General features: G+C 30.8%; 2 protein-coding genes across 5 annotated transcripts; one reads left to right on the top strand and one right to left on the bottom strand.

Annotated features, from left to right (window-relative positions):
* Positions 1-314: 314 nt before the first annotated feature.
* LOC129981311 (DNA topoisomerase 3-beta-1-like) lies at positions 315-47,605 on the bottom strand. 2 transcript variants are annotated; one of them, XM_056092095.1, is made up of 17 exons: positions 47,281-47,605; positions 45,666-45,743; positions 45,451-45,573; positions 40,333-40,500; positions 39,402-39,536; positions 38,995-39,107; positions 22,706-22,906; positions 22,544-22,627; positions 20,227-20,347; positions 18,701-18,883; positions 17,613-17,822; positions 15,372-15,589; positions 14,471-14,503; positions 11,613-11,793; positions 10,475-10,674; positions 6,845-6,950; positions 315-611 (listed from the first exon to the last, which is right to left on the bottom strand). In XM_056092095.1, exons 1-17 carry the CDS (start codon positions 47,512-47,514, stop codon positions 387-389), a joined length of 2,613 nt encoding a protein of 870 aa, XP_055948070.1. In that variant the 5' UTR covers positions 47,515-47,605; the 3' UTR covers positions 315-386. The 2 variants fall into 2 exon arrangements, with proteins under 2 accessions (XP_055948070.1, XP_055948071.1); XM_056092096.1 differs by lacking the exon at positions 14,471-14,503.
* Positions 47,606-79,350: 31,745 nt separating this feature from the next.
* LOC129981780 (uncharacterized) lies at positions 79,351-124,434 on the top strand. 3 transcript variants are annotated; one of them, XM_056092784.1, is made up of 5 exons: positions 79,351-79,513; positions 83,871-83,906; positions 84,001-84,060; positions 118,877-118,946; positions 124,180-124,434. In XM_056092784.1, the coding sequence occupies exons 1-5, from the start codon at positions 79,363-79,365 to the stop codon at positions 124,349-124,351; spliced, it is 489 nt and encodes a 162-aa protein (XP_055948759.1). In that variant the 5' UTR covers positions 79,351-79,362; the 3' UTR covers positions 124,352-124,434. The 3 variants fall into 3 exon arrangements, with proteins under 3 accessions (XP_055948759.1, XP_055948761.1, XP_055948760.1); XM_056092785.1 differs by lacking the exons at positions 83,871-83,906; positions 84,001-84,060 and adding an exon at positions 102,903-103,050 and having other exon boundaries at positions 79,429-79,513; XM_056092786.1 differs by lacking the exons at positions 83,871-83,906; positions 84,001-84,060.
* The last annotated feature ends 2,003 nt before the right edge of the window (positions 124,435-126,437 follow it).

Here is a 126,437-nt window from a genome sequence, read left to right as displayed (position 1 = left end):
AGATTTCTTTTGGAATATACAGCTGTTTAGTATCTTTCATACAAGAAAAAAAAAAGAAGATTGAATAACACAATTTAAACAAATTCTAGCACATTTATATTTACTTGATATGTAACTGTCTAATGCTTAATTATTTGAACAGAAACAATTTTTAAAAAAAATAACTGCAATTAAATTCAGTTTGAAGTGAAAACGTTAACATACTAAAATTCTAACTAAATAATTTATTAAATATATAATAAATGTTTTCTTTTTGTTGTTTTGTTTTGTTAATATGTAGCAAACTTTAAACAAATATAATAAGAAAGTTCTCACAAAATGTTAAAAAAATTTAATAACACAACAAAGAAAAAAAAAAAAAAACTGTACAGAAGGTGGTAAAAAGATTATACAAAATAAGCTGCTAACTGGGCCATTTTGTCTTTCGGCTTACTTCTGCCTCTCCCTCTTGACTTCGTTCCTCTACCCCTGCCTCTTCCTCTTCCCCTCCCTCTGGAAGGATTATTGCGCATTTTTTGGGCTTGCAGCTGATCAACTAGAGAGCTAAATCGGGCATCACAAAAAATGCACCCAGTAGCTTCAGTTATATTGCCACCAAATTTTGTCTTTTCCTGCAAAATAAGATTATACTTTAATGAATTTTATAAATATATATTAAATAAAAATGTCTGGATTTAACATTGCTAAAGGTTTATAAGCCACTTGGTATAAGTGCTTGATTTGCCACAATAATAACAAGAAAGATGACACACAATTCTTAAGTAAATAAAGAATGTTCAACAATAGAAAGCTTCAGTAAAACATATAACAGTTCTTTATTTGTGCGTGCATATTAAAGACATTTTGAATTTTTTACTTTGTTTTATTTCCATCCCGGAAGGCACAATTTTTTTTGTACAATCAGAAGCACAACACAGAACGACACAACATGAAAAGGAAAAGCTCATGAAAATTTTATCCCTGCGAATATATACTGTGAGATTTTAATAGGGATTTCCTACACAAGTGAAACACAGTCAAGAGAATCATAAGGATCTTTTAAAAGAATGTGCTAGGCTTGCCATTTTTTATCCCTTCACTCAGAGCATGTGAAAGTGCACCTTTAAGCTTTTTCACAGCATTTCTATTGAATTAATTAAATAGAAAAAATGGAATCAGATCAGAAAATGAGAGCATATGTCAGAATGAAAATATGTGCTGAATTGAGCTAAAAATTAGGAAATTAATTAAGTTTAAATTAGATTTTATATACAGATATAATGTTTGATTTCAAGTTTCCAAACTTGGCAAATATATACATGTATTATAAAAGTTCAATACACACTAATGTACACAAATATGTGTATTTATCATGATGGTCATCATTTTTGCTGTTTGATTGTCCCAGATATTTCCAGGTTTTATAACAAATTTCCCTGATTGTTTTTGGAGTGATGCTACTTCATTTTCTTTTCTTTATTTTTTCCGCAATATGTTCTTAACTATATGTGAAAAATTATTTTACTTTTTTAAAAATCAAAATCAATTATAAATTAAACTCTCAGAAAACAAAAAAGTATAATTTTTACTTACTGGATTTCAGATAAGTTTCAACTATGCAAGCATTTTTCTTCTTTGCAAATTAAATAACCAATACCAGAAGATGCATGTCCTTCAAGACAGACTATTAGCTAACATCATATCTCAGAACTATTTGTCAGATTAACTTATGAAAGATGCAGTACAAAAATAAATACACATTGACAGAATGTTTAAGAATGAAATGATTTATTTCTTTCCATTGGGGTCTTCTCTATCTATACTGCTTATCAATATAAAAATTAGAACTGAACAATAACTCTAGTAGCAGAAAAAAAAAATCATTTATAAGCACAAAATAAAAATGCTGTATCTAAATAATTCAATAATAGCAAAATTGCACTAATTTTCAGACCACTAACTATAGTTTAAAAAAAAAAATACACGTGCACATTTGCCGAATGCTTAACCTATGACGTACAGAAAAAAGTGGAAAATCAGTCTGTATGATTTTTTCTTCTTTTTTACAGCATTAATAAAAAATTGTTTAAAGGTCTAATTTTTAAAAGATAGAATGAATGAATTTTGTTAATTTTTGTTGCAACTGGAATCAAATATATAAGAAAAATGTTGCTTTTTTTTAAAAAAAAATTATAGGCGAAATGCATATACACCTAAAATGTGACAAACAAATTAATTTCTTATGTTTATTAGTATTATTAAATTATGGAACATATTGTAGAATATGGGAGATTTGATGTACAGGAAATTTGAATAAAAATGTACAAAAAAAAAAAAAATGTTAATAATAGCAATAATGTTCACTCCAAGTCATTCATATGGATAATTTAATAAAAGATCCCTACTCATAATGTTTAAAAATAAGAAGAAAAAATTTAAGAAAATATTAGCAATAACACCCAATACTTCATAATTCAACAAAAAGATCTCCAAAGGGGAAAAATTAATTCTAGTAAAAGATTTATTTAGTTACAATAAATTATTTGAGAATTATAATAATAGGTAACATACATTTGGTCTACAATAACTTTGAATATTAATACCTAAATTATATGTTACCTTTCATGAAAAAAACTAAAATTAAGACTTGCTGTTTAAACTATCCTTATTTGTTCCCAACAATAAAATTTCATAAAAAATCATTAAAATTTAGATTCGTGACTTGTAGCACTGGAAGTTATAATTATTATACAGAAAAACATTTCTTTAAATACTTGAAAATTATCTTGAGTAAAATTAAAGATGAAGATATCTTTATAATTAATAGTAACAAAGAAGTTTTGGATTTTATAAAAAATAACAACATTAATAAACTTAATATGTATGATTTTGAAAATTAATAAATAAAAATATTATGAAATGATATATATGACGCATATTTAAATGAAGATATTATTACAAAAAAATAACTGGTTAGAATTATGTAAATTTCATATTACAAAAAATTACATTTTTAATGGAATTAAAATTTATAATCAAGTAAAAGGCATTCCAATGGGAACAGCTTTCTCAAGTGCATTAGCCAATATTTTCCTACATTACTATGAGAAAAAAATAATTAAAGACAATTTAATAAATGGTTGGAAATATATCTATGACTTGCTTTTCTTGAACTTAGATAACAGTAATATTGTTACTAATTGTTATCCAAAAGATTTAGTGCAAACTGAAGCAAGCAAAAATCAACTTCAAGCTACCTATCTGGATTCAACCTAAAAATCGAAACCTAATACCTACCTAAAAATCGAAATTTCTAATGGTAAAACATTAGTTGGTATCTACAATAAAAGGGATGAATTCAACTTTAAAATAATTACGCTTAATAATTACCATTCTAATCTAAACTCTAAAATTTTCAAAACTTTAATTTACTCACAATTTAATAGGATTATAAGAATTTGTAATAACAAAATTACTAATATTGAAGCAATAAACAATCGCATTAAAAACTTAACTGCTAATAAATTTCCCAGAAACTATTGCAATATAGAAGTTCTAATAAGAGAAAAATTGACTTCTTCCTAATCTTTTAGCATGGCTGAAAATAGATTTCGGTAACATGTCAACTAACTCAATAGATGGTGCTGAAACCTACCAATTGTTTATTGCTTTGAATGACGAGGCGTTTTTATGCAGTAAGGATGCGGGAAACATGATAAAAGCCTTTTTTTGTAGAGATACGCAGTCTACTAGTATGCAGAGCCCGACTAAGACAGGGGCATATGGGGCAGTTGTCACGGGCCCTCATATCAGAGGGAGCCCTCAAATCAAATAGAAAGTTTATTTTACGTTTCCTTCTTTAATGAACTTTTTTTAAACAAAATATTCTAGAACAAATAAAAATAAACAGACTTGTCAGAAAATCAACAAAATGAACAGAACAATATTTCATCTGACTATTGCAGGGGGGGGGGCTTTATAGCTATTTTAGGTTCTAGTGAATTTTCTTGCTATATATTTATAATGAATTAAATACTTCTATAAAGTTCGGTTCTTCATTACTGAAGTGGTGAAGCAGAATTGGGCTCCAAAAAAGTTTTTGCTCCAGACCCCAATTAGGCTAAGTCGGACCCTGCATGTTCTTTCCTTTTTGTTTCTATAATTGGTTCTGAGTTCTTTTATAGTTTATGCTATGTTATTATAATTTTCGCTTAAATTGTAGATTGTAATTTGTTGTTTTATTTCTGTAAAAAGTGGTTTATCTCTAAGGCCACAATTTCACCGGATTTTCAGGTAACAAGGGGTCAATATTGTTAGACAAAGTCAGACCCATTACAGAAAAAAAATTCCTTGTTTGAATCCCTGCCCGAGGGTGACCCTTGAGAAAGTCTTCAGGCCGGATTCTTAATTTCTTCCTTTTTGATTCTATATTTATTCTTTTTGCTAATATTGACTTGGTATTTTTACTGTTTTGGTTAAGTTCATCTGTGTTTTAGTAGTAGCAGCATTAGTGCTCTCGAAATATAATTGTACCATTTTTATTTTCATTTAGAAATAATCTATAATTTTTTAGTTTATTTTCAGAAATAAATTTTAATTTTAATTAAAATTTCATAATGCATATATTTTTGATTTTCTCATATACATATATAAATTTTAAGTAAAAGAATACAATGAAAGCTTAAAATCTCAAGAATAAGGGAACTGGGCCTTAGGCACCTTTCTCTATAGTGAGCAAAACCTTTTTTCTAATTATGTCGATATCAAAAAATATAAACTTTTCAGAAATTCAGAAAAATTATATGCTTTATATAAAAAAAACTTTCAGAAAAAAAAAAAAACTTATGGAGAAATTATATGCTATAAATTAGATATGTTGGTTAAACTTTCTTTTCAACTATAGTTCCAAATGTTAACTCCCATGAAGGAGTTAATTTTTTAGATAAGCATATACAATGTAAAAGTAAAACAAATAATAAACTGGTTAATTAACAAAAAAAATAGAAGCCAGCACAATTTAGATAAGAACCCATTATAACTTAAATGCAAGATAGTTTTTCAGAATTGAAAGGAACTTTTAAAATGCTGTGACACTAAAATGTTGAAATTTCAATTTCTCAGAAATTTAAATCTTCCACCACTTGATGCATGCACGGAAATGTGAATAGTCTCTGTGAAATTGTTAAGTTTGATAAGAATTACTGCTACAAAAAAAAAAAAAAAAAAAAAAAAATCCAGTTTAAAAATAAATATCTCCGGCTTTTCCCTGATTGACATATCGAAATTCCCTGACGTTTCCCAGTTGGTTGGCCACCACCACTTTCAAATAACTTGGGCTATATATAAATTATCACATTTCTTATTGACTGACTAAAATTACTGAAGGGAAAAATCTATTCAAATTCTTTCTAGGTAGAATCATTCAAAGACATATAAAAAATAACATAAAATTTGATTCTCTGGTTTGAACCTGTCAAAGTAAAAATATAGGAAAATTAAATTTTCTCTATTCAAAAAGATGACAAAGACCACACCTTACCAAAAGATTATTAGTAGGGTGAGACCTTGTCTTTTTTAAGCTTATATAAAAAATGGATGGCTTAGTATGAAATTTGTTTCTTATGTTTCAAATTGCAGAATAATAATTTTTAAAAAAATGGCGGAAGTTAAATTCATTCTAATCAGCCTTTCAAGATGATAGCAACCTGCAAAATAAGAAGGGAGATTCGTTCATAACAATTCAGATCTTTAACATAAATTGCAAACACATCAGTAGTAAATAAACCTAAACCACCAAGGTTGAGTCATGGAAAGACATTCAATAAATGGAAAAACTAATGATCAGGGTATCTGAAAATTAAGATACTCACTCTTGCTCCTCTTTCCCCAATAAGCTTAACGATTTGAGAAAGGCATGGATTGAAAATATTCAACAACCAAATGAAAGACATTTAATTAGTGCATAATTTTATATGAATTTCAATAATCATCAATGAAAGACATTTAATTAGTGCATAATTTTATATGAATTTCAATAATCATCAATGAAATAATATTAATTAAAGTTATGCTTTTAATTTCTTCCCATTTTTTTAAGCATATTTCTTTTCTCCCAGATAATATTGATACAGACAACAGGCAAGTGAGGCCGGCTCTAAAGAAATAAAACCAGAATTCACAAAACAGTTTTTTTTAATTGATTTAAATTTTTAATGAATAATACCAAGCAAATAAATTTTCTTTTGTAAATGTAAAAATTTATGTGTTTGCTACTTACACGTGATTATTTTTTTAATGACCTTCATGAATCCAAACATTTGTTTATTTTTAAAAATATTTTTCATAATTTTTTATGCTACTTCAATTTTTTATGCTACTACTATTCTACTTCAAATTAAGATGCAATTCGAATTGCTTCCATAATAATAGAGAAAGAGGTTCAAATTTACTTTTGATAAGAGAGAAAATGAGCTGCATTCATTTACTGTTCTGTCCATTTTATATTTAATTTACTGATTGATTTAGGATACAGCATTGATAATTTTGTTTGGTATTTTGGAGCTGTTTTATATAAAAAATAATAATTTTAAAACCATTAAAATTCAAATTTTCACTTGATTTATAGTAATTAATAGTAGTATATATTATTCTTTTAGAAGTAAGTTTGTTTTGATAAAGATTTTAATTTGATACTATATTGCCAAAAACTATTTCCAAAATTAGTAATAAGAAATCCAATAATATTTTAAGCAACATGTAAAACTCAAATTTCATCGTGTCGAATCATTGCTACTAATAAAATGAGAAACCAGTTGATCACCAAAAGTAAATAATTACACAATAAAAATCCAGAACACTTAGTTACCTTTTTGTACTCTGCAGTCACCAGTTGACTTCCACAATCTTTGCATGTATCTTCATCAACACTGATTTTTGTAGCATCCTCAAAAAGGCGAATGATGTTGTCACATCTAAAATTTGATATATTTAGACTGTATATTAATTCTTTGCTACTGATTTATTTGAAAAAAAAAATTGCATTTGCAGCAGAATTAATTTGCTGATGCACAAAATTGTATATTACTACAGATCTGTAAATTTGTCTTTTCAATGATAACACTAAAGAGACAAGGAAACAATATCAGTATTTGGGTTACAAATCTGTAATATTGTTTTCTTATCATGTTAAAGGACTAACTGGAGCTAATAAAGGAAAAAGAGTGGCTCTTGACCAAATAATTAAAAGCACAACTAATTTACTGCAACTCATATTTCTTTAGACTGCCACTGGTGGGAGAAGGAAATATTTTTTATATATATATATATATATATATATATATATATATATATATATATATATATATATATATATAAGAGAAACTTAATGCATCATTTCAATATGGACCCAGAAAATTTCAGCAAAAAGTTTTATGGATCCATGCAGTTGATATAGTAGGTAAATAAATGAGGATAGAAGGATCATATAGTAATAATTATATATAGCAAGATCTTTGTAGTTCTTATTTCCAATTCATGTATTTTGCACTAGATTTTTTTCCAAAATTTAACTTTATTTCAGACCTAGGAAAGAGTGAGATACAAACATAATCCTTTTATTTTCAATTATTATGCAGGGAATTTAAAGAATGATCTGTAATTTCAAAGAAGAGGATTATATAACCAGTAAGATCAGAATGTCTTATCCAAAGGTTATCTTAACAGCTTTAACAGATTTTCCGGCCCAATTCTACCAAAATAATGTCCTTGTGGTGGGAAAACTCATTAATTTGAGAAGGGATACCATTCCTGTTTGTGTTCCGAATTTTGGACAATAAATCCAAGATTGCAAACTAAGAAGCTTGTTATTATGGCGTGTAAGTCAATAGTGGATAATATCACATATCCTCAAGAAATGTCTGAAGCACATAATCTCATAATAGATTTAAAGAATTACGTAAAGCTGTGGAAAGCAATGTGAAAATTATTTAAAGAATTTCTTATATTGCTTTTTATTTGTGATTCTAAAGTTAGTGGTTGTAATATGACATAACATGAAATTAATGCAGATGATCATTATCTAATCAAACGGCATTCAAAGAAGATCAGCATTTGGTAATGGAAAATCAAACAATCTTCAACAACTGTGCTTGCTAAAAAAGATTGACCAACACGAATCTGTATTTATTACAGGAAAGTAAATGAAATTATGAAAGTGAATAGTTATCTTTTGTTACTAGATGGAGACAGATTATGGCCTTCTGCATGTTTTTAACAGGAGGCAATGGAATATAAAGGAAAGATTATAAATCAGGAACATTAATTCCAGTTCAAACTTTTTCTCAGCATTCGAGTAATGTTTGCAGCTCTCAATACATAGTTTCTAGAGATGGTATCGGCATTTACGATGCTGTATTTCAAAGATGTATTACATTGCATGAAGGTTATGATACAGCAAGTTATGTAGCTTACATGTTCTTTAAAATTCAAAAGTCATCCCATAGGTACATGATTAATTCAAATAAGAAATTGCTGTTCGTTGCAGCAGTGATGGCAGTATTTTTTAAAAATTTACAATGACTATTAATTATTTACATAACATTTTTTTCAGACTTATTCATGCAAATAGTGGCATGTCTCTCATTTTCAATTATCTGGGAAAGAATGTCTCTTATTTCTTCATTAACTTGAATCTGTTAAGAATCCTTGTAACTCTTTCTTTCTAGAAATATCTTAAATGTGGCAAGTAAATAGTATCAGATTCATAACAATATAAAGACAGTAGGTTTTTGTAATTTTGAATGATGAATTAAACTTGTCATCCATAATTTAGGCAAAACAATTATATTATGAATTTATAGCAAATGCCCTCAAATGTACCCAAGGAGTTAATGAAAAGATTAAAAAGTGATTTTAATTATTAAATTTAGTGAAAAAAATTTCATTTATTTAAAAAATAATAATTAATAACAAATATTTAACAAATATAATTATAACAAATATTAAAAGTTAATGACTTCCCATTTTACGGTCATTTTAATCAAAATGGCCAGATATTTTATTTAAGTGGGAAGGTTAATGGTCAATTTCCAAATGGCCAGTTTAATAAAAAAAACTATACACAGTAAAAAACTTGCAAACTGAACAAAGAAATAAGTACACAATATTTAAAGTAGTAAAAAAAAAAAAAAAAAAATCAAAATGCTTTTAATACAAAAAATAATATAAATGCAATCAAATATATGATTAAATTCGAAAGATGATTATGAGATGAGAAATTTAATAGTAACAAGAAACAAACAAAACAGAATTCATAATTAATCTCTTCAACACATTATTTACACAAAAGCATCTTTTGATGTTTTAAAATATAAAATATGCAACATAAAAATTCTAATCTTAGAGTCATTTTCTGGATTAAAAACTAAAATTGTCAATGAGTATCTCAAAACTCTTAAAATTTTTACTAATTTGTAATCAATGTATGATTAATTTTAAGAAGCTTCCTAATGTTTTGTATTTATCAAGAAAATTTTTAAAGAGTAATCATGAAAAAAGTCTAAAAGTTTATAATTAATAATTTTTTAAAATTTGAATCAGATTACATTTCAAGATTGATATTGTCTAACATGATAATAAAAGAATAAAAAAGAATATAGTTAAAATTTTAAAACTGAATATACAATAAGTAACAAGAAAGTTACTTACTATATAAGGGAATACAGTATCTTTAAATAAGGTATTGATTATATAACTTACTGTTTACTTTCATAATCAAAGCTTTTAATAATATTTTATACTTGCTAAAAGTTTTAAAACGTTTTCCTACATATGTAGCAGATTCATCGAAAAATACTAACAAATATTTTTATTTCAAAATATTTCAGTCCAATATGTTACTATTTGAATCAATCATTTCACTTGATCATTACTTAATTATATTTGATATGAATATCTAAAAACTGTAGCCGCTTTGTAAGTACGACAGTTAGAATTGGATAAAATGCTAGTACCTGAGGTATGCAATTCTAATTGAAAATGTAGAATAAAATTCAGTTAAAGTGGCTTTAGCTTCACTTTGGAAAGGCTTCTCCCAGATAAGTAAAATTTGAAAAATTTAATATTGTCTTTGCTTTTTATCATTTGCTCATAATACTTTTGCAGACAGTACTCACAATTTATGAAGAGTAAGAAAATTTAGAATTTTAATATGAGTTTGCAAAAATTTCCTTAATTGTTAACTCTTTTCATAAGAAACAAAATATTTTAATTTTTTGCTCACCACTAGAAAAAAAAAATGAAAACATTTGTTCAATTATTTGCTAAAAATTCTGTCAATAAAAATTTTGAAAAAAAAAAAAAAAAAAGCTCAATTAATAGTTAAAAATAGCATTTTAATCATATCCTATGCCATACCAATTAAAATTTTAAAAGATTATTTTCATCTAAAATTAAAATTAAATAAGCTGATGTTTTAAATTTAATAATGGAAACTTGCCTATTACAGCACAGTTTCCATTTGGGAGCTGATCCAGCATCAAGAACGAGAATACCTCCTTCACACATAGAACAATTGGAAACACCATTACTCTGAAGAGAGTGAGGACAGGTAGGATGGGTACAAGAGTTACAACCAAACAATTTTCGCATGTCTCGAAATGGAGGATTGTTGTAGCAATATGGACAAAAAGTGTAACTCTACAAAAAAAAAAAAAAAACATGAAATTAAATATACCAAATAAATAAACAGCAGACCATTTAACAATGCTTTAACTGCTCTTATAACTTAAATTTTCTTCTTATAAGAGATTCATGAAAAAACATGGCTAACCATCAAACTACATGGCTCAAAAATCTACCATCAAACTACATGGCTAACATATTTATAGAAACATAGATTGTGGCATATAGAATGAATACATAAATTATATATGCTTAATAGTAATATTGAGAATCTTTTTTCATTCAGAAGTTATCAATAAACAGTTGTAGATTTTGGAAAATATAGAGTTAAAATGTGAAGAAGCAATAATAACAATAAAAAAAAGGAAGAATAACAATAATAAATGACTTAAGAAAAATATTAACATAAATAATTTATTTATTAATATTATGAAAACTCAATAAACTTAAAACATATGCATTCTTCTTTCTTTTTTTAAATGAAAACAAGGACAAAATTACAATGAAAATTTCAGACTTAGCTTATTTTATTGGCAATTGAAAACAAGGACAATATCTATATTTATTTGCCATTTAAATTCAACTGCAATATAGCTATAAAAACTTTTTCCCTTTAAAACTTTTTGTACCCATAATTCTCCAAATATCAAATGACAGAACTCAATAAGCAAGATTCTCTTTTTAAAAAAATTAATGCAATTAGCAAGTGAGCAAAGCAAATTCATTAATCAGCAAGTTAAACACAAATACCACACACACACACAAAAAAAATGTGTACAGATGAGATACTAAAAAAAGATAAAGCATTAAACAATTTAAAGAATATTTTGATGTATTAAAATAAAATTATAAGAGTTTTACATTGAATCTTAGGAAAATACAATTCATTTATAAATAAAAACACTTGGATATATCATAGATTCACAGGATTTTAATTAAAATCATTCTTATACCTTTCCTTTTACACCAGCAGTATAGTACAATAATTCAAAATCATCCAATGGGCATTTAAGTTCCTTGTAGATTCTGATATTTCCACTTTGGGGAACAGTAAATGTTTCATCGCATGTCGGACAATGCAATCGACAAGGCTTAGTTGCAATGAGTTTCATATATCGGCGACATTTCCCACATCTAAAATAGCATATTTTGAATAAATATCATTTTTTAAAGCATACATTACTCAACATCAGTGTATAAACTGTTTTCACTGATTTATTGAAACAACTTATTGGCATTTCAATTAAATCACTGGTCTTTTTCATACCTTTGAAATAATGGTGCTTATGCTACAAAGTATATTGCTCTTATAAAAAAAATAATAAGAGGTTAAAAGGACTAAACAAATTTCAAATTCAAATTTGATGGATTTTTATCAGATCTTGTTATTATGAAATCCAATTACACTCATTCATAAATTTAGATGATATCCAATTTCCAAAAATAACAACAATAAAAAATGCACACTTTGTGATATATCACAATATTAAATTCATTTTAATAAATCTCATAATGACTCTAAATCTTTTTTAATTAGCCTATCTTCTTTAAATCAAAAGTTTAAAACATTTAATTTAATTTGTACTTAATTATGAGTTAATTTCAGTTTTCTAAAATTCAAAACCTGAAATTTAATAACTATGAAAAGTAATTTTTTTCAACTTTAATCTGAATAAATAAAATATGCTCTCAAAATTTTTCTATAATTTGTAACTCAGCTTATAGCTTGACAAGACACAAAGAGTTACTGCATTATAAATTGTAATTTTATATAAAAAAACAGCTATAAATTCAAAATAATCATATTAAATTAAAATTAATAAAATGTAAGTTTGCAATGGCCAGTGGCAGATTTCTAAACAGATAAATTACCTAAGATTGCAGAGATGAGGGGAACAAAAAGGAAAACGTGAAAAAATATTATTAGTCTAATTACAGAATAACTTTTTATGCAGATTTCTATTAATTATATAATATTAGAATACTATTAATACTTTGTCAAGTATAATTGCCCATATTTTAATTTATTTCATTATGCTCACTTCATTATTATATTGTGAATACTGCTTAAATAATACCGTTATAAGTGCACAATCATCAATAAAAATAAAGGATTGCATTAACAAAAATATATGATAAAATATTTCCACACAGTTATAAAAATTTAAAATAAATTATTAATGTGCTGGCATTTAGTGATATGTAAAATTAAATTGTAAAGTTTATTAAAAGGGAAGTCTCATAATATAGAATGCTACAAAATATTTAGAAAACAAAAATTTTGCCATTGGCTGTAAAAAAGCAAAATCTTGTAAAAATTATGATTAGGAAAATCTTTCTAAAAATAATTATAACACTGCAATAAAAGTCCATTAAATAAGAGCATGTAATCCCATTGGAATAACAGAACAAAATAATTATAGAAGGGTGCAATAAAAAAAATTAGCAGATTTCAACTGAAATCAAAGAAATTAATAACAATACGAGAGAAAACACAATGCAGGTATTACTAATAAAAACTATCTGACACAATAGGATATAATTAGAAAAAATTTGATGCTAAGCATTATTAGCCTATGCATTAATTTGTCTATCTACAAGGAAATAAGATACTATAAAAATTATAATGAAAAAGAAGTACAAATAAGCATAAAAGAAAATAGCATCATCTGTAATCATACAACGAAATGTAGCTTTATTCATGAAAAAGTTATAAATGTTGCATGAATATTTGAGTAAGTAATTTCATTTTTGTTTTCCATAAATAAAAAGCACTTTTCAAACTGCTAACTACCAATAAATAAATCAAGTAATAATATAATTTTTTATTCATCTGTGTCAACATGGTAAGTATAGCCTGATGCCTCATGGGCTTTAGATGCAATCAAATGACAAAATCCTGATGGATCACAATTTTGCAATATATATAAATATGACATTGGGATTTAAGTTTGTAATTAAAGTTATTGAAGTTGAAACCTGTTTATTTTATAGTTAATGGGGTGTCATGTAGCAGGTCTCCACACAGTGCATCCTGGTTAACATTAAATCTGCTAAGGCTTTGCCTCCTTCCTTGTGTCTGACATTTTACTGAAAAAGGAGGGGGGGGGACTAGGTGCAAGAGTCCTCCAGAACTTTTGAAAATCCTCTCATTTCATTCAGTCAAACTCCTGATAAAAAGAAGATATGTCTCAAGATAAAGCAGAGAGCACTGTGCGACTCTACCAGCAAGCCATGCGCCTCACTGCTTGAGGATATACAGTTGATCCCAGATTTTCCTAAAAGTAAGGCTTTGTGACTCTACCTTATGTCCTCAGTGCAGACATCAAATTTTTGATGCTATAATCTTGATTCCTGCTTTGCACTTGTGGTATTAAACTGTAAGGTTCAAAAATATTGGAAGGCTAGAGATCTAATAGCCTCATAGTCAATCTTCTGAGCATTTGTAAAAAATAAAACAAAAATTATAGAATGACAAAAACATAAAAGTTATGGTAGAAAATATTCTTTCATTTACAGTTTTTCTCTAACACAGGTGAATTTCTTTTTATTAAATCCCACAAAAAGTGAAGAAGAAAAAATGGTTTATAAAGCCTCAGATCTAATAATATATGTCAGATCTAATTCTCATACTAGGCAAATTATATATCTGTAATATGATTCTTGATCAAGGAAAAACATTCAGAATTTTAGAAGTTATTGATTAAATGAGAATTCTTTTAATTCTAAAGCAAATAAAGCTTTCATGCTTGCATTATATTCTTTAAATCATGCAACTTCTCCTTCATATTATTTTTAAAAAAATACTTACTTGTATGGGCAATACCAAGTTAATGATAGCTGACTTCATGGTGCAATATTTCAAATATAATAACAAAAAAATGAGTAAACAAATAAAAATGAAATATGAAATTAACATTCATTAAAAATTATTGACTGGATTTTAATAATATCATGTGATTCTTAGAGATTACAACAAAAAGGCCCAACTTAATTTATGCTGCATTTTAAATGAAAATATAATACATGATACAAAATCCCACAAAATATATATGTATCATATATCAATACAATACATGATACATAAAATGCTAATTCATTAAGCAACAACCCCCCAAAAATGCTATACTTTTTAATGATAAATTAACATAAATATAACTTTAATTTTTAAATAATTTATAATGTTATTCAAGTATTGTTCCAGATAACACTTTTACTTTATCTTTAAATTATTTCATAAAAAATAATAATGATATATCACAAAGTTTGCAGGTTTATAAAAATCAATTTTTGGTAAAATACTGTTAAAAAAAATTAATTTTTATTTCTAATGTAAAAAATTTAATATCCAACTATTCATCTATACAATTGCATCACACATTTCATATAAAAAAGAATGGCGATTTTAAGAACCAAGAAGGTAATTTTTATCACATTATATAACATAACACTATCAATTACGTTTGAATTGTGACATAATTAAAAATCACAGCAAAATACTAGTATCAAAGCATTGTAGATTTGGAACCAACATATAAGCAGACAAATACCAGAATTAATGACTTTAATTTTGCATTAAGTATAAACATAATAATATCATCAAAATAACCAAATTATTTTAAATTCAGCAACAATTTTGAGTCTTTCATTAAAATTAAGATGTAAACAAATGGATATGCTGGACATTAAATGCCATAAATAATCTATAATACCTTGATAATGGTTTTCCACTCTCTGAAAGGGGACTGAAAGAGGCTTCAAATAATTCATCCATTCCAGCAATATTCAAGACAAAATATTGAAATTTCAAGCGAAAAACTGTCAAAGTATGCTGAAGAACAGATTCGAAATTTTCTTTTCCCAAAGCAATCAAATTCAACTGCTTTTCAACAGCTGACCTCATGTTAGGTAAAACTAAATCCGGATCAATCTAAAATATTATGACTTTTATTAAAATATTGTTAATTAGGTGAAATATATAAGAAAATTCTATAGCATTCTTGTGAAACATTATGAAAAAAAAAGGAAAAAAAAAAAAAAACATATGTAGGATAAAAAAAACATACTCTTGATTATTTTAGGAAAAATAATTTTTTAAGAAAATAACTGTTCAGATTAAACACTTTCTTGTTCACTTGAAATCAATACATTTATACTACCTGAAATATTATCTTTGAAAAATAATTTTCAACAATTATCTCTCTCATCAACGTTTTAAAAGTAAATTAGCAATTATTAAAAAACAAGTGTAAACATACATTACTACTCCACCTTAACAAAATTTGATATTCATATCTCCTTAACGATGTATTCTTAAATATTAAATTGTAATAGACATTTAAGTTATGTGTAGATAAGTCGCTTTAAACCTGCTCTGCCTGGTGAGTGCTAATGCAGAAAAGTTACATAATGTCTCAGTTATGTAAAAAAAAAAAAAAAAAAAAAAAGGATTGTTTACATGTAACATTTTTTATAATGTATTATATAGTGTCTTAATTTTTCCCCGCTTATAGAAAATAATATGTACAAATATGTGCCATTAGACATAAAAGGATTAAAAATCTGGCCTGTCTTTATTAAAAACAAGAGCTTATAATTTGCAAAAATTATTTGGATGGAGGAAAGATTCTTTTGTGGCCAACTCTTTTAACTCCTTTTTTTACTCGATTTTTAACTCTTTTGTGCCTAGTGGCACATATTTGTACCCTTGCATGGAGTTGCTTCAAACCCATCCCGAAAAGGTTAATCTGATAAATCACTGTCTTACAGTGGTTACAATTACTTTATAAATTTTAGGAAATTTCAAAATTCCAAACACTGGGGATAAATTCTGTGTTTTAATAACCTTGTCTAATGCTAATAGATGAAAGTCTATTTGTTGGTGATTTACAAAATTGATCATTAATGCTAGAGCTAAGTTCAGAACCTTTTTTTTTTTTCCCTCAACAAATTTTAATTATTTAAAGTCAAATAGTCTTCTTTTCAGAAACCTTTTTGTTTCTGAAAGAATCATAATACAAAAGTGGTTTTTAAACTATTTTAAATTGTAAATTCACTGATGTGGAACGAGTGAACTTGATCTATTTTCCTTTCCTTTTTTTCTATTATTCAAACAGAAGATACTGTTAATATCTGCTTATAATGTTGGTAGTAGGAAAAATTCTTCTATCTAAAATTGTAATTTTTTTTCTAATAGGTTAAAATAAATGTTAACTTTTTGCAATTAACATTTTACTCCTTATATATTTTAGAATGAAGAAAAGAATTTCCATTGATATTAAAAATATGCTTTTGAATATTGAAATTTCCTAAAATTTATAAAGTAATTGTAATCATTGTAAGACAGCAGTTTATCGGATTAATCTTTTTGGGATGGATTTAAAACAACTCCATCATGCAAAGGTACAAATATGTGCCATTAGGCAAAAAGGGTTAAAAATTTGACCCATCTTTCCTTCACTCAAATAATTTTTGTGAACTACAAGTTCTGTTTTTAATAACTAAAAAAATAATGCAATTGCTGATTTTATATTAAGTTAATGAAATAAGTGTATAAATTAATTTATTAAATCAATTTATTTAGAATATTGGCTCAACATCAGACAAATTAAATTCTAACATGATATAAATTGCTTGTCAAGTAATGTGATTAAGTTAAATGCCAATAAATTTACATTCAAATCATTCTAATAATTAATTTTTTAAATTTTATATATTTCACTAATAAATTTAACAAAATTTTATTTTTTATTTTTCCACAAATTCATTTTTTAGTGAACAAATAAATAAATGCATAAAGATTTATAAATAAAATATAGTAAAAATGATTTTAAGCAGAAATTTCTTTACAAAATTAAGGAAAATATCAACTAGCACATTTAAAACTTGATTCTCTCTCTCTCTCTCTCTCTTTTTTTTTCTCTTCAAAAATATCCCCAGGGAAATCATGTTACCTTATGATATCCATGCACCAATACTATTCCTAATGGTGTTGGAACAAGTTTGCGTCCACTTGTTACTGTGACATAATTTCTTTGGCATATGTTATTTATGTGCACAGGAATAGATGCATCAGTTCCAATACCATGCTTCTCCATCAGAGTAATCAATTCAGCTTCAGTCAAATAATCAGGGGGAGAAGTTTGCTTTTCAAGTAACTTAACCTTTAATTAAAATTTGAAAATAATTTTATTGAATATTCTTAATATTTCATTAACACCAACTTAAAAAATGCAAAGTATCAAAAATATAATTAGTGATACAATAATATAGATTATGTTCCAGAATTAATAGTGCAAATTTTAAGGCATGCTGATGGACATTACAATAAACATTTTTTTGTGTTGAGTAGGAATTTAAGGATAAAAATAATACTTTAATGAAGGACAAATAATAATAAGAGACACAAGGACAGAGGCTTGAAAGAAAATAGAACTACTTAGGAGCAGTATAAAAATAAGAGCTTTTCATAGCAGTTATTTATTTATAATAATTGTTCAATATTGTATCTATTAAAATACTCAAAAGCCTTGATAGAGTGCTTTGCATATCTGTTTGGATGGATTCCAGAGAAACATATAACCATAAATATTTGTTATGTGCAAATTTTAACATAACAAAAAATGCGTCTGTGAGAAATGAGTATATTTAAAATTATACACTGACCCCTCCTTTCATGCTGCAAAAAATGTACTACTAATGAACACAATTTAAAACTACAATTTAAAAAAAAAAGTACTTTTGATAATTCTATAAATATGTAATTTTTTTCCAAGTGTATTTTTTGCATGTCTGTTTCAACACATATGTTCCTAAATAAAAAATGTTTATTCATCAGCTCTTCAAATTTGCCTCATAAGATCTGAAACAACCAATATATTAATACAATATTCAATTTATTCAAACACAAATAAAATAAATAATATTTTGCCATTCTTGCATTTGATTTTTTTTCTATGTTTGTCTTTTATTTAGGCAATTTTGAATAGATAAAAATGTTAAATCACTTAATTCAAAAAGTTGTTATAGCAAAATTTCTCACTTCCGATACGGTGAGTGCATCTTCCTTTTTCAAATCAGGCAGCGTTTCTTCCACACTTAATGCTTGCCAACTCATTACTTTAGTGTAACCAGGATCCACCAATGTCTTCCCAGAACAAGTAAAAGTTTCTTCGCCAATTTGAAATGAAATAACTGTTTGAATGTATTTCATATCTGGAGCAACCTATTAATATATATATATATAAAGGAGCCATGCTAACATTTTACATACTTTTTTAAAGTTGTAAACATCCTTATATTCCCAATGCAACTGAAATAATTCACTAATAAATATTTGAATCATAAAGTGATTATTTATTCGAAAATCAAAATAAATGCATATATATATTTTACTCAATTTTTAAAAACTGAGTATAATCACTTAATTATTAAATTGGATTAGATATATATCTAAACCTTAATAATTACTTTACAAATTATTTATTCACTTAATTTAGTAAGAAAATTAATACACACCAAAAAAGCAAAGAAATATTAAAATGGATAATGCGTATTAAGGTACTATAAGAATACTGTAAACCCTCCGATGCAACTGATTTCAGCATTTTTTAAAGGAATATTTCCATTTGATTTATTGAATGAATGAATATATGAATGGAAGAATGAAATAGAAGCAGAAATATTAATTTGTAAGCAAATGACATTAAAATTTTCTTCCTTCACAACTTCTGTCAGGTTAATCAGAATAAAATTGTCTGAAATACTAAAACTGAAAATAATGATTTAAATTATTTAATTCTAAAAATATAAAAAAGGTAAAATTGTATAAAATAAAGAAAAAGGACAACATTTTGTGAATAATAAGGGAAAAATTTCCAAAACAATATTTTTAAAAGAAAAAAAAATCACAATTTACCATTTCTGAAAGAAGGAAACCTCAAATTAACAAATTTTAAAAATAATTAATATGTAAGAGTTTCAGTATACAAGTTCTTGTAAACTGTACCCTATTAAAAGACAAAAAAGTGACAATTTTATAATAATTAAATTTTATTAAAAAATAAAAATAAGTCAATTTTGTTAGTTTATAGATACTGTCCACAGTGACTTCTCACAAGTATACAAAGTGCAATGACTTTCATAGGTTACAATATCTCCAAACTAAATTGGCAAAAAGTAGACAATTTTTAATAATTAGGTTGAATTATTAATTTTTTAATATAAGGAATTTAAATTTTTTAATTTAAAATGACAACATTCAAAACAATGAACTATTGCATAGACTCTTTTTGCCTGTATGAACAGAATGTATTTGATTAATAGTGAATTTAATTGCAAGCAATGAGTGGAATTTATTGTAGAGATTAAATGAAATATAGAATTCCTCTATATAACAATGCACATAAATAAGTTTTATAAATTAAATTTATTTCCACCAAAAAAATTTTTAAACCTCATATTTTTTTTTCAAGGAATTATTCTAAAAATTTACACTACATAAAAAATTCTTAGTTTTTTACATAAAAGAAATAAAAAAGTAGATAACTGTTTTCAAAGAGTACAAACTGTAGCTATGAAATGCCTTGAAACATAGTCGTATATTTTCCACGAATCAGCATCTAATTCACTTCTAGTAGCCAGTTTCATTGGTGTTATAGGAGGATGATCACCAGCATCATGGCCTTTCCTGAAATTATTTCAATTTAGATAAGAAAGGCAAAAATATATTTAACTCGAAAAACAGTCTTTCAGCTCAAAATAATTATATGAATTTATGAAGATCAGTTCTTTTTCATGATAAATTAGCCATTTAATAAAATTATACAGATATACCCAGTAGAAATAAATTCAAAATATATTTTTTTTATATCAAACAAAAACTGTCAAAATTTTATTTTATTATTATTAATATTTATTTATTTATTGGCTAAAGATTAAATGTCATAAGTTTTGGGGTGCTTCCGATGCTGGAAGTGTATTTTATTTTTATAATACTTTTATTTCTGTAAAATTGCCTTCGATGGCCAGCTGGCTTGCTGAAAATAATGATTATGTTTACTTTCAATTAAATCTCTTATGCATAGCTTTACGTTTATGATTTCCCCCAATAAATATTTTTAAGCATCAAATTGTGGCTGATATCAAAGTGATATTACTTTAATAATCTTATAATAATTCTGTTTAATGTGCATATGAGTTATTCTAATAGAGTCAAGTCCATGGCATCAACGCTATTAAAAAAAGTAACTTTCTGATTTATTGTCTCCTAAATTCAAGGTGGTGTTAAGTTTACTTTTTTTATTCAACATAAATACACAAGATATTAAACAAAATCATTCTTCCTTAGCTTTCAATAATGGAATAAAACTGCAAGATTAAATATTTAATGGAATGATGAAATTTTTTAAATTTCAGTTCAATAATGAAATCTTTTGTTGAAAATTATATATATATTTTTTAAATAGTCAAAATTCAGGAAAAATTTGCAATGCTATTAAATTAATAAGAAAAAAAGAAGATACAATTTAAAATTTTTAAATTGATTTTACACAACAATAGTTTCAGGGGTTACTGCAGAAAAATACCAAAACCTTGCTAATTTTTTTTAAAATCACTCAAATTCGTAAATTTTTACTCTCTAAAGCATATATGTGCCTTTTTCTTTTTAGGTGAAACAATCCATCTTGTAGAGTACTAATACACATTTGCATATTCTCTTTTATTATTAGTCGAGAAAAATCTAAAATTATTTGCAATACTAGGAATCTTTCTTCTCTTTGAAGAAGAATTGGAATAATTTCTTATATTTATCTTTAAAAAAGAATTAGACATTTAATCACTAGCAACTTCAACAATTAAAAGTTGAAATGTTCTTCATATATATTCTTTTCCATACAAAGGCATTTTAAAAATATAACTCAATTTTTAAAATAATTTTCATTGTTACTATGAAGAACTTTTTTTTTTGCTTTAAATTAGCAAATTTTGCAAAAATCAGAGATATCACAGATAGTTAGCAATTTTAGCAAATGATGGCTAGAAAATGACAGAAAAAACTGATTAATAGTTGAACCTTCTAGTTTAATAGTTTACCCGCTTCTCAACCAAGACAACACACTGAATCAACTTTCGAGCTGACTACCAATACCATTTTTTCTCGGCTACAAAATACTTATGAAACAAAACCTGTAACAAGTTTTATAGAAAGCAAGGTACTATCCAGTTAAATATCAGTTGTACAAATAACTGTGTCATTTTAATAACATAAAAGAATTTTAATCTTATTTTTAATAATTCAAAATCTTTTATGTACTAAAAATCACAAATAAATTTTATCTATTTTATCATATACTTGAGATTAATTAACTAATTCATTATATGTAAAAGATGCTAATTTACATTTAAGGCAATATTAAACCCTTCAAAAAATTTAGCAAAATGTTTATTAAATTCTTGGATACAATATTTGACCTATTCCTACTAATCTACATACATTTATCAAGAGCATGATTTAAAGTGAATTTTTCATATAACAATTACAAAAGAAACTTAAAAAAATTTACTCATTTGGATTTTTAAGAAAGATAATTATTGAGTAGAAATGATAATTGCTGAAAAAAATACTAAGATTCTTCATAATATTCTCATAATCTAAAATCATTATTATATGCCAAATTTACTGATTCTCTGGCAATTACTAGACAAAATGAGCATCACATAAATTCATCAATGGCCACATATATACTAAAACAAGAAAATTGCTTTAGTATAAAAAGGTCAAACATCATGAATACATTATATTTAAAACATCTTAAATATTTAATCTTAATTTTATATCCAAAAATATTAAAATATAGGAGATTTAAAAAAAAAATAAAAATACCTGGGTCGAATCATTGTTCCAGATAATAAATCCTGTACATCTTTTCCCCACTCAGAGCTTTTACTTTGGAGCTGCAAAATGCCTCTAAAAAAGAGGAATATACAAATTACATTTAAAAAAATGAATGCATGACTGTGACAAAATAGTAAAATAAAAATGTACCTAATATCAAAATTCTCAGGGTAAGATGTTGTTTCTGTTCTGGGATAACTGATATATCCTTGAGTGTAAAGCTTCTCAGCAATGGACATGGCATGATGGGGGCCCATGTTTAAGCCTGAGCTGGCAACTCTCATCAGCTCAACTGTATTTAAGGCCAAAGGACGCTGCTTCGCTTTTTCTTTTTTGGTAACATTAGTAACTCTGAAAAATAGTTGCCATCATAAATTGAAATGTAAATACAAATTATACCACAGATGTGTTGTACACTTTAGAATCAACTTATAAAATCATATGAAGACTACCTTTCAGTATTTTATAAAAGTGCATATGATGCAGAAAAGCTCCTATAAAAATTAAATTTTAATATTGTTATTGAGTTTTTACGGACATTAAATTTTAAAAAATCTTCATAGAAAAATAGCTGCCTTTTTAATATTTACTGACATTTAATTTTATTCATAGTACTTACACAGCCATCTTGGGATATAAAAACAATACAAGATGCTGTAAAATGAAGCAAGAGTTTTCCAACACTTATCAAAAGTTTCAGGACATTTTATTCATACATAGCATTAGATTTCAATATTTCTAATTAAAAAAAGTATGTTCACTCGTTAGTATTTACTAAAATTTATAAAAATTTTCCTTTTTATCAATGTAATCAGTTATTTTCAGCAGAGAAAATAAACATCAGAAAGATGAAAAAACATCTTCCTTTCAGGAGCAATAGAAAATTGTACTATCAAACATATAAATACCTCCTTTTCAGTAACCTAATATGTAAATTTACACTTTTATGTACATTTCACTCTTAAATACTTGCTTTTTAAAGTGATTTTTTAAAATAGTTTTGGTAATTTCCTGATTAAATCATGAGAAAAAGGCTTTTAAAGGCTTATCCTGTTTTAAGTGTGAACTATGATTTAAAAAAATGGTTTGTCACCCATCAGTAATTGGCATTAAAAAAATTTTTACTGATAAAATTCCATAACATTAAACACAGCTGAATTTTAAGAACCATGATAAGGAATTTCCATGGTTATTTTTGAATTCTGGGAATTACACAAAACCATAACCAATTAATTATCAATTAGGTATTGTTTCAGAAAATTTAATCTATCAATACCAGATAATGCTGAAATATTTTTATCACAATAAGTTTAAATTTAAATTAAGAAGGTTTTTAAAAATCGGAAAATATGTATTTAAATAACTTCTATGTCTTGATATTTTTTATTTCCTTATGAGTACAATTTTAAAAATTTACAAGTAAAAAGTAATTGACTTATTTCTTAGCAAAATTTTTAAAACGCTCAACTCAAATTTTAACTTTAAAATGATAAAAATCTGATAGTATTATCTTGTATAGCTATAATAAATTGAACAGGGTGCGTAGTGAGAAACTGCTGCAGAAATTAAGTACTTTAAAGCCCTTTTTAAGCCCAAAAATTAAGAACCTTTGTATAAGTATGCATATGTAAACTGCATATTTTCTAAGCATACTACTTTTTTCAGTTTTATAATAATGCATAGCTTTTATTAAAAAGAAATAATTAAAAATTTAGTTTTACATACTTTTTTTTAAATTTTAATATTTATTTCTGTATTTGCACATCCACAATTCCAACATTATGTCTTTTTAAATTTTACAAAAGCATAAAAATGATCATAAGAATTTTAAAAAAATTTAATACAAAAAAATTTAAGTCAACTTTTATTAGATAAACAATAAAGATCTGTGAGTTTTTTCAACATTTCTTGAAATTAAAATAAAATATCAGATAGATACAAGATTTCTGAAAATGTCGAAAGTGATGTAGAAGCTCAGCATGACCACAAATTTGGTATCTGATTCTTATATAAGCAACAACAATTCAGATTCACCATCGCTGGGATGAAAAGAGTTTAATGCGCTGTCTCATTCTATTAAGTAATTTCATTTGCAATCTTAAGAAGCTAAGAACTAATGCATTCTGATGACTAACATCACTTGACTGGCAAAATGGCCATGAAATGGATGACAGAACAATGCCATTTTCTAAATAAGTTTTTAAAATCATTTTTAATAGAAAATAATAGCAGCATTCACAAATTATCAGACTAAAAAGTAATTGTCTTATTGTCTCTTATTTCTAAAGTGTATTAAAAGTCTTTTTTGAACATTTAACATTCCTAAAATTTAATGAAAACCTACTTTTTAACCTATAAGCAAAAATTCTTGCTTAAAGTAATATATATATATATATTACAAAGAAATGACAATGCTTTAACCTAGTTTTCATAAATAATGGAAACAAATTCCTAAAGTAAAAAAAACACCAGTTCTGTAGTTTCAAAATTTTTTGCATATTGCCAGGAAATGCCTTGTGTGGCTTTGTTGTACAATAGTTACAGAATATTAACACTGGCTTGATTTAAATATTTTTACTGATTCTATCGCGTAAACAAGTGTTTTGGGATTAATCCCTGGCACGAGGTTGAAATGATCCGAAAAGCGTATTTGGGCTTTAGACGCATTCACCCCGATGGGTCGAAACAAAAATCTGACTCAAAATGACATACCAAATTCGATATATTTAAGTCGTTATATTTTTGAATTATCGCGTTTACATATTTCCGAAATGCGGTGAACCCCTTGTTGGATTTGACTCACATTTTGACAGATGTTTATACAATAGACATTAAATCTGTGTGCCAAATGTGAACTATCTAGCTCTCTTCGTTTTGTAATTGTCATGCTAGTTTGTATTCGAACAGGCACACAGACAAACAGCTTTCCTCTGAACGGATGATGCTGAAAATCTGATCGTAATCTACAAGTTTGGCGTGAAGACCGCATACCAAATTTCATCCATCTAGCTCAAAGTGTTTTTGTGTTATCTACGTCACAGACGGACATTTTCCAAAAATGCATTTTCGAATTCAAGGAGGTGTGAAACATACAGATCCATTGAAATTTCGAGTACGAATTTTTTGACGAGTGCTCTAAATTTTGTGCACGAGTAAGTGAAAATGCCAATTGAAGCCTTTTTAAAAAACGTCTTTCTTGAAGCCAGCGCGTGACAACATATCGCGTTGCTCCAAAATTTAAAGAAACTTATCAAGTGAATAATTTTATTCAATGAACATGCCTTAAAATTTTTAAGTTTAAATACAAGCAAAGAAAGCATTTCTCTCTCTCTCTCTCTCTCTCTCTTTTACTACAATTTTAACAGCTGCAGAATAAAGTAATTCAACGATTCAAAGGAGCAATATCATTTTGAATTACATTATAATAAAAATCTTTGTTATAAACTGTGTTCAAAATTAATTTCTCAGAAATTATTTTTTTAAAAATTACATTCAACCAAACAAAATTTTTATTATCATTGTTTATTTATTTTTAACCTTTAAACGGTGTTGAAGTAATTTTTTATGCAATAATATGCTTTTTTGTTATGATTAAAACATATAAAAATTTTATTTTTTAATTAAACTTTGAATTAAAAATTTGAGAAATTCCGTTCTTAGTGGACCTCTAATGCCCAAAAAATAACTTCCAAAATGTCATGCCCCTAACTTCAATGGCTTTATGTTGGATGTTACACAGGACAAGACTTCATATATAAAAAGAGGTTCTAATGGGGAAAAAATTGATATAAAAGTTATAAAAAGGGAAAAAAATGATTTTAAAATGATGTGATCTAAATTCTGAAAAAAATTGTAAAAAACTTTTTTTTTGTTTGTTTTTTTAAAAATATTTAAGTACCATTATCCAGCAATTTCTCTTTTTCTTAATCAAAACCAATTTGGCAAGATTAGTCCAACAAATAAAAATATTCAAATGGATGGGGGCATACAAAAATACCGCGAAAGATATCACGATGATTGAAAATTTAAGACTTCAAGTTAAAATTTCATCATAATAGATTTTACGCGATTGACTAATGTAATTACATACTGCAATTAATTACTATTCAATATAGTACAGTTGAATACCTTGTAACATTCCCCGTTTCCCAGTACTGATAAGATATTTACTGCCAGCTGTGTCTTCACTGTTACTTACTAAACCCCTCGAGATAGCCAGATGGTGGATCTTTTCACCTGGGTGGTCTCGCATCTGTTCATTAGCGACTACAATGAAAGACCACATGTGGAATTCCTCGTCCAAGAGGTATTGATAGTACCTTCAAAGAGAAAGGGGTGTCCAAACATCTGGATGCTAGATGCGTGCGTCTCTTTGTGAAAGGACCTTCCCACGATTCACTGGCGCCGCTAAGAGACCATATCTCTGAACCCCGATTGGCCGAAAGAGAGCTCAAATGACCAATGTAAATTAAGAGGCGGAGATTGTCGCCGAAATAAAGCGCGGAGATTTTTTTATTTTTTTTGGAGGAGAGAAGAAACGAATAGCAGGAGACGATTGGACTACGCCCACGAGTTCGGAGTCTGAGAAGCTACCCCTGGAGTGGTCGTGTTGACGTGATGGAGAACTGAGTTTCAAGAAAAACTTCGACTTTGACTGTTTTATCTCCTAATACAGGTGTAAATAACTATTTATTTAACCAAGATTAGAACAAGTTGTTCTTTGTATATATAGGGCTGTAAAATAAAGAATTGTCTGGAAATTCTGCTTCGTTATTTGATCCGTCTAGATCAGGACATTACAACCTGTAGTAGGTCGTTCAAACAATTGCTCCAAAACGACATACTAAAAAGAATGATGATCGAATATGCTACTGTTTTCAAAGCAGCCTTTCTCAAGTTCGATATATCATTTGGCACATCAAATTCATTCTGCTATTTTCATATTTTTCGTTGATCGGATCATATTGCATATTCTTTTTTAACAACATATAAAACTTTAAATATATACTTACCAGACATAAATAAATTCTTCAACATCTCAAACATTAAAAATTGAAATTATAATGTTTTTTTATTCACAATAAGTATGCCATAGTACGCATTTCGTACTGCCCCTTCCAAATAACTATTTCAGTATTTTAATAAATAGCAATGCACATTGTTGAAGAAAAAGACAGCGGGAGGGAAAAAAAAAAAAAGGATTGGAGGAAGAATCATTAAGCTTTATCTTAATATCTTTGAATTCTTCCCTTTTGTTTGTTTTCTTTTTTGATACATGTCTTTACGACCATAGAGTTGACGACCATGATTTCGAATTGTCATATTCAACTTGTGGGGATACAAAACAAAACGAAAAGCTTTATTCGTCTTCGCGAGAAAATTAAACACTTTTTAAGGACCTTTTCTAAAAATTAAGCACTTTTAAGGTCTTTAAATTTAAGCCCTTTCCATGATGCTACGCACCCTGTTGAATGAACTAACATACACAGATTTCATTTTTATAAAAAAAAAAAACCTAGATTATATAAAAATTTATATGAATAGAAATAATAAGCATAAAAACAAGGGAAAAAAAACCACAATTATTATAGCTAATTTTACAGTTTTTTTTTTTTTTTTTCATATATATATAAATTTCTCATTAACAATTTCAGATTCTAATTTGTCTTCCCTATTCTGCAAACATTTGTCTTCCCCTATTATTTTTCCTTGAATTTGCCACACTTCGTCAAAAGTGAAAGATCCTTTATTTCATTAACTTTTTGCAACAGTTCTTAAATTTCTTCTTCCAAGTTCAAAATTTATTTTTCTAACTTTTTTTTTATTCCAAAGAGTGAAGTATTTAGTACAGTGCATACCATTTTACGAATCTTTAATTGAAGTAAGAACTGGTATGAATCTGTAATTATGCTGGGAAGCAGCATAATCAGTTCCATCGTAGGAAAGGCCGTTTTACGATCAGCTCTGTCCTATGCTGATCGGATGCCAGATCAATGATTCCCGGGTTTCCGACATTTGGATGTACCAGAATCTTCGAGAATTTAGGCGATAAGACAAATAGGAGGAGAGTTATGCTTGACTGTTCGAGAACCTTCTGTGCCCTGTTCCGGAAGCAATAAAAGGCCAGCAGACTGAGCCGGAGCAAGTCATAGAATCGTATATTGAATCAACGACGAATTAATTGAATCAGTCCAGCGAAACGCAAGCGTTAAGTGAAGCTCAAGCAATTAGTAGATTTTGAATTAAGCTGTACACCGAGTCTTGGAGTTCAGTATTTAGGCAGTATTGAGTCGTATGAGAAATAGACAGTTGTATAGCACAGAGTCGGCAGTTGGGTGCAGCTAAAGCGAAGAGGCAATGGAGAATAATAGACGTTTGGAGAGACCTAAGTGAATAGCTACGTCGATTCTTTCCTCTTGATGAGTTCTGTCTGACTACTTTGTGTACTGTTGTGATTGCTTACTACCAATTACTAATTGCAGATTGCTATTTGTTGTAAGTGTTGCAGTCGATTGCCTGTGAAAGTCTCGGCTGTGTATTCGTGTTAATAAAAGGCATTATTTATTATTGAGGCCTGCTGACTGTCACCATAGATCCACTACAGGCTGACCTATTGACTTTAAGAACTTACAGAAGAAAGTTCCACAACATTTGGTGTTATAAGTGAGATAGCGGTTAAACAGTGTATGTTGAAAAGATCCGAAGTAAAAATGACAAAAAAAAAAAAAAAAAAAAAAAAAAAAAACCACCAATCTGAACGTTTTATTAGCCGAATTAAAGAAAATGCGAGATGATAATCGAGCTGCACAGGAAAGTAATCAAGCTGAGGTGGAAAGTATTCAAGAGGGACAAGCGAAAATGCTGGAAAGTGTTCAAGCTTGGCGAGAGGAAACACAAGAGTTCAATGCATTCGTCGAAAGACAATGTGACGAATTTAAAGATCATGTTGACATATGTGTCAGAAAAATGAGAGATGTCCAAGAAGTGGAAGAAGACGTTCAAGATGTCACAAGAGAAATTGAAGGAAATGGTCGAAGCCAAATATGTGAAAAAAAGGCAGAAGATCGAATGTCGACAGGTATCATTGAAAAGGAAGTTAGCGATCCAGAGGATAAACCGAAGTTCAATAAAGAGATGTGCGAACAGGAAGAATGCCAAATAATTGCAAGAAAAGCAGCTTGCGGTCGTCTTGCAGAGAGAAAAGAGTCTTTTCCGAATGAAACCCTTGAAATAGGATTGAAAATTCAGACATTTAGTGTGGAGAAAACTGTTAGAAACTCGTGATTGATGTCCGTAGACACAGGAGCTAATGCGACCCTATTAGGAGTGGATTTTCCCCAGAGGTTGAAGAGACAAGCTATTTGCAAACCTCTTCGTATATCCTTGCAGACTGTTACTGATAAAGTCACAGTGGCTGGAATAGCTGATCCATGTAATCTCGATCTAGATTTTCATCAAGAATTCGGCTTTGTTGTGAATCTGAAAAGGAGTATTATACGAATAGGAGACGAAGAAACTCCTGTGTATACGGACAAATTACAGCCTTGCAAAAGAACTTTTCCTGAAAAAGCAGATGCTCTCTTTAAAGGAAACTGTGTTGAAAGCTGCGGATAGTTCTCGAGTCCCAAGGATGAGGCGGAAATATTCCCATGAAAGCTTTGGCGACGACGGGGGAGAATTCCTGTTTTCAAGTTGGAGATATCCAACAAGTGAAAGAAGACGCCCAAGATGTCATAGGAGAAAATAAAGGAAATGGCGAGAGCCAAGTGTGAGAAGAAAAGGCCGAAGATCGAATGGAGACCGTGTCATCAAAAATGAAGATAGCGATGCTTTCAAGCGAATTCCTCTGTTGGACAATTCTAATATTTAGTAGGTTCGATGGAGAAAGTTGAAAGTGGCCAATTGACCAGCCTGGCTAGAATTCGTTCCAGAGAGTTCTATTACGATTGTTTGGCTCCTTCGGATACCTTGCATTTTAAGGAGCAAAATTAATTCTGAATGCAAAATTCGAAACGACGAAGAGATCGGAAGGTTCTTTTGTTATCGCCAACATAGTGAATGACGTCGTCAGCAAAAGTGCGGAAGTGGCCCAACACCGAACCAAAAATTGTTCACGTAGATCAGTGGCCCGTACCAGTTGCATTTTAGTGGGACTGCCGACGCGTCAGTCCTTGAAGAGGGGAGCAATGTTACGAATCTGTAATACTGCTTTCAAGGACAGTTAGTTCCATGGTAAGAAAAGCCGTTTTGCGATCAGCTGTATACTATGCTGATCGGATGCCGGATCAATGGTTCAAGAACTGATCGAGATTTGGTGACAAAATGGATGATACTAGAATCTTCAAGAATTTTGGCGATAGGACAAATATGAGGCCAGTTATGCTTAATTCCGGAAAAACAAAGAACCTTCTATGCCCCGCTCCGGAAGCTATAAAAGGCAAAGCTAGAGCAAGTCATAAGAGTCGAAAAGAAATCAACGATGAATTAATTGGAATAGTCAACAAAGTACAAGCGTTGAGTAAAGCTCAAGCAATTACTGAATTGTGAATTGAGCTGAGCGCCGAGTCTTGGAGTTTAATATTGAGGCAGCATCGAGTCGTGTGTGAAATAGCCAGTCATACAGTAGTGAGTCGGCAGTTGAGTAAAGTTAAAGCGAGGAGATAGTGGAGATAAGCAGGCGTTTGGAGAGAACTTAGTGAACAGCTACATGGATTCCCTTCTCAAGCTGAGTTTTGTCTGACCACTTTGTATACTGTTGTGGCTGCTTACTACCGATTACTACTCGTGGACTACTATTTGTTGTAACTTGTTGTTTCTTATGGCACTTACCATGGACAAAACCGCTGTTACGAAGACACGATTTTAAGACGAAGGGGGAGCGTCTCTTGTTTTTATATTAGCGCCATCTAGACGCCAAGAGAAAGACTTAGCTACACACACGTCACAACCCTTTTCACGGGGCGGACTTCATTCACTCATCCACAGATCGTAATTTAGACCTGAATCAGAGAACGATCACCCCTGATCCAGTAACCCGAGTGGTATTACTCCCGATATGGAGGACTTTATGACCATGACAGATTTATACGCGCGTCGTCAGTCACCAAACACGTGGGGAATCTTCGGCCGGCGGGGTTCGAACTCGTAATCTAAGGGACGCGAATCCAAAGCTCTACCAACCAGGTTATCCCGGCCTGCATTTGTTGTAAGTGCTGCTATGTATTGTTTGTTAGGTCTCGGCTGGATATTCGTATCTTCATGCTAGTAAACAGCATTATTTATTTAGATGCCTACTGACAGTGTCACTATATACACCCATTGCAGCCGTAAGTCCCGTAACAATATTATGTATTTAAGTATGCAAGTATGTATGCATGTACTGCAAATCTATAATTTATATAAATGTAATTTTTTTCAATTATTTTTTTTTTTTGTACAAAATTTATAGCATTTTCAGGGAATTAAATTTCTATTGAGGATAATTTACAACTGCTTTAAGTTATGCTTTTTGTCCACTAATGGATTATCTGATTAATTTAATAATCTGATTTCTGTATTAGACTTGAATAATTACAAATACATGTACTGAAAACGAAATCGTTTTGTACTAAAAAAAAAACCTAAAACAGAATCAAAGTCAAATCTGAAGGGGAAAAAAAAAAAATCTGTGTTTTCTCGGTATGTAAAATGGAGATACGAGGAAATGCAAAAATAGCAATCATGTGCTAGTTATAATGCAATACGATTTTAAGGAGTGGAAAAAGCAAGGAAAAGAAGCAATATTATTTAAAACAATATCATATTAAAAGAATTTTGATATTGAGATTAAAAAAAAAACAATTTGTCTTTATTTATTATCTAGAATTTAGCAAGATAAAATTCATATATTAAGGGGAAGGGGATATATTACATCTCATGCTCTTTAATTGTAAGTCACACAAAATTAAGTACTTGGGCGAAATAAAACACAAAACATATTTGTTATCATGATACAAATCATTTAGCAAAACAAAAACTTTACAAAGCAAAATTACTGTTTTTTATTTATTCTTTTTTATCAGTTCAAGTATTTGGGCATCAATTTCGGCAGATTTTTAGCTGTCAGTTTCATGGAGTTAAATCTATATACTTATAATAAAGCTCAATGTGTGTGTGTGTGTTGGCGCTCTACAGGCCAGACTGTTTGACCTACAGCTACCAAATTTGGTACATGTATACCTTGGAGGTTGGAAATGTGCACCTGGGTTCCTTTTTTTTTTTTGAATTTTTAATTAGAATTTTATTTATTAATTAAAAGCTAACTTTGCCGCCAAAAAAAATTTATTTTCCCCGCTGCCAAATGAGTAAGAGTTCAGTTTTTTTTCCCAACAGTAATGAGGCTAGGCTTAAGATTTTTCAGCTGATTATTTCTAACGATTCTGTTTATTTTCGTAATGTTTGATGCATTTAAAATTAAACATTGTTAATTAATCGATCTTTCAGATTCATTCTGAAGTACTTTTGAATTAAAATAAAACAGAATAAAGGAAATTAAAAATTTCTAATCCGCATAGCGTTACCCCAACTGGCGTAGAAAAAAATCGCGTATTTGCGTTACCGTAACTGGCGTTGAAAATTCACGCATGCGCATTGTGTTCTAAATTCCGCATTGTGTTGACAATTATTATCAACGGATGCGAACTGGATTTAAATTATTTTTAGGTTCGTTGTATGCTTTTGTAATTAAAATGTATTTATGTTAGTTATATATTTTTTGTATATGCTTATAGTTTTAAGTACACCATTTTTTAAGTAGTTTTTTTAAAACCTGTTTTCAACCGTTTATTTTAAACGATTCGTTTTATTTTCTTAGTGTTTGATGCATCTAAAATTAAACATTGTTAATTAATCGATCTGCTCATGATGAATCTGAGAAAATTTTGTTGAAAACTTCTTGAGATATTATATAAATTAAGAAAAATATTCTTTAGTGCCCATAAGGTTTGAATACTCAGCTACTCTGTTTTCTGTACTTAAATTCTAAAAAAAATGCTTCGTTTCAGTAAAAAAATATTATTATACTTATTGCAGTTTAATCATTTCCACTTTAATTTAAGGCATAAATTCTACGGGTGCTAACAGAAAATTAGAGAGATACATATTACGTTATGAATGAAGGCCTTTATAATATTATGAGTGAATTATATGACAGTCAAAATTTAAAGTTTTAAAATATTTTGATGAAGAAGCTATTAAAGTAGGAATTGCATAAAATATTTAATTATAAAAATTTTAACGAACATTAAGATTGGCGAACCTTTTGGTCGACAAATTCTTGAGATATTACATAAATTAAGAAAGATATTTTTTAGTACCCATAAGGTTTAAATGCTCAGTGACTCTGTTTTCATTAATCATGTTATTAAAAAAATTAACATTTATTGACGAACACGAACACATTGATATTCACCGTTACTCTGATTAAACATTATAAAATCTGAATAGCTAAACATAAACGTGTAAACAGCTGTGCGGCGGTTTCTATGGCAACACAGCTGGAAAGGGAAAAGAAGTTTCTAAGATAGAACATCTGCTTTACCCAATTTTATAGAATAACTTTTCCCCTTTTTCGTTTCATTTAAAAAAAAAAATAACATATTTAATAAGAACATCTGCTTTATCCAATTTTTTAGAATAATTTTTTTCCCTTCTTCGCTTGCTTTAAAAAAAACATCTATACTTATTATATATAAAGCTCAATGTGTGTGTGTGTGTGTGTTGGCGCTCTACAGAAAAGACCATTTGACCTACAGCTACCAAATTTGGTACATGTATACCTTAGAGGTCGGGAATGTGCACCTGGGGTCCCTTTTTTTAAATTTTTAATTAGAATTTTATTTATTAATTAAAAGCTAACTTTGCCGCCAAAAAAAATTTATTTTCCCCGCTGCCAAATGAGTAAGAGTTCAGTTTTTTTTCCCAACAGTAATGAGGCTAGGCTTAAGATTTTTCAGCTGATTATTTCTAACGATTCTGTTTATTTTCGTAATGTTTGATGCATTTAAAATTAAACATTGTTAATTAATCGATCTTTCAGATTCATTTTGAAGTACATTTGAATTAAAATAAAACAGAATAAATGAAATTGAAAATTTCTAATCTGCATAGCGTTACCCCAACTGGCGTAGAGAAACTCACGCATTTGCGTTACCGTAACTGCCGTTGTAAATTCACGCATGCGCATTGTGTTCTGATTGTTGACATGACAACCATTATCAACGGACGATTTAAATTATTTTTAGATTAGTTGCATGCTTTTTGTAATTAAAGTGTATTTATGTTAGTAATATATTTTTTGTATATGCTTATAGTTTTAAGACCATCGTTTTTAAGTAGTTTTTTTTAACCTGTTTTCAACTGATTATTTTAAACGATTCGTTTTTTTTTGTTTTTTTTTAGTGTTTGATGCATTTAAAATTAAACATTGTTAATTAATCAATCTGGTCATGATGAATCTGAGAAAATTTTGTTGACAAATTTTTGAAATATTACATAAATTAAGAAAGATTCTTTAGTGCCCATAAAGTTTAAACGCTCAGTAACTGTTTTCAATAATCATATTACAAAAAAAAATGCTTTGTTTCAATAAAAAATATTATTATATTAATTGCAGATTAATCCTTTCCACTTTAATTTAAAGTATAAATTCTACGGGAGCCAACAGAAAATTAGAGAGATACATATTACGGTAGACTGAAGGCGTTTATAATATTATGAGTGAATTATATGCTATCAAAATTTGAAGTTTTAAAATATTTTGATGAAGAAGCTATTAAAGTAGGAATTGCATAAAATATTTAATTATTAAAATTTTAACGAATATTAAGATTGGCGAACCGGCTGGTCGCCAAAGGCGGCTAATATTATATATTACAGTCTTGTCCTTAATAAATAAGGTACGACATTTTTGTTCGGTCAACATATGTGAAAATATTTCCGATATATCATCGAATAAATTAAAGGACGAATGTGACGCAACAAGTTTTAATGCTATAAAAATTCAGCTTTCAATTACTGTTATTGAACTAAAAAAGTTCGAAATCGGTTTATTTTCGGACATTAAATTTGATATTTTCGGATTTGAAGTGTTATCTTTTTCCTATATTCTTTTCAAATATCAAGTTTAGCATCAATGATGACTCTTTTAAACAGGCATGCAATCTTGTAGGTTTTTCTCTTTTGGTATAAAAAGTAAGTGCCAGTTTTCTCAAATTACTTAGGCTTATTACCTTCTTACAAAGCGAGTAGTATACAACAAATGGATTTTGTGGAACTTCTCGAACGCTTTCAGCAAAATCGGGAATGATTTTTTTTTTTTTATCCATCCAATTCATATTAAATAGGGATTTTCAGCAGCTCATTGCTTAAAAAAAAATTATCTAATCTATTCTGAATAAACTCAAAATTCCTCAAATGATAAACAAACCATTAAATAAACTCATGTGTGAGCGACTAAATACTACCGCGATGCGTCCGCAGACTAAAGGTTGCTATTTCCGCCAGAGAAATGTATTCTAATCTCTCACACAATTACAGAAGTCTCGTGCATGCTCATTAGCTGCAATTCGGGAATCTCACGGAAAAAGAACAAACCCTTTCACAAATCGAAACTGGACTGATCCAAACAGAAAAAAGGGGCGAGTTACCGCACGAATGATATTTTTTCGTTTTTTGGAAGTGATGACTATGATCTTTTATTCTTGCAATCTTTAGAGATGGGTATCTTTTAGACGGAAAAGAAAATAACTAAAAAACTTGAAATTCCTTGTATTTTCCAGAGTTTTATAAAAAAAATTTCAATTTTCTTTTTTATTTTTTAAATTTCCCTTGTTTTCTCGGTTCTCCCGGTGGCGTGGCAAGATTTTATTGATGGAATGCAGATGGCTACTATTTTTCTCAAGCTTTCAAATAGTATTTATTAAAATACTATTTTAAAGCATCAAACTTGAAGGTTGATAATGGGAAAATTTTTCTACTATTATCAAAGTTAATGTCAACTTTCCAAGGCTACTAAGGTAAATTAGAAGTAACAAATAGAAACATGAGTTTCTGAAAATACGCTCTCTCCCTCTGTGTGTGTGTATGTGTGTACACGTTAAAATAGTTAATTTTTTAATTCAATTTCTAATTAAAATTTTGCAAGATATGTTCTTAGTGATCCTCTAACATCCGAAAAGAAACTTTCCACTGCATCTCATGTTAACTTAAGCAGTATAGGCTGTGCATTGCTTTTCTCAGTCAGACAAACCATTATATATTCAGTAAGGAAAACAACAACAACAAAAAATCGTGTGAGAATTACAAAAAGAGAAAAAAAAAACACTTTAATTTCACATCTGGATTTCATACAATCGACTCAGGCAATTATAATCGCACAGTAAAATTTCTTTCGTAAGTCGTTAAAGAGATCGCTGAAGACAACATATTATCGAGAATGATGACTGAATGTGTAACATGATAAAGAGGTTTCATGGTAGTAAGAACAAAAGTGGATAAAATTCACACATGTCCTCCATGTGTGCTTTCAGGATATCTTCCTACTTGCCTAATGCATCTATTTCCTTTCTGCACCCCATTTTATTCTTATTTTTTATCGATTGGAGACAATTTTCATACTCTTTAACAACGAATGAAGGGTCAAACATAAAGTTGCTAAGCATAATCAAAATAAATCCTTTGCTATTTAAAGCACTAAAAGTTAAAAAAATTTCAAACACTTTTCGAGTTGTAATGGGTAAGATATATTTTGTATTTCGCTCTTTTGAAATAACCATTCCAGTGTTTCAGTATATCAGAAGAGAGAAATCAGTATCAGAAGAGAGAAAGAGTGGGAAAAAAATGTTCATTAAGCATTATCTAAGCATGTATCGAAACTCCTGAATCTTCCCTTTTGTTGGTTTCTTTCTATATATATCTGGTAAACAGAGATGCTTATGACTGTTTACAATTTATTGTATGTATTCAACATCTGCAGATACAATATATTCTTTGTATTTCTCAAGAACTTTTTTTCAAAATTAAATACTTTAAGGTGATTAAAAATGGTTTTCAAATTTAAACACGTTTCCTGATGCTACACACCCTGACATATCCATCACAAATCATAAAAAATACAGTTAGTTAATTTGTGAATTTTCTTTTTCAAATAAATATCTTTTTAAAGACATTTTGAATAATATGAAAGGAAAAAAAATTACAAAAAATAGTACAGAAAAATATTTAAACTAATCACCTGAATTTAGATCTCTCTCTCAAATAGAATTCTACATAAAATATAAATAGTTAAGTTCAAATTTAAATCAAATATATTCAATCAATTTTATTAATTCTTATTATCTAAATATATAATAGATCTCTAAGCTTTTAAAAAAAAAGAACCTTTATGCTCACTGACGTACTAAATGACAATGAAAAAATAGAAAAAAAACTGTTTATGCAAATATTTTAAAATTAAATAGCTAATATCAGTGATAGACATCGTCTTAAATACTTTACAATAAGCAATTTTTTTTTTAAATTCAATATTGAAAATAAGATATGGTATTCTCAATAATACAAATCAAAACAAAAAAAGGACTTGCAACTACAAATAAAAAAAATATATAATTTGTTTCACCAGCATTCAGGCTGCCATCTAACATTGCAAACTGATTTAATAATATTTTCAGTATGTATGTTGGTAATAATAATAACCATTAGAACTTCAATTTTATTTTCATAATATTTTATAAGGTAAAATTGGGTATGTAGATAAAAGGCAAAATCCATATTTATAAGGATTATCCATATTTATACTTACATTTTTATTAATACAAGTGGAGATAGCAAAAGATCCTACAATAAAGTGTGCATTTTGTAGACCATCTATTATACCTAATGCATTCAGTATTTTTCCAGAAAGAGAATGTTTGTTGCAAATTGAAATAGCAGTACTTTCTCCAATTTTAGCTTGCTTTAGAAATTTTCCCCATTCTACCAAGACATTAAATCAAACAATTACTTGATAAAACAGTGAACTTAATCCTTTTTATACCAAAATCTGTCTTTTAATGAAATATGGATAACATGTTTATTTTAAAGAATAGAATATTATCATATGCGCAAGACATTTTTTTATATACAAATGCATGAATTGTTAACTAAATTATATTTTACTTTCTTATCATACATTCAATATACCTTATCTTGAATTAGCTTTAACAACAACAAATCTATATAAATAAATATTTCTGTAGTATGAATTCAGATTATGAAGGCAATGAGTGTCAATTTAGCACAGTTTCAAAAATAAATTTAGATTTAGAAAGCATAAAATTGTAACCAAAAATACAATTTATTGGTTCAATTATCAAATAAACAAAACAAACGATGTTATAAAAAGAGCCTAAAACTAAACTTACATTGCTTCTGTTTTTTGTTTAACCATTTGATAAAAAATATTTGCCACTTCATTATCAAATATCCTGATACGATCCCAATCCAATGTCAAAGTTTTCTGGCTGGCAGTAGTAACCTGAAATATATATTTTTTTCAATAATTTAAAAATTCATTTTCAAATTAACTGCCATATATTTCCCAATATTAAAATAAACAAATATCATGAATTTAAAAAATTAAATTCATTTCATAAAAAAGCAAATTGAAAGTTTAATAAAACCAAGTTAATATTAAAATTAAACTAAAATCACTTAATAAAACAAACAGTAAGTATATTAATTTTTTTAAGAATAAAGGGTCAGACAGGCAATATCAATTCATAATTTATTATAACAATTACAACAAAATAAAGAAGTAAGATTTTCTTACTTTAACAGACAGCACATAATAAGGCTCAGGTTTGAAGGAAGCTATTCTATCATGCCTTTCAACGCAAAATCCTAATGTGGGAGTTTGGCAAGGACCATAAGAAATTAAGGCACTATCTAAATTACCATATTTATTCTGTAAAGACAGAAGTTAGAGCATTAGGATAGAGAAAAAAAATATATGAAAATTAATAATATCTTTCTTCAAGGTAAAAAAAAAACAGAAAGATTTTTTTTTTTTTTTTTTTTTTTCATTATATGAGTTTAATTAAATTCTGACATTAGACGCACATCAGAATTGTGCAAAAGAAATCTTAGTGACAATATTTTGAAAATTACCATTATTTAAATTCTAATAATTAAACAGATAATTCTAATTCCAAAATCTAGCATTTAAAATTATGATATAAGTAAATGTTTACATCAGAAAAATGTCAGAACAAAATTTTCCAAAATTCATCCTAGCACTCTATAATTCAACATTTGTTCTACTTTTTAAACCAGTTATTTGTATGTTCTTAAATACATTTTAAAAAATATTTAATAATTGTCAAATACATTGAAATTAAAATTAAGATGATTCACTATTTCTTTAATAATAATATTTAATAAATATTATTATTAAAGAAAGGTTTTATTTAAATGCTTTCTTTTAACAAGCAGTTAATTCATATATAATATAAATCTTCCATTCATTATTAAATCAACAAATCATCATCTTCATTTGTTAATGTTTTGAAATATATATATATATATATATTCTAAACAGCACAATTAATAATATTTATTAAATATTATAAAAATTAGCTAAAGGAGAACTAATTTTAGTCTCAAAAAAACTATTCATCGTTTGAATATAATAATAAAATTGATTTCAGCATTAACCCATATGGAAATTTAGTGCTTTTCAAACAGTTATAAGATTCTCATACCTGAAAAAATTTTGTTTGGAATCGAGTAAAGGCACAGCCTATCCTAAGATCAAGTTCTTGCCGTGCATCGACAGATAATGATTCATTCTCATTTGGCTCAACTAGTTGCTTCATGGCTTGTTTGATATCTTTTTCCGTAATAGCACTAAAACGAGCCCGAAATATGGTCTGAAATGCAAGAAATAACAGATAGGCTGGTAAAATCAATTCACTTTTAATAAAATAAAAGAGATACAATAAATCAAAATGATTCCTAAAAAATCTCATGTTTTAAAAGTTTTGGATTACAGTATACTCCCAAGTATCTGGCATAATGTTGCGGAAGGGCAGGTAGGATAGGTCGGAGTTCCATGAATTCTTTTCTTTTCCCACCAATAACAGAAGAAAAATTTTTTATACCAAAACTCACTGTTATGAAATGTATTTTCTCACTTTTTATCGAGTATTCTTACTTTTATTCCGCTTCTACTGATTTGTACCACACACCACTTCTCAATATCTGTTCAATTTTTTTTTTTCCAGTCCCCCATTGTACTTTTCCCAACTCCTAACTCAAAAGCTATATTGTTTGCTGTTACACCAGAGTATAGTGCATAATTTCTCCTCCATAGACACTACAATTTTTTTTTTTTTTTGTATATCATCCATTTTCAAATCTGCACTGTGATACACTTAAGAAAGCATTGAGCATACCCCAAGAACAATCTACAAATACTGTATGTACTGCGCAGTTACAATCAGGAACAATGGCAACAACTGAGGTCCATTACACAAGGAGAAAATAATGAACAACATGCAAAAAACTGATTTTTCCCTGTCCCAGAAAAATGATTTTCAAAATGTATAATAAATGTTGAAAGACACCCTATAAAACCTCTTATCCTATTATCGCCCTAAAAATTTTTGCTTTTAAAACTTTATGTTTGATTAAAAGTAACAACAGTCTTAGCAAGGGCTGTACCAATTATCAATATATCGAAAAAATCGATATTGCCATAAAATTGATTTTTTAATTTCTATTTTTGAAACAAAATCAATTTATCATTGCCATGGCAAAGAATCATGGCCCATGATAAATTACAATCCAATAAATCAATGAACACATTAAATTTTTGCTTTAGTTGTTTAAAAGCCTTGACATGCTAGAGAAATTACATGGTGCGAGCAAGGACAATCTTTAAATTTGCCTATCGAAAATCTGTTTTAGACCACTGAAATGGATAGCGGTCATTTTCATGCAAATCTGAAAATGTCTGTTGTAATAATTGCTCCTCAAAAATTAGCGAATAATTTTCCATCAAATTGATGTTTTTACTAGCTTTAAAAAAAATCACATATCAGCCACCTTTTAATTCAGACCTATAATGTATGCCAAATATGACACGTGGTCATCTTAGAAAGAGTCAAATATCCATAAGACTTAATTGTCTAAATAAAAATTATTTTATTTATTAGCATTCATTGCTCATATGTATTAATTTTTTATACAAACTATTAAATTTCAACAATAATTTATTAAATTTTAACTTCCAACTGCCTTCTTTTTTTCACTTTTTTTTTTATTTTTTTTATTTGTAAGAATCAATTTAACTCTTTCAAACATAGTGATGTATATACTGGATCTTTTATAGCTAAATATTTAATGTATTTTAAAAATATTAAATGAAGAAAGGACATTTTCGAGAATGATCGTTCATTCTGTAAACCGCATAATAAAAATATTTTGTATACTTTAGATAGTCATAAAAGAACCATTTTTGACATATCAACCAGAAAGATCAACTAGAAGACCATGTTCTAATTGCAACACACACACACATATATACATACGAAAAAGGTAAAAAGTATTAAATGAATCTGTTCAATTTGCCAATATCTTTATATTTAACACACACAGAATAACTTTAGAATATTTCGTATTAAAGAATAATTGAGAATAACATTTTGATACATTTGAAAATTTTTTAAATACCTACTGTTATAATTCACTATTCTAATTGCTTTCTGTTGTTTATTTAAATCCATGTTATTTTTTGCGTATTTAAACTGTTAGATTTACTTACAGTTTACTTTAGATTTACAAAAGTTTTTAAAAAATTGATATTAAATGATGAATAATTAATTTGATGTGATTAAAACCATTTTATATCATGTATTAGAAAACTAAAATTAAAACATTATGGTACTAAATTTGTAACACCCCTAATGAAATATAACAAATAATGTTTTTGTCTAAATTTTAAACAATATGTTAAAGATTGTTTTTAATGTGAAAAATGTTTTCATTAGATATTTTTTTTTTTTTATTGTGTGCAACAGGATAATTATTTTTGCATAAACTCTAATGTATGAAAGAGTTAACAAAGAAAGAGATGTTTGAGTAAAAATTCTAGCTACATAAATTCTTTAAAAAATTATTCAAGTAGAAATAAAATAAAAAAATTTAATTATGAAAAGCTCTTCAACCAACAAACAGAAACATATTACAGGCTATTCAATCAACAAACAGAAACATATTACTACATGTAAAAAGTATTCCAATTGTTTTATATATATATATATATATATATATATATATTTCAAATTACAAAGGCAAACCATTAAAAGTTCTAATGATGAAAATCAGTTTATTCTGAAGTAAAATCATATAGCAGTGTAAAGAAAAATATCGACATAATATAAAACATATTATTAAGACATAAAATAATTTTAAAAGATATAAGTGAATGAGCAGCATTGTTTATTGCAAGTCAACAACAATTAACTTACAGATACTAATAACCATTAAAAAAAATTCATTTTTAACCAAAATAAGTACTGATTTTGTAATCTAACATGTATTATCAGATTTAGTGATGACCAACCAAATCACTAAGAATATGTACCAGATTTGGTAGCTCAAATTTGGTACACATATATTTTGGAGGACAAAAATATGCACCTTAGAGCAACTTTTTAAAAAAATTTTAAAGAGAATTTTAATTAATTAAAAAATAGGTAGAATTTTGGAGTTTTTCCACTATGACTTCCAAAAATATTTAAACACAAAATTAATTTTACACCATTTCAATGTTTTTTTTAATATAAAATGTCTTTTTACCAATTAAATAATTGTGCCAGTTTTTTCTGAATTTTTGACATTTTTTTTAAATACTTTTTTAACCTAATTTAAAACAATAGATTACATTATTGCCCTGAAGTATAGTATTTACTGTTCATTGAAGAATGCAATTTAAAATTTTGAGCATATAGTTATATTTATTATTTAAATAATAATAATAATATTGATAATATTAATTTAATAATAATATTTAATAAATTTAAAATATATCCACAAATTTCATTACTTTTAGTTATATCTACATATTTATACTGAATTCAGCTTTTTTTTTTTTTTTTTTTTTCATTTTTTTAAAATCTATATTATGATATATGCTCTTATCATTTAAAAACATATTATAATTCAAATTTTTCGTCTCTAAAATCATAAGATTTAAATTGTATTAATTTAATGGCTGAGATAATTCACAAAGCTTTTTGTCAAATAATTTGTGGACATATAAGCAATAAAAAAAATCATGACATCAACAATTATAGAAAAATATGAAAATCTGAAAAATTTAATTACAATTCGAAGAATACATTTTGTTTCTGATCAATCTTTCAATACAGATTTCACAAATTTCATCATCAAAATAAATTCTGAATTATACCTTTCTTTCTTTAATTCAATTTCTTTTCTACAGTATGAGCTTTTAAATTTTGAAAAACATGTAATTTTTTTTTAAATTTACACAGATAAAAATATTACTTTTTTTTATTTTATAATATATTGATCATTAAATTTTTATCATTTTTAAATTTAAAATTTAAATCATTTTTAACAGCAGTTTTTCAACCTATAATTGTCTTTTATATAACAATTTCTAATTTTCTAATTTTGAATTTCACAATTCGATTTTCAAAATAAATCTAAATGATAATAAAATAACTGGAAATGCTATTAATATTGATAAACATAAGTGTTTTGTTTGGATATTGGTTAATTTTCAGTAAGTTTATAATGATGATACACACAGCAGCATTTTTTTGTTTATTTCCCCATATACTCTGATTGTCTCAGAATTGAAAGCCTTTTCAATTCTGAGGCAATCAGAAATGAAAAATATTTAATTTTAAAAATTGAAATTTTTAATGTATTGCATTTTTTTTTCAAATATTAGTTTTCATTCTATAATACTTAATATTCATACACATTTCAGAATTACTATTTTTCTATTTTGAAATTTCATGCTTATTCTTTAGTTGCAATCATTTTATCTACAATTTAAATATTAATGATATTTAAATTGTAGATAATTGTTAATATTTATTGCAACTTATTCTTTAGTTGCAATAAATATTAATGATATTCATATAATGAATTAACGTTTCATAATAACAGACGTTAGATTTCAAAGTCACAATTTGTTAAAGTTATTTAATTTAATGTGTAAAAGACAAAAAATATTTTGTGTACGTGTGTATAAAGAGTAAATAAGAAAACTTTCTAAAGTAGCATTAAAAATGCAACATTTTAAAACTTGCTCCATTATTGAAGAAAATCAAATATTATCATATAATGAGTAATGCAGACATAGGTACTGCTGCAACATTCCATATTGAAATGATTTCAATATCATTATAGATTAATTATTTTATCTGAAGGAAAAACAGGAATATTTTTATCATATAAATAAAAATTAGCAGTTTACTGAAAATTTGTCATTTTTAGAAAAGTGCTGATAAAATATTCTGATAAGCAAGTTTTTTTTTTTTTTTTTTAGAATTTATTAATGTAATAAATAAATAATATATTCATGGTATGAATAATACTGATTTATCTTGAACAAAAAATATATTGCAATGATGAAATTCAGTCGTTGCCTAATCCTATTTTTAGCATGAAAATATATTAAGTACAGAAACTAATTCTTGAAAAAATGTGGCACTCTTCCGAAACTGCAATTTTTAAAATTTGAGAGGTTTTCATCTGATATCTCACGAACCAAAAATTCAAGAATAATATTATAGCTATGCATAAAAAGCAATATGCAGATAGTTCCATTCTGCACTCACCTGTTCATGTCTGTTTAAAGGAGGTTTCATTGCATCCCTGACACAATTTATAACCTCAAAACAAATATTTTCTCCTTCTTTATCACAATCAAGCCATAATACCAGATAGTCACAATTTCGTGCCTAAAAGATAGTAGATACAAAATATTAATGAATTCATAACATAATATATAAACCTAATTGATACCTTTACTTTCATAAGACTCTGAACTTACTTCTGAATGAAGGAATTTCGGAATTTGAAGTTTAGAATTCGCTTCTCGTTTTTCAGTAGGAGCAGAGAATAATTCTGCCTATAATCATTGAATAAATTTATTAGTATTAGTTAATTTTTATGGGCCACAAGTTTACTTCACAATTTCCAGATTCTGGATAGAATATCAAGCTCTGTTATATATAAAATGCCAAAATGGCTGGTGATGGTTTATATTTTTTGATAATTTATTGCAAAGACTATAAAAATAAGCAATAGCTTGTACTGTTTATACTTAAAAAATATATATCCGATATTTTGCTTTTGAATATTTTTATAAACTATGCATAAACATATATACTTCAAAAAAGTAATATTTTTCTGAATTTTGTTCTTTATTTTAAATTTCCTCTGAAATAATTTTACATCGGAATTTGATCATTAGTCTATTCAAAAATTGCAAACTGACCCATTGCAACTTCATATAATATTTCATTAAAATAAATAAGTCTAGAGAAAATAAAAACAGATTTTCAATGATTTAAAATCTGTCTTAATGTTGGTAACAATGAAAGCTATTAAGATAAATATGATTATAAAAAATCATATTTGCTAACAAAACTATCAAACTTTCGGGGAAAAAATCAATCACTCTAGAGAAAAACAGGAAATAATCAGATGAAGAAATTTAAAAATTAGAAATATTTACTTATTATTAACATGTAACTCACTCTGTTACAAAGCAATTAATAAAAAAATATGTAATACCAAAATGCTTTTTAATAAGAAATAAAATAATTAACATATTTATATATCAAATCTAAAATGATTTGCATTATTATAAGCAATGAGATAGTAATTCAATAAATATCCAGTTTTAAGACTAATAAAAGACTAAGTTGGAACAGAGAATTTTCAACCACAGTCAGATTACTTTTGAAATAGCACTTTATACTCTAAAATTTCACAACACACTAATGTAGTGATGTGTGATCCCAAATTATCTAATTTGCAACTAGCTTACATACAAAACTGCTCTCCGGCAGAACATGATTTAATGTAATCAATCCTCTTTCCTAAAGCTAGGTTTTATCAAAAGTTCTCTTCTCTCAGAAGGGCAGATGATAGAGGAATGATTACTTATAGTGCAAATAAAAATGAAATTACACCACTTTTTAATCTTGAAGCTAATAAATGTTACATGAAAAATATATGTATGACAGAAATAAACTATTTCAAAATTAGAAAATTTAACATATTAAAAACATAACAAATCTGTGTCTAAAATTAATATGAACAAGTTTATAGAAAAATATCATTAATTGAAGACAGAACAAACATAAATAAAAATCATAAAAATATAACACAAATTTTGAATCTATCATCTAAAGTACCATTTACTAACAAAAACTTTCTCATATATTTTTTTTAAAACAGAGATTATCGATTGCATTTAACAAATACATGAAACTTAGTAAAAACGTGCCCCTCCCACCTTTTTTTTTTTTTTTCATAGCACACAAGTCGAAACCCATCCATGAGTCAAATGATAAAAATATATCAGCGATCCAATATACAATGAACAATAAAGAATGTATCATTTCCTATTTTCATACATATTTTGGAAAGATACTTACAGGATCCACTTTATCCCAGTTATTATATTTAGGAATGAAATCTAAAGACATGACATGTCCGCAAACACTAGTAAATTTGAATTTTGCCGGTTGATTTAAAAATACATCTTCATACTCATAAACGGCACATGCTGAACTCAGCCCTTTCCTTTGTCTTATATTACCTCTGGCCAAAATTTTAGCCAAAGACTGTGCCAAAGATGGCTTTTCTGCAATCATTAAAACAGTCTTCATTTTATAAAAAATAATAAATTTCTACATATATTTACAAAAAAATGATAGAACACGACTTTGGTACAAAAGAGTCAATAACATAATACCATAACAAACACACACAATCACAGTCACAGTGCTAAAAATAAGCCGGTAAACTAAAAAAATCTATTTATTTATATTGTTTTAGATAATTACTTCATACAATAGATGCATAACCCATCATTTTTTGAATGACAAGTATTTTTGCTATTGTTATTTTCAAATACTTGTTCGAAATATTTGTTACTTTAATCATACTTTTAATTAAAAATTATTAATTAGCAATAAAAATAAAATCTATCAATTATAATAAATATTTAATTTATTAATTTAAGTAACGTGTGATTGACATAATTTATCTATTGGAGCTAATTATTTTAGTTTTTGATTTTTTTTCAATTCCTGAAAAAATTGAAATAAAAAAAAAAGTGTCATTTCTTTAAAGTTTTCACTTTAGTTCTATTTTCTACCAATAGATGGCGCCTGCAGAATGTACGCCAATAAAAGATTACGTCACGTCATAAAAATAGAAGTTATTTCTATGGGACAAATGAGAAATCACTTGACAATATGAATTACTTAATATTTCAAGAAATCACTGATAAAAAGCAACGAATTCACACTTACAAACACTTCCCGTGAATATTCCCAATTACAGAGATATGCGATTTCGAATTATTTAACTCATTTTGTAATTCTGAGGATAACTGGTCAGTTCACTTTTTAACCCATTCACAGATTTTTTCCTTTAACTTTATAACTTATGGAAATGGGAGAATGGCTTCTCTAAAGCTGAAATTCTGTTTATGGCGTTTCCTGTCTGCTGGGTACACCCTTTCTTTTCCTCCTTTACTCCCCTTCTTTTGGAGATGTTGGTCTGAAGCGATTTCGGGCGTTTAATACGTTTACGACAGATATTCTCTGTAGGAATATGAGTTCCCTTGACTGTGATTGATATGTTGTTTCATCAACTAATTCTGTCGGAACTCAGAAGGATTGAACTTTTGCTAAAAAAGAAATGCAATTAAATAACACAGTGATTTAAAGCATAAAATATGTATAAAAAAATGCCCGTATCTTTTTTTAGTAAATGACTGAAGAATACTTTTTCTATTTATTGATAAAATCGGATATTCTAGGATAGGAATCTCTTAGATATTCTTTTTCTGTTGTTAAAGGCACCTGAATTAAATTATTATCTAATTTATCATTTTGGTTTGAGTAGCTTTCAATTTTTAGTATTCTGTATGGGAACAACAAATATAAATCGTATTTAATATAAATAGATAAAACGATAATACTTAACTCATCTGATTTATTAAACCAAACTTGGGAATTGTTTAACTTATATATCAAATTTGTGTAAACTAATTTTATGTGCTATGTGAGTTATATAAGATAGACTCAGCTTGATTTTTAGACTCTAAATGAATAAACAAGCCATAGATAGTATAATTTTTACTAATATCGCATTATTGTGTTTTTATTTGTAAATTGAATATTTGAACCGCTACACAACAGAAGACAGATTATTTCAAAAATCATGTAAATGGAATGAGATTCATATAGACTTCAATTGGATTACCTTGTTAAAGGGTAAGATGCCCAAATGGAGGAGGAAGCTTTTATAAACTACGATGCTTAAAACTTTTTATGATTTTGTTGAAGTATATTTTGATTTATTTTTAAATATAAAATTATTAATGTTATTGTACATTTATATTAGGGAAATAATACAGGGTGATTATAATTAAAGTTTAAGTTTCAAAACGCTATAAGAAAAGAACCACTGGTGAGAATGATGTCAAATTTGGACGGCATGTTATTGAAGAAGGCGGAAAGCTTATGGCAGAAGAAACAATTTAGTTTCAAATTTTGGCAACAGATGGCGCTGTAATCGGCAGAATCGCGACAAGAAATGAGAAATGATTCGTAAAAAACAACAGCTAAAGTGTAACTTACAGATTAAAACGCATTGACAAATTAGAATTGCTGAGTAGTTTTATTTGCATGATTGTACATATCACATCGAAAGGGACAAATCGGTTTCAAGAGTTTTTCGGCGACATACCAAAAAAGAAGCATTCATCAAAGGAGTTCGGAAATATCGTGAGACTGGCGCAAAATATGTGAATATGGTGTCCACCGTTGTGTGCAACAAGTTGAAAGCGACAAACAGCATGTTCCACAACAGATCGCAGTCCCCCCGGGGTGATGTTCAGAATGTGTTGCGAAATGCATGTCTTTGGTACCGCTAAATTTGCAATTAGAGCACGGAACACAACATCTCTCAGATAACACCACAGCCAGAAGTCACAAGGAGTAAGATCAGGTGATCGGGACGGCCAGGCTGTAAGGAAATGATGGCTGATTATTCGAGCACTTCCGAAATGGCGCCTCAGCAGCTGCTTCACGCGATGTGCACGGGAGCGCCATCTTGCATAAAAATGATTCCATCCACACATCCACGCTGTTGTAGAACTGGAATGACGTGGTTGCGCAAAAGATAAGTATAGCGACGACTAATAACTGTAGCGGTAACAGGACCGGAAGCACCCGTCTGCTCGAAAAAATATGGCTGTAGGATGAATGATGCCGTAAAGCCTCACCACACCGTGACCTTTTCAGGATAAAGTGGTACGGGGTGCGTTGTCAGTGAATTTTCTGTTGCCCATATTCGAGAATTCTGGGTATTGACATACCCTGTCTGGAAATGGCCTTCATCTGTCCGCAAAATTTTCCACGACCATTCATTATCCACTTCCATGCCATCAAGAAATTCTAAAGCAAACGTCTCCCTTGCTGGCAGATCAGACGGAAGCAACTCCTGCACATAGCCAATTTTGTATGGATAGCATTGCAGGATATTTCGTACAATTTTCAGCACCGTGCTCGTAGGCCTGTCCAATGTTCGGGCAACTCCTCGTGCCACTTCTTCAACTACCGTCGAATGAATTCGTTTTCTCCCTCTACACATTAAACGAATCTGTCGTTTCGAATTTTTGCATCATTTTCTTCAGACCCACGACACTCATTGGTCTAACGCCTTCTTTTATACCCTTCAGTGTCCTGAACTTTTGCAGAGCTACTTTTGCACAATCATCGTTCTTGTAATACAGCTTTACCAGCAGAGTGCGGTCCTGCAGTGAGACACCCATGGTGAACGTCTGAGACGCGAAATGAGGAACAGTCGTGTACCTGGCGATTTTATAACACTGAAATGTGTCGTGTGCATGACAGGTATTTTAATTTACATCTTCTGCCGCTTACAGTGCCAACTGTTGCTATAATATGAAGCTAATTTTTTTTCTTCTGTCATACGCTTCCCGCCTACTTCAATAACATGCCTTTCAAATTTGATGTCATTCTCATCAATGGGTATTTTTTATAGCGTTTTGAAACTTAAACTTTAATTATAATCACCCTGTATATTAACCTTAGTGTTAAGTTCTTTTAACGTGGCGACTTGCGATGAGCTAGGATAGAACCTGGGACCTTGTGTTTTGCAGCCGAGAAATATGACCACGATACCAAATCAATTGAACGTGTAGCGTAGCTGTTAACTGGCTTATAAGCTATTCATTACAAACTCCTCAAACAATCTAGGTTTTAAAGTCGCAAAAATCGGAATTTGCTGTGACTTACTTAAACACAATACCAATTTGTAAAATTTTTCAATTAAACACAGAAATTTTCCACATTTTTTAAAATTCAATTGTACTTATTTTAATATTTCAAACTAGTGTTTTGAAGGTACTTTGATTTTGCTATAAAATATTTTGTAATTAATAAAATTTTATGATTTTTAATATACTCCATGTATGTTTCTCTTATTAAAATTTTCTCTGAAAAAAAATTAGGTTCCAATAAAAGTAATATGTAGACATTACACTGGAATATAGTTGATTGACAGTCAAAAGGTGAGTTGCGGCCCTTTTTCATCAATTCCTTTCTTTTCAGAAATTTCATTCTTATTCGACTTTTTGTAGATACTGGAAGTCAGCAAGTATTATCGATAATTTTTTTAAAACAACTTTATAACAAATTTATGTGTTATTATATTTTCGAGTCTACAAAACCAATGATTTCGTTTCTCTTTGATGTACCTCTTAAACAATTTTTAACTTACACAAGAAACTTTATGTTAAAGTGACAATTTATTTATTTTCATTACAATTTAAAATATTTTAAAGGAGAATTAGTTTATTGAAAAAAAAGAAAAAAAGTTAGTTAAAATAAATAATTTTAATACGAATGTTATAGTTTTTTCGGCTAAGGAGAAATCTACGCTACATATAAAATGAAATTAATAATATAATAAAAACTTAGTAATTTTAATGTACTAAACTATTTTCTTTACTACACTGTCAAACATATTATTGATGATGCATAAAAGTCATTGATGATTACCTTATGCCTACATTTAACTTTTACTTTACACATTTAAAAACTATAATAAGTATTCACATTTGCATGAATTTCCATGCATCATCCAACATATATTTAAAAATCTATGAAAGGTAATTTATAAGTGGCAATTTATTTAAAATATCACTTTTAATTTTAAAAGGACAAAAATAAGCCATACATATTTTTTTTAAAAAAATTGGACATTCTCTAGCGGTTTATTCTTGGGAACATGCGTCAGTGTGTAAAGGACTTTCCCTGTGCATGACTGAATTCTTGTTCTTTAACTTATTATTAGAACTATTATTATAGTAAAGTATCTTCACACAATTCACATTCCTTCGATTTATGAAAGTATATATACAAAACATGTTAGAAGAAAAAGTATTGAGAGGTAATTTTTAGAATGTGAACTATTTAAAAATAGTAAAAACGAAGGATTTTACTCTAAGTCAAGGAATTGAAACTGTACTTTACAACTTACAACCGCGAGTTAATATTTTTGGAATCAAAATCTTGAACGTATAATAACAAATAAAAAGTTATACCTCTACCATACAGAAGAATCTGGGAAGCAAGAAGATCAGGCCACAACGATAGCATAATTGGATTCTGAGGTAAATGCAAACTGCCTCAAATTATGGAACAGCCTATAAACCCACTAGCCATGACACGGTTCAACCCGACATGAAGGCAGCTCGGTCCAACATCATTTGCACAAGAGTTCACTCTATTAGCACAAGACATTGTGCGATATCTCTACAATGTTCTTCGATATTCTGAATGTCGGTCAATGTCATGAAGATATCTAAAGAATATTGTTGGGCATTTCGTGCTAACAGGTACCCATCGAGAATGGGTTAACTTGTTTATATACATACAGCAACTACTCACCCCCATATCTAAGGTATCCTCCAATGGAATATGTATTTTTCCACAATAAAAATGTGACGTAAGCTTAAAATTTTCATCAGCCACATGATTGTAAAATGACAAAAACAAAAGTATAAATAAAAAAAATAAAGTATAAATAGAAAAAGCATAAACAAAACAAAAGCTTAATACACACACAAAAAAATCACTTGTTTGCGAATTGCGTTCTTTGGTGGGTGGGATCTGAGTTGGCACAAATTATCCTTTCAATTCAGACAACGCCTACCGAATTAGAAATTATTTTTTTGCTACGAATGTTCAGTTCAAATGAGCATACGTATACATTTCGGAGTGACAAGTTATCTTTTGCTTGAGCATTTATTATCAGAAGGTATGGTCGCCTAGATGTTCTGTTATCCTGTTGATAATATCTCAGATATGATTCTCACAGGTCCCGGTATTGGGACCGGAAAGGGGTTTGAAACCTGCTTCCTCCGATATGCGGGATGTGTGCAAGCCAAATTTGATCATGGGAACCATATCTCTTCCCATTGGTGTGATGCGGAAACTTGGAGAAAATATACAACCTCAGGTGCCGTCCATGTTATCTAATTTGGGCTCAAAATTTCGTAGTTCGACCCAGAACAGCTCTAGTTTTGATATCTAAGGAACGTTAATTTAATTAAGCAAGCAATTACGGAAGTTCCTTTTTGGCCCATAAAAAACTTTAGAAAAAAAATGTATGCTACTAAAAAAATATATCGTCCAGGGTAAAAAGCTGTAGTTATAGCTTCGGTTTCTAGCAGTGTTGTCGCATGTGAGTTGCAGTGTTAAAAATTTGCAGACTAAAAAAATTCTTTTACATTAGAAAGCGGCATTTTTTAATAATATTCAATTAATTCATTTCAAAACTGCAGGATATGCTTATAATCAATGCAATATGTGCATGAATTTTCAATCAAACTTAATGTAATGTTGGCAGTTTATACTAGTAATAATTAAATTCTTGGTGGATCGCATTCATTAGTGATACTCACCATTTCGAGATGATGGGCTTGAATAGAATTTATTGCATCTTACGTGAGTTGATCGAAAGTTCTAAAACTAGATTCAAACATTTTAAGACACACATCTTCACAATGTTCTCAAGAAGCAAAATGAATCTATCCAGTAGTAACACGTTTATAAAAGCCGCAGAGCTGCAACACGTCCTGAAATTATTTATTACAGTTACATTCTCACTTTCTATTTAATTTCGTTTTTACATTTTTCTACGCCGAAAGTTCGACGCTCTTTGCTTACTTTTTCGATCTGAGGTTACAATGATTCATGAAAAAGAAAAACGGAATAAAAACGTGAAAGTAAGACAGGAAAGGAATCAAGCGTAAGAGAAACGTAGGTCTGGGGCTGATTTGTGAGCAGCTCATGAAAGTTCACATGTGCATAAAGGTGATTAATCGATTGGGTTAATCAGTTATGTGCGCAATTCAGAAACGTTAGAGCTGCGGTAAGATCAGTCTCGATTTGGCGAGAAGTAAACTGAGTTTCTCTTTTTCTTACTCTATTCCAAAGTTTGTTCTCGATCCCCCTCTTTTTTAAAAAATATTTTTGGTCCTGTATGAGTTTCAATTTCAAATATTGCTATCTGGATAAAACACATTTAGTTTATTGAATTTTCTTTTGTCAGAGGCCACTCTTCGAAAAAAAATGTACATTACCAAGGTATCACAGCCTGCAGCGCAATATTGTACAATATTATATAATATTATTCAATATTAAACAACATTTTACAATATTGCGAATATGGTTTTATATCATAAAATATTGTACAATATATGTGAGCTACTTGGGAAATAGTTTTCTAAATTGCTATTCAGATAAAACTTTTTGTAAGAAAGTACCAGATGTTATTAATTAATTACATGTAAAATACTATAAATATAGCAAGTCATGTCTTGTTCACCATATTTGATATTCATTTTCGGAGGAGTATTAATTTTCCATTGATAAAACTACAAGTAATTTATATCATATGCTGGCTATTAAATATTTTTCAAATGCTATAAATTTCATATGTAGTTTTGAAATGTATTGTCTTTAGGGCAGCGTTTCTCAACCTTTCAGTATTCGTGGCCCAGTTTTCAATCATAATTTTCATCTCCCCCTCCCCCCACTTACAATAAAAAGTATACAGCGATAATGTGTATTGAGTATTTTGTATTCTGTTTTTAAATTCTTTTTTACTAACTGCCAATAAAAGAGTAAAAGCGAGTAAAAGAGTAAAAACATTGGCGATAAACCACATCTGGCATTTTGCAAAGTGGGCAGAAAATAGATGAAGCGAATGAAAGCGGGGAAAATTTTAATATCATATTTGAAATGAAAGCCAAATAGGGAAATAACGTTAAAAGAATATGAAAGTAGAAAAATTCGTTAATGAAAGTTCACTTAGACAGAGTGAGCTAAATTTAGAAACTGGGAATACATTTTTTCGAATAATCTATATCTATACTTATAATAAAGCTCAATGTGTGTGTGTGTGTGTGTGTGTGTGTGTTGGCGCTCTACAGGCCAGACCGTTTGACATACAGCTACCAAATTTGGTACATGTATACCTTGGAGGTTGGGAATGTGCACCTGGGGTTTCTTTTTTCGAATTTTTTATTAGAATTTTAATTATTAATTAAAAACTAACTTTCCCGCCAAAAAACTCTTCCATTTTCCCCACCGCCAACTTTTCCGCCAAAAAAATCTTCCATTATCCCCAGCGCCAAACGAGAAAAGTTTCAGTTTTTTTTTCTCTCAACAGTAATGAGGCTAGGGTTAAAATTTTTCGGCGGATTATTTCAATCGGTTCTGTTTATTTTCTTAATGTTTGATGCATTTAAAATTAAACATTGTTAATGAATCAATCTTTCAGATTCATTCTGAAGTACTTTTGAATTAAAATAAAACAGAATAAAGGAAATTAAAAATTTCTAATCCGCATAGCGTTACCCCAACTGGCGTAGAAAAAATCACATATTTGCGTTACGTAACCGGCGAAGAAAATTCACGCATGCGCATTCTGTTCTGATTGTTGCCATGACAACGTTATCAATGGATGATTTAAATTATTTTTGGGTTAGTTGCATGCTTTTGTAAGTAAATTGTATTTATGTTAGTTATATATTTTTTGTATATGCTTATAGTTTTAAGTACATCGTTTTTTAAGTAATTTTTTTAAAACCTGTTTTCAACCGTTTATTTTAAACGATTCGTTTTATTTTCTTAGTGTTTGATGCATTTAAATTTAAACATTGTTTTATAATCGATCTGCTCATAATGAATCTAAGAAAATTTTGTTGACCAACTCTTGAGATATTTCATAAGTTAAAAAAGATATTCTTTAGTGCCCATAAAGTTTAAACGCTGAGTGACTCTATTTTCAGTAATCAGATTATAAAAAAATGCTTTGTTTCAGTAAAAAATATTATTATATTAATTGAAGATAAATTCTTTCCACTTTAATTTAAAGCATAAATTCTACCGTTTTCAACCGTTTATTTTAAGCGATTCGTTTTATTTTCTTAGTGTTTGATGCATTTAAATTTAAACATTGTTAATGAATCGATCTGCTCATAATGAATCTAAGAAAATTTTGTTGACCAACTCTTGAGATATTACATAAATTTAAAAAGATATTCTTTAGTGCCCATAAAGTTTAAACGCTGAGTGACTCTATTTTCAGTAATCAGATTATAAAAAAATGCTTTGTTTCAGTAAAAAATATTATTATATTAATTGAAGATAAATTCTTTCCACTTTAATTTAAGGCATAAATTCTACGGGTGCTAACAGAAAATGAGAGAGATACATATTACGTTATGACTGAAGGCCTTTATAATATTATGAATGAATTATATGATAATCAAAATTTGAAGTTTTAAAATATTTTGATGAAGAAGCTATTAAAGTAGAAATTGCATAAAATATTTAATTATTAAAATTTTAACGAACATTAAGATTGGCGAACCGGCTGGTCGCCAAAGGCGGCTAGTAAAAGAAATAAAACAGAAGCATGACTAAAAAGAGAAAAAAATAAGTAATATCGTGGAAGAGAATCCACACGACACATGCCATCTCGAGCATGCGCAGATGTTTTCTCATAGGAAGAAGGAAAATGTTTGATAACGCAAGTTTCAATTCCAGCCAGTCTCATTCGAGTCGATTCTTCTATCGCTATCGAATATATCGCGAATGTGTATGTTATATATGTTTTCGTGTTAATTGCAATTCACCATATTAAATATTCACGGCAGTAGATTTATGCAGACTCATGAATAAATTTTTAAGCGGAAGTAAGCAATCATTAGACGATAGTCAAGCATCAACAAGTACACAGACGAGCGTGGTTCCGAAAATAAAATCAAGAATGCTTAAATTTTTGGTTTACCAGTGCTGAAGTAAATGAAGAAGAAAGGCTCCTGTGTATCATTTGCTCAAAAATGTTGGCTGCAGGCAGCATGAAACCTAATAAATGACATTTGGAAACGCTTCATAGTTAGTACGTCATCAAACCCAGAGAATTCTTCGAATTAAAATTAAAATCATATAAAAATTAAAAATCATTTTTAAAAAAACTTTGTGAATTAAAAAAGCTTTAATTGCATCTTACAAAGTTTCATATAAAATAGCCAGATGTGAAAAAACCTCACACCATTGGTAAACAACTTATTTTGCAATTGAGATTGTAGAAACTATGTTTGGAGATAATTTTTCAAAACAATTGCAGTCCCTACCTCTTTTAAATGATACTGTTGCTCGTCGAATTGGTGATATAACTGAAGATGTACAGTATCAGTTTTTTTCGAAGTTGCGTGACAAATTGTTTTCAATACAGCTTGATGAAGCAACAGATAGTAATAAAGATGCTCATTTAATTGTCTATGTTCGATTTTGTGATAATATGTCAGTAGTAGAAGAACTACTTTTCTGCAAACCAATAGAACTCAAAACAACGGCCCTCGCATATTTGCAATTTTAAATTATTTTATGAACGAGGCAAACATAGAATGGAAAAATTGCGTCGGAGACATGAGTTCAGTACATTCAGCCTTACTATTTTATTGCGAGGTAAGATGATTATGAAGTGGAAAATTTTTGCAACGTGTTTATGAATTAAGAGAAGAAATCGCCATTTTCCTAGAAGAAGAAAACATACCGGAGATCGAGAATTTTCGCGATGGTTTATTTGTGATGAAATTGAGCTATTTGGTTGAAATATTCGAGAAATTAAATAACTTGAATCTTCAACTCCGAGGAGCAAATACACATATGCTGGATACGAGTCATAAATTTAATGCTTTTTGTGGAAAATTGGAATTGTGGAGCAGAAATAATGTTAATTCTTTTTGTGGAAAATTGGAATTGTGGAGCAGAAATTTAAAGCAAAGAAATCTAACAATGTTTGCAAATGTGGATGATTGTACTAAAACTCACAAGGGTGAAGACGAACATGTAAAAGTTGTTTTTGTAACCACTGAAAATCATTTAGCCATGCTGGCAAAGAATTTTAAAAAGTATTTTCTTGCTGATGACAAACTGATAGCAAGTTACGAGTGAGTTAGGGATCCATTTCTTAAGACTCCTGAAGGGCTCTCAATTGATGAGGAAGAAAAATTCATAGACTTCACGACAAGTGGCGAAACTAGAAGACAATTTAGTAATAAATCACTATTTGAATTTTGGGCAGGAATAGAGGATGATTTTTCTGCACTAAAAACAAGGGCATTTCACATTCTATTACCATTTTCAACATCTTACCTTTGTGAAACTGGATTTTCTGCTGTGGCTTCTTTGAAGACAAAATATAGATCTCGGCAGAACTGAGAGTGGCTATTTCTAATATTAAACCTTCCTTCGAAAAACTTTGCTCTGCAAGACAGTCCCCAGGAAGTCACTAATAATTATTAAATTTGTTTTAATTTAGTATGTCGTTTTACTTTAATAAGTTATTAAATATGTCGAAATGTATTTGGTTTTCTATGTGTATGTGTGCTTTCCTTTCAGACAGTTAATCAATTTTTTTAAATAATATTTTCTCTTGGATATTCTCGCGCCCCCCTAGGGGGCCGCGCCCCACAGGTTGAGAATCGCTGGGCTAAGAAAAATATATTTTCGATTGCGAAGCATATTATTATGAAAACATAACTTCATTTCGCATGACATACATAATAATAATGCAGAATGTGTAATCTCACAGATGTGTAACCATAATATACTACTTACTACACTATATTGTTACAAATTTCTTATATTGTTTATCTATGCGGTGAGTTTCATAGAAGAAAAAGAGTTTTACAGATGATCTGATGAATGCTATATAAATGCCAGATTACTGAACTCTGTTCTTGGTGACAAAATTGGCGACTTACATGACAAAAATGAGGTTCGAGAAAATGCATAAATTAAGGCGAGGTTTGGCGATTCTTCTGGATCTTTCGATGTCCTATCATCAAACTTATATAAAACGAGAGGTTAAGTGAGTCAAGTGAATTCCCTCTTTGGAGAGTTGATAGCGAAACGACGTCTCTAGCTGCATTCTTAGAGTTATTTACTTATCTATTTGCTTCTTGCTTGTGTCCTGTTGATTTCTGCAAGTGCTGCTTCTGTGTATGTTTTGCTATCTTCTTCCTTTCCTTCTTTTCCCTTGTGGAATAGGGAGTTTTTATCAATCGTTGAGCACTTCGAACTTTTATTGCATTCTTACTGGACCAATTTTCCTTAAAATGTACGGCTTGAGGAAAAACAAATATACGCATCGCATATGCAAATATAATTCAGCAATTGTCAAAGTGATATCAAATTCAGTATATCATACAATTACATATAACAGTAGAGTAGTATAAATAAGAACACAGAAAAGCGAAAGATGTAACGGGGTGATAATTCAATTGCTGCGAATCCGAGTGATCAATTGCGCCGAATACAACTGCCTGCGTCTGACACCTTCAATCTATTAGGAAGATTCTGCAAGGCAGAATTCGGGAAAGAGACGTTGAAATCGTGATAGTTACGCAACATATTGAAATTACGCTTATATTGAAAGGAATGGAATTTACATTGATATAAGGATGATAGTTATTCTTTGAAAATATATACAAGAAATTAGCGCAAATAAGCAGAAACTATCCGATTTTAAAACTTAATATTAAATAATAGAAAAAAAAACAATATGAAATTTAAAATAGCTTTTATAGCGTTTACTTCCATTTACGCTAATCCATCACTGTACTCGATTTGATTTCGATTCTTCAAACTGCCAGAGAATGCTTAGTGACGATAATACCTGGCATGTATAAACATTGTCATGTACACGGTTTAATTTAATGCTGGGCTTACCCTCGACCAGTTAAAAGACGATTAGTTGGCCGCGCATGCGTAGAAAGGGACTGATTTATGTTTGCCACAATTTCATAAGATAAATTCAGGCATTCCATGCTTGGCTATAAATTGCCGTTTTGGCTTCCTTGACTTTTTCTTTTTTACTGTGTATCGCATTAAAATGATGGACATTTGCACAAAAAAAATATAGTAAAATAAAAAAAAAAGGTCAAAATACCTAAATATGGAAAACTATAGAAAAGAAATAGCAAATAAAATTTTAAAAAATACAATCTTGCATTAAAAAGAAGAAAGAGCCAAAAATGTCGGAATTCATCTATGATAAGTGATCAATTTTTCCACGCCAAAAGACCCCTCGCGAAATTTTACAAACGCAGTAAGAAAAAAAAAAAATACAGTATAGTGGTATAAAAATACAGTATACAGCAACAGCGGCATGTTGTTGTCCCGTCGAGACAATTACTTGCCATTGAAAGAACAGCATTTTTCAGCCTCTCTACGCATGCGCTATCTACTGGTCATCTTATAATTGGCCGAGTGTAAGCCCGACATAAATAGCTTAATTTCTGAAAAAACGCAAACAATCATTTAAGGGAATTTTTTCCGAATTTTTCATCATTAATTTTTATTTTATCAGTTTCATAAAATTTTTCATTTTTTTCTTACAACTTTGGTCATCATTTTGTCACACAAACAAATTTGCCTGGTTCTATATAAATTTTAAGGATAAAAAAAATCTGTTGTTTCCAGCAGAATCCAGAATCCAGCGTTTCTAAAGCCAGCATTTTGATGATTAGAGAAGTTTTATTTATGATATTTTGTCGATACTAAATGCTGATGCAACACATTCGCAAACGATTCTTTTTAATAAATTACGATTAGTAAAATTAATTTTCAATATTTAATTTAGATGGATGATTTGTACTAAATTATGCTAATCATAGTTAAATACATTTTTAGTTAATTCCTCTCTTTTGTACAAAAATCGCTATCCTCATTTTGCTGCATTTAAAAACACACACACATTTTTCATGCATGCGCAACAACATCAGCTTTAGCAAAAACGCTATAAAAGCAACTAAACTTGGAAAAGGAAATATCAAAAAATAACTGAGTTGAAATGGTCCTCGAATGATGCATGTCGTTAAGGAACTTCTCACTTTTAAAGTTGTTTTTTTCATCAACTTTTTGCGTGAGTATTACATCCCTTTACCACAGATAAATAATAATATTGTAGTATATCTGAGATAATTTTCTATGGAATTGAAAGTAGAATTTAAAAAAAAATTCAAACCAACTTCAACTGTGGCTTTGAGATTGCTGTTATTTAGCAAAGAAATTGCATTGAGCGTAGAAATAGGCTCTATGAAATTTTTTTTTATATATATAGTGAAAAGTTTTAGTTTGCAATTATGTCTGGTATTATTTTACTTTCGGCCGCTATTATTCCCTCGTTCTTCCATGCTTGTTTTTGATTTCGATCTTCCGCAATTCAATTACTTGTTGAGCTTGACTTGTTTAACGTTTATGAAAGCTGAATTCTGTAATATAATTTTCATTCACTTTCTGTTGCCCCAGAATTTTGAAATTTTTTATAACTGTGTGCTCTCAACGACTCTACCTATTTCCCCCGCCAAGACTTTTATTATCAGTAAATGCATTGATTTAGTTAATTTTTTGAAATGTACGTAGCGCCCTTGATTGTGAATTTCGAAAAAAAAAATGTTTCGGCTTTATTTCAGCTCGATAATATTTAAATAAAATGTATTTTAAATATCAAATGCCATTTATTGATAAATTAATCAGCCTAGAAATTCAAAATTTGGTAAGTGATTGCTTCTGGAGTAGTAGGTGTTCACCAAGAAAAAAATTTTCAAAATTTAACTTAAATTATCCTAAATTTTTTTAAATTTTCTTCATTGACTTCGAGGTCTATCATTGCATTGAAACTTTTTAAAATTTCTTAAAATGAAACAAGTAATAAAAACAATTTTTAAGTCAATTCTTACTTCCGCGAGAACTGAACTCGCATTCTTCACTTTATGACAAATACTGCAGTCCTTACATTTTACCGTACTACCTATTGATTTCGATTTTCATTACAAACTGCTAAAACTCTATTTAAAGTATTAAAAATTAATTAAATTTAATAATTATTGAATTAATATTTGAAAAAACTGTATTAACATCAAGTGTCATCCATTACAAGTTTTAAAAAATGTATTTGAGTGGATGAATAAAAAGTAGGAATTTATTGTTTTTACCTTTGGAAAAATTGTCGCGTGAACTTCACTTTAGAAATTTCTTGGCGATGTAACGAAGATGGCAATTTGACATTCTTGACGAACAAGGATACTGAATTGTAGATTTAAAATTAAGTATTAAATTAGGACAAATGCTTATGTTCCATCTTATAAAATGTTTTATATAAATATTGTTTCATCGCTTTCTTTTGACTTCATATTTTTCTTTTTTATTAATTAATTTTGTATTGTATTTATAAACACAGTTTCTTTAATATAATAATTTGATTGGGAAATACATAATACTAAACTATATAATAACTTGGTTAAACTATATATAATCATGAAAATAGGATGTCATCAAAAACATAACTTGTAAAAAAACCAAGTATCGCAAATCAGTTCTTCTGTCGTAAAAAGTTGTGAGATCCATGTAATACCAAGTCGGTCAATTCATTCAGTCCCTACTTAAGGGCCCTTCTGTCCAAAGTTATTACGTAATTAGCTACCCTAACAACATCTTATAGTGACCATATCAATATTAAAAATCTTTTATGGTTTAAATAAATAGATTGACTTGGCAATCGCACTAAACAATCTAATTTAATATAATATGTTAATGTAATCTAATTTAATGTAAAGATACATTGTGTTTTCATGCGATGGCCAAGTCAATCTATTTATTTAAACCATAAAAGATTTTTAATATTGATATGGTCACTATAAGATGTTGTTAGGGTAGCTAATTACGTAATAACTTTAGACAGAAGGACCCTTAAGTAGGGACTGAATGAATTGACCGACTTGGTATTACATGGATCTCACAACTTTTTACGATAGAAGAACTGAGTTGTGAGACTTGGTTTTTTTTTTACAAGTTATGTTTTTGATGGCATCTCATTTCTTTTTATAGATAGTCCTTTTCTTATTTTTGTATGTAGTCTTCCTCTTTTTCTTTTCCGGTACTACTACTTGAGCTTCAGCTATAGTTTTTCTCAAAGCTCACTCCCTGTCTCTATAGGTTTTTCTCGTAAACTTTGATGTTACAAGTTTTGACAAGTCTGGACGGTAAAAGCTTCTTAATCTGTTGTATTCACAAATTGAGGATTCCTGCGCTTTAATACTTCCAAAGTCGACATTAATTAGATGTAAGCCATCCAGACTTGTAACTCTCTAAACTGCCACATAAGCTTGACCGGATGTGAATACTACAGAACCGATATCCATCAGTGCATTATTTAGACTTAGGCCCTGACTTTTGTGTATAGTTATAGCGTAGGCTATACATATGGGAAACTGTTCGCGATGAACATAAGCTCTATTAATAATTTTAAATTTAGTTTTGACCGGACTAAGCTCGTAAACATTTTCTTTATTAAATGTAAAGTATATTTTCTTAATTATTTTTGTATTTTCCGGATCAACCTTTTCTCTTTGCACTATACTGATAGAACCATTAACTAAACCGAGACTCACGTCAATATTTCGCCTTAACATGACTTTTGCTCCTATTTTTATAATTATGTTCTCTTCCAGGCCTGCAGTCATAGAAGCATCGTTTTCATATTTTTTTATGCAGTCATGAGCTCTTTTTGTTACGTATCTGAGGCAATCTATGCTATCTACAGCTGTAAGTTTTATTTCGGGGTGTGGAAGAGATTTAAGCATTGCAGTATTTAATTGTTGACACATGTAGGTAATAAGCAAACGGTATCATCAGGAAGTTTCTAGAGGTGTTCAATTATTTCAATTAATCTGTTTTCATTTGAATTGGATTTGAGAGTTATTAATCTAGTCGAGAGTAAGTCGCGGTCTTTTTGTATAGTCACACCTAATCTTATTCTATTTAGCATTTCAACAAAGTCAGAATCATTGAGCTGTCGCATGTTGATTGTAAGTTCATCGTATATGAATAGTTCAATCCACAGATTCGGTATATTGAGGGAACCTAACAACTTGTTAGTTTCGGCAGTTGATAGTTTTTCAAAAGGTGACTTTTCTCTTCCGGCGGAAGCTGTAAGAGATCTGAGAAAATACAAGATGTTTTTTTTCCAAACCACCCATTCTGATCGTCACTTGTGTCAAAAATTTCAGATAAGTGTAAATGAATATATGTTAAAGTAACATTAGATATCATCGTCACTTCGTCTATGATAAACAACACTACTTCTTTCAAATCTGATCTCAGAACTTGGAGCACTTCATCAGAAAGTGGCTTGTACTTCGGTATTTGCTTGTCTTCTACAGGCAGCTGCAAATAGTCTATGTATAGTCAATCCATTCACATTGAATGCCACTATTCCTGTTGGAGCACTAACTCCCCCTTTTTTGTTTAAATACGTCTTAACCCAAACTTTCAAACTTTTTACTAAAAAGTTCCTTCCAATGCCACCAGTTTCACTCACAAAACAGCGTAAAACGTCAGCGTTAATATCAGTTGTGTACATTTTATTTGTGATCATATCGAAGATTCTTTTTTGATCGGCATTAAGTTCTGCGATCATACATTGAAGATCAGTTTGCTCTTCTTCTACCAGATTGATTCTCTGAAAGTCATCCATTGTGTTTGCAGCTTCCACAGCTTCAAATTGAATTATTTCAAATTAGATATTGTTACAAACCTGTAATTTTGCTTCCCAGCGTGAATAGTGTCCTCATAAGAAAGACCGTTTAACAGTAATCTGTATTGGATGCTGTCGGATGCCAAGCCAGTGATCCCAGAGTTTGGTGACAAAATTGGTGACCATTTGGCGACTTGGCGACGAATTTGCCGTCAAAATGGAAAATGCTCGAAACTTAGAGAAATTTATCGATACGTCCATTATTACACGCATATTTTAGTTTTTCCTCGATTTATACACTAAACACTAATTTTTTTCTAAATTTTAACCTTCTATGTCTGCTAAAAGTGCCTTAGAGTTTTGATGATCGGTCAGTCAGTCAGTGACAAAATTCACAAACTTTGACTAGTTATAATTCTTAAACTACTGGTTCAAATTTAATGAAATTTGAAATATAACGCGTTTATATAATGCCTGCTTAGTTACTGAAAACTCAGGCTTCTATTTTTATCCAGAACGAAGTTATAGGGGGTTGAAAAGGGCCTGAACTGTTTCGAGAAAAGGATGGTACGGCCATGCCGCTTGTTTTTGCTCGACTTGGCGGGGGCACTGCCGTGCCCCCAGATTGAATTGTTTTATGAGCATAATGCAACTTAAGTATTTAATCTGATACAATTTTCGCTTATATCATAAAGTTGAAATTTTCAATGAAAACAAATAATTAACATGAGTGTATGAGCATAAGCACAAGGCTTTCCCAAACTGATAAGAATCAAACCCTTATATATATAAAAAAAATACTTTGCTGCAGAGCATCTCTCAAGGCAAAGAAAGTATCCAGTACATCTTGAGTGAACAAAAATCAATCTCTTATTCCGCTATCTCCACCACTTGTTCCACGTGTAAATGCAGCGCACTCATCTCAAAAGCTTTCAATCGCGGTGATCAAGATCTTGAAACTTGGCAGACATTTATTAAAGTTTTTGAAATCGCATTCTCTAAAAGCGAAAGCCACATACCGAAAAACTACATAATCCAAAATTTTGAATAGCTTTAAATGCCTTTGAATTTAATTTTATCGCTGTGATAAATACTGTTTTTTTTCTAGACGATATTTTATCTGAATATGAATTTTGAAGTTTAGATCTTTATACATTATAATTTTAATGAAGACATTGAGGAATTGGCTAGGGAAACATTGTCTTCATCTCGAATACTCCCTTAATACGATCAGATTATTAATTAAATCCTAGCTTTTTCAGTTATCAATAAAGATTTAAATAAAAGACAATTGAGAAGCAAAGAAGCAGTATTTAAAAGAAGCTCTTGCGAATGCTTCTCTCACAGTATGTGTTTGCCTACTCCACAGTTATATTCTCAGGCAGCCTAAAGGGAGAACCGCAAATGCAGTTGAAAGTCCTTTAAAATTTCTTTGTTGTATAGAAAAATAACGTGTCAAGAAAAAGAAGTGTTTTTTCCCTTTTTTACTGTGTTGTATACTATGAGCGAAGCTATGATGGAAAGACTAATGATTATAGAAAAAAAGAGTAAAAAAGTGATTAAAATAGTAAAAATTCTATATTATTTTTATTCTATAAAAGGGATTTAAAAAATCATCAATTAGCATTATTCCATCTTTGTAAGTAAGGTTTCTTAAAATTTGTTTAAAAGAAATTATGTAAAAATTATATTATGCAATACTCTCATTTTCTGGAAAATCGAATCTCATCCGAGAAATACCAAGTTCGGTTAAAGTAAAAATATCCTTACCTGATGTGTTTTAATAAAGAAGTTGGACAAAAATATGAAAACATTTTTTGAAGATTTGAAGATTTTTTTTTATTGAAACGTGCGGGTGGAGCTGGTATTTTCGCCTACTAATTCCACCTATACAACGGCATGAATACAATGCGCAGGTCATTCATTGTCGGTGCACTGTTCTATGAAGGTGCCATTGCATCATGTCAGAGTTGACAGACTTCGAACTTGGGCAAATTATTGGAGCGCATAAGGTGAAGGTGTTTAGTGTTTTAAGAGGTACTGTATCGAAGATTATTCCGCATATTCGAAATGTGAAAAAACATCATCCGCTAAAACACAGCGTGGACGAAAGTGTGTGTTGAATGATCATGGCAGACAATTAGTAAGGAGGGTTGTAACGAAAAAGAAGCAGTTCACAGCTGTCAAAGTTACTGTTGAAATGAATGTTATACTCACAAACCATGTCAGTATCAAAACAAACAGAAGGGAGCAGCTGCATTAGCATGGTATTTCTGGCCGAGCTGCAATTCAAAAATCATTCATCAGTGATGCTAATGCTCGTAAGAGAAAAAAGTGGACTGTGAAAAAATTGTCAAAAAATTCTGGACTGTGAAGAATTGGAAGACAGTAACATTTTCAGATGAGTCTTGTTTCACTCGGTTTCCCACTTCTGGCCGAGTTTACATCTGACGAACGCCATCCCAAGCTTATAATACAGACTGCTTATTGTTAAGAGTAAAACATGGCGGAGGCTCTGTGATGGCTAGGGCAGCCGTATCGTGGTATCCAGTGGGCCCCATGACAACTCTGCTAAAGAGCATTACTGCCAAGGATTGTGTAAACGTTTGGCCGATAAAGTCCATCCCATGGTACAAATCTTTTCCCCAAAGGTGATGGTGTCTCCCGAGATAATAATGCATCTGTTTACACAGCTCACAATGTTCACTGAACATTGTTCATGACTGGTTTCCTGAACACGAGAATGATTTATCACATCTCCCCTGGCCACCACACTCCATATTATTTAACCATTTTGGTCTACATTGGAGAGAAAAGTGCGTGGTCGCCATCCAACACCATCATTGTTACTTTAACATGCCACCGTTTTGCAAAAAGGGTGGAACAAGATTCCCTTGGCAACAATACAGAAACTGTATTTATCCATTCCGAGAAAACTACAAACTGTCTTGAATGCCAACGGTTTCTCTAAACTATATTAGGCAAGGACGCGTGTTTTTTTAGATGTTCCATATTTTCGTCCAACCCTTGTATATCAAAAAACGTCAACAATTCTTTCACGAAACTCATATTAGCAAATGAATCAAAATCTTTATGGGCGTGATTACAGAACAGGAATTTTAATTGCGTTTTTATGTTTAACTACTACTTCTGTCGACCAAATGCTTCGCAGAGATTAAAGCTTGCTAAAATTTTTAATTAAATATTTTTTGTAACTTAATTTTAATGGCTTCTTAAGCAAAATAATTTTGAGTTTCAAATTTTGATAGATGCATAATTTTATGCTATTTTAGAAGCCTTATATCTTTCTTTCATTTCATTAAGCATTTACCTTATTTTCAGTCAGCTCCCCTGAAGTTCGTAAAAAATGAGTATATTTTTCTACATCTAGCCTTTTAAAAATATACCTGATTTCAACTAAAACAATGTAAAATTTAGCCTTTTCCTCATGTTAATAGTATTTGAAACATAAATTTTAATCTTTCAGAGATTCTATCGAGAATTAAGTAAATATATCGCTAGATTTATGAAATCTGTTATAATAATAATTATTTGTATTAAAGGTAGAATAGTAATTCGGATGATAAAACAAAAATCAAAAGACATCCGCAACTTTAATAGTAACTTTTATCAATAAATCTGGTATTTTTCTAGAATTTGTATTATTATTTTGTATTGTATTACTATTTTTGTATTATTGTTCGTAATACGTTTTATATTTTTTTCAGAATGCTTTTGATTCTTGTTGGAAAATTTCTTTAAAATATTTTTTTTAATTGATTGGGTAAAAAAATGGGTACTATTAAAAAGATATTTGAATTTTCAGATGATGCAAAAATAATTTTTGTACTGTAATATTTTTAAAGGTTATTATGGAAAGCACAAAATAGTTGCCTCATTTTTTAAAAAAAATTCTAATAATTTTTTTTTGAAAAAAAAATAGCTCCCTCTACCCTCCAAAGTGTATGTCGGTAGTTCTAGATGAAAGGGTCCCGCTTGTACAACGCCCACTCATTCACCTTTATTATTGTAAGTAAAGATGAAGATTAGGATGTAGAACACCGGAATTCATAAATCTGAAAAAAATCTTATTCCCAAAAGAAAAATATAAAAAAAACCCCTAATAGATAACATTACAAAAATCTAATTATAATGATACAATGAAAGTTTCGACTATTCTATGTAACGTGCAACAATAACTTTAAAGATTAGCTGTCTCCAGCGACCAACTATACGTTAACTACATTAATTTATGTTAGTAAAATTTGAGAAACTGCATCCCAAGAATTGTGAGTACTATTTCAAACAAAATTTGAGCAATAAACATTGAGTATTCTGATGGGCTAGGAATATCTGCTGATTGACGAAATTGCGGGCGAATGAAATCAGCATAATTGGTGCAGTTGAGATATCTGCCAAATTTTATTTTGAGATACATCTCGACACTTTCGGACAGTCGTCAATTTACGACGCATCTAGGGGCAAAGAGCTGTAATCGAATCGGCAGAGTGATTGTGGTGAAAAATATCTTAAATGTATTATGGAGGAACGCTTTTTGAATCTTTCAGCGAAAATTCTACCTTTTTAAAGCTTTCAACGAACATTTTTAAATGCCAGTAGCTCTCATTTTCTTCGCTTTCCTGCTTAATTTATTTATATAGACAAGGCACCTTCAGCGACTAGCAGTTTAGCCACTATGTTAATAGTATTTATTTAATTATGTTTTTTATAAATTGTAACTTTAGCAAATTTTATAAATCAGACTTTATCACACAAAAAGAAATTAGCAATTTAAATAATCCTTATCTTGATAACAATAAAAGTTATCGTGACTTTGTAAGTGTGTTTCACATCTCTTCCCCGAGAACTCCGATTAAACTTTGCTTTTCTGGACAAGAGACCTCCAGCATTTTTAAATGCAAAATCTTATTGAATATCCAATTAATTAAAAAAAATAACAGAAATTTGTCTGTAATACTTCAAGAGAAAATTATTCTAAAAGAAATATTTTAAAATCATCTTAAAATTTAAACTTTTATCTTCTCAGTGATATCAAATTTTTTGTGTTTTTACACAAAAAATTAATTACCATTAACTACCATTAATTTGTTTAAAAAAATTAACATAGACGGTTCTGAAAATACTGCAACAACAAGACTCTTAATAAAATTCTACTATCATCATCATCGTTATTTTGATATTCTGTTTCATATCTTTTAGAATTATTTTTTATTGATTTGAGGTATTAATTTGACAATCTCTAAAAGAGTCGAATGAAAGAATTGATATATTTATATGCTTCAAGCGATTACAAGTGACCAAGGGTAGCCAATCAAGTGTTTGGTTTAATAAAATGATTATAAGTGCTATAATAATTTATACGAAATTATTTTTTACATTTAAAGTATTATACGCAAATATATTTCAATTTTGAGCAATGCCGGGTTTATCAGCTAATGTAATGGAGGTGGAACATTCTGAGTATTTAGCAAAGCTTACAAAGTGGTGAAATGAATAGGCAAAATCACTCCAGCTATGGGGTTTGGGGCTCTATCAATCTTATTTTACCATATCTTTTGAAAAGAGACGGTTGAAGGAGTTCCCGTCCTTTGATGATGCATTCATTGATTTTGAGCTTCAAATGCAATAAAAATTGATGAAATCTGTACGATAGTCGAGGGAAGGAGTTTTTAAATGCTTCAAAGTGAAGAGCTGTGAATGGCCGACAACCGTTGGTGATTTAATTGGGGTCATAATTTTGCATGTGAAAGACAAGTTGATAAAATCGATTGATGGCTGTGGAAATCTGCAGAGTTATTTCCCCATAGTGAAAGCACAGTGAAGTATGTTTTTGAAATTTCTTTCGAAAATAGATAACTAAGGATTTATCAAGAAGTCACGAGCTTTCATATGAAATAAAAACTGATGAAATCAAACTTGCGCTTTCTCACAGGGTCTTTCATTATTCTAATTATTTTAAAATATAGATAGATTTTGCTGAGTTTAGTTCAGTTTAGTTATTTTAACATCGCGTTTTAAAGCAACAATAGAGCTATTTTAAGACAGACCATCATAATTTTGAACTGCGGTTAGAAGACGATGAAGACACCTGAGCTGGCATCCCCTTCTTTGAACTTCCACACCATACTAGCGGGTAGATTTTGCTGAGACGACTACAGAATGAATATTTAAAAAATTCTTGATGTTGAATGCAGCCATTTTACATGAGATTCAAGGCTTTCACTCACTTTCCCTCATGTTGGGGGGATGATAATGAGTACAATTTCGATGCTGATGAGGATTTTTTTTTTTATCCGACTTGAACTGAGCGAGGTCCATGCATTTCAAGTAATTCAAAGTGAAACGCAGAATTTTCTCTCAGTTCTTCCAGAGAGAATCTTCAGAAGTTGTCTCGCTCGAGCTGAAGTGGAAATTGTTTTTTACATTTTAAACAAGCAGGTGTCTTTTGTAAAGAGGGTCTGCTGTGATTCCTCTCCAATGAACCCACCAGAGGATTTTGAAAAGTGTAGAATCAAACCAGTTTATTGCACCTGCTTCTTACAGTGACACAACAAAATATGCTGAAAGTTACACTTGGCAAATCAACGAGTATGAACGAAAGAAACATCATGAAAAGGCCGAAATCCTACTGTGTTTGAGGATAAAAATAGTTTTGCGAGGATAAAGAAAACCGATGATTTTTCTTTTGAATTCTGCTAAGAAAGTCTCACATGATGAGTCGTTGGGCGTATTTATTTATTCGTGTTCTATTAGGAAACTGTATTACTGTGCGGAGTATATTTGAAGATAGCTCTATCAGATCTTCTCGATTCTCATTTGTGGCGTATTTAGTATCATGTATGTCCTCTGCAGTCTCCCTAATACGCGATGGCTTTCTCATTGAGGTGAAGCTAATCTTTTTCTTTTTCGTTATTCTTTATCAATCGATTGCATTGAATGGAGCAGCGAAATGTTATAATTTTCTATTTTAAAACTGTTTTATCTCACTTTCCTCTTTATTTTCTCTTTAGTGTGCGTATGTATAAGTCTTATAAAACGGTACTAAAACAAAGTTTTTGAATTTCGAGAGAAATTACAATTAAATTAATTTTATTTAAAAAAACATTTTATTACAATCTAAAATAATTTCAATTTATCAACACATTATGCAAGTATGAATCTGAAAAATTAGTTTGTTTGTGTGCTTCCGTTTATTAATTATATAATGCAAAACCTTTTTGAAACAAAACTAAAACTATTCTGGAATGGATCCCTTATTTTTGACCGTGATTAGACAACGGAAAAGCACATGTGCTGACTTCCTCTTCTCAAGCTTCCGTACCGCACTACTAAAGAAAATTCGAACTTCACAGATTTGGCGAGCCTGGAACTCTCTAGTCCAAATACTAACCACCAGGTCACCGTGACCCTTATATGTTTACTTTTAAGACATGGCATTAATTTTTTTAGCGTAGGAATATTTGTTACTAAATTGCTTTATTAAAAACAATACTAATTGTTTTTATTCTTCGTCTTTTGTTTGAAATTTGCTGTACCAACAATGCCATCCTACGTTTCGTTACACCATTTACTGCTCATACTGAGTAAACTATTACTTTGTATTTCTTATATTTACCAAGTTTCCAGATAATCTTCCTATTCTTTGAAAAGAAATCAGCGGTCTCTCGTTCTGTGATTGGTCATTGAATCACACCGATCACTGATGAGCGAGATCATAAAAAAGACGGCAGGTAAACGCTACTCAACATTTATTCAGGTGATAAGATAGTTACGTTCGAAAAATTTTTATTTTCTTTAACCAATGGTGGTGAGTTTAAAGTTTAACCATTAAGTTTGCAGGTTTCTCACAGAACATTTAAATTTAAATAATGGCCTGTTTTTAGAAGGGTTTTAAGCAAGGAATTTATCTAAAACCTCAGTGAAGACTTGAAGATCATTATAATCAAAATCATCTTTAGGCGGGAATCTCTTAAGTTGATTTTTTACAAGCTCAGTGATATTTGATCACTATTTTCATGAACTGAAAGGTCAAATAGGTCAGTTTGAAAATCACCTTGAGCTCAGATAATTCTTAAATCGCTTAAATATCAGTATGCCAGGTTCTACTTAAATCCCAATTGACATAACGCATTCAACTAATGGCTTCGAGTATGATTTTGTGGATTTTTCATTTAGAGAATTGTTTATCTTCCACTCAATAAAGACGCGCACTCCTTTTCGTAACCTTATGTTAGTAGAGGTTATATCAAAGCATTTTATTTGATAAGTAATTCCTCGGGATTCGTAAAAAACAATGCAATCTTGAGCATTTTTTTTTTTTTTACCCGTTCCATTAGGATTATATATATCTCTCTACAGATTAGTTTTAAAAACTTTAGTTATATTTTTGGAGCTTTTCATCCTTTTTAGCTGATTCGAATAGACGATTTATTTACATTGTACTTGGATGTATTACATGGCACACTTTTAAGTGTTCTTGCCAAAACAGTAGCTAATTTTCTTATCTTCGTTCCTCGAGTACTTGCAGAGACTTCTTTTCATGAGTGGTCGACTACAAGATGTACTTTCAGACAAGCTACTTTTCTCTTCATATTCGTACGAAGTGATCGATATCTATCTGTTCAAGTAGAAATCTTTAATTTCTTCATGCTTTTCATTTTTTCGAAATGAAACTTTTTTTCAATACATTTTGCTTATTTCAGCAGGTTGTTCTTTATGTCTCTGAAAGAGTAAAAAACGTCTATCTTCTTGTATTTTTGATTATATTAAAGGTATTAGAGTGCGAAATATGAAAAAACTCTTGTACAACCATTTTCCGCTGTTTTTTTTTTCTTTTTTAAGCATTCTGAACATTTGTCTTTATTTTCCCTGTTCTTTTTTATAATTTTACCATTCTTTGAAATGTCCATCAGTACATTTGAAATGTCCATCAGTCCCTATAAAGTGCATTTTTAATCCAGCCGGAATCACAGCCTTTTCCCACACATCATTCATTGGGCCATGAGCGGGATCTTGAATATTTAAATGTAATTCATGTTTGTAACGGAAAGAAATGCTGGGAATTTCTCTTTCGGATGGAAGCTTTGACTGACAAGCCATACATCTGTAGATTATCTCGTTCAAATAAGCTGTTTATTTCTTGATTATATTAGTAAACAAATTATAAACTTTAGTAATAGAATTACTTTTATAGTTAGTTCTCTTTCACTATAATGATACTTAACTGTCTTCTGATTAGGCACGTAACGTAAACTCAAACATGGGCCAAACATATTAAAAAAAGTATCCTACCTTCAGTATAATAAATAATTACGAAATGATCTGCTTCTCAGATTTAGGCAGAGAGTGTGACCGTGACGTACGCTAGAGTGTTTGAGTCGAAGGCGATAGTGTCGAAGACGACAGTTTCGTGGCGAACACTGTCGCCACGAAACTGTCCTAATTTACTATCTCAGCATGAAATTGTAGATGAGTGCAACTCGTAGTACAGAGGGGGAGAGAAATGAGAACGAAAATAAATGTATTCTTTTCTATGCGTCATTTTTTATTGATTATTTATTTATGTATTTCCCAGTTTATATGAAGATAAATAATTTTTTTTTTTGGAAAATTTCGTTTGTTTTCGAAATTTTAAAATTTTGTAGCAAGCTCCTAAAACATATTTTCTATATTTGAAATTTTTAAGGAAATATTAATTTAGGTTTTAAAATAAAATGAAAAGGGCCTCATTGAAATTTCGGAAGTTGGTTTTTAAAGATCGCCCTAATGTCTACTCTCATTGTACCGTAAAACTGACTTCTTTAGAGATAAGATGTACAGAAAGTGCTTTATTGTTTGACGTTATTTGAAAGTGCTTTAAATAAAGTGACGAATAAAATTTCAGATTTTTTAATTCAATAAATGCAGTTGGAAAAATTTTAAACTCTTCAGCTTTTGTTTTCTCGTATACGCAGTGTAGAGAATCGTCCACAAATTCGAACTCTGGATTTCGAAGAATCTCCTCCCCGAGTTCGAAAAACACATTTTTGGAAAACGCGTCGTCTATGACAAAGATAACTCGAAAATGCTCGGAGGTAGGCGGATGAAATCTGGTCTTCAAATCAATTTTGTAGATTTCTTTCAAGTTTGCCATAAAATCTCTCAGATTAAGTCCGGCCTTTTGGAATATCAGCCAATACGATAACTACAAAAATGAATACACAGAATGAACGTTTATAGTCTTTCAAAATGTGAGCCAAATCCAACAAGGGATTGGCCATCTGTCGGTCCATACTTTTAGAAACATGTCAAACCGATAACTCAAAGATACATTGACTTAAATATATCAAATTTGGCATGCGAGTTTGCGACTGCAAGTGGAGTTTTGTGATAAAGTTTTGCTCCAATCGGTTGGGAAAAAGGCATCGAAAACAAATCTTCGATTTTCGGATAATATTAACCGTATGCTAGGAATTCATTGCAAAATAACTCGCCTAGAATTATATGATAAATTCAGTAAAACTACTTAATTCGCAGTAAAGGTTACTATTTCATAATTATTGTACGGCAATGCCATGCAAGGCGTCCTCTGGGATGACAGCTTTACTAAAGACAACTCCCATTGGTTATACATATTTTCAACCCTTTTAATCACATTTTAAATTTTAGTCTCGATTCTTTAACCCATATGAAAAAAGGAATTCTATCACTTTATTAATAAAATCAAGGGAGGGATTAACAGCTGTTTAAAAATAAACGGGCTAGTTGCAGAAACTCATTTCACGCAACAGTGATCAGATTTTAAAAAAAGTAAAATGTTTCAATGAAATGAAATGTTTTCTGTAGTTTAAGTATTCATCAGGAAAGATTTAATGGATATTTAATTTAACTGAAAAATTTCACTTGCTTTTTACTGCACAATCATGCAATAAACAACTAAATGAAAAACACCCCCTTTAATTATAAAAAGAGATGTTTTATAAAATAAAAAAATAATTTTATGAACTTGAAATAGAAGTGAATTCACCTTTAATGTTTTGATCGAAATTGTTTCTTTTGGCATGAAACACATTAATAAGAATATGAAACAGATTAATACCGTTTATAATGCAGCAATGTGGAGACAATGGTTGGTTGGGCATGTTCTCCTGAATTTCCTTTCGCGGACTTTATTTTCAAAAAAATCCCCAAAAATGAATCTATTAGCCTTAAATCTGACAATCGTGAGGTCATTCCCAGGGACTTCGGTATCCTATGATGTTATTTCTAGACGTGTGGGCCAGAAAAGTAGATGATGGAAAGATATGTGAGTCGGAGAAACATCATACTGAAAACATAAGCTTGACAAATCCCATACGAAACAGCCTACTCCAGTAATCATTGAATGGATCAGATAAAATAGCCGCATATTTAGCAGACGTTAAACAGAATCCAAGAATAATTGCACATTCCTCCACAGTTCGCACCGGAGATTTCTCAGACCAATGCATGCGGTGCTTGTTTCGTCGTATGTTACGAAGTTTTCTGATTGCTAGATGTATTGACTCATCTTGTAAATGGACCCTCATCAGTCCACAAAATTTCATTCACGAAAATTGATTTTCCATCCTGTTGGTTTGAAATAAAATTACGAAAATCAAAACATCACTCTTTGTTTCCTGACAATTGCTTTTGTTCCATTGTTGGGAGATACAAAAATGCTTCCCAAATGTTAGAATTTTCCATAAGTGAGGTTTTGAATAGAAATAGGTTCTGCGGATTTCTCGTAAATTGTCTTCGGAATGAGTGAAGATGCATCCAGCACATCTTCAACGGGAGGCTGTCTCAATAAAACATAACTTTTTCAATTGTCTCTAAAACGTCTCATAAACTTAAGTATCATATTTTCAAATGAATTCCTTTCGCCAAGAAGTTTCACTTCGTTATTAGGTATGTTTAGCAGTTTCTATTTGAGCTGAATGGAAATTGATAAGCATATTTAGCACTCCTAATTTCCTAATGAGCTAATTCGAAAAATCTTGATGCTTCTTTATTTTGCTAGGGCAATGAATCGCAATAATTTTTTTTTTGAAAAATGGAACATATCTTTTATACAGAACTCAATAAAAATAAATAAAAATATGATATATTAAACATATATAAGTAATGAATTAATTATATATGTTTTTCAGAACATTCGTCCTATTTCCTCATGCCAAGTAATCGAAATCATCATTTCAGTTTGCATGCGATCCTTTATTCTCCTTTTCTTTATCCTCAGGCATTCTAGAGACGATGAAATGAAGCTGTTGAAATTCTGTAAAATAGAGATTTTTAAAATTTCATAACCTAATCAAATTCAATTGTAAAATAATTGAATTTCTTTTTAAGAAAACATGAGTATGCGACAAATATTTGCAAAATATTATTGATAGGATCAGGGCACTATATAGATCTCATTTCCATCTCTACAGGTATTCATTCAAACAACCAAAAATAGAATTTGTTTTCTTCAATTAAAGCTTTTTTCCACTTGAAATTGCATCTAATATTTATAAATTAGCTATTGGGCCACCATTAGAAGTATTCCTGTATAATTCGAAAGAGAAACAATTTGAGATGGGGTGAGTAAGAGTTTTTTTTTTTTTTTAATTTTTTTATTATTTTATTTTGAAGGTATAACAATATGTGAAAAATGTTTCAACAAAGAAAAAGTCAAAGAAGTGCCTAAAGGCTTAAAAGCAATACCTGTTATACTAGTTCTTTCTAAAGTGAATACCGATGTGCGTTTGCCATGTCACTATTGGTAAATATTTTTGAATAAAACTTCGTTTATTATCAATTTAAGTGTCAGGAAGCATAAACGAGCCTCTCCTTATTACTATTTAGGCATATTGTCCACGGTTTTATCTAAAACATTGTGTTTGGTCGCCATGTCAAGGCTTTAGACTTTTGGATTTTGTAGACATTCCATGTTTCGATTTTATTATAAATTGATACAAATATTTTAATTCCATGAGTGTGGCGCAGCTTAACTAAAGATGGATTTTGTAAAAACGCAAACAGATTCAAACTTACCATGTCGAAATTTGAGTCTAATATCAAAAAATCGTTCCATATTACCAGTAATAAAACGAAAGTGTTTAAAACTGCCAACTATCATGAAAGAAAAATTGTTTTGCCATTTTATGAATATATATCTTTTCTTTAAACATTTATGGAGACAGTAAGAAAATTACATTTTTGCTGCTATGAGTCTTAAAATTTTTTTTAAAGAAAGGCAGTTATCTGCGCTAAATATAAATGTGTATTATATAATTATGAATTTTTTAGAGAGTTATTGCATTTCTTAGCGATTAAGAAATTTGAAAACCAAAATGTATCATAGACAATTTAGCATTCAAAACTCTGATTGAATTTCTGCTATTTTCAATGAATATTTCATTTATTTATGAGATAAGATATCACATAAAAAATCACCGAAATAAGATATCACATCAAATAAGATATCACATCGAAAATATTTCACCGAATAATATCTGATATTATTCAGTGAAACATACAAATTTGAGATTAATGATTTTTTTTTGTAAAATTTAATTATCAATAAAAAAATTTCTCGAAATTATTCCGTAAACTAAGCTATAATTGGATTTAGTTCTGCAATCGAAAATCAATTCCAAAATACACAATAAATATATTGCAATCACTGAGGAGATAAATTGAATTCTGCTATTTTTCCAAAATTAATTACGTCGTCTTAAATTGTTGTAAAATGGATTGAAATTTCTTCAAACTAACTACAATTTACAATAGTTAATGAGAAATCTATCAAATGAAGCCGTTAGACTCATCAAATTTGAGGAGTTTAAATCAAAGTTCAAATTTTGCGCATTGCTTGAGTGATCCCTTTTGATCCATCAAGGGGAAAATTTTCGTCAACATGGAGCAACATTTAATGTTTTCTAAATAAGAAAAGGAACTAGTGAATGATATTCATTTTTAAAGATCTTTCTAAATTGATGTGAACTGTTTAATTTGGAGAATCAATGACTCAACAACTGGGTCTTAACTGTCGATGCATTAGACATCTGCATATTACAGCCACTTATATTTTTATGTCAATTCAATCAATAAATTATCATAAAGCATTTTCTTTTATTTTTGAAGAGAGAATCATTCTTCAGTTTCATTTGAAGTCTCACTTCTAAGCTAACTACCTTGTATTTATATTAAACTGCGGAACGGACACTTGTATAATGTAAATAACTGAAATAACATGTAGTATTTCTTGCGGCAGCAATGAAAGGGCGGGCATCAGCGGGCGCGTGTGGCGTCGCAGAAGCTTGCACGGGAAAGAGCAGAAAGTGGTCTTGGACATGCACGACGACCCCAGCAGAAATAGGGTTTTCGTCACGGAAGATCACAGTCTGGTCATCCGCCAGGTGCAACCGCAGGATGGCGCGTACTACTTCTGTTACGACGTCGGAAGTAAGAAGGCGGAGGAGAAGATGGACATTTTACTCGATAGTAAGCTCTTTTTTTCAATTGAAGTTAACTTTTGAACCAAAACAGCCAATAAAACCTTTCGTGGCCTGAGATTCATTAAATAACTTCAATCGAGAATAATGAACAGCGGTCCCTTCAGAAGCTGGGATCAAATTTTTGTTAATTCATTCAAACAACAAATTGTAAAATTTATTCAAAAATAATAAGTGGGCAAGTGAAACAAAATCTGCATCGTATTGTGTCATTTGATTAATTCAAATATAATAATTGGAATTCACATTTACAGTTTAGTTCCTTAAACTTCCTTTTAATGAATGTTAAAGCATAGCCTATAATTCGAATTCATTTAGGTTTATTCGGGGCAAAACGTTGAACAAAGAAAAACTGCTTTTAATTTCTGAATTGTTGTGATAAACACGACTGCGCTTTATGCCATCAGTACCTGAAAATCTATCATTTTTGTTGTTCATTCAATCATTTTATTGCGTTGAAAGAAAACAGCAATAAAAATTTCCTCACATTAAAAAAAAGACAGAAAATGAACACCTTAGGTATAAACTGCTCCGATTATTTAAAAAAAAATTGTATAATCTTTACATCCAAAGTGTGTGTGTTTTTTTTATAATTATTTTTTATAAAAATTGCTCATTTTTAATTTATTAAAGTTTTTAAATATAAATATTTTCTGCTATTAATGAAATTTACTTATTACTTTCAATTATTAACTTATTATTAGTAGAGAGGATTCGATTGCAAAATATTGTTAAATATGAAATGAATCTTTCCAGCCACTCTTAATTAAAAAGTCTTCTCCCGCTGCCCTCACTCAGGTCCGCTTTTTCTCGATTCTGATTTTTATATAAAGCGCAAGAGCGGGAGAGCGCCATCCAATGTATGGATTGAACAGCTGCAGCATAAAACAAACATGGAATAAAAGCAATGAATGCGGAGACGAAACAGTCTGCAGGCACGTGTAAGATATAAAATATCTGCTTATTTGAAAATGAGGTGTCAGACGTTTTAACAATAAGCAGAGAGTTTTTGCCTCACTTCACTAGATTTCTGAGACTTCGTAAAGAGATGTTTTCCCGATGACAGTGACACTTTTTTTTATTTTAGGATTTAATTGCCCATTTAATTTCAACACAATGCCATGTTTCAATTTTAATGAAAAATAAATAAATTATTCAAATAAAGAACGAATAAAACAAAGAAACTTGAAAAACAATTTATCAAAGGACTGAAAATTTCATTTACCGTTGAATAAGTCGAATTTGAAGTTAAAGATTTTGGAGCATTATGGAATATCAAATGAGAAACAAATGATTAGCATATTCATTCTAAGAAATTTAGAATAAATTAGCTAAGATGAACAGAATGTTTTATAAAAAGTTTAACAATGACCAGTCAGCCTGATTTGTTCCTTTTTTTCAAGAACTAGTTGTTCTTCGAAAAATGAATAACGAGATTCTAGAAAAATTATAATGCTGAATTTTAAAATTATGTCTTATGCATTAAAGACTGAAAACTAGAAATGAATGAATTGTGAATGATAAATTAGAAAATAGTGCAAATTGTAAAGGAATGCATGCTTTTATTAATGTACTAAATTGTAGAAAACAATTTATGAAAAATTGAGTTCTAAAACAAATTTGAAAAAGCGCGCGGTGCGGAAAACAAAGCTGGATGCTATAAGAAAGAAAACCCTTACTTCATCATTATTAGAAAATTAAAATATGCTATGAATGTAATTCCAATTCCAATTTACGTAAAGCATTCTATCTGTGGCCCACATTTTTATGTGTTATTTTTTCCTTTTATTTCAAAATTTTGATAAAAGAAAGAATTATCTATTTTTAAGTATACTGGCAAAAATGTGTTTTTCAAAAATATTTTAATATTTTTTTTAATTGCCCTCGCATTTAATGCCTATTTTACTCCAATCCACTACACACATACATTGTAAGAATTAATAGTAATATTTTAGTGTCTAGGTAGGACTGGCAGAATTTTTTATTTTCAGTATAACAAAATTATTCATTTCGCTGCAGAAAATCCGTCTGCATATGGATATTGTTACGAATTTGCAATGTTGCTTCCCAGCTCAGGTAGTCTCATCGCAAGAAAGATAGTTTTACAAATAGCTCAGAAGGATGCTAAATGGATGTCGGATTATTGCCTCCCGGGTTTGGCGACGAATTTGACAACTTTCGAGACAAAACAGAAGATCCCAGAATCACCAGGAATTTTAGCGATAAGTTCAATAAGATGTAATGTATGGAGATATTTTTAGAGTTTTCTCTGCCCTGTAGCAGAAACTATAAAAAGCCAGGAGACAGAGTTGAAGGCAGCTGAGTCACGCTCAAGCAATTAGTTGAGTCAAGTGCCGAGACAGCATTGAGCCGTGTGTTGAATCTAAAAATGCGCTAATAATGCGTCGGATGTCTATTTTGGTTTCCGCGAGTAGACAATAAGTTTGAAGGAATTGGTGTTTGGAATAGACGCTCATGTGAATAGTTGCGAAAAGTCTCTCTTCCTTCGGTCTTCTCGATGAGCACTTAATGCTATCATGATTGTTTACCACCGATTTGCTGCTTATGTGCTATTGCTGACTGTAATTGCTATTACTGACTGCGTGTTCGTATTACTTGGTTGACTGAGTGTTCGTGCTTTCTGTTGAGTCAACGTCACTATTTGTTACTGAGCTTGTTCCACCGTGCATTCACTACAATGGAACCATTGACTTAGATTTTTTGAAAATTTCCATACCGATATAAGGGCTTTTCTAAAAAAGTAAAAAGAGATGCCTTTTTGTTACAAATGTTATCTCATAAGGCATTTTCAACGTTTTTAAAATGATGTAGGTTAAATTACACTGGCGAACAATTTTGTGCCCTTTTTTTTAATTTCAATTTTCCTGTTGACTTTTACTAAAATAAGCACGTTAATATTTCTTCTATCACATCAAGGTTTTCTCTCTGCTATCTATACAATTACTGTAGCATGATAGAAGAGAAAAGGCCGAATGCAAAGAGATTTTCTCTCTCTTGGAGAGGTGTGGAATATCTGCGAATAGTTGATTATCTAAAGATCTGCCTGTTCGTGATCGTAGTAATTGAAAAAAAAAACAATAAGCTGCTTTAGTACATTTTAATACATGATTTTTATTCCAAAATTGTAAATCAGTATCAACAATTTCAAAGCATTAATTGTATGTCAGTCTGTGCATTTGGTTGTAAGTGAACGCATTAGTTCACAAATGTAATAAATTATGACATAAAATTTTGCCTTGATAACACAATTGATCATCTATATCAAATTTTTGACCAAGAGACCCAAAATATGTACACTCGATTGTTTCCGCTGCACTAGCAAGGAAAACTAAAAGTGAACCGTATTGTGAAAGCATAAGTCAGGGAACAGACGTTAATGATAAATGGCGCCAGACGAGCTACACTAAACGAGTTTTCATCTAATAGCGATGACTTTGAAAATGGGTCCTAATATACATAAAACTTCAATAGTTATTTTCAAATTTAGATGTAATATGGAGTATGCAAAATCGATGTAACAAAGTATAAAATTTGTCGAGTCATTTGAAATACAAACTCGGAGCTTCAGCGCTACAATCGCGACAAACTCCGAAAGAAGTCTTCACGAAGAGTTCATAGTAGGTTCCAGAATAATCGAATATCGATTCAATGACGGAGGGAAATAATGTCAAAATTAAAGAAGAGCTGAATAAACAATAAAAAAACAGTCCACTTAATCAAGGATCAGTGATAGATTTCATCTGGAAATCCCTTTGACAATCTCGGGGCGTTCTCAGAAATATCTAGAAATACCTGAAGATGCTTAGATACCGATAAAGTGTTCTACATCAGTTGACGGACTTTTTGAGGGACGCTGAATTACTGCTGAAAAAAGAAAAAAACGACCCATTTCTAGATCGTATAATCATCTGATGACAAGTAATTCTACTTTTGACATCTTTCACCTCCCAACAAGCATCGAACCGGTGCAAGAGGAAAAATGGTTCTAAAATATACAATTACACATAAAAAGGTCCTGTTGTCTGTCTGCTGGAATCCTGGAAGGATGATCTTCTCTGAAACTTATCATAGTGGAAGGGTAATCATTCCGTCACTAATTTTCACAACTCCAAAACTCATAATTTCTTTGAATGAGTTTTCTACGAATAGAAGCAAAAATGACCGAATGTTATAGCTAAAAATATGAATTATGTCTGAAAACTTTTTTTTTCCTTTTTTCAAATGATGGACACGGGCTCTTTATTTACATTTAATACACGAATTGTCCAGGAAAGGATGTTCTCTTTTTGGGTGAGCAGAAGTTAATAATTTATTCTTTATTTCAGTTGAACGTCGTACAACCTTGGAGCCGCGAGTATTGAGTGAGTTTTTGTCCCATTATTATTTTTATCATGCATATTATTCAAGAAGAGTTTTTTTTTTCTTCAGCAATAAATTTTTAATTTTTGTCAACAGGATTGCCTGTAAATATCAACAGAGAAGTTTCTAAATGGTTGAAATCTTGTGAAAAAATAAGTACGCTTAATTTTTTCTATTCAATAATTTATTTCTACATTCCAGGTTTTCATGATGGATAACTTAATCGACTCATGAATCAAGTTTTTATTGCAATTACGAAAATTAAACTTTTTCACTTGTTCCAATTGTAAGGCTATTTTATTAATTTCTATACGAATTTTTTTCATTTCTACAGGTGGCTAGTGTATCCCTAAAATCCGAAAATTATTAAAAATGCATTTGGTGAGAAATGTTCATTAAATTTAGCCCATGAAGTTCGCCAATCTATTGTCCCTAACATTAGTACATTTTTGTGGCTTGTCGATAAAAATTCAATGTTGCATAAACTCTTTTCAAGAAAATTAAAAACTCTACCCCAATTTTCAACAAAAGAAAGAATGTGCAAGTTCAATTTGTTTGGAATCTGTTACTGTACATATAGTAGTTCATTGAACCATAGTCGAACATGGTGCAAGAAACTAGCAGATTATGGAGAAAAAAAAGTGGAAGAAAAAAAAATCGTGTCAGACAATCCTTTACCTATTCTCTTTCAAAACTCAATCATACTACTGTTGGACAATGCCAGGGAAGAGCTTGTAATTGCACACTCACAAAATGCGACTTTTGCAGGCACTCGAGACGAGACGGAAAGTGCTCGTAATCAGCGCGCTTTTTTCTGTTTGTTTATGTTAAAAATCCTTTGAAAAAAAGACGCAGAGATTGCGGATGGAAATGACATGAGACGAAAGGTCACTGCACCATTGAACGACGCAGTGCTGCGTCACATGCAATGATTGGTGCCCAAATGCAGGGAGTAAAAAAATGTCTTCCCTGCAATAACGTTTTATTGTTTTAGTAATGAATTTCATGTACGCCGGTGTGTTTATTAGCCATGCATTTTAGCATGATTAATCATTTAGAAATGAATATTATATAATAATATCAACTGACAAGAAAAATAATTATTAAAATTTTTGGGTACTAAATAAAATTATTTTGGTGTTAAATGGTTCTTTAACAATAAATAAGGATCAGTTTAATTTTGAGGATTATTCTTAAAATAAATAAGGATAACTAAGACAACAGAATGCGAATCACTTTTCAATGAAATAGTTTATAATAATTATTAAGAATTAAATAAAATGGGGTAGAATTGATTTCCGTTTTAAGATATAACTGAAAAATTAAACAGCTGTGCTCGCTCATTTTCTTATCAAAACTTATGACAGATAGAAAAAAACTAAACTAATTTTTTTTGTTTTATAACTATTATTATTTACAGAATACTATTCAAAATTTAATAAAAAGATTTAAATAAAAAAAATAGAAAAAAATTATTTCAATTGATAATACAAGACAGGTAAAAACAATCATTATTCTTTTTTAATTTGATTTCACATGATGTGTAAAAATTAAGGAAGAGGAAAGTGAGGCTATGAAAGGTTGTTCGAGTCATCCCCCCCCCTCGAAAAAAACTATGAAGTAATCAAACATTTTTAAGAAAGAAAAATAAAACAGTTGTTTATTACCGAAATCTCAAAAAAAAAAATCTTCTTTTTTTGTAAAATAAGTCTAAAAATGTATACAGTTTTGTGAAAATAAAAAAAATCAAGAAAAAACACTTTAAAGGTACGACTAGGGAGACTTGCATCATAAATCGTACCACATGTTGTTTATATCATGCTAAAGAATAAGCTGAAGCAAAACTAACCGAATCCTATAGTATTGCTTCAATTTTTTTTTTGTGCAAACATAACATGCAACAGTATTTCTCTTTTTGTCTAGATGTTTCTTTATTCTGCAATTACTTTTTGGTGGTTTGTGGATGGTCGGAACATCAGTTTTAACTTGGTATATTTGCTGAGCAACACATTTACGCTCGTTTAATATTACTCCGCACTTATCAAAGAATTCATGAACTCCTTCTCTATAAAAACTTCTAGCTCTTATCATTGAAGCTGTCTCTGCAGTGCGTAAAGATAAGGAGAAACGATCGTTCATAAACTTTTTGTGCCATTTTCATTCCCAACAATACTTCTTTCCAGGTTAAAACGTCGTTGAAATTTATATATTTCAACTGATTCGATCTCCAACTTGCCACTGCTTTCTCTTTTAGCTTTTATCTTAATTAAATTTGCATTTTTCTTATTTATCGATAATCCAAATTTATTTAAAAATTGGAATCATAGCTCACACCAGAAACTAGCTAAACGTTCCATTATAGGCAGCTACAATGAGTTTAGCTGCATCATTTTAACTACAGTTGGAGACGCATTGAGTTATTACCATTGCACGAGGACGCAAAAAGGATCTTGAGACATTTACAAATAAAAAGTATTGATTTTTGAAATTTATAAAGAGATCACTATCACGACCAAAGAACCTAGGTACAAAGCTGCACCTCTATTTATTTATCAAATAAGAATAATTATGAAAAGCTATTGAAGCTATTTAAACCTTATCCATGCAGAAAGTAGGGGCTCTGGCTTTGAAAATAAGGTTCAAGCCTTTAGAGAAAAAGTAAAACCACTTTCTGAGATTGCAGAGTGCAAATGTATGAATTTGTGCGAGTGTGAGAAATTATGAAGAATCAAAATACAAAATATACCATTTATTATCCACCAGATGTCAGAAAGAAAGCAATTGTCATTAATACAGATTTATAAACCACTAAACGTGTTACAAGGAAAGAGAAAGATAACATTTTAGAGACTTCCCTACGTTTTGCAGGCACTACTAAAATCTTCTGAAGTTTTAGCATTTTAGCAACTTTAAGACGGAAAAAGGAAATGACAAAATTTGTAACATCATAGGCGCTGCCGTTGACAAAAACATACCAGCATATTCCTTTCCCTGAAGAAAGATCAAGTTTACAGAAAATGGAAGAATGTGCGACCAGAATGGAATGCTTATCCTTATTTCAGCGTTTGTTCATAATCGCAGCTGTGAAGAAACAGTTGGCGAAAACTTTCAAATAATAGTTCACAAAATTAAGATTTGAAGAAAAAGATCTCTATCCGGGCGTAACTTTTAGGAACAATCACTGAGAGAAGCAATTCCGATCTTCAATTAATTGGACGTATTATTTTCACTTTTGCTTTCACTCCTTATTTTAGAATACAGCGCGTTGAGTCAACTGAAAGTCCACAGAAAATCCAATCAATGCTTTTACCTTTTTTTTTTTTTATCTGAACTAGATACTCGTAATTAGGGCAATCTACCTGACTGCACCACATCAAATTCGTTTAAAAATCTAACAAAGTGTGAGATGTCGGATGACTTGAAATGATATTACAAAATAAACTAAAGACAGGCTTTATGTTTTAGTTTCAATTAGTTACATATTTCAATAAATCTCAAAAATAGGAAATTCTAAATCCCCGTTCCGATGACCTGTTGCCTTTACGGATATGGTCATAAATCTGTCCACTGACCCATTGCAGAACCGTCACTTTAGAGCCTACAATGGGTCAGTTGACAGATTTACGACCGTATTCGTAAAGACAACAGGTCGTCGGAAAAGGGCTTAGGACCACCACCGCTTGTGGACGTCGGTCGGGAACTCCCCGCAAATTGTCGGTAAAATGAACAGACATCAAAGAACCTCTGAAAACCACAAGAAAAGGGAAAGAGGCAAAATGTGCCTGTCTCAATACAGGGACGAGTCGTCGGAACGTGGCTTAAGAATAGTCAAGCTTTAAGGGGCGTAATTACCTTAGGAGTTGGTTTCTTTCTCATTGTTAAAGCCTATGTAGTTTAAAGCAAGAGATAAGTTCCATTAAAAAAGCGGCCTTTTCACTCAATTTCCACTCACATATGTTGTTACCATTTCTGTAGAAGCCCCTTTTAGAACATGTGTTACTCTGTTGTTATGTCCCCGATTCAAATCTCTTCTGATAAATCTACCTTGAAACAAAAATTCAAATGAGTCCTTTTCTGTGGGTCCATTTTAAAATCTTCTATAATTCAACATTAGATGCCCTTGTCCGTGATAAATACTTAAAAAGACATCATATCAAAAGACAACAATGATTTTTTTCCATCATCTGTAACCCGAATTTTTTGTTATAAATTTGGGTTGGAATCCTTTGTTTTCGTGATTTTAATAGTTTTTTATTTTAACACAATTGGAACACTAGTTTTTTTCTTTTTTATTACATTTTCTGAGTATTAGGGTATTGAAATTTCTGGTTTTTAAAAATTTATAAGTCTTATAATAGGTTTCAATCTTTTTTTAGAGTGGCTGTCTCTTAGAATTTTGACAATTTATATGACGGCGTGTGTCTCAATTTTCCAATATTTGTTTAGCATAGTATGGACACATTTGGTTCTTGGGTCTAAAACAATATTAGCCCTTGAACCGTACAAAAACAATCAATCAATCAATATTGAAACAATAACCGACTGAACAACCAACCAGTTGCTTTATATACTATCAGTATTTTGCAGGTTTCGCATAATTTAGTTAAAAATTCCGTATGTCATGAGAAAAAATTATGTTTTTTTCTAAAATTCTTCTTAACGAATGTATATGCTATTTTTATCAAAAGTATCAAGCACGACTGAGGAAAGTTGTGAATTATTATGGGAAACAGAGCTGGAGACCCTACATCATTTCCTTCATTAGTTTTTGAATGGTCTTCTAAATGCCTTCATCACTGAATCTTCATAGGGAACATATTCTTATTCTTTTAGTGATAGAAATTCAAGAACATTTTTTCCAGTCTATTTTAAGAAATTATAAAAGGCGTGTGAGTATTAAAGTATTTAAAAAAACAATTTTAAAAAATGTACATTTTTTTTTCAGGCTAAGCAATGGTAATCAGAAATATTTTCTTAAATAATCATAAATGATAGTTTTTCTTTTTCTTGATATATTTTCCCTCTTAAAAATACTTTTTCTGTGAAGAAAATTTTAGAGAAGTTGATAAAACATTGAAGAAAATTGTTCGAGTAAAAAAGTAAGAGGAAAGTTGTTATCTTTGGAAATCTCCCTTCAACGAATGTGTTTAGTTGTATTCAGGTGTACAATGAATGTTTAGAAAATTAGAATGGATAAAGATGAACAGTTCTTCCTCTTCCGATTTTCCTTTCTAAGTTTTTCAGCTTCGTTCCTCTTCCTCTTGAAATTCGAACCACTACTATACAAAAAAAAAGACCTCTAAAAGATTATGCTTGTTCTACCTTTTAATCACGAATCCAATTTATAATGCCAACATTTATGAAGGATTCGAAATTAGAACCAGAGTGTTTCTAATATTTTGACAATTTGCTCAGATTTTTTTTCAAGCAAGAAATACATAGCATGGAAATGCTGAATATCATTCTTGGGAACGAAAACTATTCTTAAATATCCTTTTACACTCGGTGGCAGACAGAGAAAAATTTCAACTCGGTGGTAGCCAATCCGCAACATTCGCTTCATCGCAAGTTTGGGAATCCGTTTCATACTCAAAATAATGACCCGGAATTTGTTCCCATCGATTTCTCTTATTTATTTAGAATGTCAATAATTCATCTAAACCTTACCAAGTCCTTTTTAAAGATAATCAAGCAATCACATTGGCAGGAAAGGAAATCAAGCGAGTTCTGGAGGAAATATACCATTTTCTATTTCTATCCAGAAAAATTGAAGCACCTTTCTCAATACAAGTGCTACGCCGAGTGGGGTCCCTGGAGCCAGTGCGATGCGTGCGACAAGGCGGGGGAGAGGAGGAGAATCGGCGAATGTCGTCTGCAGAAGTTCGCCAAGGCAAATATGAAGGTAAATGCAATGGTTGACCCTTATGTGGGTCATTTCTTCCATGCATAAATAAAATGTGCTAAAACTGCCATGCTTCCTAAAATAAATAAAAAATATTCATTGAAATAATATAGTGCTCTATTCTTTAAAGTCTTCAGCTAATGAACAGACTTTGTTTAGGGAAAATAGCTTGATATAAGCAACATGTTAATTCGGAAATTCATCCAGGAGCAGTTTTCAGAATCAATCCGGAAAACATAAATGTTTTGATAAACAATGGCAAATGCAGCAGTTCGAAATATGAGTTTAAAAGCGAGAAAGGGAAATAGCATGGAAACTAGAGCATCAAAGCTATTAGAAAAACTTCATTATGGCTATTTAAATGCTTTTATGAAGATCATAATCTACTTTTTAAATTGTATTCTATGTATAAAGTCTGATTTTTAAGTGAGCAATCAAGGCTCAAGTAACCCCGGAACACTGGCGGGATTGCTCAGCCCCGACGTAGGTACAGAATGAAGGAAGCATCTTTTCTTTAGTCGATTGCTTCTAAAATGTGATGTCTATGGGTAAAGATTGCCCAATGAAGACCACCTGAAAAATTTTTTAACGAACAGTGATGGAGAAATGATTTTAATTCAAAAAAGAAAATAAGTTCGCTATGGTTTTATTAATCTTCAAAACAATGCAATTAAAGTTTTGTGAATGACACTTAATAACAGCATAAAAAAAATCATATCAGCATTCAATAAAAGAAACCAATTTCCAAAATTGCACCACCAAGTTCTTTTAATATAATTATAGTAAAAGTTTTTTTTTCTTCTTCTTCTTCTTCTTCTTCTTCTTTTCTTCTTTTTGGATGATCTGAAGTTCATGTCAGACGCAATGCAAGAAATCATTGCACTGTCTCATTTATTCTTCTACTTCTTCCATTTTCTAATATATGAGGAAACGAAGGAAGGAAGAAACGACAGAGCCCTCATTTTTTAATCAACATTTGACGTCAGCCCTGGTTGTCGTTTCTTTTCTCCCGACTTCCAATTTATAACTGCAATTTGATGTTCGGGAGATGATTTAATCGCAATCGGATGTCAGTGACGTTTGAACAAAAAGCAGAACATTCCTGTATCTGTAAATTATTTTAATAAAATTATCATAACAAATTACGGCCAAACAATTTTCTTTCCAGGGGATAAAACAACAGAATTTGCCGCTTATTTTAAAAAGTGTAACCATTATCTGAACTTTGTTGTTGTTGTTTCTGATGGCACTTGCCATGGACACGCCGCTGTTCGAAGACAACCGATTTAAGCCTGAGGGGGAGCGCCTCTTGTTTCTATAGTAGCGCCATCTAGGGCCAAGAGAACGACTTAGCTACACACACGTCACAACCCTTTTTACGGGGCGGACTTCATTCACGCATTTCATTCACTCAACCACAGATCGCAATTTAGACCTGAATCAGAGAACGATCACCCCTGACCCAGTACCCCCAGTAGTATTACTCTCGACATGGAGGACTTTGTGACTACGACAGATTTAACGCGCGTCAGCCACCAAGCACGCGGGGAATCTTCGGCCGGCGGGGTTCGAACTCGCATCATGTACTTTGTGAAAGTCTTTAATGGATTATATCTAAATAAAAATGCTTGTTTTGGGATTGATAGCACCTATATTTTTAACTCTTTTTTTGTTATAAAAAATATTTAAAAAATTTTTGAAAAATTATTCTATATAGGGTTTATACAAAAACCGACTTTTTGAAAAACCGGTTTTCGAATTCGATATTTCCAAAAAAATAGAATAGGGAAAAATATTTTATTTAATTTATGTAAAATAACAAAAATTAAATCAATATCAAAGTCAAAGTATAAACAAATATAAGTATTTTGTTTTTTTTTTATTCGTTGCCTTAAATAATGAAAATTCAGCTTTCATTGTCTTTGGATTTGTAAGTTTTTATTCAGGGTCTTCAAGAAACTTATGAATTGATTTTTCCATGGCTTCTTTTGGAACAACATTACTCTGATGAGTAGTTTTTGCAATTTGCTCTTCATCAGAATCGATTTCCACATAAGAATTTGGAAATATTCTAGACAATATCTTTCCAGATAACTTAATAAGCTAAAGCAACACATTCTTTTACTGCCAGAAATCTTCCAATCATATTCTCCATACCATTAGACCTTGTTTTGCAGTCAAGAATTAAATTTAATCCCTTTTCTTTTTCCTTTTTGATATAATTTTAAAGAATGGTATTTCTTACTGGAAATTTTCTAAGGAACAATTTTTTCTAATTTGTGAAACTGATTGTTTGTAATTGTCAGACAAAATAGGAATAGAATGTTCTCAGTTACAAATATAATAAAGAGAACCTTCATAATCATTATATTCGTATTCGTCATCATCTTCTGATTCCTCACTTGAAACATTTATTTCGGCTACAGCTACAGCCATTTCTCTATGTTTATATAGCACATTAGTTAGTAACTGCTAAGTGGATGACGCGTGAATAGCATAGTTGATTAATTACAGGTGATAATTTGCCAAATTTTTTCATAATAGCAGCACCATCATTTGTTGCTGCCACCGTGTCATTTTCTAGATTCAAGTTGAAATTTTGTAGGCTTTCAGATGCCAATTCTAATGTTTTCTGAGCATCACAGGAACCAGCTATTGGCACTAATCCCAAATTGAAATCTTCTGCCAAGTGGTGTACGTCAATGTTTAAATATCTATGATTTCTTTTGCTAGTCCACTCGTCTAAAGTTATAGGGAATTTTTTCCTATTCTTTTTTATTGAATCTAATTCAATAATAGTTTCACGTTTAGCATTGTTATAAAATGCATGAATGAGATCCATTACTCTAGAGTTGTTTCTTGGTAATGAAAATCCTTTTTGTTGAAGAGACTCTCGTATGAATGAGCTATTTGTAATACTATAAATAGAAAATTCATCCATTGCTGCAAGTTTTGATATGATTTCTTCTAAAGTACTCCTTTTCCCTTTCATAAAATTCAAAATATTTGTTTGTTTGCTTTTAGAAAAGGAATATCCAGGCGTTTCTTCTTCGCCGATTTTCTTTCCGATAGTTATTTTATGAACTGCTTTCAAATGATTATGTAGATTGCTCGTAGATGATCCTTTGCAGCTCAACCTTTTATTACAATGATTGCAGATTGCCTTGTCTATCTCGAACTTTTTGAAACTATCCCAAACTTCCGACTTATTCATTTTTATCTAAAAATGAAATTAAAGTTATTGAATAAATATTTTTGAAGTTTATTTTACAATTTCATTATTTTAACTATTAATATTAATGTAATTTAAAATAATCTAATCTACACATTTTCAGGGAGTTTGAAAAAAAGAAAAAACACGCATCTCTTTAATCTAATTCCGAAGCTCGATAAAGACATATTTATGTGGAAACATTGCTGAAGGAAATATGGATTACTTTAACACCCCGTGTGTTATTTAAAATCCCATTAGACAGAAGTCAGAACTTCTTATTTTACATTAATTTTTGAGAGACAAAATTCATATAATAAAATTAAAGTTTTAAAATGTAAAATAGAAAATATAAACATAAAAATTAGAAACATACTTAATACTTACATTATTTTTACTAAATATAACAACTTTATATTTTTGTTTCCTGTTTTCACTTTACAATATTAAGCGAACCTGTCATGATTCGTGACAGATCGTATTCTGAGACGACCAACTTTCGAGATTCCATCTCATTAAGGGATGAGATCCGGAACGATGAGCGCATTTCCGGTATTCACCTTTGACCTTGGATTTCCCCCAATAGATACTTTTTTTAATTCGTTTTTTTTCTCACATGTATGTGAGTGTAATGTCATTTCTGACAGCATTTTATTTTAACTGAATATTTCGTTTTTATATGGCTAGTTCAAGTGGTTAAAAAGATTTCAGGAGTAGTACGAAGAAACTTTTACATTGTTTGTTTCTTATGGCACTTGCCACTGACAAGCCCGCTGTTACGAAGACAGCGATTTAAGCCTGAGGGGGAACGTCTCTTATTTTTTATAGCAGCGCCAACTAGGGCCAAGAGTACGACTTTGCCACTCACGCATCATTCATTCGCTTGCACAACCCATTTTTACAGGAGGGCACATTCACACATCTCACAGATAGAACAACAGAAGAACAACCATGCCCAAACCGGGACTCGAACCCGGGATGCCCAGATCACGGGGAAGACGCGCTACCCCTATGCCAGGACGCCGGCAAAATTTTACATAATATCATTAAATATTGTAACCAAAAGGCAGAAAACGGGGAATTATTTATTCCTTTCACACGTTCTTCGAAACGAGCCAGTCAAATTGCCAACGTTTCTATTTAGGACCGACTTCGTACCAATAGGCTTAGAAGAACCGTCGGGAAGCAAGAGATGAACCTCATCAAATTTTTGTTTCACCTAAAAAAAATTAAAAGGCATACTCTTGAAAAAACATAAATTGACGAATTCGGGGCGCTGGTGCAGCTACACAAGCACTGGCCAACGCAACTTGCGAGGTTGAAAAAATGTGTTTGCTGCCCGTTGCATAGAATGAATCGCAAATCAAATAAGTTTAAAATTAATTTTTACAAAATACTATAAATTCTGTAAACCGGTTTTCTTAATTTAAAAACCGGTTTTCGAATGTGACAAATTTACTCCAGAAAACCGGTTTTTTAAAACCATCTGTGAAAGACCGTCACACCCCAATTCCATAATTTTTTTTTTTTTTTGAATTGCTTGTTGTTGCTTTAAGTTGCTTATTTTATGGCTCAATTTTTTAATAGAATTGAAATAATAATACTAGTCTAATCCAGGCGACGATCCAAATTAAGCAAATAACCATATTTCAATTAAGCAGCTGCATTTTTTTTTTTTTTGTCTCATTCACGCGATTAGACAAAGGATATTAAATCTTTGACAGATTAGTCCAGAAAATTGATGAGGATTTTCAATTTTGATAATAAAATGACTTGCCGAATTTCATTCATCCTGTTTTTCCTGCATATGGTTCATATTTAGACACATCCAGAACAGACCATATTAAAATATGATAATAATCTACAACAACAAAATTCAACCAATATTATAAAGCAGTGTCTAAAACGTAAACTTCCGCCTGCATATTAACAAGTTCATGGCGAAATGAAAGCGGAAGTGAAAATCCTAATTTGAAGTTAATGTTCACAGAAAGCATGTATATATATTGTTACAAATCTGCAATGTTGCTTCCCATCACGGTTATTCAATCACTGGAAAGACCATTTTACGATCAGCTCTGTTAGATGCTGATCGGATGCCGAATCAGTGATCTCAGGGCTTGGTGACCATTTTGTGGCAAAATAGATAATACTGGAATCTTCCAGAATTTCTGTGATAGAGCCAATAGAAACCGAGATATGCCTGATTGTTCCAGAACCTTCACTGCTCTCCTCCGGAAACTATAAAAGACCGGCAGTCTCAAGCCGAAGACAGTAGTGTCTTGGAAAGAGACAGCGGAATAGTTGGATAATTCAGCCGAAGAGCAAGCTTTATGTGTAACTGAACCGTTTGTTGAATTTAGCTGTATGCCAAGTCCTGGTGTTTATTGTAGACGCAACTTCAAGTCATGTGTGATGTAGCCAGTCGTATAGTAGTTAGTCGGCAGTTGGAAACAGCTAAAGCGAGGAGAGAGTGGAGAATTGCAGGCGTTCGGAGAAACCGTGGAGAGTAGCTAAGAATATTCCCTCCTCCTGCTGAATTCTGCCCGGACGCTTTGTGTGCTGTGGTTGTTATTGTTACTGATTACTACTTGTGGGCTACTGTTTGTTGCAGTGTGCTGCTATGTATTGTGTGTGTACGTCTCGACTGTATATTTGTTGTCTGTGTATTCGTTTCTTCGTGTCAATAAAATTCGTTGTTCGTTACTTCGGACTATTTCTTCATCGACCAACAAATCGAAAAAACCCCGAATTTCCATAACAGTATACATACATAAAGAACCAGTCCCTCGGACCCAACTACTAATCCTATTTTACCACTTTTTGTTTTCTATGAAAGTTCATGCCCTCTAAAGTATGCCATCAATAATCTCCTACTCAAAAACGCCCTCGATTTGCGTCGGAAAAAAAATTTCTTCACTTAATATTTTCTCAGAAGCAAGACCTTAACATAGTTTTTTCGACACAAATATGGTAACGATTTCACCAATTTTTATTTCGTATTAGCCGCCTTTGGCGACCAGCCGGTTCGCCAATCTTAATGCACGTTAAAGTTTTAATAATTAAATATTTTATGGAACTCCCATGTTAATTTCTTCTTCATTAAAATATTTTAAAACTTCAAATTTTAATAGTCATATAATTCACTCATAATATTATAAAGGCCTTCAGCCATAACGTAATATGTATCTCTCTAATTTTCTGTTAGCTCCCGTAGAATTTATGCTTTAAATTAAAGTGGAAATGATTAAACTGCAATAAGTATAATAATATTTTTTTACTGAAACGAAGCATTTTTTTTTTTTTTTTTTTTTTTTTTTAGAATTTAAGTACAGAAAACAGAGTAGCTGAGTATTAAAACCTTATGGGCACTAAAGAATATTTTTCTTAATTTATATAACATCTCAAGAAGTTTTCAACAAAATTTTCTCAGATTCATCATGAGCAGATCGATTAATTAACAATGTTTAATTTTAAATGCATCAAACACTAAGAAAATAAACAGAATCGTTTAAAAAAATCGGTCGAAAACAGGTTAAAATAAATTACTTAAAAAACGATGTACTTAAAACTATAAACATATACAAAAAATATATAACTAACATAAATACAATTTAATTACAAAAGTACATAACTAACCTAAAAATAATTTAAATCAATTCCGAATCCGTTGAAAATCCGTTGAATCCGTTGTCAACAATCAGAACACAATGCGCATGTGTGAATTTTCAACGTCAGTTATGGTAACGCAAGTACGTGAATTTTCTACGCCAGTTGGGGTAACGCTAGGCAGATTAGAAATTTTTAATTTCCTTTTTTCTGTTTTATTTTAATTCAAAAGTACTTCAGAATGAATCTGAAAGATCGATTCATTAACAACTTGTAATTTTAAATGTATCAAACATGAAGAAAATAAACAGAATCGTTTGAAATAATCGGCCTAAAAATGTTAAGCCTAAGCCTCATTAGCGTGGGGAAAAAATGCTGAAGCCTTACTCATTTGGCGATGGGGAAATGAAGATTTTTTTGGCGGGAAAGTTAGTTTTTAATTAATAATTAAAATTATATTCAAAATTTCAAAAAAAGGGATTCCAGGTTCACATTCCCGACCTCCAAGTTATACACGTATCAAATCTGTTCGCTGTAGGTCAAATGGTCTTTTCTGTAGAGCGCCAACACACACACACACATTGAGCTTGATATAAGTACAGATGAAAGAGCAGGGATTCAACGGTAACTGCTTCTTACCTTTCTGAAGTGTCGAGAGATGTTGCGAGATAAACCTTGGCAGAAGACCAACTTAGCAATCGAGCCGATTTCACTCGTTTGCTAATTGTTAAGAATATTCTATGTTTAGGTTTTAATTTAAAATCGCACTTTCCATTGACGTGATAAAATTTAATTCATCTATATTAATTGATATGATTAGATTAATATGGGTAGCGAAATTCTAGTGATTGAAAATAGCAAGTTGTGAATAGGATTTACTTTAAGAAGTTGTTAAGGATAAAAAAAATTAAGAATCGAAACTGGTGTCATTGTGAGTTCCCCTTTGGGATTTTCAGAGAATATAACAATAATTTTTTGGTGGAATGGATAAGCTTTTTTGGAAGAGAGGAAAAACTCCCGATATTTCATTAGTTTTCAATTGCATAGTGTCTTAATTACCTTTTGCGCAAAGATTAACTGGGTTATGCCAATCACTTTTATTGAACTGCATCTTATCGCAATAAAAGCGCAATAAAGGTACAGTGCAACATTATAAGTAAAAGTTACACGGTGATGTGAGAACATTCTGATGCTCCAAAGGGGCAAATTGTCATGTTGAAGAGATCTTTTCAGTTGTTGAGACTTGGAGTAATGTCTGAGTTTTATTTAACAGTATCTCTTGAAATAGAGAGGAAGAAGTCCTATGCGTTCAAATGAAACAAACATGTTCGAAACTGGTACACGGCTGTTGTTAGAAACTTCATCGAGGTTTCCTACCACAGAGAATTTACAGTGTAGTAGCAAGTTTTCTTTTTCTTTAAAAAAGAAAAAAAAAAGGCGAATTATATGTAGGGAGGGAGTAACCTTCAATGATATATAGAAGGGTTACAAGCTTTCATAACATTTTTTTTTTAATCGATCCAGTGATTTGGGCTGAAGCATTCTGTAGCAGGCATTCTCTGATAGAGAATATATATTGAAATTTTTTATTATTTCTTTCGAAAAAGGGGACAGTGGAAGGCAAACGATCGTTGATGAGATATATAGAGGGTCATGAAATTTCAATTAAGTAAAACGCTTTGAAAGCGGTGCAGTGGTTGGGGATGGTGAGATCTGTCGCAAGATTTCCTCGTAGGAAATACAGTTTTAAAGGGGGAGGGGTTCATTATTATTATTTCTCTAGAAAATGGAAAGTATTAACTCCCAAACTCTGTAGGAGTATTTCTCCATAGAGAATAGAACCTTACCTTATTAGTTTTCCTTATTATTTTAAATTTATAATGACATTAAAATTAAGTATAGAAAGTTGACAATATTCTGTAATCTAGTTGGAGATATTTGGGTTTCGGAGCTGAAAGGAAAGGTTCATTTTTAGATAAAGATAGTAGCAGTACAGAAATGGTCTGTTGCCTCCCCCTCCCCCATTAGTGATTGCTTGCCCGTCACATCGGCGAGAAATTAAGTCTCGCCGGTAGAAATTTTTACCTTATTTTAACAATGGTATAGCGAGATGGGTATTAATCAATATGGTAGTTTGAAGCCTCTCTTAATTATTTTTGAGCGATCCGAGTAATGGTCTAGGTAGGCAGAGTAATAGCATTTTCAAGAATAATTCACCTAGGGCTGCAAGTGATGTCGCATTTTATAGACATTTTTTAGAACAGTTATTCTGACTGATAATGAGGCAGTTGTCGATTCGGAAGTCTTGTCATATATCTAATGAAATTTCTGGTCATTTGGCAGAAGGTGAAGTGAAAAAAGATGCAGCATTTTTGTCCTGCTGTTTTTTTTTTAGCTAAAATGCGATCATGATTTATGTTTTTAGTTTCATCCACTGCTTCGACCACTTGTCAATGAAATTATTTAAAAGAGAAAATTTTGGATTTAAGGTGAGCTGATCCCTAGAATGTTTATATTAATAATTTTCTCTTTAATTCCTGAAAAGCAGTTTTAACAGTATGACCAAATTTTTCAAAATAATTGGAATAGGAAGTCACCTATTGGTTTGGTTAATTAACCTCTGTCATTCTCCTCGTTCTCTTCTATAAACAATGTCAGCAGCTTGGACCAGTTCCTCGGATTTTCCAACATTTCCGTATCTTTTGAATTTTTTATTCGCGGTAACTTTGTTTCTTTTAATTTTGTTCAGCGCGGTAACTCTGTTTCTTTTAATTTTCAAATCGTTCTTCCAGAATTTAAAAGCTTTTTTTTATTATTATTTTGAATTGGTTTCCTCTTCATTGATCCGAAGACAGAACGACATCAAATTTTCATAGAAAATATCAATATCCTTTATTGTATAAGTTCTCCTTAATAAATTCTTTAAACGTTGAATGTGACATTAAATTAATTGAGTGATTAACATTAAATTGTAGAACTCTAGGATTCCCCATAGTCTGTGAGCCGCGCCAAATAAGCTTTTTGTTTCAAATAAGTATCGCAAACAATCTTATTAGAAAACTGATGATTAACATCATAATTTGTCCCGAATTGATAACTAGATTCGGAGCAATTTACACACCTGACATTGCTACATGCATTTATTGAGTGCTCACATCCACACACTGTCTCCTGGGATTTTGGACACTCTTCCGTAGTGTGGCAAAACAACCGCAATGGCGGTGTTGCCGAACATTAAAGAAATGATCGTATCGGGACTGCTTAAAGAATAAATCCAGTTCTTCAAAAACTCTTTTGTAAATTTTAGAATTAAGCGACGGGATGTAATAACGCACACCTTCTGATTTTTATGGAGAAATCTATATTAAAGAGGAATTCGTTTTGTGGATTTCAGAGGAAATGAGTTTTTTGCAGCAAAACCTTTAGTTAAATTATCCTTGCCAACGTCATTATCGATACCAAATAGGATAATCTGTGGCCTACTTCTTCTAGGCTTTGAAATTTTCTTTAATGTTTTTCAGACAAGCTAACTCTGCATCAGGGACCACCTATAAATCGGAATCCGAGGAAATCTCAATTACTAGACCTCCTCGACTAACTTTAGTTGTTCTAGTGATCCTGACGGTGGAATTTTCCTTTATTAAAGCATCCCCCAATTTTCTCCTATTTTCCTCTCTAGTAGATTATTTTTTTTAGTCTTAGGTACACGACATTAAATTCACAATGGTTCGCTAGTGAAACCTTGATAATGGCAGTCGGCATGTCTTTCAAGACAGCAGCCTATGATGGTCTATTCTCTTCAGTGACATTCCTAAATTCTATGGCGGACTCTAGTAGCATATTGGTAGAATCCCTAATTTCACTCCTTATATTTTAATGTTTTAATGAACGTCGATTTATAGTACTAAAATCCACATTTTTTTTGTTGCCAGTTCTCTTTAAATTTCGCAATGTATTTTCGTTCATTTTAACCCATCGATTTAGATTCCAGATTGTACAATCTATCATTAAGTTATCTGTCTACCTACGGATACAAACTTTTGAAAAATCCCTCCAATGGGCTATTTCAGTTCATTTGCTGAATCAGTGTGTTTGCAAATAATGAAAAATATTGATCAAGAAATTCTGTGCCAACTGAGATTTTGTGAAATGTGTCAATTTTGGTAAAAAAAATAGTGAGAATTGCAACAAAAAGCAAAATCCTCTACAAAAAAATATATTGCACATTTTCCAACTATTTTTATACACAACATACTCACTGCTATAGTAAAGGAAATGTACTAGAATCTAAGAAATATGTGTATTTTTAAGCAGTTATAGTTAATCGAGTATTTCTGAATTGAAAATTTCACAAAATTCGTTATTGAAAATTACATTAGGCAGCTCTGAAAGAAAAACTACTGAGTTCAAAGTTATATCTCTACTTCATTGTGCCTTTTGCGCAATAAAGACAATATATATGCAAAATTTCAAAGTAATACATTAATAGGTTTTTCAGATATGTTTTATGTATGAATTTTTTTACAAAATCCAAGTTTTTCAAAATATTCATTTATATTTTTCATTTGTGTTGTACTAAACATACTTTTTAAACATAAACAGTGTCCAAAAGCAGACGTAATTGCCAATTCTTTCAGCTTAAAAACTACTCAAAACGTATACTAATAAGCGCATTTTGCTGTTAGAACATATAATAAAATAAATTATAATTTAGAGAGGCATGTATTTTATAAAATGTTGGAAAACATTCAATTACTTCCGGTTTCGTTTTCAGCCACAGGGGTTTATAAAACCTCCCATTTCTCGGTTTCTATTTATCGTAGATTTAAAACAAACTCATATTTTAAAACCCAAATAAATGGGTTTTAAAATAAAGCAATAAAAAATTTTGTGAATATTTACCAAAAACTTCTTTTAAACGTAGACAGATACCTTAAATTTTGAATCACCCTCACGGATCTTTTTTACCAACGAATAAATGAATTTCATAAAGTTTTCTTCCCCAGACCTTTAACACGAGTATTTTTCTGCCAAAATTCATTTAGAATGATTTTATATCAAGAATTCCGAGAAACTTGACTCTAGTCATGCTTCTTTCATTTCAACAATCAAAGTATAAACAGATTGAGTAATAGAAACATTTTTAATCTCTGTGGCCCAGTGACCGGATTACTTAACAAAGAAAACTTAGGAGAAGCCCCAAAAGAGTTTGTTTAGGCGAACTGAATTCCAAATTTATATTTTCAACCCAAAAAAAATCAGAAAAGGACTGTCTTTTATACATAAGAAATTAACTGTATTTAAAGTAATCCTCATAAAAAAATCTTTGAGATTAGCTTAATGATGAAAGAATCTGGAAACTCATATTCGAATCCAGTAGAACAAATTCTAATTTCAGAAATCTGTCTCGTATCAAGTTCCAGCAAATAATCAAAGACAGCAAGCAAATTCCTCATGAAATTAAAAAAATTGTCAAACAATAAATCAGAAATTCATCTGTACTTAATTGCTTAGCAATCCGAAGGCGTTGACCTTCCAGTGCTTGCAATGATACTACTTTTACACACACACACACACACACACACACACACACACACACACACACACACACACACACACACACACACACACACACACACACACACACATGTATATATAATTTTTATGCAACTCCTAACAAAGGTAAATATTTTTTTTTCTTTTGTTTTTAGATTGGAAGGAGTTTATTTATAAAAATAAACATAAAATTTATATTTCTCTTGCATTGACAGTGTCTTAGGCATTAATTCTATTTGTGCCGAATTTAAAGAATTTTTGTTGAAGCTTTATTCTCTTTCAAAATTAGTAACTAATCAGCAAAATGTTTAGTACTTAATTGCCTTTAATTTAACGTAAAATTAATTATTATGTGTTATTTTGACATCAAATGAGAGACTGTAGTTTCCCCTTCCCTATTCGGATATGTTTTGCCTTTTGTCTGCCACACCCTGTGGTTTTTTTTTGAGTAAGTCTTTCCGAAAGAGTATCATGTGAAAGCCAATTTAATATTAATAAATTTTACTGCTATAAAAAACATAAAAAGCTAAAAATATTTTTATGCGTAGATTTTTAATCAATAATTTATTTGGTTTTATGTAATATATAAAACATTTTAATGCAATCTTTGTACAGTTAGAATTCTGATAACAAATGTGATAGTTTTTGGCACAACTTGCTAATACAAGCGTGTTCGTCATAAAAAGGATCTGAATAGACATTTTCCCCTCTGTACGACAGACTGCAGAAGGACGGACGGTGGAGGCCGACTTCCCAATCGCAGGTGTCGGCTGCCATTCCTTTCTACTTGATGACCTCCCTACGGCTAAAAAAATCCTCAGCCGGATCCCCAAGCTGGTGGTGATGGACAAGTGCAAAGTGTCGTGTGGTAAGAAACTTAATTCTTGTTATAAGTTGCTTTCATCGGCGAGAAGCTGAAGAAACAGCGCACGAAAACGAAATGGTACGGAGTAATCTGCGTAGCGAAGCCGCGACTTTCCCCAGTGTGATGGAAGTCTTCTAATGCAAAATATGTTTAGCTTGCAGGAGTCATGAAAGTTCATCGACAGAGAAGTTACACGATGATAATAGAACGGATTGAACAGGGTATGGACGTCCACCAATAATAAACTGCCATTTTCTTAGCGGGCGTGTCTTCCACAGAGTAGTCCCTTCGGCATCGGAGAGGTGGAGTGGGATGCGCTGTCGTGGGAAGAGCAGATTTGAATATCTAGCCAATCGTGTTGCGAGTTCAAGGGTGAGAAATGCGTTTGTAACGAGTGAGATGAATTGTGAAAATGCTGTAAGTAAGTTTAAAATTTAAGGAAAATTAAGATTTAGACAGCGCACTTGTCACCTAGATAGCAATATCTCTTCTTCGAAATATTTTTATTAAATGTTTAATACAAGATGAAATATTTCATCTGTGAAAGGCTGTCAATTCACAAAATATTGGAACAATATCATAGGGTTACACGCATAATATTGCGAAAATGCCAAATCAAAATTTAATGAACATTGAATTTTTTCATACATTTTTAAAATGAGTAAAAAGGAAATAACAAGGAAAAATTTTGAGACAGAAAGGAAAACAATTATTTAAGCAATAAGTCAACACTGCTTAATTGTAGACGTTTCTGATACCATTCCAGTCATTAGATATTAAAAAGAGGCTTTTTTACTAATTATTGGTGTAATTCAGTGTTTGTTTGTCTCTCTCTCACTCTCTCCCTCACTCTTTAATTTTTTTAGGATGTTAAATGTGGATCTGAGTTTTACGAGTGAGGGAAATTTAACAATTTGAGATATTCAAGGTGATCAAAATCAAAATACCCTTACTCTGAGCTCTCTGTACAGCGAACTACTCATTGTAAAAGCTCCAAAATGGGTGAACGTACTATTCAAGACACAGAAAGACGGACTGAGTGAGAAAAAAAATTAGTTCCAGAAACACTCATAGGTGGCGCTGTACAACAGAAAAAAATGTTAAAAAGATACAAATAATCACAAAAAAATGCGGTATGGAATTTTCCCTTTCTAGTTTCTATTGCTGAAATGAAAAGGAGAAAAAAAAAGAAGATAAAAAAGTGAAAAAATTGAGACTGACATTGTAACTGCAATTTCGCACTGTAAGCACAAAATTTTGGACAAATCCTTGGTTAGTGCTACTGTTCTAAGCATAAAAAGGATAAAGCTAAGAAAATGTCATTCTTATCAGCGATGGCATCGCTCTTTGCTTGTGAATTTGTTTTATGAAAACAAAGAAAATGCTGCAGTTGCACTTCGAGAGTTACGTTTGATTTTTACGCAAAAGACAAGCAGGTACCAAAAGATGTACGAAAATTTTATTAAATTCAAAATGCAACAATGCAAATGTCTTGATTCAATTGCCGTTCTGAAAGATGAAGCGCCTCCAGACATTGAACTCTGTGTACAACAGTTTCTTCCGCAACATTTTACTAATGATAGAGTAATCAGTTGTGCGTTTCTGGCAATCTAACTATCTCGTTCTACACATCTTAATTCCTGCGATTTTTGGCTTTGGGGATACTTAAAAAAAATCCTTTTTATCGAGGACGTCTGGTTACCTTGGCAGATTTGAAAGACGCTATCACTTTACATGTGAGAACCAATCTCAATCGACCCATTAGAATTCGCAGTTGAGCAAGAAAATCTTTATTTGGATCTCTGATTTCCAACAATTTCCATTTCTAATTCTCTTTTAACCGCCAAAGGTTATCAAACTCAGTCGTTAAAAGTCTCAAAATCAAATAAACAAGGTTTGAGTTTATGCGAGACAGCAAAACAAAGAGAATTAAGACTTTACTTTTTCCTAAAGCATAAACTTATTTAGAAAACATTTTATTAAAACGAAAAAGAACACCGACTTTCTGCATTTCTCATATGCGGACTACAGTGAACGTTATTTCAGTCGTCGTAATGTAGCTGGTGAATCGTGGAAGTTTGGGTAGAAAAATATCGACTCTGACGTAGCTTTCATCTTACTACAATTCAAAATTAAGAAATCTGTTCCAAAGCAATAATCTCCTCATTTATAAATAGGACGTTGCTATAACTAAATTAAACGCACCTCCTGCTTTCTGTTCCAACTTTTCTTTTATTTTTGCGGCGTTTAATATCAAAATTATCCAAGCAAATGTCAATAACTCTGTGTTTGACAGGAGCATTATTTCGTTCTTATTTGTAAATAATTGCTTGTAAAATGTTATAGGAAATATTTCCATCTTCCATTTTAGAGTATTTTCAAAACTTTCTGACAAATTCATCTAAATTTGGCAGAATTTTATGTCAAAATCTAAATAGCATTACTACAATCCAATGCGCTTCCAAGAATTTAAAACCAGGAATTGCACACATTTTTTCCAAGAATTTAAAATTTCCAAATCTTGTTGCAATTGGTGCTTTAATGTCACACTGTAAGTAATCAATCATTGGCGAATGATGCGGTTCCTTGCCAATAATTATTTATTTTTAGAGATTGTAAAAATTGGACAAAGAAATTTCTCTTAAACATTTTGTTACTTTTCATTATAGCGGGCAGCAAAAAAGATAATGGCCTCCAAAAGTTAAGGTACAATCCACCTTTTCCGTTTAATTTGATAATGAATAAATATAGAAATAAGAAATTTGGATGAAATGTGCACTAAACAGTCCTTTCATGAAGGCAACACGGCAATTTTCTTAAGTTCAGCACAAACATTATTTACAACAAAAACAAAAAATACTATTGGCAAAGAACTCCTTCTCGGAGAAAATAATGCATCACAGTTTTATTTGGAAAAAGGTCGCGGAAACATCATAAAAATGGGTTCTAATAAGGAATATGTTCACTAACCTACAATATATTGGCAGCATCGACTTTCCATACTGAAAATTTAGTTGTCGGACATCGAAATGGAAAGCGACCGAAGACCAGATACAAAGTAATCCTTATTACAGCTGACCTAACGCCCTTGGAGGAGGACTTAAAGTAGCAACCTGTCTCCCATATTAGTCAAAAAGATGTTCTATCTGATTCAGATCTGTAGATAGAGCTGACCATTACTCCGTTCCATGACCTTCAAAGTCCTCAGTAAGGTGAATTCGGTGCGCTCACACATTGTCGTTTATCAGAAGAGAATATTATTAAATGAAACGGTATGTGAACAGTATGAAACGGTATATGAAAGGGTATTTGGTATCTCTTCTCGATATCTCACACCGTTCAAAGTTCCTCCAAGGAACAGGTCAGAGTATCCACCGAGAGATCCCTGCTCTAACTATTCTTCCACATTTCTGCAACTGTGGCTTTCAATAATGCTAGATTGGTTATATCTGATGCATTGTTCCCTCCAGATCATCTGACTTACATCATTCTCCCGTGTAATCATGGACTCGTCTGTGAAGAGTGCAGAAGCCCATGGCTGACTGGTCCAGGAAAATTATTCTCTTTCTCCAATGTAAATGGTAGCTCTGTATTCTGGCTTCAAGGAGCACACACAATTTGTCGTCTTGAATACAGACTCGTATTGTGAAGGTTTCTTAACACTGTAGTAGTGGATATTCTTGTTTTTATTGCCACAAAAGGATCTGCGGTGAGCTGAGGGATAGATAGTAGTGGGGTCGAAAGATTTAAATAACGGTGTCCTGCAGGTGTAACTTGTCTTCTATACACAGAGTCCTCGGATTCAAACTGATCCCACAGTCGTTTGGCTACACTGCGAGACACAAGGAAATCTCTAGCTACATCAGCCATAGACAAACGCATTTTGAACCCTCCGATCGACCGCCACTTTACGGAATCTTACAAATGGTTTCTCCTAGACATCGCCAAACTCTTATGGATATTGTCAAAGAAACTGCTAATAACAATGGAATATCAACAATCGCGCACAAAATTTACACGCAAAATTAAGAACGCTATATTTTTTTCGCATTTTTCTCCCATTCCTATATAAATATTCAATTCTTTAAAATAAAAGTTTTAGTTACAGTTTTCGCATAAATTTTCTTAAAACGTCGTTACAATTATGTATATAAACTATTAATTTCAATGCTATTGCCATTTCTTTAACGGTCAGCTTAGAAAAATAAATAGTTGCTCTTGTAAGAAGTGTGTAACAAACAATGCAAGAGCAAAGAGCAAGAGAGTTAGAGAATGAGAGAGTTTTTTTAAGAGCAAAAAACAACGAAAGAGAGGAAAGATAATAAAATATAGACATAATAGTAAAATATTACGTTCAATTTTCTCAGTCTTTGATGTATGCTTATTTCTTAAAATTTGCATATTTGTAACAAGCAATATTTTGAATTGTAAATCATAGGGAAAAAAGTTACTGATGAAATTTTATGAAAGAGGTTCTTTTAATGATTTAGATATATTAATATCCCATTTGGAAGTAACACGGTGTCTATTTTAAGACGAACATTACAGTTTTTTGATAAAGGGGAAAAATTAAACTGCTTTAATTAAAGTTTCCGTGCCATATGGACATTTGGTCAGCAATAGATTTAACGTATACAAAACCCGGGTTCACGGCAAAACTTTAGTAGGATGGAGTTTCAAATGTGATCAAGACCAAAAATCAATCAAATGGCCAATGTGTCTCTTTAAAAAATCTAGAATTTGATCAAAAGAAATATCAGTTTGTAACATTTCTCAAAAGAAAAGACTTTCTCAGAATTTTACTGGGAAAAAAATAAAAAATAACAAAAGTTTTTCCCTATATGGACTTAATTAAGTATGATAGACATTCATTATTCTTACTGAAAAAATTATGTTTTCCTAATATGAGTTTTCAAAATGAACTTGTATCTTGGAAACTCTCGGCTTACTTTCCTATTGCTATTTTACATTCCAAAGAGAGCACTAAGGAAAGTAATTCTTTAAATTTAGGAGATACTTTTATCATTAGTTACCATCCTATTTCGGATTCTTAAAAATAAATCTACTTGTAACAAAAAAAATCTTATTTTTCCATAAATAAATTAGCGTTTTTTATGTAAATTGACAAGTTCTCTTTATGTGTGTTGATTGATTCGATCTATTGATTTCCGAGGAAATTCTATCACAATACATGTGGTTAGTTCTATTCTATAAAAATACAGGGTGTCCAAAAAAATTGGAAAAAATGTCATTTTCTCAAATACTGCACCAAGATGTATACTTCCAGTTGTAAAATTTCATTAAATAAAATAGGCAATTACATGAATATATATTATGGATGCTGATAATAAAAAGTTAGACTACATTTCATAGACAATTTTTAAACGAATCTTTAGTATTACTTTTCAGGAATAATACACAAATCATGACAGGAAATTAAAAGGACGGAATCAGAAAAGGGTGATACATTTATTAAACTCCCGTTAGAAAAAAAGAAGGGTCAATAATAGACGCATTAAATCAAGAGTCTGCAAAAACTTGTTCTTGCACCTTTACGGAATTGCTTTGTACTAACAGTACTTGCGTACACGATACCAAATTCGTTATGGGCGTTTCATCCACTTGTCCAGACATAATGTTTTTTAAAACTAGATGAAGGCCTCAATTGCTATTCGGTATACTCTTGCAGAAAACGGGATCCGGTAATAAAATTTTGAGAATGACATGTCACACTTTTATGAAACACCTCTCGCAAGAAGTATGAATCTCGATCGTTTCAAAAATGATCGCTTACACAATTAATGCTTTCATTAGCTTATAATAACATTCGCTTGTCCCAATTACATTTTCATGAAAAAAACGATTTACGATTGAAGCTAGGAGCCCAATTGTAAAATTTCAGGCGTCGATCTTGATCTGATTGCAACAAGCTGTAAAAGCTGCATGGGTGCTAGTTATCATGTTTATGCGGCGAGCTTCATAAGTATTTAGGAAAATGAGTATTTCTTTAAGATAAATTTTAACCACACGTGAACGAAAGAAATTTTTTCCTTTCATAGCATCAAAGCTAGACACGCAATATTTTTTTATAAATATTCAAGTTGAATATTAATACGATTCGCAAATATATTCAGTATTGCAGTGAGCTGAATTTTCAGTTGCTCTCTAAGAAAAGTCAAATGACGAAGGACTTTTCACAAATATATTATATAAATGTGAATCTTCAAAACTTAAATCCAATGAATTTCATAAAAGGCCAGAAATATATTAAATACCCTTCATGCTCATAAATTTAGAAGATAATACAATTGCAATGACTAAAGAATCCTTCAAATATGTCAATTACCAATATGAGTTGTCTAGCACTAACAACTGCTATTCCACGAAGAAGATAATATTCTTAAGTTTTTGGAATGTTTCTGATGGAATCGCGCGCCATTTTTGTAAAAGAAACTTGGGAACTTCTCTCAGTGATCTAAGCGTAGTAGCTTAGATCTGATTCTAAGTTCCCACAGATGTTGACTAGTCTACTCAAATTTCAATTATGTCAGGCGATGATTATGTACGTCATTTATGAGAAGTATACAATATACGAGGTTTTATTTACACCATTTTGTTTACAGAGCTCACAAACTCGAAAGTGTCTAGACACTTTTGATCTTATAGTGCAAGTGTCAACACATTTCCCTGCTTTCGTTTGCAGATTCAGTGGACCGCAATTGGGTTGATGAGTCAGTAAACCTTGAAAGTTACAATTGCGAATTATTGTTGCGCGTAAAAGTACTAAGTGTATATGTGTCTTCCAGTTTTAGACGGTACTTGGTGCTTGCCCTTCCTTTACTGTGCACCTTACAAAGGGGGACTCATTCGCAGTTAGATTGCACATCGTACTAAGGAACCGACTTGCTAAGAGCTCACAAACACATGTTTATAAAGTAAGTTATTTGAGTGTGTTCGAAATGTTTTGAAACGTAGTAGCTTTCTCGACAACTTTATTTATCTACGGGGACACATTCTCTACTTGCGAAGCAGTCTTTTAGCTCAGCAATACTGACCTCTGCCCCTTCTAAAATGCATCCATTTCTCCTTCATCTCTCTTCTTCCGGCTACATTCCTCTGCTCTCGAAACGCGCATGCAACTCGAAGCATCAATAATGGCCGTCTCGCTTGCTAGTTTGCAGAGATTCGCAGTAAAATTCTATTCACTCTTTGCTCTTGCTGAAATGATAACGTAAGCTGCACAGCTGCTGATGCGCGTAACACACTGTCTTTTGAAGGTGGATGGTCCCTGTAAACTGTGCATGTCTTGTAGTCCGATATTTTAAAAAAGTCTTCGACGTTTTGCAGGCATTCACTATTATATGATTTCAGAGGAAAATAATGTGGATAAAGGATATAACTTTAATGAACAATGATTTAATTGGTATAAAAAATCAAATGCAAGGGCAATTGAGTAGGATATCTTTTGAAATTAAATTAAAATATAAACATTGTCCAACAAATTTGCTTAAAAAGGCAGGAAATCAAAAAAAGACTATTAGGATGAAGTTACCATTTTAGTATCTATTTACTGTAATAAAAGAATCTAAAGTATTTCAGTATATCCAAAACTGAGAATCTACTAATTTTATTTTGTGTCCAGCAAAAAAAAAAAAAAAAAAAAAAAAAAATTAAAGAAGAAACATTTATACATAGTTTCTGAAGAAGAGTTATTACAATAAATGTGCCGTACTTATTCTCATGTGTTTTTAAGAAGTTACAACTTTTAAGATAATTCTAATGAATTTCGAAATTAGAAGGGTAATAGTCCACTAAAATGACTATGAAATCTCTTTTAAACATAAACCTCTAATATTCTATCGAATGACTCAAATGGCCAAAGATTTGAGAAAATGTCGTTTGAAACAGTCTCTTGAACTTCGTATGGAAATGCATCGTTGAACCAGAATTTTGGTTCAGTAAAAGGATTACCACATCTGTGTGTTAGAATATCCAAATATTTTAAACTGCTGCCTTTTTCCTTAGACTTCAATAAAAATATGACAATAACTTTCCAAAACATATATATATATAATATGACAATAACTTCCCCAAAACATATATAGGCCCGCCGGAGCATCTTTAAACGAATAAATGAAATATCTTCACGTAACATCTAAATAATGAACTAGCTGTTTATCTTCACGTAACATCTAAATAATGAACTAGCTGTTATTGCCCAATGATAAAGCTCATTCGCAATAAGGAGGTGAGTACGAAGATATCTTCCTTTCCAGAGAGCACATAAACGCTTTTCAAAAGAATACATTTTTTCATGGGTCACAAATTTAAAATATAATTTTTTAAAAATGGAAGGTATTATTAAATAAAAAAGATAATTAAAAATATTGTATTATTTAATTTTTTCTTGAATAAATTCGGAACGCAAGTTACTGTGCATGTATTTTTATCCTACATAGTTCCATAGATTTTAATGTTCAGCCACAGTTGGCTTAATCTTTATAAAGACAATACTGAATGCAAATAAGCAACATTTACTCTAATATTAATTGTTTAAATTAATTTTAAAAATGGGCAATTGCTTAGTCAACATCTGTTAAAACACACCTACATCTAATCAAGAATCTTTTTTTATTTCTTATTTGCAGATAATTAGTAAATCTAATGTGGGAAAAACAAAAGCAAGTTCTACCAAAAAACATTCCAGCTTAAATGTTGCACAGATTAAAATATTCCAACGGCTACATTGCGTGAGCCGTCCCTAGTTAATAATTTTTATTATTGCATTTCATTAGAATATTTATTGTTTGACAGCGGGATACGTTACTAAGCCTTCGAAACTGAAAGCGTTCCAGAGATACTCTTTCTTACATAAGATGAAAGTTAAGATGATGAAAAAACTGAACCAAGGTAAGGATGTTGTTCTGTTCTTTCTCCTTCTTATCGATGTCTTGCAGATTCGAACGTAGGCAGGATAGAGACTAAAATGGTAGAAGCAAAACAAATGAAACGCATCACATGAGCAAGTGTACACACTTCAGAAAACTAAGTTTAATAGAGACATAACAGGATAATGTGATACGATGATAGATCGTATGAAATTTAATCGTAAGGTTCAGAATCAGTTTGGCTAGCGGCATCACCTGTTGCAGGTTTAAAGCATCCATGTCCTGCGCACAAATGACTGAGCAGGACGGGGACTTAAAGAATTTCCAACTTCCCAGCTAAAAGTCCAGAAAGTTCTTAAATACGCTGTCATAAGGATGCTTTATTTTGATATCCCCGTAGATATCTAGGAAATTAGGGTCCTTTCAACTTCTTCAAACTGCCACCAAGCTAGCAGAAAGAAGCTAAATGCTCCTGATCAGATGAGAAGCAGAAAATATATCAAACTTTTAAGTTTCATGAAGCATTGATTGATCCATCATTTCTGTTCCAACAAAGCTGATTTACCTTTCTGAGCTTTTCACGTTAATGCTTCTAAATTATCTGATTCTTCTCCTTTAATTAAACCATGATAACGATTCTATTTTCTAAGAAAAACAGAAAGTATTGTAATTGTAAAAAAAAAAAAAAAAATCAAACTTGAAATGTTGACGCATCTCCAAATTGAGTCAAAAACAAATTAATAAATGAAATGGAAATCTTTGTCTGTCTTTCGGTTTGGGAACGTCAAAATGCTTTCATCCAGATGAGTGAAATTCAGCACAGAGACTCAAACCCCAATATTTAGTTTTAAAATTTCTATTAAATTTTGAATGAAACCAATTCAAAAGAAGTCTGTCAGTCCGGCTGTCCGAAATATAGTTCTAAAAAGAAGGGAGGCAGAAGGATAAAATGAGGTTAACATCCGAAGCGCAGATGTGTATGAAATTTGGAACTCTGTCTGTAACTCTAAGTGTTACTTGTACTTCCACAAGTATATGATTAACAAGTATTCCAAAGATTAGGATAAATCGAAAACGGAAAGACTTAAATATTTGAAATTCGGTCTATGATTTTGTGACCACAATAATAGTAATGTGCCAATTTTGATTTAAATCGGTCAGAAAAAAGGTGTCCAAAACACGCGTTCAGTTTTCAGATACTTGTATATGAATCTCAACCTAGCGACCAATCGGGCTCTAACAAGCTTAACTATCTAACTAACAGCATAACTATTGTTTGCTAATGGCATCATTATGACGATTAATAATACGATGTATATTTTTTTGAAAGTTTTCGAGGAAATGTTTGCGAAGACCACACCTACTGGTTATATTCAATGAATCTCCTATTCTTCTTTCAGAAAAAACAACCCATTCCCTTCTTTCGTCTGTGTTTAAATTCAGTTTAATTCCGCTGTAGAGTTCTCTAGAAATTGGGCAGCTCATCTTCACTGCTCATTGCATAATAACAAAAAATATTTGCTGAAAAATTCAGACATTTTTATTATATGAAATAATAATAATAATAATAATAATAATTTGAGAAGAATTCCTTACAAAAATAGGGGGGAAATCCATAACAGTACATTAAACTTTTGCAGTAGACTAGAAAGGAAAGCACGTCTCATCCATGCACAATAGGCTTAATAGCAAACATAGGCAATATATATTAAGTTGTTAAAAACCGAAAATATTTACACATTTTTCTGTAGAAAATGAAAATACTTATCAAATTAAAGCAAATATATGTTAAAAAATAGTTCTAGATTATGGTAATTAACAATTGATTTGCCAGCATCCTGGCATAGGGGTAACGCGTCTTCCCCATGATCTGAGCATTTTCGGTTCGAGTCCCGGTTCGGGCATGGTTGTTCTTCATTTGTTCTATCTGTGAGATGTGTAAATGTGCCCCCTTGTAAAAAGGGGTTGTCCAAGCGAATCTGTTGTGTGAGTAGCTGCCATTAGCAACAACTGCCACCAAGCTAGCAGAAAGAAGCTAAATGCTCCTGATCAGATGAGAAGCAGAAAATATATCAAACTTTTAAGTTTCATGAAGCATTGATTGATCCATCATTTCTGTTCCAACAAAGCTGATTTACCTTTCTGAGCTTTTCACGTTAATGCTTCTAAATTATCTGATTCTTCTCCTTTAATTAAACCATGATAACGATTCTATTTTCTAAGAAAAACAGAAAGTATTGTAATTGTAAAAAAAAAAAAAAAATCAAACTTGAAATGTTGACGCATCTCCAAATTGAGTCAAAAACAAATTAATAAATGAAATGGAAATCTTTGTCTGTCTTTCGGTTTGGGAACGTCAAAATGCTTTCATCCAGATGAGTGAAATTCAGCACAGAGACTCAAACCCCAATATTTAGTTTTAAAATTTCTATTAAATTTTGAATGAAACCAATTCAAAAGAAGTCTGTCAGTCCGGCTGTCCGAAATATAGTTCTAAAAAGAAGGGAGGCAGAAGGATAAAATGAGGTTAACATCCGAAGCGCAGATGTGTATGAAATTTGGAACTCTGTCTGTAACTCTAAGTGTTACTTGTACTTCCACAAGTATATGATTAACAAGTATTCCAAAGATTAGGATAAATCGAAAACGGAAAGACTTAAATATTTGAAATTCGGTCTATGATTTTGTGACCACAATAATAGTAATGTGCCAATTTTGATTTAAATCGGTCAGAAAAAAGGTGTCCAAAACACGCGTTCAGTTTTCAGATACTTGTATATGAATCTCAACCTAGCGACCAATCGGGCTCTAACAAGCTTAACTATCTAACTAACAGCATAACTATTGTTTGCTAATGGCATCATTATGACGATTAATAATACGATGTATATTTTTTTGAAAGTTTTCGAGGAAATGTTTGCGAAGACCACACCTACTGGTTATATTCAATGAATCTCCTATTCTTCTTTACGAAAAAACAACCCATTCCCTTCTTTCGTCTGTGTTTAAATTCAGTTTAATTCCGCTGTAGAGTTCTCTAGAAATTGGGCAGCTCATCTTCACTGCTCATTGCATAATAACAAAAAATATTTGCTGAAAAATTCAGACATTTTTATTATATGAAATAATAATAATAATAATAATAATAATTTGAGAAGAATTCCTTACAAAAATAGGGGGGAAATCCATAACAGTACATTAAACTTTTGCAGTAGACTAGAAAGGAAAGCACGTCTCATCCATGCACAATAGGCTTAATAGCAAACATAGGCAATATATATTAAGTTGTTAAAAACCGAAAATATTTACACATTTTTCTGTAGAAAATGAAAATACTTATCAAATTAAAGCAAATATATGTTAAAAAATAGTTCTAGATTATGGTAATTAACAATTGATTTGCCAGCATCCTGGCATAGGGGTAACGCGTCTTCCCCATGATCTGAGCATTTTCGGTTCGAGTCCCGGTTCGGGCATGGTTGTTCTTCATTTGTTCTATCTGTGAGATGTGTAAATGTGCCCCCTTGTAAAAAGGGGTTGTCCAAGCGAATCTGTTGTGTGAGTAGCTGCCATTAGCAACAACTGCCACCAAGCTAGCAGAAAGAAGCTAAATGCTCCTGATCAGATGAGAAGCAGAAAATATATCAAACTTTTAAGTTTCATGAAGCATTGATTGATCCATCATTTCTGTTCCAACAAAGCTGATTTACCTTTCTGAGCTTTTCACGTTAATGCTTCTAAATTATCTGATTCTTCTCCTTTAATTAAACCATGATAACGATTCTATTTTCTAAGAAAAACAGAAAGTATTGTAATTGTAAAAAAAAAAAAAAAATCAAACTTGAAATGTTGACGCATCTCCAAATTGAGTCAAAAACAAATTAATAAATGAAATGGAAATCTTTGTCTGTCTTTCGGTTTGGGAACGTCAAAATGCTTTCATCCAGATGAGTGAAATTCAGCACAGAGACTCAAACCCCAATATTTAGTTTTAAAATTTCTATTAAATTTTGAATGAAACCAATTCAAAAGAAGTCTGTCAGTCCGGCTGTCCGAAATATAGTTCTAAAAAGAAGGGAGGCAGAAGGATAAAATGAGGTTAACATCCGAAGCGCAGATGTGTATGAAATTTGGAACTCTGTCTGTAACTCTAAGTGTTACTTGTACTTCCACAAGTATATGATTAACAAGTATTCCAAAGATTAGGATAAATCGAAAACGGAAAGACTTAAATATTTGAAATTCGGTCTATGATTTTGTGACCACAATAATAGTAATGTGCCAATTTTGATTTAAATCGGTCAGAAAAAAGGTGTCCAAAACACGCGTTCAGTTTTCAGATACTTGTATATGAATCTCAACCTAGCGACCAATCGGGCTCTAACAAGCTTAACTATCTAACTAACAGCATAACTATTGTTTGCTAATGGCATCATTATGACGATTAATAATACGATGTATATTTTTTTGAAAGTTTTCGAGGAAATGTTTGCGAAGACCACACCTACTGGTTATATTCAATGAATCTCCTATTCTTCTTTACGAAAAAACAACCCATTCCCTTCTTTCGTCTGTGTTTAAATTCAGTTTAATTCCGCTGTAGAGTTCTCTAGAAATTGGGCAGCTCATCTTCACTGCTCATTGCATAATAACAAAAAATATTTGCTGAAAAATTCAGACATTTTTATTATATGAAATAATAATAATAATAATAATAATAATTTGAGAAGAATTCCTTACAAAAATAGGGGGGAAATCCATAACAGTACATTAAACTTTTGCAGTAGACTAGAAAGGAAAGCACGTCTCATCCATGCACAATAGGCTTAATAGCAAACATAGGCAATATATATTAAGTTGTTAAAAACCGAAAATATTTACACATTTTTCTGTAGAAAATGAAAATACTTATCAAATTAAAGCAAATATATGTTAAAAAATAGTTCTAGATTATGGTAATTAACAATTGATTTGCCAGCATCCTGGCATAGGGGTAACGCGTCTTCCCCATGATCTGAGCATTTTCGGTTCGAGTCCCGGTTCGGGCATGGTTGTTCTTCATTTGTTCTATCTGTGAGATGTGTAAATGTGCCCCCTTGTAAAAAGGGGTTGTCCAAGCGAATCTGTTGTGTGAGTAGCTGAGAGGTACTCTTGGCCCTAGTTGGCGCTTCTAAAGCAAGAGACGCTCTCTTGGCTTAAAATCGTTTGCTTCGTCAGCGAGCTTGTCCATGGCAAGTGCCGTTATAAACAACAACAACAATTGATTTAGATGAAAAAAAATTAACCTTTTTCATATAATAAGAGAAAATATGCAGACTATCTGATACAACCTTTTCTCTCCTACAAGATTCGTAATAGATTCCAAATTTTATGGGTATTGGATGGATATGAATTGACTTCATTGCCCACTTCGTACAATTCTCGCATTCGAAGTATCGAGGAAATATTGTGATCATCAAACAATTCGATCTCGTTTTTTTGACGAATCTCCGCTAACCAGACATCTTCTGTGTTCAAAAAATATGCTTTTGAAATTATGTCTATCTGTCTGTGAACACTATAATTCTGAAACGCTTTGAGTTAGAAAGATGAAATTTGGTATGTGGTGTATATTTCACATTTGTAGATTTCTATCAACTCTTGTAGGAAGTCCATTCTGAAGAAGTCTGCCTGGCAAGCTAACCGAGAACAGATGAACACAACTGCTACAAAACGGGAAAGGCTAAATGGATAAATTAGCTGCAAAGATATAGTAATGAAAAGTTATCAAATTTTGAACCAAACTTGTAAAAAGGTTGACTATCTGTGGGCATGTTTTTTCACATACGTAAATGTAATCGTGATGACTCGAAAATGCAACTCCTTAGATAAATGTCGTTAATCTTAGTTTTTCGTATCAAATTACAGTATTTTGTTCGGTGAAGGCATCTTAGTTTTAATACCCAAGTATAGATCTGTATCAACATTTTAGACAAATTTGTGAAAGGGTTGACCATCTCTCTGTTTGTGTGTGCTCTCAAACGTATGGAAACAAGACGCAACGATTTAAATAAATGGAATTCATTATACGATCTTGTTACTAAAATAATTGTTGAGTGTCGAAATAAAAGTGTGTGTGTATACAAAATGTGTATTCGGTTTTCTTTACTTACAGTGTACGGGACATTGAAAATAAATCTAGAGTACTTATGGCTTTAACGGCCTTGTACAAAGTCAACTTTATCATGTAAGAAGACGAAGGGATACAATTGTATTAGGGAGTATGAAAGAAAGTTTAACCGAGACCACTCCCGCTAGGCATCAAATTCGTTGATCTCGTTTTTGCTTGAGAGGCCTTCGGTTTGATGAGTGTGGGTCATTTTTTTCATAACGATAGCGCAGAAATGTTAATGATTGGTGACAACTGGTTGTCGCTTTGTTTTCATTGCCATTTAATCTATATTATATAATAGCAATGTAATTACTGATATAAAATCGCTAATTAAATGTTATGAGGTGTATTCATGGCAGAGTGCAGAAAACCAGTCCCGAAAAAAATTTTGCTTTAGAAATATTTTTGTAATATTTTCATAAATTTAACTCAAGGCTTGTGACAACAAGCTGAATCAAATTCAAACCTGACACAATGTTCTGATAAATATGAATACTGATTGTGAGGCGTCCTCACCTGCGTAGTCGCTCCGTGCAGTGTGAAAGCGAACAATGGAAGCAGGACGCATGTACCCAATTCCAAATTTTAGCTAACGGATCATTTGAATCACAGAGTCTTTTCCTTTATCGAATTCTCTGCATTTCTGATATGTTCATATTTAATAGAAATGCAATGAGTTTAATTATTAAAAAATACCTTGCGCTATAGTTTTATATTATTTTTGCTTCCTCTACAAATATTTTCATTTATTTATCATTCATTTTAGAAGATTTTTCTTTCTCTCTTTCAGTAAGTCCAGTTGTAAAAGCGGAGACGAAGCGAGGAAAAGAAGGCGCTCGTCTAACTCTCTTCTGCCCAGGGTGAGAGACATCTCCGATTGTTATTTTTGGCCAGCCCACTGCACTGAACGGCTTGTCCGTATGGCCTTGTTTTGTGTTTATTTCCTCGTGAACGGAGAATTATTTCTCTCGCCGAATGTTAAACAACATTGCTTATATAAAATTGCCCAGAGAGAATAGTGCTACAGGGGGGATGAGAAAGAAATAATGCCCGCATCCCATTTTTGAAGGTACTACGAAGACAAAATATTATTCTTTAAGCTTCACATTCAAACTAAATGCGGTTGGGGAACGAAAAAGAAAACTTTGACTTATATCGTCTACTTTAGCTGCATCACACCTTGAACTTTAGATATGAGTAGTCAACATCTCGAAAAAAAATTTTTTTAACTGGAAATTTTTCTGGTAAACATGAAAGTGCTTTCCCAACATTTCATATCATTAGGGGATAATATTGTGGCAAAAAATGAATAATAATAATAATAAAACAAGATTGAAAAAAAAGTTATAAAGCAATGGTTAGTTTAGCAAACGCGACATCAGAATTTTCATCAATTCCTTGCAAAAACAATTGTAATTTAAAATAGGAAATTTATGCACTTCGTTGCAGTGGTCAATTACGTTTCACCGTTTCCTACTTGTCCTTAATGGGCATTGTTCCTCGTTCGCTTTTCCTTGTCGTTTCAATTTACACAAAACATTCGTTTCAAAAGGGCCAGTTTAGACACAAGAGTGAAATGGAAATACAACGAGAAGCCTCTCGAGCCCGAGAAGGTGAAGGAGAAGAGCCGGGGGCGCATCACCATCGACGTCACGGACGCCCTCCACATCAGTGACCTCAGGGTGACGGATGCGGGAGAATATATCTGCACTCTGTACGATGTTGAAATCGGCATCATACGGCTCAAAGGTAAGATCCACCATGAATCAGCATTTGCATAAACTATAAGTAGAGAAAGGAGCATAAATTCCAAGCCTAAACAGCACAAAAGAGCGGGACCAGATTAACTAGATGCCGCTGTTTTCCAGCAATGTAATGGATTTTGATAGAGTAATTTTAAGTTCCTTCAATGTTCTGAAAATATATGAATTCCGATATATACCCAATATGTCCCAAGAATCCCCATCGCTGTTGCAGATGTATCTTAAGTACTGGAGTTTTTGAACAGATTCGTCAATCAATGCTCTGCCTCCGTGAAGCATGCGTGACAACGAATAGTAAGAATTTTGGACAATTGTTGCCAAATAAAGAAGTTTCATACGATAATGATTTGTCATATATAGATCTTCATGTTCATCCAGATGGTGTTTCCACTTATGTTATATAATTCTGACTTGTTTTTCCTACTTTCTCTCTCGTAGGTGATAGCATGTAAAGAAATTAACGTAAATAGACATTTCAAGTGTTTCATTTCCATAAAAATAAGCCACACCCCCAAAGACTGCATCATGAATTTTAAAATTCTTTTTTGATATCATAATCTATTACTTTTTTCACCTGATACTGAAATAGGAAAAAATCTTCGTACTGTATGGTTAAAAAAAGAGAGAGTGTGTGTGAGAGAAAAGAAAACTCTTAAAACACACTTTTATTATAGTACTGAAGAAGAAAAATATGTTTATTAAACAATTCTGATTATCAAGTGAAACTTACAAGAAATCTCGAATTAATCTGAATCAGCTTATTACTGATCGGAGCAGAAGACATTCTAATAAAAAAAATATCTATTTAGAAAAATGTGATGGCAACTGAAGGATTTGTTTTTATTTTTGCAGTGACTTCGAGACATGCAATTTTTGGTAAGTATTGAAATATTATTACACTGAATAATAACATACAATGTGAAATAACTTTTTTTATTCATTATCTCTAAATATTTTCAAAGGTATTTGCAGGAAAAATTATAATTTCTTATAAGTGATTAAAAATGGTTTAATAATGTTTTTTAATACTCAAGACTTGTGATAGTTGGATATATGTGCTGTTCATCTAGAAAAAAACCTAATCATAAAATATGCGACTTAAACAGCGTTTATGAAATATACGATTTAAAATTTCTGAGGTGTGTGTGCAGTCGTTGTTGACTTCCCTACGAAAAGAACGACTTCATATTTCTTCTAACGTTGTGCATGATTTCAGCGTAGAAGCAAATTATCCTTCCAATATTTGTTTCTACATATTTATGGGGACATAGCGGAACGCAAAACATTTTTAGGAAATACAATCGGCAGAGATCTAGAAAAGTATGGAAAAGGGACAGTTCCTCCGCTTCAAAGTATTCTAACAGAATTACCCGAGTTTTCTGTTCAGGGTATTAATACAGACCAGTTTATACAGGATAATCTCACCTCTTTCAAATTTATTGACCGTTAACCAGTCTCAAAAATAAATTCCGAATGTTCAAAATTCTTATTGTGAAATTTGTTATATTTTTGTAAAATTTCATATAATCTCATCGTTTGTCAGAAAAATGTTTCACCAATTTTGAAATCCATGCCGGACGAAGACATAGGGTCACCCAAAAAGCAGAATAAGGAATACCTTTACTATACCTGCTATGCTATGTGTAAGCTGTGAAAAAGAGGTAACAGACGCCCTAGCTACATCCTGCAGAGAAAGCTTCATAAAAAAAACCCAAGGAGAATCATGAAAAACGGCAATAAGATTCGATAACTAGAAAGATTTTAGTGCTATTTAAAATTTTTACATAAATATAAATGTCAAATTTTTTTTTGTAATCTTTTCTTACAATGGAAAATATTGCTCACAAAATTTCAGGTTTTTTTTTTATATATAGAAACACATTTTTAACTTTTTAAAACCTGATTGTAACGATTCTTTAAAAAAAAATACAATTTTTTGAAGTCAATCTGGAGGCAGAAGGTAATAATGTATGTTTATAAAACTCTGAATGTGAGCTATAAACATGATTTGGCACCCGTTTCTTTCATTCCCAGAAAGCAATAAATTTTAGAAAAATCTTTTCACCATATAAAAGTAAACTACCCTGAGGTGCATCCTAACAGGTACGAAACGACTAAGAATTTTTACGAGAAGGAATTATGTGAATGATAAATTCTAATTCAATCAATACTTCTTCATCTTCTCGAGCTACAAACATTGTCGTTCGAGCAAATAGCGTCAGGCAGCGAAGAGTTGAGTTAAATCCATTCATTTCGTGTAGTGAGAGGCATAAGGATCTACACTTGGCGATAGCTTTAAAAAATCATTTCCTCAGCTATAAAATGCATTTATTTAAAAGCATATAAGAAAAGTGACATTTTTATTTGAAAGGAGATGATTTTGACAGAGTACGTAGAAACTGATGCTTTGCATAGAATACAGTTAAATTGGATTGAGAGTAAATTTTGCTACATTCTGTTTTACGTTACAGAAGCTCTCTCGTAAATATAAATTTTACAAAATTACTGTCAATGAAGATGTGCAAAGCATGAAGTTATCAATAAATGCTCTGATTTTTAAGCTGTGCAGGCGAAAATGTTCCAAATCGTTTTTAAAAAATGTTTTAGTTTCCCCGGGGAACTTTAAAACAAAATTTGTTTATGTTATAGCATAATATGTTTCCCATCCTTATTTTAACATTTAATGCGAAATTAATTAAATGCTTATATTTTTTGCCGATTCTTTATGCACTCTATTGAATGAATGATTATTTTCACCACTCTCATTGATAAGTGTATGAAATCAATAGGGAACTTTAAAAAAAATCCGTATTGGGAGCTAGTCCTTTGCTGAGGATTCTGCCAATAGTTCATGAATTAATGAATTAATTTAATTTGATCAATGTTCCGATTTTGAAGTTCAGGGAGTGAAGATCACTGCGAATGAAGTTTTGTGAGAAAAGCGCTCACTCTTATGGGTATACCGTGCCCTAAAAATGACAAAAATATCGAAAAGAAATGTATTGCCTTTTTCGAGGGCTCATACTGTTGGGAAGCTTGAATTCAAATTTTAAACTTCATATTTATATAGTTTTAAAGAATATTTGAATTTTTCTGGGGGCTGTCAATCTAAAATTGAAGGCTGCAATCGAAGCTACAGTTTACATTCTGATGCAATTTTCCATTTCTAGAGTTAATTTATTAAAAATATTCTTGAATATAAATCATTTCCCTAGGGGAATGATTTATGTTATCTGCTAATATCATTTCTGTTCTCTGCTCATACCGTTTATGCTTGTTTTTCCCTGCTTTCTCTTTGAGTTTTTGTTACTCTAAGTAATCAAGATTTATGTTAGTTTTTATGCAAAGGAGGTTATTATTATTATTTTTTTTTTACCTCGGGAGCTTTGCATTTTCATGTTTTGTTATTTTTTATTCATTCTTCTGTTGAGAGAAGTTCTCGATTTATTTATGCCTTTGGCAGACCAGTAAATCAATAATTCTGAAAAACTTTTAGTCTTCTCACTGATGCGAGACTTCAAGTGTCTTCGAAGTGGATGAAAGTGAAGAAATCCCTACTGCAAAAAACTACATTGCGGAGAGTGAGAATACAATCAGTGATGTATAAGGCCGGGCAACAAGAAATCAAACTCTTAGATTTAAAACTGATTAGAAATTGAAATGTTTTTATGAATAAATATGGTATTTTTAAACTTTAATTTGTGCTATTGTTTCAGCGATGTAGCTAAATAATAACACAACTGCTCAGCGATGCATTCAGTAAACTAAAATAATAATTTAGAAAAAAAAAACTCTTAGAGCGTTTCGTTGAAAATTGTGCTGCTCTCCTTTATGATACAGTTGTCTTATTCAAAGTGTTGTATACAATTTATTAAAATCGCTCACTATTTATTACTACCAGCCATCTTTGGTGACCAAATGGTTCGCCAGGAATATTGTCCGAATCACGTGTCTTCTTACTTTTGCAACACTGTAATTTCATTTTCTTATTCCACATGTAAACGACACATACATCAAACAGAATCCTTCTTCCTTAGCTTACAGCAATGAAAGAAAATTGCACAATTAAATATTTGATGGAACAATGAAAATGGTTTAAATTTCAGGACAACAATGAAATCTATTGTAAAATGTATGCAAAAGAATTTCTTTAATTTTCTTAATTTGAAGGGTTGTTTGTGTATGTGTGTGTGTTTCCGTCAGTTTTGAATTGTTGATGTTCCCCTATATTTGTATTTTCTGTAGCTTTCATTCCTTAAGATGCATGAAGGCAAACAATTAATAAGAAAAGAAAAAAATCCCTTTCGACTACATTTTCCTTCTTATGCAGATCCCACCACCAATTTCGGTATACTGACGCTTACCCTGCTGTTCAGCTTCATCCTGTGGGTGATTCTCATGACAGTGAAGTGGAAGAACTTCATGATGCAGCGGAAGGTGCAGCAGATGAGGAACGAGGACGTCTCGCAGTCGGAAAGCCTACTGAGTTCTGCAAACAGTGAGGCATAGTCACACAGCGGATGTGCAAGAAATTTAACTTATGAGTTGTTATACTCATTTGTAAAATTCTGCTGAAAAAATTGGAACACTTCCCATGTATTTTATTTATGAAGTTGATAAAACTAGTTTTGATCATATTACGCTTATAGTTGCTTACACATTCAGTAGTGATTGCGACCCTTTTCAAAATTCCCAGAAACACTTTAAGTAAAAAATATGGCATGATCTTAAATAATTCAGAAAATAAATGTGACACGTATGCAAAAACATTTTCAAATAACTTAATTAATGAAACAAAAAGTAAAATTAAAAATTACTGAAGATTAGTATTGCGTAAAAATGTCTTTTATTGTCCTCTCTGTCACTAGGGGATACTGTTCGGTTTCAATACGAATTGATTCTAATTTCAGTTTTGAATATTTAGGATATTAATAAATATTTTTTTTTATATTTCAACTTTCTTTAACACATCAATTGGGCGCACCACAATATGTAGAATTAAAACACCACTCCTCTAAATAACACTATCTACTTTTGAGGAACTAAACATAAATAAAAATATCCATTCTGTATTTAACAATAATAAGGTATTACAAAATACGTAAAATGCATAGTACATACAAACATATATATATATATACAATACAGTTTGAAGTATTGATGCATATAAATAAAATGCGAAAAATTATTTGAATTTACAAAATTAGGAAATCACCATAACGTGTGATTCTAGTATTCGTAGCAGAAGTTTTATTTTCGATTTGTGGCTTATAAAGAAATTTAAACAATGAATCAATATCTTTTGAAAATTCAGAAAGCTGACTTGAAGCGATCAATTGAAACAGCGGTGTTTTTGCCATCTAGATCAATTATAAAATTTTCGTCTGGGCTGCGTAAAGCGGACCAAAATAGGAGGTCGAATTTTGTTGTTTCTAAGAAAAACATGTGGTCATGATTTCAATGATGGATGTATACATTTTCGTACAACTATGAGGACATTTGTACTGAGTTTTCTCATCATAATTAATTTCGACACGTATATTGATGTCACAAACGTTTGAAGAGAATCTGTAGGAATAAACTCAGATAATAAACAAAGTATTACCATAAACTAGTTGGGAGTTTGTTGCATTTAAATCATTTTTCGCTACTAAGCGTATTCCAAGCAATATTATAGGCAAAATATCAATCAACTAATATCTTCATGGGCAGTAATACAGCTGTTGAAGTGCCCGTGGAATCGTTCTATCATTAATTACTTTGTGAATGCTAAAAAGAGGAATGGATGGATTCTGTGACTATTTATCATGTTTATAGACTCTTTAATTAAAGAAGAAAATGTCTTCCTTGATTCATTCTAATAGCAGTAGGTATTCCGAAATGGGAAATCCACTCACTTGAAAGTGCCCGAACTATAGTTTCCGCAAACATATCTAATGGAAGAATAATTTCAGGCTGCCTGGTATACCTGCACGTGACAGGAAGACAATATTTATATGCGTCGGATGCAGGAAGTACGTCAACATGCGCATGAGACAATCGAGCATCCGGTAGAATAAGTGTTCTAAAGGAAATTTGGTATGTTTGAACACCTTTACACCATCGATATATGTCAAAAGCACGAACTCTATTTCTTTTGTATCTTTTCTTGTTCATGGCCAAAAGAACGCTTAGAAGTTAAACCGATAGTTGCTGATATTCCAAAATTAAAAAGGGAACTCAAATTTTTAAATACCGTTTGCCTTAAGTCTTTAGGTACAGAAAGTCAACGGGTTTCGAATGATTTATTACAATATAAAGAAACGTTTTCAAGTTGAAAATACTGTTTCTTTAATTTAATAGATGAATCTGGCTGAAAGAAAGATTGGAATTCAGCACCATGAAGTTGAGTTAGCTATCTTTTTAAATTTAATGTAGATGGTTTTGTAATTGCTTTGATTTCGAATCTAGATTATGTATTCAAAGCTTTGTTGTCAGTTCCAACATTATAGGGAATGTCTATAGAAAATGGAGAAATGTAATCTGGGTGTCTGAATTGGCACGGGGAAAATTTTTCCAACTTGAAAGCATAAGTTAAAGGTGTTTGGT

This window comes from Argiope bruennichi, chromosome 8 (assembly GCF_947563725.1).
Source record: "Argiope bruennichi chromosome 8, qqArgBrue1.1, whole genome shotgun sequence".
Classification (NCBI taxonomy): domain Eukaryota; kingdom Metazoa; phylum Arthropoda; class Arachnida; order Araneae; family Araneidae; genus Argiope; species Argiope bruennichi.
This window is presented reverse-complemented; position numbering and strand designations above follow the sequence as displayed.

Coding starts and splice junctions, on each gene's coding strand:
- LOC129981311 (XM_056092095.1), bottom strand. CDS start 47,514: ATGAAGACTGTTTTAATGATTGCAGAAAAGCCATCTTTGGCACAGTCT. Junction 45,574..45,665: donor CGAAATTCCTTCATTCAGAA/GTAAGTTCAGAG, acceptor ACTATCTTTTAG/GCACGAAATTGTGACTATCT. Junction 17,823..18,700: donor ATGCACTCACCGTATCGGAA/GTGAGAAATTTT, acceptor TTTTAATTAAAG/GTTAAGTTACTTGAAAAGCA.
- LOC129981780 (XM_056092784.1), top strand. CDS start 79,363: ATGCACGACGACCCCAGCAGAAATAGGGTTTTCGTCACGGAAGATCAC. Junction 83,907..84,000: donor CTTGGAGCCGCGAGTATTGA/GTGAGTTTTTGT, acceptor TTTTGTCAACAG/GATTGCCTGTAAATATCAAC. Junction 118,947..124,179: donor CTAACTCTCTTCTGCCCAGG/GTGAGAGACATC, acceptor CTTCTTATGCAG/ATCCCACCACCAATTTCGGT.